Consider the following 144,179-nt stretch of genomic DNA (forward strand, 5'->3'; position numbering starts at 1 on the left):
CATCCCCGAAGTAACAAGACTCAAGGTTTTGGGCATGATCATTGACAAGAACAACAGCAACGGTGAAACCCTTGCCAAGCTCAACAGGAAGACGGCCGAGACAATTCGCCTCATTTCCCGCATTTCTTCGAGAAGAACGGGCATGAAGTAGGAAAACCTCGTGAGACTCGTCCAGTCCTTCGTGATCAGCCACATTACGTACGTGGCCGCGTACCATAACTGGAGGGTCATGGAACGGGCCAATATCAATACACTCATACCTAAGGCTTACTACAGCTAGGAAGAAATCACCGAGGCGCAGTTGGCGGCACAGCTGGAGCGTCTCTCTATGACAAAGACAGGACGCCAAATCCTCGAGAACCTTGGCTGCAACCCTCGCACGCCGGACCGGCCACAGCGTGACATAAACGAGGAAGCGATGGCACACATATGCGTTGACCCAATACCTAGAAACGTGCACCCGGAGCACAACAAGGAGAGGCGTGCAGCGCGGGCCAAAGCCCTCATCAAGATACATGCCCAAGACGGGCACACGCGTTACGTCGACGCAGCAGAGTACCAGCACGAAGGCTACGTCGCGGTCACCGTTAAGGCCTCTACGGGCACTAAGAACACGACTGCGAGTTTACGGTGCACCGAAACCACGGACGCCGAGGAGGTCGCCATCGCCCTGGCCATCTCTGAGGTTGAGTGCCGCACAGTGCTCTGTGACTCGAGAATGACCGTACGCAACTACGCTAAAGGTCGCGTTTGCGCCAAGGCGGCCGCCATCATCGGCAAGGCAAGGCTCCAGGGCAGAGAAGTTCGTGTCAAGTGGTTTCCGGCGCACATGGGCGAATGCGCAACCGCACCCAACCACAACGAGACGGCACACTCGGAGGAACGAGCACTTACCCTCCGCTCCTCCGAGACCGACCGTCCGTGGTGGTTCGCGAACAGAGATCGCCTCGTGAGCTACAACGAGATCACCAAGGCTTACCGCCTGGCTCGACGGGTCATGCCACCCCCCCACCAGGGTCTGAGCCGGGAGGAGGCAGTTCTACCACGACAGCTCCAGACCGGGTCCATCCTCGCTCCGGCAACTCTGCACAGGTTTCATCCAGAACTTCATTCGACGGAGGTGTGTAAAGTGTGTGCTGTGGGTCTGGCAGACCAGTGGCACATCTTCTGGGACTGTGCCCGGTTTCCAAACGAAGCTCAATCAAAAACTTATCCGCCGCAGCTCCAGGACGCTGCACGCAGTAGCGACAAGGACACTCAACTCTGGGCCGTCCAGCAAATCCGGGGTGCGCTCGAAAAGCACAGACCAGGCGAACCGGTGAAAGGAAGCGTTGGCACATGCGCCTAGTAACGGCAATCCCTAGGACGACGCCAGGCCCGCGTCGCGGTGCTTAGTCGTTTTGCAGGCACAAATAAAGTTTTTCCTAATCGTAATCCTAATCCCCCTCTCTCGGGAAAGCCCCTGTAGCGTTCGTACACGCGTAAGGGAGTGCCCAAATTCACGTAGACAGCTGTCACTCAGCACGCTGCGGAATATTCAAGGAGGCGTCGCCATCTTTGGGTCAACGCCACGCTCGCAGACGAGCAGGTGCGCGCGACCCTGCGGGGTGAGAGCGAAAGGCGGCGACGGTGCACTGTGCCGGCCGGGGCGCCTTAACAAAAGCGCGTTAACAATGGAAGCGGCGCGCGCTTCCACGCCGGTAACCCCACCACCTCCGCGCGTCACGTCGAGGGTTCCCGGAATCCGGCGGCACCGTCTGCTTTCTCAATGGGGATTATCGCTGTGGTATGCGGTGGGCCAGGCAAGCCGTCTCCCGTGCGCGCCGTGACGAATTGGCGACGGCTGAGGCGTAGAGTCCACCATACTGGGCCCCCGGACAGAGTGGCGGGTTCTCACGCGCAGCCCGTGCGCCTGGCCGCTGGTCTGATAAGTGGACCTTACACAGCTCTTCTGCCATTCTGCAGCCAAGGTGTTTCCGAGTGTTTCCGCGATGCGTGCCCAACCCCCGGCGGAGCTGCAAGGCTACGTGTGGGCTTGTGCCGGCTTTTGCTACTGGGGAAGGTGGGCGGCCCTCATGAGATGGTAACGCACCAGTTCCTCGACAACACTGCTGAGCGCTGGGTGTGGGTTCCATAGAGGAGCTTGCGCTCATGCTGGTAGCAGTGTTGCCCGGTGTGGCATATACAGAAACTGCGGCGGCGGTGCTGCGGTTGCAGGTCCCAATGGGTGGCGGGATTGGTACTTGGGGAAGTTGCAGCGGCGGTGTACTGCAGGGGTAGCGGCATGTTGCTGCTTCTCTACGTCGGTGCCGTATCCGCGTCGCTCGGTTCCAGCAGGGCCGGCGCAGTCTTGGGTTTCTGCTCGACTGGCCCCTGCTGATGATATCACGGGGAGCGCTGGACTAAAAAAGGTTTTGCTGCATGAGCAATCTTCGTCGCAACGAAGGCAGCCCCCTCTGTACTGTACAGCAGGCCGTCCCTCTCCATGATGCCTGCCTCCCAACCCTTGATAAGGAGGAGAAATTTGTGCCACGTACGGTTGCACCACCTATTCAGCCTTGCATTGGCCATCAGAATGGCAGCTCGTGTTTCTCCACCTGTGGTCGTTATCTCAGGATGGAGCACACAATGAGGTCACCCCGGCGATCCATCGAATTCTCTTCGAGGCTGCGCACAATCTCGTCCGGTGCTCGACGAAGGACGTCTGCCAGGCCCACGCGGAGAATGTACCTACAGCGAATAGGCTGAGCTTTGCGCTCGCAGGTCTCCACATACCTGATGGCTGTTGCCGCCATCGCTTTCTTGCCATACAGCAGACCAACTGCCCCTGGTGCGCCGATGGCCTTCTGAGCATCTGCCCCAAACTTGCCGACGTTGGCGTCTCCTACCAGGATCGCCTCTTTTTGGCAGCGTTCCGGGCAGGGCAGTTGCGCCCCTATCTGCCTGGCTCTCTGTCTTGCCTGCTAGGCTGACTGCCATAGTGCTCCACTTGGCTTCTCCGTAGAGTTCCCGGCCGCTTGCGCTGAGTGCTGGGAGCAAGGGCATCGTCACTCTGCGCTACTGCAACCTGCACACTACCTTTTTCCTTAAGAGTGCGTGTACCCTTTCTCCGTTGCACAGGGTATTCCCGGAAGCCTTGTGGAAGTACTTCGTCCTCACGATGTTCTTTCCTGGGTGTGTGAACCCCCGGAGCATGCGCGAGCGTTGCCTTGTTTTCACCTGTCGTAGCTCTGTGCCGTGTACAACCACACGGCCTTTCCCAGGCGTGTCCATGGGGCTGTGTTCCGGGTCAGGCGGCCTTTCTACACTTGGCAGGGTCTGTTCTGGACTGCCCAGTGCCACGTCGTCGCTGCTCCATTCCCCGCTGCGTTGCTCTCGGAGTGGGCGGTGTCCGATGTCAGTTCCTGTGCCTGGGAAATCTCCGGCTCGTGGCTGCACTTCATTTCCTCTTGCACTGTGTCGTTCTCAGCTGCACTGGAGGTCGTGTTGAGGCCGAGTTGTGCTGTTACCTTTAATAATTGATGTTGCAGGTGCGTTATCAGACGTTGAATCGTTGTCGTCTCCGATTCCAGCGCTTCCACTTTTGCGGCGGATGCAGCGTCCGACACGCATGCACACGGAGCCGCTCTCAGCTCGGGCTTCCCGGAACATCTTATAGCCAGTCTCTTCTAGGTAGGCCCACCGGTTGCACTTGTCGCATTTGACTTGTGGCGCGTCTAAACCCTCTCGGCACATCGTACCTCTTGCCGTCTAACCGCTGTCGTCGGCGCGGAGGCAGAGGAGTCGGCCCGCAGGGAAGACAGGTTACAACCCAGCTTGCAACGCTGCTGCAGTTCATTTCAGTTACATCGGGCTCTTTTTAGTGTTTTCAAACTTTCAGCTACTAATCCAGCGGCTGTCCTCGTGGTACACTTTCTTCGTCTTCGTCTGTATTAGCGCTGGTTTTATCCAAGAATGTCAAATGTCCAACTAGGCCAGCTTGCAACCCTCCTGCAAGACAGATTTGGCGGAAGGCGACGGGGAGTGAGGGGAAGCCGACGGCGAAACTTGTCCCCTGCGCCTGAGCTCTCCAGCAGGGGCTTTCAGCCGCACAGCTAGGCCTACTGTCTGTGCCGCGGCCACACAGACTGTTTGGCCAGAAAACTCACCGTGAGTTGCCTGATAGTGCATGGCAGATGATACACCGTGCAGTCAGCCAGCTCCGGACGTCACTCAAAACTCCCGCCACTAGCTATACACAGCAAAAATAGATGAATAGCGTGCACATGGCTCAGAGGCCGACGATCGGTCACTCCTTGCGGTGAGGTGGTGCTCGTGGTGTGGTTGCGCCATCTAGGTTAACTAACGGTAAACAAGGCCCTGTGATGTCATTGCAGACCACAAAACCACACGATTTAGCGGGAAAATCAAAATTTTACCTTAATTAATTTCTCAGTGAATAAAGCATCGTTTGCATTCGGACAAGCGCTGGGGGCACTATAAAACACGAAATTCAATTCAGTTTATTCAGCATTCTTTTTACATTCATAAAAACAATGCCAGGACAGAAACAAAAAGACACAAAAAGTAGCTTGACGGGGTTTCTGCCCCACAATTGTCATCGGAAACAACGAGAGGAAAACTCATCATACACTTTCATAGCATACACTTCACACAGATTTAAAACATGATACATTTTGTTTTGTCCTAAAACACAAACTTGATGCGCGGGTATGCAAGAACAAAAGTACAATCGAAAATAAAACGGCGGATACATACAAACACATGTGCGACAAAAATGAGCAAATGAACAGTTATGTACTGTTCATTTGCTCATCGGCATATTAAAAATGTACGGGTGTCGGCAATTTAGGACACAGTCAATTAGCAGTTGATAAAATATTCTTTCCACTTACGCTTAGAACGAGTATTTCTATTAACGTTCATGTTTTCTAGGTAGTTTAAAGAACTAGGCATAGCATACTCTATTTGGTGCATCCGTGCTTTGTTCTGCAAAAGGGTACAAGCCAATTCTCTTTTTGTCTCGTATCATAACGGACTTGTGCGGGTGTCCGGAGATTGCATAATTTGAAGAAGCAATTGTTTTTAAGATTTAGGTATTTGTTATATTTTGTAATTAACTGGTATCTATACATTTGCGTGACAGGAACAACATTGAAGGCGGCAAACAGCTCTTTCGTGTGGTCCCTATATGCAACGTTCACAATATGTCGAATTGCTGTTTTCTGGAATAAAAACAACCTGTGAATATGTGTTTGAGCTGCATCCCCCAGACAAGGTTGCAATAACTTATATGTGAAGAGAATACTGCGTTGTAAATGCAAAGCTTCACTTTCGGTGCCATTACCTGCCTGAACCTGGAAAGTACGCCACAAGCCCTAGCCAGGTTCACAGCAACCCGTTCCAAGTGTGCATCCCAAGTTAAAGTTTGATTGAAAATTACCCCTAATGTCCTGATTTCCTTTGCAAGTTCAATTTTCTCAGATACAAATTTTATTTCGACGTTACGATCGATTGCCTTTTGCAGAGGGGAAAACAATATTGCCTTCGTTTTCTTAGCATTAATTTAGAGCGAGTTTTGCATGCTCCACGAAAGAAGCTTACGTAAAGCTGCGTTGGCTGAATTCGCGAGTTCGGTAATACTGTCTGACTGGAAAAAAAGGCTAGTGTCGTCTGCATATACTGTATATTGAGCGTGTTCATCAATTCTTGTTATGTCATTTAGGTAAATATTGAATAGAACGGGCCCCAATATACTACTCTGTGGTACCCCTGATCTCCCATTTAGTACAGACGATCGTTCTGTGGTTAGCAATACGCATTGTTTTCGATATTTCAAATAAGATGTAATCAGATCTAGTGGGACGCCTCGGAAACCGTAATGCTCCAGCTTACAAAATAAAGTTTCGTGATTTATACGGTCGAACGCTTTTGACAAATCAATAAAAATACTTAACGTCAGATTTTTGTTTTCAAACCCGTTCAGTATCAATTCTTTTTGCGTTAGTAATGCTAGTTCTGTTGACATCCCCCTGCGGAAACCAAATTGTTCTGGCGATATGATGGAGAACTTTTCACAAAAAGACGTTATTCTTCTGCATATAACTTCTTCTAGTCCCTTAGATATTACAAGGAGTGTAAGGTCCACTTATGAGATCAGCGGCCAGGCGCCCGGGCTGCGCGTGAGAACCTGCCACTTTGTCTGGGGGCTCAGCAGTGTGAACTCCACGCCGCAGCCGTCGCCAATTCGTCACGGCGCGCACGGTAGACGGATTTTCTGGCCGACCGAATACCACGAGGATAATCCCCTACTGAGAACGCAGACAGCGCCGCCGGGTTCCAAGAATCGTCGACGTGACGCGCGGAGGTGGTGGAATTACCGGCGTGGAAGCGCGCGCCGCGCGAGACACCATTGTTAACGCGCCCCGGCCGGCACAGTGCACTGTCGCCGCCTTTTGCTCTCACCCCGTGGAGTCGCGCGCACTTGCTCGTCCGCGAGCGTGCCGTTGACCCATAGATGGCGGCGCCTCATTGAATATTCCGTAGTGCGCTGAGTGACAGCTGTTTACGTGAATTTGGGCACTCCCTTACGCGTGTACGAACGCTACAGGGGCGTTCCCGAGAGAGTGTGATCTCCAGGTGTTATAAGGCCGAACTTGGCCGTTTGAAATCGTTCTTGTCTGAGCGCTGAGCTGGGCAGTTCCTGGCGGGACAAGGAGTCTCGACCGTTAAAGCTAGGTTGGGATCGCGTCGGAAGTTTAAGGTACAACGCCGTACCGGGCAACTAGACGGATCTTGCAGCGAGACAGAGTCTCGGCCGTCGTTTCTCGAGTGGTCTGTGTACGCACTGATGATAGGAGAGCTAGACGAAGTTGAGAAGCTCAAGTGATTTCTGCGCACTTGGAGCTAGCGTCTAGTGGAAGTTTAAAGTTTTTCTTTTCACTAGTCACGTACCCAGTTTTCCTACTGTAAATAGCTGTATATAAACTATTCGTTTCACTTAACCCCAACGCCTCGAGTTCGTCAATTCGACCGCCGTCTCCAAGAACTTCATCACCATCGCCCTGCCAGCCTCCTGCCAAATCAACCGCAGCCGGAGCGATTGGGTTCCTGATCGACACCGGACTTCGGGGAAACGAACCACAACCATCTTTATTGGGGAGTATAGAGATAGGCCGATAATTTGAAAATTCGTTCCTGTCGCCAGACTTAAACAGAACACTGACTTTTGCAAGCTGCATGTTCTGCGGGAATTGCCCTGTGGATAAGCAAAGGTTGAAAATGTGCGAGAGGACCGGCAGCAAAAGATCAATAACAAATTTGATTGGCCTTATTTGAAGCTCATCAATGTCTCTTGCGTTAGTGTTTTTAGGGACATCAAGGTTGAGTAGATTTCACCTGGGGTTATAGCTTCAAAGAAAGCCGAATTTGCATTGGGTAGGACCAAAGTACTCTTGTCTATGTCGCCACAAACGTTTGAAACTGCTGACACTAAATTTGTGAAATAGTTGTTGAACTTGTCCACTAGCTCCTTTCCAAAAATTGTTTTAATTTCAATTGTTATTTGGATATCGTCGTGTTGAGAGGTACCATTGTTTAAGAGGTTATTGATCTCACGCCACACTATGTCACTTCGAAATTTAGAGCCACTGAACAGGCCCTTAAAATACGCATTCTTCGCATTACGCAGACATTTTGTAACATAGTTCCTGTACTTTTTAAATGCTGTTAGATCACTGGGAGTCTTAGTTTTTAAGAACCTACAATATAAAGAGTCCCTTTTTTGTATAATTTTAAGGCAGTCATTTGTAAGCCATGGTTTCCGTATCTTTTTTGACGTTTTAATAGTTTTCCACTTAAAGCAACTATGGTAAGTTTTTTTCATTATATCTATGAAAATGTCATAGGAAGTGTCAGAGCTAGTGCATTGAAATACAGGGTGCCAGTCAGTAAATTCAATTTGATTTCGGAAGGCAGGTAGAACTTTTGAAGTGATATCTTGTAAACTATGCGACTGAGGAGGACGTGTATAACTTACATACTTTACAGAATGCTTGTAGAACATGTAAATCGGAAGGTGATCACTTAGGTCAGAAACAATTGTGCCAGATTTTTGGTTTGTAACAAATAAATCTAGAAGGCTTTTGAATAACACGAACTTGTGTTTTGTCTTCATGGCTCCTTTTTTCTGTAAGATGACTTTTGCATTCTTGGATAAGATGACGCTGTAAGCATTCTTTTTTTTTCTCTGGAAGACGACATTGAGATAGCTGGGACAGGCTTTATATGCCTACAAATACGATTGCTATAAAGAAAGTGCACCTAAATATGTTAGAAACGACGACCATCCTTCGACTGTAGTGGGTGGAGCAAGAGCCCACAATGCAAAATTAAGGAGCGAGGGCGAATTTACAGTTTTTGTATCGAGGGCATACAGAAAACAGCTGGCAAAAAATGGGTCAGGAGTGCCACAACCTCTGCCACAGCGCCTTAGCTTAAAGGGAACAGGGGGAGCTGTTGCGGGGCAGTCGTCTTTGGACATTTCTAGCGAAGCTGCCGGGCACGCGGACAATTTTTAGGGACTCTGGCCCCCGGCGTCTCATGACGTCGTATTCTCATGTGGGCACGGTTTTAAAATGCCGAGGCACTCGTTTTCCAACGCCTCGCTCTACAACGTAACGCGTACTAAAAGCGTATAATGGACAAAACCGGTTCAAAATAAACTAACACGATTTAAATATTTCTCTAACGCGGGTTTTCTGCCCGCTTCAGCAATCGTCAAGCACAAGCAGAAGTTGTGTAGACTGGCTATAATTTGTGTCACGCTCAGATACCCACCGGCTTTTGGCGCTAAGCCTGATCGGGGGAGGTTGGTCGAAGCAAGGAAAAGCGTACTTGCCTGGTGCCGGGACCTCACTAATCCCCGAAGACGAGCCTCCAGAGCGGGCGTTGCACTGTGCTTGCGTTGACCCCTGCCACTACCCCGAACTTGGGCTCATGGGGTACGCAAATTGCTTAAATCCGTTTCAACGCACGAGAGGGCGCCACCACCTCAGCAAGCATTTGGTTCCTCCTCACACCGGCGCTTCTCCGGGGCCCAATCAGCGCGCGCCTTGTGGCAAGAGAGGAACTTACAATCTTTCAAAATACGCTGATTCACTGCGCGCCTCGCCCACCCCAGGTTTCATGTTAGTAGAGAATGCCCGGGATTTTTTTTTCACGCCAAGGCGTCGCAAACAAACGCGCCGTGTAGGTGATTTGCCACATAGCAAATCACCTGCTGGACGGCTGCAAATTCTGTGCAATCGTATGTCAACAGATATTGATTTCTTCATGCCTGAAAGTGTTTTTACTCGTACCTCAACAAATCTGTTTCTAATGCCATGACTTGCGGTTCTGCCTTCCATGCACGGTTATTTCACTGATAAATCTGTGCTCGCGATATCGGCATTTGCTTATGCTATATTGAATTGGGGATGTTTTTAATTTTCACTTTATCACATTTTACTATATGACTTGCGTACCAAAGTAAGAGCCTCTATGGTGTATTGGACACGCAATAGAACATGAATGAATGAATGAATGGCGTGCACGCATTATGTTGGCTTCCCGAAAATGATGCTGGCTATCGTAGAACAGCCCCAAAATCCGTTCGCTATGCCCGATCGAGCGAAGAGCAGAAAACTGCCAACGTGACCAGTAATCAGATTCGTCGGTAGAGTACCCGATAAACCAGTGCCTATGTAAAACTGCCGAGCTCACGTGAAAGCATGGTTGCCAACATGGTCTTCACCCGTAATGGTCTTAGCGAATAGTATACAAGCTCCCACCTGAAATTGCTTGTTTTATATAACTGCTGCACTTTTAAGTCCTATACCGCGGCAAAGACGAAGCATGGGTTTGGGAAGGCCACCATCTTGTACCTTTTTCGTCCGTCCGGGACCGAGGTGAAACACGGCGTCCGTGGTGCGCGCCCGGCTGAAGCGCACCCGCCAGCCTCCCGCGAAGACGACGAAGCTGAGCAGGACGATCGAGGCGTGGGCGAGCGACTCAGGCGGCAGGATCTCGTGCGCCGCGAAGCGCGGAACGGCCTCCCGCACTTGGTCGACGATGCTCGCAAAGCTTCCTTCGGCGTCGCCGCTCAGGTCGTGGGCCAGGGCGTGCACGCCTCCGTCACGGCGCCGGAATTCCCGCCGCACCCGCACGGACCGGTCGTGGTGCATCAGGTTGCGGAGCTTGAAGCGCAGCGAGGAGACGCTGCGGCCAAAAGTACTCGGGCTCTTCACCTCAGTCATGCGATATGTGTGCGCAAGGTTATTATCGGCCCACAAGCGATCCCTGTAGGTCGGGGCCCGTGTGGACACCATGCTCCGCGTCCGGAGCTGATCTCCGTGCTTACATGCAACGGCCCCGCTCGTGCATTCGCTATTATGAAGTTCGTTTGCGGTTGCGCTTCGCGAGCGACGAATAAACGCCGACGTATTCCTGGGGTTCGGGGAAAAGTTCCCGAGCAGGTCTGTGAGTCCTCAGCGAAGACTCATCTGTGGGGCCCTCGGCAAGTTTTCAAGTGTTTTTCGAAACAGTCCTGGCAGGGATCGCGGTCAGTAATGAGTAGCCCAACGAGAAAATCTAGCTGAGCGCTACGAAATATCTGCAACAGAAGGGTTGCGCACGTGACCAATGCTCTTCACCCTTGTTGAGGCTTCCGTACTTGCAGTCTTCATCTGCCTGAATGTGCGGGCAGGAAAAGGCGTGCGTGCCTTTGCACGCTCGCTGTGACAGGCACATACGGGGCTCGGGCATGTGGCGCAAATGCGGGTTGCATAATTTTCTTTCTTTATACTTTTATCATTTTATGTTGGGGGAGGGAAAATCTGGCGCTGTTTCGTAACTTCCGTGAAGGGTGTGTTTAGAGTCGCTGAGAAACGGCGTGTTTTATTTTCATCAACGCGCAAATATACGATGCAGAAGCATTTCCCTTTTAGAAACACAAGAGGCGCGACTAACAAAGGCGATGTCTACCAAAGTGCAAGTAATTAACAGCACCAAAACTATGGGCCCTCAAAGGTTTATCATCCAAACAATAACGCCAGCCAACTCCTGACCTTACACTCATGAGGCCAATGACAGTCGTCTAAGTCTGAATTTGAGAATTCCTTCAGTGGAGTATTTCCTGTGGGCGTGAGTGAAAGCCTCCACGCACTCTTCTGAAGCATATGCTTCTGTTTCGAGAGTTCTGTGCAAGCATATGTGGGAGGAGCTGTTTACGTGCAATTTTCTTCAGCTCCCACGTAAATGAAACACAGTTTATAAATGACAGATGACCCCATATTCAAATCCAGTAAGTGTCAGTCAAAATCGTTTAACACGAAAACGACAGATCTTTTGTGGACGTGCATAGTGACGATTTTTAAGAGACGCTGCAACGACAGTTGCCAAATCAAGCTTATTGAAGCAGAAGCCCCGAAAGCCAGTCCATGAGACAATGATATAAATTATATAAAAAACAGACGACAAACTGCACAGTAACGTAGATAATTGTGAAAAAAAAAATGAAGTGCAAAATTATATAAATACAGCAACAGTAAGGTACTGATAGTTGCACTAGATGTTGAGAATGACGGGAGCGGAAAGAATATCACTCACAATGTGTTCATAAACCACGGGCGCTGTTCCCAGGGGAGGAGGAGAAGGAAGACTAAACTTTATTGCAGTATGCAATCTAGGGGGGGGGGAGCTGGTGGTGGTGTCCACAGGGTACTTGGGCGGCACGTTGCACCTGCAGGGCTTTCTGAAGGCCGGGGTCAGAGCCACTCAACGCTGCCTCCCATAGGGGCAAAGGGTTTGGGGGCACGCCCACACAGTGTGGCTGCAGGTGGTGTCGACATCACCTCAGCGGGGCATTGGGGTGACGGGTGCTGATGGGGGGTATATGCGACGAAGGCGTGGGCGACACGAAAGTGTGAAGGAGCCGCCACAGGCGTTCTTCCGTTGCAGAAGGTTAGGGGTGGGCTGTGGGGAATTTCTGGCGGAGGAGGCGGCAGTGCGCGGTGATAGCCGCGAACGTAATAAGGCTATCTATACTCGGGGACAACTTTCTGTGGCAATGGAGAGAAAGCTACGGGAGGGGGGGCGAAGTGGCCGGCCGAACCCCGACATTTCGCTGCGCAGTTGGAAGTAGTTCTGCAAACATTACTCAATGCGCATAACCTATGCAATTCAAAAACATATATTTCTTTTTTTGTATCCTTGCAGATTCCCCGCAGCCGTGTGCACCTCGTCTCGGCTCCCGCTTCGTGACCAAAAATCAGCGGATCTACCTCAAGAAGCGCCAAAGCTCCTAACCTCACGCGGCAACACCCGACACCCAGGTGAGCCATTAGGACCAAGAGAACAACGAAAAACTGGCCTCGCCGCCACGACGAGTGAGCCCGTCAGACTGCCCATGCTGACGCCTACTAGCACTACTAGCATAATGCAATTCGACCCCCAAAGTGGGCGCACCATTCCTGCCGAGAATCCCTGGGTCACAATCATCCGATCTCGCCCAAGACCCCTGCGCCGACGACGCCAAAGCAAGCCATCAGTACTCCTCTGCAAACTCCGACTAAACAGTCCCCTACATTGAAACAAGAACTCCCCCGTAACCCCTCGCCGCGTCTACCAAGCGATCACTATACAATTGTGTACAGCCCACGCTCAGGCCTCAACCTAGCCAACTGGTCACCGAGAGCGCTTGCCGAAGGCATCGCAATAGCCAGTGACATACCTCAACAAGAATTCTATGATCACGTCGTCGTCCAAGTACAAACTGCTCAGAATCTTATCGTCGCCAGCACCGCACAAGCGGAATACGCAATAACGCTCAGCACAATTCAAGCCATCCACCTAGGCACCACAGAACAAGACCTGACGCCCTACATGAAGCCACCACCGGACACGATCCGAGGGGTCATTCATGGACTTCATCCGGAAACAACCTCCGAAGCACTGCAAGCACTACTGCACGCTAACAGGTCTCAACTTCTACATGCGCGCATGATGGGCCGTACCACGTCGGCCCTGCTTACCTTTCAAGGACCCCACGTGCCGTTTTATTTATTTATTTTATTTATTTATTTTAACATACTGCCAATCCCATTTGGGATTTTTGCAGGAGGGGCAATACATCGTTGCAAATACACAAATTTCAAGCGTGGTTTTCGTTCATACAGGACGAGAACAGTATGCACATGTGAGAGAGGTTTCCTACATGACAAGCGAAGGTTGCATATTACATATGAAATCTGAAATCTCATGCGTCAAACGTCACCAGTTCATGGAAAAACAAAGCGACAAAACATAGTCAAATTCAATGCAGGATCAAACACAGACAGAATTTGGAGGGAATATTTTACAGCAGCGAATGAAGAACGAGCGAAACCAAACATTTTATGAAACCAAGCCAAACATATTACTGAACAGCTACTCAGTAACAGTGAAAATCATAAGTATCCCAGAAAGCCAAGGAAAACCGTGTAGACTCATTTAATGAAATTCTCGGCGCCATTTTGGTTAATTTGTCTCGTGGAGGTGGTTTTCAATTAGAGTTAGGAATCGTTCTATAGATACGCTACTGGTAATAGATGAATGGATACTGTTCCACTCTCTTACAGCTAGTGGGAAGAAGGAATATTTAAGGCAATCAGAGCGATAATTGTATTCTTTAAATGTTAAAGTCTGATTATGCCGCGTGAGCCTCGCTATATTGCTAGTGAGATACTTTGAAGTATCAAGGCTCACATTTTTATGAAAGGGTTGATGTAAAAATTTTAAACGTGCTAGTTTTGAACGATTCTGTAGGGTTAGCATACCAGCGTTCCTCAGTAGTTCTGTTGAAGCATTTGTGTCATACCGATTGTAAATGTACCTAACCGCTTTTCGTTGTATTCGCTCTAATTTATTTAGGTGTACTTTAGCATGCGGGAACCAGATAATGTTAGAGTATTCGAGTAAAGATCTCACAAAGGCGTTGTGGGCTAATTCCTTCGTTTCTGGCGATCCTGATCGAAGGCGTCTTCTGAGGGAAAACAGCCTTCCTAGTGCAGCCAATGCGATATGATTTATGTGGGCATCCCATCTGAAGTCTTGCGTAAATATCACTCCCAAGTATTTGTGCTGGTGCGCCCGGATTATAGGACTATTATTTATGTTGTAAATGTGTTCGTACCTGTTCTTCCTTCTTGTTATTGATAAATGAGCGCATTTTTCTACATTGAGGGACATTTGCCACCAGTAATAAACAGAGTTTAGTGCAGCTTGTAGTATCAGATGGTATTCTATGGTGTTAATTTCCCGGTAAATTACGCAATCGTCAGCAAATAATCGAATGTTGGCTGAAATACTGGAAGGCAAGTCATTTATATAAATAAGAAATAAGATTGGGGCCAGGACGCAACCCTGGGGAACTCCGGATGTGACATGCGTTAATGGTGAAAATTTTCCATTGTATTCTACGTACTGAAAACGGCTGATTAAGTAGTTTTGTATCCAGCGAATCATGACGTCGTCGTTGATAACGTTTTATTAGCTTATTGTGTGGTACCCGATCGAATGCCTTTGAATGGTCCAAGAAGACTACGTCGACGTGATTTTGGTTGTCTATGCTTACAGTATATCATGTGTTAGTTCAACAAGTTGAGTTATTGTCGATAGACCTTGACGAAAACCGTGTTGGCAAGGTGATAATATATGTTCACGTTCTAGGTGTGTAGTTATGTGCTTTAGGATTATGTGCTCAAGCAGCTTGCTTGCTGTGCAAGTTAAAGAAATTGGTCTTAAGTTTGACTCGGCGTCATAGCGGCCTACTTTGGGTACGGGAACAAGTTTGGCCGTTTCCCAGTCTTTCGGTAATGTAGCTGTTGACAATGACTTGTTGAAAATCAAGACCAGATATTTTGCTACCAGTTCGGCATATCTTTTTAAGAAAGCGTTTGGAATATTGTCGGGACCGTTACTCTTTTTTGTGTCAACGTTCAGCAAAAGGTTTAACACACCTGCTTCCGTTATAGATGGTGGATCTAAATGGCGTAGATTTTGGGAATCTATGTGTGGCATATTATTGTCATCGACAGTGAAGACGGATTTAAAGTAATCATTCAGCGAGTCAGCAGTGACAGAATCTTTGTCTTGGGTTTTTACCTTTTTCCTGGACTTTTTGGGGCTTAAGTAGTTCCGAAACTTTCTAGGAGAGCTTTTCAGAAAGCCCGGGAGTGCTTAACTGAAGTAATTGTTTTTGGCTACCTTTATTTTCGACTTCATGTCGTGAAGTGTGTCAGTAAGCTTGTTTCGCTCAAATTCTTCAGACTTTGCTTTCAAAGATTTTCTCAATCGTTTTACTTTACGTTTAGCATGTATTACGTCGCGCGTTATCCACGGGATATGTTTTCGGGATTTTTTAACTTTATTGGGAACGTATTTATCTATGCAGTGGAAAATTATTTCTTTAAATTTCTGCCATAGCGTTTCGATATCAGCAACGCTGTCGGTTGAAAGTTCTTCGAACCAGGAGAATTCGAAATCAAGGTGGTCTACTATCGCAGTGTCGCCCGCGGAGTTAAAGTGAAGAAATGTTATTTTAGGTAGAGAGTAAACTGGCCTGTCCTGAACGGGGAGGGTACATATGGTGAGTTTGTGGTCTGATATGCCATCAACAATTTCAATCTTCGCTTCATCCGAAGGAAAGTGCTCGCTAAGGAATATTAAATCTAATATATTCGAAGAAGACCCTGAATTCGAGCCGCTTGGGTGACAATTTGAACAAGGTTAAAAGAAAACACAATATCAAGCATGACCTCTGAGCACGTGGAAGAAAATTGCATTGTCTGCCAGTTGGCATCTGGTAGATTAAAATCTCCCGATAATGTCAGCCGCGAACCTAAAACGTGTCGTTGCATGTATTGTTGCAGTGATTGCATGACGTCAGAGTCACTTGTTGGACTGTGATAGAAGCATCCCACAGTAACAGCGCATGATCCGAACATTAGCCTGACGAAAATAGCCTCCACACTGTCAACCTCGGGAAGAACTGTGTAACTGATTTCTTTCTTTACCATAACAGCCACTCCCCCGCCTCGCGTCGGCCGGTCCTTCCGTATTACTGCGTAATTTGGGGGCGCTATTTCATCGTTCATGACATCGGTGGTTAACCATGTTTCGGTCAGGCCAATGAAATCTGGGTCAAGTCCGAGCAGTAGGGATTCTAGCGATTCCAGTTTGTTAAGTATGCTACGAGCGTTTACGTTCACGAAGCTGATTTCTGATGTCGCGGCCTGCGACTGCGTGTTGTTGGTGTATCGTCTTGGGAGTTTTTTGTTGTTGGTGGATGATTCCGGTGTTCTTTGATAGGTACTTGGTCATTTTTTTCATCGTCCCAGATAAACGTTTCTTAGTTTATGTACAATTTATCGTATGACAACGTCACGTTGTCACCCGCATCTTTATTTGCTCTTGCACTATTCCACAGCTGCCTCCTGATCTCTCGCACTCGGGGTGAAAAGTCTTCACTTATAGCAAAGTCTGTTTCTTTCAGTTTGTGACAGTTCTTGAACACCTTTGCCTTATCTCGGGAATTTAACAGTTTCAGGATTACTGGTCTACTTTTTCCGTCGGCAGCTCGCCCTAGACGGTGTATCCGTTCAATGGCTACAGGCTCTATCTCTAGAATGTTCTTCAGAATATTCTCATTTATTGTGTCCTCAAGAGATTCATTATTTTCGTTTTGTCCTCCTCAATGCCGTAGAATATTAGATCAGATCTCCTTGAGCGATTTTCAGGTCATCTAATTTCAATTCAAGAGCTGTTATTTCCTTCTGCAGGTTAGATACCTGGTCCATACACTTTGATATCTTGCTGTCGAGTACGATCAGGTTTTCCAATTTTGCGTCAATGGAAGCTAACCGTCCCTCTTTGATCTCTTTTATGTCATTAGCTATAAGTTCTATCTGCTTTCTATCTTAGCTAATCCAGGTCCCGGGTTAGTCTCGACGTCACCACTTAAAAGCAGTAAATATAAAGCGTACAACAACATGTCGGAAAGCATAGGACAAAGCAGCCTTGGGCACTGCAACACAATCAAGCAAGGATCGCTAGATCGGAAGCATTTACCGTAGCGTTTGCTCACCTGGACGAAAAAGACGAAGGGATTACTGATCTGCATGCCTGCAGTGCTGCCGTGCCCTGTAAGGCTTGGGTGACGCTGTCCTGGTTTTATACCCGAAGGCGCCCGGAAGGCCGCCAGGGCAGCGTTGTAACCCGCGCAGGCGTGCTGTGTTGTCCTTGTAGGTCGGTGAAGCCAGCAGGTGTCGATGGTTCCCAGTGTCAAAGCGGCATTTGCATCGTAGTCGTAAGTCAGTCTTATCGGGTTGACTTTTGGCGCCTTCGCAGATCCTCCATAGTCCACTGGTAGCGGCAGCAAGGCGACGATAATCTGGACGAAAAAGACGAAGGGATTACTGATCTGCATGCCTACAGTGCTGCCGTGCCTTGTGAGGCTTGGGTGACGCTGTCCTGGTTTTATACCCGAAGGCGCCCGGAAGGCCGCCAGGGCAGCGTTGTAACCCGCGCAGGCGGGCTGTGTTGTCCCTGTAGGTCGGTGAAGCCAGCAGGTGTCGATGGTTCCCCGTGTCAAAGCGGCATTTGCATCGTAGTCGTAAGTCAGTCTTATCGGGTTGACTTTTGGCGCCTTCGCAGATCCTCCATAGTCCACTGGTAGCGGCAGCAAGGCGACGATAATCTGGACGAAAAAGACGAAGGGATTACTGATCTGCATGCCTACAGTGCTGCCGTGCCTTGTGAGGCTTGGGTGACGCTGTCCTGGTTTTATACCCGAAGGCGCCCGGAAGGCCGCCAGGGCAGCGTTGTAACCCGCGTAGGCGTGCTGTGTTGTCCCTGTAGGTCGGTGAAGCCAGCAGGTGTCGATGGTTGCCAGTGTCAAAGCGGCATTTGCGTCGTAGTCGTAAGTCAGTCTTATCGGGTTGACTTTTGGCGCCTGCGCAGATCCTCTATAGTCCACTGGTAGCGGCAGCAAGGCGACGATAATCTGGACGAAAAAGACGAAGGGATTACTGATCTGCATGCCTGTAGTGCTGCCGTGCCCTCAAGGTTGGTAGGTTGGTAGCCTACTCTACCAATGCCACCCATTCAGACGCTCTGTGCAGGTGTGCCACCTGTGCGGCGAAGTCGGACACCGCCAGGACGTGTGCCCCAACCCCGACCACCCCAAGTGCCTCGGATGCGGACTGAAAGACCCTCCACAGGACCACCACTGCACTCCCACGTGCAAACTGTGCGCGCTTCCTCATGCCACTGCAGGAAAGGACTGCCCGAAAAGACTCAAACCAGCGATCCCCAAAAGCCAAACTCGACCACTTCCAGGCCCGCAATCTACAAACTTCAAGTACCCATCACAGGTAAGCTGGTCGGCAATAGCCCAGAGCGCTCCTGCTGCTCCAACACCCCCCCTCCTACCTGCACGCGACTCCCACTTCCCGCCCATTACAGAAGCTCCCTTCCCAACCACCGCATTAGAACAGCTTCTTACAGAAATCAAGGAACAAAACGCTACCATGCTCGCCAGAATAGAAGCCCTCGAGAGAGCCAACAGAGCTCCCCCGCCACCCCCCACTGCGCCCCTACCCGTTGCATGAACCACAGCGCCGACGACCCCTTTAACAGCCGAACACGCGGAATTTCTCATCAACAACACAATGACGACCAAATTCCTCCCCCAAATCGACCATCAAATTAAGACCACCACGGAGATGCTCCACAACATGATCTCAGCCATTACCGAAAATCTGCTACAACTCACCGAAGAACTCACGTGTCGCATAGCCACCCTTGAGCAAACAAACAGCACGACGTGTCCCCCCAAGCCAAAAAAACACAAAGCATCACCGACCGATGACCACATACCCATCAATGACTGTTGACCCCTCCACCGTCACTATCTACCAGTGGAATTGCCGGTCCTTTAAAAGCAAAAAAGCCCAACTGTGGCACTACATCTCCACCTCGCCTCCCGATATTATCGCCTTGCAAGATACCGATACACCGAAGCCCGAACTACGAGGATACGATACCTACACCCAAGACTCTACACAGAGGACTGCAATTCTAACAGCACGAACGCTCACCGCTCAACAGCATCACACCTCATCACCCATAGTTCATACATTCATCGAAGTGATCCCACGAAAACTTGTACATCCCAGCCTGTTCATATTGAACGTATACAGCCCTCCACAGCACGCTCTCCGTGAAATTGACCCCCTTCTGTGTGAATCCATCAAGATCGCCGGCGCCAATCCACTCATTCTGCTTGAAGACTTCAACGCCCCGCATCATTCCTGGGGATATCCCACTGCCTCCAAAAAAGGCACAGCACTGCTTCACGCGACCCAGCATCATCTTTTTACTCTGTGCAACGACTAGGCGATGCCGACAAGACAGGGAACAAGCGTTACAAGAGACACCATCCCGGACCTCACGTTCGCGCGACAAGCACCACACTTACATTGGGCACGCCTCCCAGACACACTTGGAAGTGACCACTACATCTTTGCCATTACTCTACCTCAACTCCCTCTTCGCCGCCAAATTGGACAAGCAACACTCATCGGTTGGCCTTCCTTTCGCGAAGACCCTACCTCCCTCACCACAGCTGACTCAGATCTAGACCAATGGACCACGGCGCTCGTAGCCCTGGTACAAAAACACAGCAAGACCATAGCTCTTACACCGGAAAGCCCATCCGTTGACTCTTACCTAGACCACCTGTGTGCTGCAAGACGCGGCTTAGTCAACAGATGGAAGACACGAAAACATAATCGTTCCCTCAGATGACGAATCACCGAAATCACACAAGCAGCCAACTACGCCAGAACACTTCAAACACAGAACTGGCACTCATTCTGTGACCAACTAGGAGTCACGCTAACCACGAAGCGCATCTGGCACATTCTTCGCACTCTCCTGGGCTCCAAACCGACCCAAACAGCTGCGCAGCAGCAACTTCGACAGCTTATCAACAACTACAAGCATCCACCGCAACAGCTCTTAGAGGAAGTCCGGGAAAAACTTTTTGGTCCATCTTCCCAGTCTCTTCCCCCTGCCCCCTCCACATACCTGGGGCTTCCAAATCAGAACCTCGACGCCCCCTTCACAATTCAGGAACTGGAACAAGCGTCTGACCAGAAACACAACGCCTGGCAAAGACAAGATTACAAACAAGATCCTGCGCAACCTCGACAATCAGGCCCTTACCTCTCTCCTCGCACTCTACAACAAGCACTGGGAAGCAGAAACCCTTCCGCCCCAGTGGAAGCATTCAGAAATAACTCTTATAACCAAGCCACACAAACCGACAACTCTTGACAACCTCCGCCCTATTTCGTTGACGTCGTGCGTCGGTAAGCTTTTAGAGCACATGGTACACTACCGCCTGACTGCGTATCTGGAGGACAACGACCTGTATCCCCACACCATGTTTGCTTTCCGCAACCACCTATCGACTCAAGACGTCCTTCTCCAAATAAAAGAGCAAGTAATTGATAACCTCAGCAAAACACAGCCCAGCTGCATACTTACCTTGATGTGCAAGGCGCCTTTGACAACGTTACACATAGAGCCATTCTTCAGTGGCTTCAAGCAACCAACTGTGGACAGGCAATTTACAACTATGTTCGCGCTTTCTCACAAACCGGACAGCCACCATACGTCTCGGACCAATCCATTCTGACACTTTTCCCACTGCCGCAAAAGGAACAACACAAGGATCTGTAATCTCCCCTCTGCTATTTAATATCGCACTTTTTGAACTGCCAGCCAAACTCTCCAACATTCCTGACCTGCACCATGCCGTGTACGCCGATGACTTAACGATGTGGACGATAATCGACTCCTCTGGACAACAGCAAGACAACCTCCAACAAGCTATCAACGACACGCTCGAATACTTGAAGAAACGAGGACTCACCTGCGCCCCTAACGAATCCGCCCTTCTCGTACTCCGGGCTAGAACACGCGGTTGACCCCCAAAACCTCCGCCGGACCCAACCGTGACCATCTCCACTGCTCCCGTACCACAAGTCCAAACCCTCCGAATTCTAGGAGTCCCCTTTCACACAGATGGATCGGGGGCGGCACTTTTACCACAACTACACCAAACGACTACGCAACTGACTCATTTAATTCGACGCACCTGCACCCAGCGCCATGGCCTAAAGGAACAAGACACGTGCTGTATCGTCCAAGCACTGCTGACAAGCCGCATAGCATAGCATGTTCAGTTGAAACCAAAAGAGCATTCCAAACTTGACGCCTTGATACGTAAGTCATATAAAATAGCCCTCGGACTTCCGTCCTTCACGCCGACTGAGCACCTCCTTAAGCTCGGCCTGCATAATAGACTGTCAGAAATACTGGAAGCCCAACAAGCCAACCAACTCACGCACCTACAGGCCGCACCCTTCTCGCGACACTTGGCTGCCACGTCATAACTCCGACAGAAGCACCCACCCGTATCCCTCCCTACATCCATGCCAACATCAAAGTAGCCCCCATTCCACGCCATATGCATCCGTTTTACAGCAAAGGCCGACGAGCAGCGCGTGTCCGCTATCTCCAGATACGCTATTCGAAGGACCCCAACACCAGATACACCGACAAAGCTGCATATCATAACCGCCAAGCTCACGCCCTTGTAGCCCCCAACACCCAGGAAACCCTCCTGACGTCCACCACGCTATCCACTACCACCTCCACGACAGCAGAAGAAACTGCCATAGCTCTAGCTGCAACCACAGCCACGACAGGTTACATTGTCATCATTAGACTCCCAGGAAGCATGCCGCCACTATCAAAAAGGATGTATCTCGCCTCAAGCCCTCAACATACTACGACGCATACACAAGCTGCCCTCCATCTATGTCGTGTGGACACCAGGCCACGCCAACCTTCCAGGGAATGAGGCGGCACATGCCGCTGCCGGCAAATTAACTACCCTGGAATTCCCTGTAGGCAGAGAAGACAATCTCAATCACCCCCCATTCCCGAGTCGTTACACAGACATCTTGTACCACTACCGTCGAAATCGCCTCGTCTACCCTCCTCCTCACCCATCTCTCAACACCAACGACGCACGCCTTTGGCGACGACTACAAACCCAGACATACTACAACACAACAATTCTACACAACATATCACCAACCATGTATCCCTACGAATGCCCATCCTGTAAAACCCCCAACACTACATACCACCTTGTCTGGGCTTGCCCCTATCACCCAAATCCCATCTCTTCCCCCTCCCTGGAGCAGTGGGAGTGCGAGCTGACCAGCTGCCTGCTAGAGACGCAGGTTAACCTCGTGTCTCGGGCAGGAGCAGCTGCCACGACTCGCGGCTATCCTGACTAGGAAGGCCACCCACAATAGCACTTTCCGCTCCAATAAACGTTTCTCTCCTCCTCCTCCTTCTAGCCTGGCATTGACAATGCCAATAAATCACCAGAATATAATTGCCAGTAAGCGTTACTTTTTTTTTCGGTTTTGTTTAGTAAAGCTTGATGTCAGGCTAGCTGGTGTAACATGATTTTGAAGGTACGTTGTACTTGATGTGAACACAAAGACTGGCACGGGAAAAAAAGTAGACTTTCACGAGAGGACGGCGCACTAACAACTGATTTATTCGGAACAAAACAAAAACATATATAGAAAACACAGAATGCAACAACAAATTCCAGATAGATGTCAGACGGGTGAATATATTGATAAAAAGAGATAAAAAGATAGCGGTGGTCGAAGCTGGTCCACGTGCAGTCATTAGAAAAATGATTCTAAAACCTTAATCTCACGCTGGGTGAGCGCATTCGAAGGGGTGCTCACGTATTCACCCTCACGTCCTGAAATCATTGAAAACGCTTCATAAATCTCCCGGGACATTTTATCTTTAGAGCGGAACAAAATGTTGGTTTTTATCAAACGCGACCTCACATTTGCACCTCGCACGGTGTGCCGCAAGATTTCCCACAGTGCTGACTTGTTGGCAGGCATATCTATGCTCACGCAGTCTTTCGTTGATACATCGGCCTGTTTGTCCGATGTAGAAACTACCGCAGGCCAAAGGTATCTTATATACAACACCCTGCGCGCAATTCACAAATTTTCGCATGTGCCGAACCTTGCATGTTGCCTTGGATGCTCCTTTTTCTTTTCTTGACTCAAAAGCCTTACAAAGGCCACCGAGCTATAAAGGTGCAGTGAAAACAACTGGTACCTTATGCTTTCCCCCGACGTTCTTTAACCTGTGGGAAACGGCGGGAACGTGTTGCAAGACGGCAGGTCGAATGCGTTCTTTCACACCTTCTTCTTCTGCACCTTTCCCTTTGACAACTGTTCTCAGGACTGTTTCTGCAACAGAAACTAGCAACCCGCCGTGGTGGCTCAGTGGCTAAGGCGTTGCGCTGCTGAGCACGAGGTCGCGGGTTCATTTCCCGGCCGCGGCGGCCGCTTTTCTGATGTAGGCGAAAAGCAAAAACGCCCGTGCGTGCGAGATTTCGCCGCACGTTAAAGATCCCCAGGTGGTCAAAATTAATCCGGAGCCCTCCACTACGGCGCGCCTCATCGCCTGCGTTGCGTCGGCGCGTCAGATCATCAACAGAAACTAGCAACGACCTCGATAACCACTTTTCTTTAGCCGGTTGACTTGGACTTTCCGTGATACGGTGGTGGCAGGATTTTTTTGACCGCGTTCGAAAGACACGAAAACGCGATTCCACGCTTGATTAGCTTTGAATGGGCAGAGTCGAAAGGGAGTAAGCCCTTTTCTGACCTGGCTCGACAGGACCAGCAGGTGTGTTGAGAACATTTTTTGAGGCTAAGATCTCGAAATTGCAAGCAGGCGTTGACGGCTAGTTCATATGTGAACTGGAGAACTTATGTGAACTAAAGCAATCAAGAGCAGCACGCAGGTCAGTCTACGCCCTTTCTTCACGCTGAAGACCGACAAGGAGGGCAATAGTAGAGGACAAAGCTACTTGGCAGAGGAATGTTGCCACTTTTCTTCAGAGGCACTTAAAGAAATTACCTATTAATGATCCCTTCTTGATAAGAAGCTCTGATGAAGTTGTGGACTACCTTAAGGACAGCCCCGGTATGAACTGGTTTTGAACTGGATGAACTGGTTTTGAACTGGTTTTGAACTGGATTTTGAACCCGGTATGAGCTGGACAGCCCCGGTATGAACCAGGACTCTCCGTCGTTTCCGCATTTCGTTCGGTTAGTCAGCTTACCGGCGTAAGCAAGCGTACGGTCGTACGGCTCAATAATGAGGTTTTGCGTGGCACCCCGAAGTCCCCAAAGCGCAAAAGGCTTCGTTTGTCAACTGGGAAACCGCCTGCAGTTACAGTAAAGACAAGAGTACAGCGGTACGACAGCTTCACCCTTGCTACTTTGCCGACGGAAAGTGCATCAGTACTTCATTCGCAACGAGGCGCCAACTGCAGAAAAGATCCTCAGCGATGTCACCAGCGACCCCGACATGGGGCTGCCGAAGATGAGTGTCAGAACGATGCGTCGGCTCCTGAATGACATTGGATTTGCTTTTCGGAAGCGAAAACGTAACTCTGCGCTTCTGGAAAGGGATGACATGATGACATCATCGTGTGGCGGCAGAAATATCTGCGGACCCTTCGAGAAATGCGAAAGCAGAAACGGTACGTGGTTACTGTTTCGATTTGGCGGACAGATAGATAAATGTCAATTCCGGCGATTAAAATAAAAAATTCGTGTGTAACATTATTTGACAGTTGAAATGTAACAAGAAAAAATAACGATGGAAGTTCTCGTACAGCCAAATATTTTATTGCTCAGTTACTTATCAACACTGCTCCGCATGCATACTGGCGTTCATTATTTTTTCATGGCGTTTTTCTGTATCCCTGCCTCTTATTCATATTCTGCATGCTATTCTGGTTCAGCAAGTGAAGGGACAAGTATGCATCGACATGTTATAATAATGTATGGATAGCACTCACTGACTGGTTTTCGTTAGCCATGTGGGTGGTGTACGTTCTGCGAACTTTTTTTATTTTGGTGTTTTGCGGTGCCACCAAAAACTAAACACACCTGTCTGCGTAGTAGAATGATGTTAGGTGCAAGCAATAAATGCCATCTCTGTCTTTACTAACCCTTCTCCCCAAAGGAAAACTGACACGTATTCCTTTCACTTTCGCAGGACTATATACTACCTCGACGAGACTTGGGTCAATGCTGGCCACACCAAGGGCACGGTGTGGGAGGCAGTGGCGTAACTAGATAGGATGGCGCCCAGGGCAAATAAATTTTCGCGCCCCTCATTTATAGTGATCACTCATATTATTATTATTATTATTATTATTATTATTATTATTATTATTATTATTATTATCGTAGTCTATGTTGAAAGAAGGCCATCTTGCTGTTTTGGGAAAGCGAATGAGTGATTTTTTGATTGATTGTTCGCAACAGTGGACTATAGCCGTCTTAGCTTATATATTCATCGTACCATACCCGAGAAGTCCACAAGGTTCGAAATAAAAGTGAAAGAAGAAATGCACCTTGTCGGTCACTGGTTCTCGTCTCGCTTTACATAACATGGGACCAAGTGATTTATTGCAAATTTCATATCTACATACTATGCCCACATTTTTTTATTAATGGTAATGATGCGTTAAAAAACTCATCCCGGCAATCCATGTTGTCTTCTCGTCGCATATCACTGCCGTTTGTGACGCCAGTGGTGATGCTCATCGTCAGCAGGTTGCCAAAACAAATTGGCTACAATCCACTCTGCGAAGGTGATTGAAAAGCAAAGCTTTAAACGACACCCACAACAATTGCCCATGCGACGTCACTTGGACTCACACACGTGGCTCTACAAAGAGTGAGGAAACAAGAGATTCTGCCAGCCGTTTCCTAAAATTCGCGGGGCGGCCTCACGAATCAGCAGCGTCGGCCACGGCAGCTAGGGCTAGAGCGGCGCATGCCGCCGCTGTAGCCCGGCCGTGAGTCGGCGGAAAGAAAACGACGAGGAGCGTCTTTCGAAGGGTGAGGCAGCGCAACCTAGCCATCCTAATGTGCTAGCTCGGGGCTGAGGCATGAAATAGAACCGCTGCGGCAGGAAATAGAACGCAACCGCGCAAGCTCAGGAGCGCAGCGCCTTCCATTGAGCATTCGCGGCGTGTATCGTTTTTGATGGAACACGACCTGATGGCTTGGTGTGAATATAAAAGAGGATCCCTAAAATATACTGCACGCGGTTCACCTGGAGGTTTAAGAATACCTGCAAAGGATCAATCTAATTGCAAGGGTGCAAATTTTAAGAGCGCCGCCCACCCCGCCGCCCGCTTCTGGAATACAAACGAAAACAGAAGCACATGCATACATGCAGCAAGCACACACACTGTATATCATCTGGGGTTGCCTCCTGGACTCCGTACATAAGTATTCATACATCGGTGGCGCCGCTTCGTGACAAAGAAAGCAGTAAGGAAAGCAGAAAGGAAATAAACTGCTAGAGCAGCCCAATTGCAGCAAACGAATAGTGCTGAGGGAGACAAGGACGGACAGAGGGGGTCTTATACGGGGCCCTATGCCGGGAGGTGCGCGGGGCGCTGGCGCCCCGTGTGCGTCCCCGACATTGCGCCCCATGTGTGACCCCCTCTTGTCGTCCTTGTCTTCCTCGGCACTATTCGTTTGCTGCAATGTCGTGCCAACACGCCTAAACTGGCGCCCGGCCTCTTCAACAGCGACTTTTGCGGCAGTGCCACCCCGCTGCGGTGACATACGGTAACCCGGTGCCGCTTTTTTCCCTCGGGCACATGTTGGGAGGACTCGGCTCGGCGCCCCCTCTCAAGTGGCGCGCGGGGCACTTGTACCCCCTTGCCCCCCCTTAGTTACGCCACTGGTGGGAGGACACCACTGTGTAATCCCGTGAAGACGCCTTTCGCAAGGGTCTAACTACTGGGCTTAGTGCACCAAGTGGCAAAGGTGGTCGGCTCATCGTCCTTCATGCTGGAAGTGAGAAGGGCTTTGTGGACGGGGCATGTCATTTTCCGTGCGTCAAAGAGTGCTTCCACTGACTGGTTCGCAGAAGTGGTTCGCAGAAGTGGTTCGCAGAACAAGTTCTACCCCACATTCAGCCACGCAGTGTTATTGTCATGGACAATGTTCGGACCGAAAAGTTGCCCTCCTCGTCGTGGCGCAAGGCCGACATTCAGTCTTGGTTGACTGCAAAAACCATCCCGTGGTGTGATGACCAGTTGAAGCCCGAGCTCCTTCGGCTGGCTAATGAGAACAAACACAAGTTTTTTGGATACCGGATTAAAGCCCTGGCCAGAGTTGCTGGTCATGACATTGTTCGGCTTCCTCCTTACCACTGTGAATTCAACCCTATTGAAATGATGTGTAGCCTGGTTAAGGGGTATATTGCTGCCAACAACACTTCATTCACTCTCGCTGGAGTTGAACGACTACTGAACGATGCCATCGCCCTCGTGACTCGCGAAAACTGGGTCCGGGGCTGCACTCATGTGGAGCGTCTTGAGAAGGAGGCCTGGGAGCGGGATGGTGCAATCGACACTAGAATCGACAACGTCGTGATTCCGCTAGGTTCCGACTCCAGCAGCTCTAGTGACTGCAGTGAAGCGAAGTGAGCGGTGTAGAGAAACTGTAGTGAAACCGGTGTGCGCTGACTTATGTGGTGCTGGTCGCGTGTAGCGAGTGACAAGGTGCTTTGTTTACGGTTCTGGTGACCGGAAGCTTGGATGTACGCTCGGTTGGTGATGCTTTTGTGTGGCAACTTACACAGCCCCCTGTTTAACTTTCCGATGCCCAGCAGCTTGGAAGCACGCTTTGTTGGTTATGTGGTGCTGGCGTTGTGTGGCAAGTGACGAAGTACTTTGTTTTGCTTTCTGGTGGCCAGAAGCTTGGAAGTACGCTCTGTTGGTCTATGTTGTGCTGCTTGTGTGCAACAACTTACAGGACACCTTGTTTACCTTTCTGATGCCCCGCAACTTAGGAGGTAGCTGCTCATACAGTGCCGGATTTGTGCAGCACCAGGCAATCATTAAGAGTGCTTGTTGTCAGTATGCGAATTAGTCTTCAGGTTATCGGTTGTGGGGGGCAGCTAAGATGCACTTGCTGTACCTTTGTCATCCATAAAATGAAGGCTGTGGCTAGCGTTCCGTCCAGACGGGACGATATACAAGTGCTACAGTTCTGTCCAGATGGAACGGAGCGCTGCGGGTTATCTTTCCGTCCAGACGGAATACGCGTTCCGTCCAGACGGAGCAGGCGTGAAATTTTTGCAGTTCCGTCCAGACGGAAGCAAAACCGGCTGATTAGACGCCATGCTCAGTCTTCGGATTTGGTGTGGAGGTTGCGCCTTCGATAGCGACACTTTCTTACCGGGTTCGATTGCTCCTGGACATGCTTAACTTTTTTTTTGCGTGGTTGGGCCAGCGTTTTGTAACATCTAACTTCGCGCCCACCTTACAATCAACTCGGTGAGAGCCGTCGGTCAATTGATTTGTGCTCAACCGGCCGCTCCGCTACTGCTCACTACTGCTTGGCCAAGGCCGACGCGTCCATCGCCAGCGTTCCGATCATCTGTAGTTGGTAATGGGGATTACTAATTAACGGTTATTCTGGCTAGTGAATGAGCGGAAGCGGTTCGTTCGACTGGGTAAATATCAAGAAAGACTGCTCTAGCCTCTCGCTGCTTGTTGTGAAGCGGGCATGGTCGAGCTTGGCGGCTCATTTGACGGCCGACCATCTGTAATCATTGAGAGCGACTATTAATCAAATGTGACTCTGGCTAGCCAATTAGCGGAAGCGGTTTGAGCGGTTGGGTAAAAATCAACAAAACTCAAAAAAGGCGATCGGACTAACTCTAAATCCGTCAAACGGACCTCCAAGCCGCTACCTCGATCACGCCCGCTACGCTACAGGCAGCGAGAGCAGTCTTCCTTGATATTTACCCAGCCGAACGAACCGCTTCCGCTCATTGACTAGCCAGAATAACCGTTAATTAGTAATCACCATTACGAACAACAGATGATCGGAACGCTGGCGATGGACACGTCGGTCTTGGCTAGTGAGCAGTAGCGGAGCGGCCGGTCGAGTACAAAATCAACTGACCGACTGCTCTCACCGCGTCAATTGTGAAGTGGGCGCGAAGTTAGCTGTTACAAAACCTTGGCACAACCATGCAAAAAAAGTTAAGCATGTCCCGGAGGAATCGAACCCGGTACAATAGTGCCATTATCCGAGGCGCAACCTCTACACCAAATCGGAAGACAGCATGGCGTCTAATCAGCCGGTTTTGCTTTCGTCTGGACGGAACTGTACAAATTTCACGCCGGCTCCCTCTGGAGCGAACGCTAAGCTGTCCGTTGTATTCCGTCTGGACGGAAGGATAACCCGCAGCGCTCCGTTCTGTCTGGACGGAACTTTAGCACTTTTATATCGTTCCGTCTGGACGGAACCACCACACAGTACAATACGTTCGCATACATAGAACTGCACTCCGTCAATCTTCCTTGGATAGCAGCTGCAGACGCCTCGGGTTTTTCTGGGCAAATTGCGAGGTGACATGTGTGAAGAAGTCTGCTGAAAAGGCTCACGCAATAAAGATACTACTCGCCTCCCTGGCTTTCAATGCAGTACAGGCGTACAAGCGTTTTGAGGGACTGATTTATAGGTTTTGTTTCGGGGCTTGGGCGGTGCCGACATTTCGCAATTTCGAAGGGAAGGGTGGACAAGGTGATCGGACGGCACGGCAGGATGTTACACTCTCCCTACTAGGTGTAGCGGTGAAGATTTTTAAATGCAGAGCATTTCAGTAACTCACGATGTCACCCGCGTTGGCGTCCGTAGTCCGCACCGCACCCCTCCCTACTATATAAAAAAAAGAAATACTATCCGGCGCCAGGTTTCTATCCCTCGACTCTGCGGGCGGAACGCAATGTACTAGTGCTTTAACCACTGCGCCACAAAGCCGACACAGATTTGGATGCTATGAACACGCCTTATATCGTTGACTGATTTAAATTACTGCTGACGAGCGCTCTCTCGTCAGCAGTTGCCAAAAGTGCAACAACATTAACGTAACGCAAACTACTTAACGTCGTGCGCCCCCCGGAAATGCTCTGCATTTGATCGTGCCCCTCGCGAGGGGGATGTTTCAATGCGTCTTCCTACTGGCCAGTACACTCGTCGCCATCTGTCGGATGTTGTGCGAACCCTTTGCGGCTGATGGCGCGCGATTTGAAACGACATTTGCATTTTTATCCCAGAATCTCTCCCACTCTTGTTTTTCAAGAAGAGTGAAGGTGGTGAGAGGACAGCTGACCGACATTTCCAGCGCCTTTTGAAGCGAAGCTCTCTAAGCCTCACTGGTGCCGTCCATCGTTATGCCCAAAGTTGGCTTGAAGTTGGCTTGAAAGCCAAGTTGGTAAGTTGGCTTGAAAGCCAACTTACGCAATGGGTTTCCACAAGGGCACATTAGTCGCATAAAAAGAAAGCTTCCCGTGGTCGGATTAGAACCTCCGTCCCTCACATTATGAATCCGACGTCTATCCAATCCCGCCATTGCGACACTTTATTTTTGCTAGATACAGCTGCAACTTTGTCCGAAAACTGATGTTCTTGCGGTAAGACTGCATAAATCCAGAGTTTAGAAAAAAAAACAAAAAAAAAGTCAAACCTTTCAGAATTGTTCGCTATGTTCAATAGCCAGCACAGGCAGTCTGTTTCACTGCCGTCACATGACCGGCAATGTTATAATGTCTAAAGCGCCATGATGACCGATCATCTGGCACAACCACGCAAAAAAAGTTAAGCATATCCCGGAGGAATCGAACCCGGTACAATAGTGCCATCATCCGAGTCGCAACCTGTACACCAAATCGGAAGACTGAGCATGGCGTATAATCAGCCGGTTTTGCTTTCGTCTGGACGGAACTGTACAAATTTCACGCCGGCTCCGTCTGGAGCGAACGCTAAGCTGTCAGTTGTATTCCGTCTGGACGGAAGGATAACCCGCAGCGCTCCGTTCCGTCTGGACGAAACTTCAGCACTTTCATATCATTACGTCTGGACGGAACGGAACGCTAGCCACAGCTTAAAATGAAACCTGACGAACGCTGGTAGCAAGCAGTGAGGAATGGCACGTCACGTACCCTGTTTCACCCAGAAGAAATGCAATGGGAAAATTTGATTACAAACCAAGAGGTTGTAATTTACCTGTGCATAAAAGGACAAGACTGGAAGAATTATTTTACAAGAACTGCGAGCTGGTAGTGATGTCTAGAAACGCAGTGCTGAGTTGTCTATCATTTGTAATTGTTTCAGTCATCTGAAAAAAAAAATATACTACCATCAGTTGCAGATTGTAAGTGAGGTAATCATTTGTACTCACTTGCTCATGTTTTGTTGGTCTTTTCGACTACAGAGGGTAGATTGCTGAAGTAAAAGAACATTTCCGGCTCAAATAATTTCTTTTAATTGCGTATGTACATGGTTAAATACGAATCGTCAATGCCTCCTTTTCAAATGTCGAAACGCTGTGGGTTTCCCTGCTACCAGTCTTAGCTTTTGTAAAAATACTAGCTTCGCGAGGCCCTGGGATATGAGGTCGAACACCCGAAAGGTAACGGCACGCTCTCATGAAATAGAAGTTACAGAAATGTTCACTGCCATGGGGATGGGCAGTGTCACTTTGTCATGTTTGTGGTACAATGTCTGGTACATCTATGTTGTTTTCACATTTATCATGAAGAAGTTACTGTACACTGTACTCAGTGGCTCCGAATAACTGCTAACACAGCCGGAAATGTTTGTTTGGAAATACGTGGCTGCGTGACTTTGAGTGCTCAAGTGGGCTTGAAAGATGGGGCAACGGCTTTAAAGGTTTACTCCTGTGACTGGCGTTCGTATGCACGTTTGTGGTTGTGTGACTACTTGGAGTGGCTTCCAGATTTTGTCCAGCTGATTATGCAGGAAATAATTAAATTAAACACATTCTTTCTTCTGCTTCAATTTTTCACGTAGCACACATTATTCCTGCTGACTAATGCTCACGGCGTACCGATGTCAAACGGCTTGCAATTTGTGGTGGCAGCCCTGAGTGACGGAGTTTTTCTGCTGGTTCTGGAATTGTGTGTGCAAATCCTAGCCATAGCCACAAAAGTGTACATTTTTGCGAAATTTTGGAGCACTTTAGCGATGGCGCGGTGTCAATTCGCCACCAAATGAAAATTGGCGAATTGGACGGGCAGGCCCATCACTGGTGAACCCACGTGTTGGGCTTGGGAACAAGACCAAAGTGAGGCCAGTATGCTCCCACAACATTGTGTAAGTGACAAAGAAAGGAGGCTGTTGCAGCCAATTGGAATGTTGATGAAGCGTTAGCGGCTACACGCAGCCAACGCGAATTCTGTTGCCTGGTTTGGAATACAATTGAAATTTTGCTGACAGGCCCAGTTGCGGTGTTCTGGATACGGTGCTTTTTTCTACGAGTGAGCCAAGAAGTGTGCGAGTGATCACACATTAAAAATGGAAAGGGGTGGCTTAACCACCAATCTGAGAACGGCTAGATATATTGGCGTGTGCCAAAGTTAGTAATGCAATGTACTTTACGATGTCAGTGACCACATTACTGGCAAAATGTTCAGTGACCAATTCTTTTTAAACTTTACGACCAGCACTAACTGTGCAGGTGTTTAGACAGAGTTACGTTTTTCATCCGTCCAACACGCCTTTATGCTGTAAATAGGCAACTTAGCCAGTGCAGTACGACTGCTATCCTAAGGTATGAAACCTGCGCCACGTAGTATAGCGAGACACGCCCGAAAGCCTGCATGACGTTCATCAGAGATATTGGAATAGGAAGGCGTGGGGATTGAGCCGAAGATTCATGGGTTCTGCAGTTCGAGCTTCCCCTATACGCTTTCCGAGTTGCGGGTCACCGAAGCTTCTTGGGGCCTGACTAACTCAGCGCGATCCAAATGGGATTTCACTTCGCGCCGAAGTGTGCGTACCCATTGCGTACACGTACTCATTGTGCTGCCCAGTTTTCGGCTAAAGAAGAGTTTAAATATCAGCGTCTGCCCTGAAAACTGCAGCTCTGACAAAATTCACGGCGTTTCTGGCCGGTTGAGAGTACGACGGTACCGTCCACGCTATAATATATTAAGTCGGTCCGAGTTCTCCAGTGAAAGCGTTGGCTTTTGCTTAGAATCAAATGAAACGTAGGCAAGGAGACGTCAATATGCCTGCATGATTGTGATTGCGGTTCAAAGCACTCAACCAAAGAGTTCATGCGCAGAAACGATCTGTAGCAAATCCGTATGCGTCACGCCGAAACCGAATTTAGTTTACTGAGAACTACTTTGGTGCAGTAACACAAAGCTGTTCGCCCATCCCCCCGCGTAGCTTTGTCTCCATTGCCACAGAAAGTTGTCCCCGAGTCGATTGCTCTCCGTGGATAGAGGTAACAGAAGGGTCTGCTCGGGCAGTAAGATCTCGAGCTGCTGCGTGGGCCGCCTCATAACCCCCCAAGCCGGAGTGGGCAGGTGTCCACACGAGCTCCACGGGCGTTTTGCGGGGATTGCACTGAAGAATTTTGAGAGCTTTGGCTGATATGCGCCCTCGGACAAAGTTCCGTTGAGTAGTTTGAGAATCGCACAAGATAACTTTTGGTGTAGGTTCTGAGAGAGGGCTAGCGCTACCGCCGCCTCTTTCGCCACATAGGTAAGTAGGTGTGGATAGAAAGAGATATCAGAAGAATGAAGCCCACGCAGTGTCTACAGTACTGTCCGGTTCAAGCCAGAAGACGACAAAGAAGGTATTTCTACGCAAAGAAAGCACTGGCTAGCCGTCAATGAAAGAGAAGGTGTGTGCGGATGCCATCGAGCCCGTGGAGTAAATGAACCGTCATAACTAGAGACCGAAAATTCAGGCACGAGAAATTGAGTTTTTAGGGGCCTATATTGTCACGAAGCCAAAGACGACGCAGTTGTCTTCAAGGAAAACAAGTTTATTGGAGCGAACTTGTGCTCCCCTAACAACTCAAATAATACAGGCGGCGAAGCAGCAGTCAACAAAGTGACGTGCGCAGGCGAGCGCGACGATTCGAATTAAACCCGCGGCGTCTGCTCTGCAGGCTTTTATCTTTCGGCGCGGATGTTTCTCGAACCGTTCATTTACTTCCGGAACAAAGAAGATTATTCTAGGCTGTTCACGTTAGTTCGGAATGCTCTCCCTATCAGAAGAGATAACACAGGCGGCATAGAAACGTGACGGTCGTGTGTGTGCCTGGACTACTCCGAACCAGATGGAAGAACTTTGGCCGCAGGAAGTTTTCCCGTGGGTACGCGCGGCCGCTTCACTAAGGACGCATGGTTCCTTTTTGCCTCGGGGCGAGCCAGGCTTCCCTCCGCTCGACGCGTCCTTGGCGGGTAGGCAGACAGCCGCGTCGTCCACCGCCGCTTGAAGCCGGCCCTTCTCCCCCTTTTCCCCGCCGCTTCTCGGACGTAGGAGGAGGAGGATAAAGAGGAGCGAAGGGAGGGGATCGAGGTTAGACTTGGGGCGACCGTCTTGCCATTCGGACGCAGCCGTAGGAGCAGTACGAAAGCGCGTCCCTCCCAGGAAAAAGCCCGCTCGCTGCCAGCGTTTTCCGCCCCGGTCTACACCTCGAGCCCGCCAAGCTACCGGTCCTGCCCAGCCTCCCCTTCCTGACCGCGGCCTACAGCTCGAGCTCGCCGAACTACCGGTCCGGTGCTGCCTCCAGTTCCTGGCCTCGTGTTCTCCGCGCAGACCTTCCGAGGCACCGGCCCCGCACTGCCTTCATCTCCAGGCCCCGAGACCCACTTGCCCGTCGGCGTCCCGCCACATTGACCCCCCCTGCAACCCGAACGATTCCGCCCAACCTGGTGAAGAAGCCGGCACCACCGAGGCACCCTAGTAAACTAATTGTTAATGTTTTTTACCCGCCTCAGTGTGTCTCATTTCCTCCATGCTCTGCGTGGACCCACCTTAATATGACTGCATTTTACTAGCGAAAACTAGACACGGACGAAGCAGAAGTACACAGGACACTCGCTGGTGGCTTCGGTCGCAGAAAGCCTCATCAAAGAGGTTAAAGCCGGTAAGGGCTCTTTAAGCGAAGAAGACGTCAACCGGGAGAGGTTGCGACGCGTAGTGGTGCCATACGTACATCATCAGCTCACGCACCGCCTCAAAAAAGTGGGGAAAAAATGCGGTGTGGAAGTGCTGGCCACCGCGCCTGGCAAGCTGATGAGGATGTGCCCCGCCGTAAGCTTGCACCAAAAAACATGGCACCAGTTTAGTCACGTGCAAAGAAGGTGTCATCTACCGCATTCCGCTGTCCTGTGGCAAATGCTATGTGGGACAGACGGGGCGGTGTTTAAACGACAGGCTGAGAGACCACCATGCAGCAGTTTCGTCGCTTGCGGCAGGAGGCCATCTGACCGATCATTGCAGGCGGTGCCCTGGTTGTGCGCCGGCGTTTGATAAAACACGTGTGTTAGGATCTGGACGTGACCAAACTAGTCACGAGATTAACCAGGCATTTCATATCTACAGGGAAGGAGTAAATTGTGTGAGCACCCCTTCAATCGCTCTTACAGATAAGGAGACAGGCTACCTACGAGGGCGCATGTGTGACACATAGGCTGGCGTGTATGGGGGTGTGTAGCGGTAGGTCGTGGTGATATTATCTTTCTTTGTTTCTCTGACGCTCAGTTGTAGTAAAAAAACTGGCGAGTGTCCTGTGTACTTCTTCTTCGTCCGTGTCTAGTTTTCGCTAGTAAAATGCAGTCAGATAACCAACAAGCCCAACTTTATGCCTTAACTGTCACCTTATAATGAATTTCTGACTAACCCTTTAACGAGCGTCACAGAAAGAAAGAATGGAACACGCGCTTCCCTTGGCACACAGATAACACAGACCGGCCCAGCCGGGCAAAACATAAATCAACAAACCAAATGCATGGTTCGCAGCATTACCCCCCCTCTAAGAGTGCATCGACCCGATGCTAACATAAGCAGTGTCCGAACAAATAAAAAATAAAAGTCCGTCATCGTGCGTAGAAAGGTTTAAGCGAACCACGTGGACGACTTTGGGTCGCGTGCGTCGTCGTGATGTGCCGGAATCACCATCGGTGATCACTTCGTAGGTAAGTTGGCGAGCACGTCGCAGAATCTGGTAGGGTCCGAAATACCGTCGTAGAAGCTCCTCACTCAGTCTGCGTCGTCGGATGGGAGTTCAAACCCACACACGATCCCCTGGGTGGTACTCGGTGTCTCGGTGTCGGAGGGTGTAACGCCCGGCATCCACCAGCTGCTGGTCCGTTATACGAACTCTAGCGAGCTGGCGAGTCTCCTCCGCGCGCTGAAGGTATCCATGGACGTCGGCGTTCAGGTCGTCGTCTTCTACGTGCGGAAGCATGGCGTCAAGCATCGTAGTCGGCCGCCTTCTGTAGACAAGCTCGAACGGCGTCATCTGCGTAGTTTCTTGGATAGCCGTGTTGTACGCAAATGTGACATATGGGAGCACTTAGTCCCAGGTTTTATGTTCAACATCGACGTACACGGACAGCATATCCACAATCGTCTTGTTCAAACTTTCCGTTAGTCCGTTCGTTTGGGGATGGTAGGCCGTCGTTCTTCGGTGGATCAACGGGGGCACGGGACAGACAGTCAGCGTCGGAGTGTTTTCTGCCGGATTTACGGACAATTGTAACGTCGAATTCCTGCAGGCGCAGGCTCCATCGCCCAAGGCGGCTAGAAGGGTCTTTCAAATTGGCGAGCCAACACAACGCATTGTGGTCTGTCACAACCTTGAACGGTCTACCATACACGTATGGGCGAAATTTTGAAATGGCCCATATGGTGGTCTGTCACTCTTTCTCGGAGGCAGCCCGGCACTCTTTCTCGGAGGCAGCGTAGTTTTTCTCCTCCTTCGACAGACCGCGGCTGGCATATAGCGATTATCTTTTCACAACCACTCTACTTTTGGACGAGGACGGCACCCAAACCTTTATCACTGGCGTCCGTGTGCATTTCCGTTTCGGCGTTTTCGTTGAAATGAGAGAGCACGGGCGGTCTTTGCAGGCGTTTTTGCAGCTCGCAGAAGCTTTTTCGTTGTCGCTTTTCCAGCTAAAAGGGGTGCTACCTTTCGTCAACCGTGTGAGTGACTTCTGCAATACGTGCGAAGTTCAAGACGAAGCACCGGTAGTATGCGCACAGTCCGAGAAATCTGCGCACGCCTTTCTTGTCATTCGGCCTTGGGAAGTTCGCAATGGCTGAAGTTTTTGCCGGTTCAGGTAGGACTCACGCAGCGTTGACGACGTGGCCCAAAAACTTCAGTTCCTCGTACGCGAAACGGCACTTTTCAGGCTTCAGCGTTAACCCCGACGTACGAATGGCCTCGAGTACAGACTCCACCCTTGCGAGGTGTTCGTCAAAAGTCCGGGCGAATACCACAACGTCGTCGAGGTATACGAGGCAAGTGTGCCACTTCAGGCCAACTAACACAGTGTCCATGACTCTTTGAAACGTTGCTGGCGCCATGCACAACCCAAAAGGCATCACCTTGAACTCGTATAGGCCGTCCGGGGTTATAAATGCAGTCTTCTCTCTGTCTCTCTCGTCCACTTCAATTTGCCAGTAGCCGGTCTTCAGATCCATTGATGAGAAGTACTTGGCATTTCAGGGGTGGTCGAGGGCGTCGTCGATCCGTGGCAGGGGTACACGTTCTTTTTGGTGATTTTGTTGAGTCACCGGTACTCAACGCAGAACCTTAATGTGCCGTTTTTTTTCTTTACGAGTACGACAGGCGCAGCCCAGGGGCTTTTCGATGGCTGTACAATGTCGTCGCTATGCATGTCGTCGTCTTGAATCCGGATGGCTTCCCGCTCGTGCGAAGAGACGCGGTACGGTGACTGTCGGGTAGGTCGGGCTCCATCTTCGGTTATATTTCGGTGCTTCGCTAGGGGTGCCCGACGTAATTTTCAACTTTACGAAAAACACTTGCTGTAGCGACATAGCAAATCCAGTAATCTGCCCCGATGTTATTGCAGCAGCGCCGGGTTCATGTCGAAAGGATGCGGCAGCTCGGAAGCATCTGCGTGTGCTCGTTCAAAGTTGGCGACCGCGATCACTTGACTTGCTTCTTGGGTTTCTTCGAGGAACGCAAATGCAGCGCCCTTGTTTAGATGCTGGCACTCCTCGGTGAAATTGGTGACCAAAACATGGGACTGGCACTGCTTAAAGCGCGCAATGCCTCTTGCGACGGAGACATCGCGGTCGAGAAGCAACCTTTGGTCACTCTCTATGATTGCATCGATGTCAGGAGCAGCATCCTCACAGTAGACGGCGATCATCAAGCTTGCGCGAGGTGGCAGGGTGACGTGATCGTCGGCGATCCTTACAGCAGCACGGCGATCGGAGTTCGGTTGCGGCGTCGTGGAGTGATTGGAGGAAAAAGTTATCGACTTGTACTGCAGATCAATTATTGCGCCATTGTCCGTCAAAAAGTCCATTCGGAGAATTACATCGCGGGAACAGTTCGGCAAAATGACTAACTCAGCAGGTTACGTGGTGCCGCTTATGGTGACGCGTGATGTGCACATTCCACTTGGCGTTACGAGATTGCCTCCTGCTGTGCGTATAAGCGGACCATGCCATCTTGTCGTAACTTTCTTCAGTTTAAACGCGAATGCCCCGCTCATTACCGAGTAGTCGGCTCCCGTGTCGATGAGGGCGACTACGTCAAAGCCGTCGATGGACAACTGGACGTCGGACGCCGCCTTCCTCGAGTTCCGGGTGCGTCGGGGCGTCACATCTCGGCTTGTGCGTGTTGACGGTCGGGCACTGTGCGTCGTCGTCTTCTCAGTTGCCGTCGTGGTCATGTTGGGTACGCGCCGCGCCGCGTAACTGTCGTCGTGTTCAGGGGTCTCGTCACAGCTCCGTCGTGTCGTCGGGATGAGAGCATGTCGTGAATCATGGTCTTCGGCGCGCCCTTGCGTCGTTGGCGGGTTTTCATTTTTCCGCCGTTGTGCAACTTCACCTCCAGAAGTTACTGCCTTTAGTTTCCCCCGCGTGGGCTGGGGGACCTTCCACGTGAGAACTCAGCATTGCTACGGCGGTTCGACGACCGATATGACTAGGGCGATGGCGAACGGTTGAAACGGGCTGGTCGACGGCTGGTGTTGTACAGGTACTCCTCGATCTCCGATGGGTGCCGGCCGGTTCGGGGGCGGGGTGCGTCGACTGAGAGCCCTGGCAAACCGAGCCTCCTGCAGGGGCAGCGACGGTAGATGTGGTCGGCCTCTCCGCAGTGGTAGCACAGAGGACGATTATCCGGTGTTCGCCATACGTCAGTCTTCCTTTGGGCGGGGGGTTGCACCGCAGGTGGTCGGGCCGGCGACAGGGGACGACAGTACGGTGCCTCGTGACGATAGGGCGCAGGTGGGCGAGGGCGATGGACAGCAGCCGCGTAGGTCATGGCTTGCGGCTCGCGAGGTGCTACTGGCGTCGTTGAAGTTCCCAGCGCTTGCTGCACTTCTCTAATGTCGTCGGTAAGAGAAGCGACTTGTGGTTGCAGCGGCGTTGGGAGCAGTTTCCGCAGCTTCTCCCTCACTATTTCGCGGATAGTCTCGCGTAGGCTATCTTCGGGAATGCGAACGCGGTCGAAGCAATTCGCATTGACCGTGCCAACAAAGTTCCGGCCGTAGTGCTTAGCACGCATTTCGAGGGCTTTCTCAATGGTGCTGGCTTCGATCACGAATTCGGCGACGGTCTTTGGCGGATTTTGGACAAGTCCAGCAAACAGTTCCTCCTTCACACCACGCATTAAGAAACGCAACTTCTTTTCTTTCGTCATTTCGGGGTCCGCGCGGCGAAAAAGCTGCTTCATCTCCTCAACGAAGATCAGGACCCCTTCGTTGGTGTGTTGCGTGCGCGTTTCCAACAAAAGGGCGGCTCGTTCTTTCCGCACGGCGGTAGCGAATGTTTTGAGGAACTCGCTCTTAAAGATAGTCTAGTCGGTTAGGGAGCTTTCATGGTTCTCAAACCACGTTGGGGCCGTATCTTCTAAATAGAAGAAAACGTGGCGGAAAGTTTCTTCGTCATCCCACCTGTTAAAGATGCGGACGCGCTCCACTTTCTCCAACCAGTGCTCAGGGTCTTCTCCGGGGGATCCGTGGAACGATGGTGGTTCCCGGGGCTGTTGAACAACAAGGGCAGGATTGGTAGTGCTGGTCATGGTTCCTGCGTTGATCATGGTGGGGGTCACGACGTCTTCTTTCTTCACTTTATCCGGAAGCAGTCCAAACTCCGGCTGAAGACCTTGCTGACGGCGGCTGACACGAGCGGGACTTGCTTGTTGGGTTGATGAGGGCGTAGGGTTCATGTACCCAGCACCTTCACCAGATGTCACGAAGCCAAAGACGACGCATTTGTCTTCGAGGAAAACAAGTTTATTGGAGCGAACTTGTGCTCGCCTAACAACTCAAAGAACACAGGCGGCGAAGCAGAAGTCAACAAAGTGACGTGCGAAGGCTAGCGCGACGATTCGAATTAAAGCCGCGGCGTCTGCTCTCCAGGCTTTTATCTTTCGGCGCGAGTGTTTCTCGAACCGTCGATTTACATCCAGAACAAAGAAGATTATTCTAGGCTGTTCACGTTTGTTCGGAATGCTCTCCCTATCAGAAGAGATAACACAGGCGGCATAAAAAGAAGGTATGGAACACGCGGTTCTTTTGGCACACAGATAACACAGATAACACAGACCGGCCCAGCCGGGTGGTAAAAGCAAAACATAAATAAACAAACCAAATGCATGGTTCGCGGCAATATAATCGGCATTCAAAAGTGCCATCTAGGCAAATATAGGCCCCAAATATGGTCGTTTAGCCACAAATAAGCTCAATTTGTACTACTCACTTCGGTATCGTATTTTGACAAATTTTCGAAATGCAGTGAAATCTGCGGGCAAGTAGGTCAGTAATTTTATTTGCTCCGTGAAAATAAGCCACAAAAAGTAGCTATATAAAGAGGTTTACGTACAATGCTCGGTGATTCAGCATCAAATAAAAGGCTTGAAAGCCATGACAATCAAGACCCATTTCAATGATTTCCTGCTTAAAGTTGTACCTCCATCCAGTCGGTAATTGTGTGCTAAACATTGGCTGGCGATTACGATACTCCCTAATGCGATATTTGGGCGCAGCTTTTTAGCTGCTTTGACTATGCAATATATGTTGAGGCAAAGAATTTCGGAACACACATTTCTATGGTTACTGTTGCGGATTTGTAATTTACCGCCAACATGGGGATGATGATAGAGGCGACGAGAAGAAAGTGGCACGTTTGCACGCACTACTGCAGCAGGCACGGAAGGAGTTCGGAACGCTGCGCTGGAACGACCATGCACGGCTTTGCGTCGCTCTCTCCGCGGCGCCAATAAACCCTGAAGATCGGCTTTCCCTTTTCGTATTACTGGTGCCGAAAATCCGGGAAGCAAGCCAGCGTTGCGGCGAGCCTTCTCCTGACGAGCTGGGTACGCCTTTCTTCAGCTACGACCGGCATGGAACGTATCAAGAACAAGCGCGCGTCACGGCGGGCTATGAACACGAAGATCATCAGCGAGGTGGACCAGCTGCTACAGTCTCAGCAGTTGGACCTTTCCGCCCTTCGTGTCATTCACGGACGTCTCCGAGCAAGCAATTCAGCATTGTCTGCGCTCAACGCCGAACTCGAAGCCCACCTGACCGAAGACCAGGCAGCCGAAGACTACGCTACGGTCATGGAGTATGACGACGCAGCGACCAGCGCTCTGGCTTTACTCGAGCATCACATGGAGGTGTTGAGGTCATCTTCGACGCTCCAGACTGCTCCTCTATTGGAAGACGCCAGCGGAGACCGCCGGCCTGCGACGTCTACCGGACAACCCATGCCATCGACTCGTGAGTTTGGAGCACGTCTCGCGAAACTAGAACTGTTGCGCTTCGACGGAGCAATAACGCGGTGGCAACCTTTTTGGGACATGTTTCGACATTCCGTCCACGAGAATCCCCGGCTGTCCAACATTGACCGCTTTCATTACTTGCTTTCGCTTCTTGACGGAGCTGCTGCTGAAGCCGTTGCTGGCCTGCAAGTGACAGAGTCCTGTTATCAAGATGCTCTTAATATCGTGAAGAATCGGTTTGGCAATTCCAAAGTGATCGAGCTGAAGCATTTTGAAAATCTGCGGAAGCTCAGGCCTGTCGATTCAGCCAGCAACGTGCCCGCATTGAGGAAGCTGTACGACCACGTGCAAATGAACCGGCGAGGACTGGAAAGCTTGGGCGTTGGAATTTCTTCTTACGCGGCTATGTTGAATGAAGTGCTTTTAAAGGTGATACCTGGCGACATTATGGTCGATTACTTCAAGCAGCAGAGCCTTGCAGCCAGCGCCGCTTCCACGAGCAGTCACAGTTCTTTTGCCCAGTTCGTAGAACATCTACTGTCTTTCCTGCGAGTGGAAGTCGAGTGCAGGGAAAGAAGCTTCCAGATCAGCAAGCCTCAACGAAGTGAGGAGGCTGACCGAGTGCCCAAGAAGCAGCAGTCTATTCCGACCGCTGCCGTCCTGCAAAACAAGGCACAGCCTTCGCCTTGCTTCTTTTGCTCCGCCAAAGATCACAGAACGGAAGAATGTCCTAGCGACATCCCTTAGGCCGACCAGCGAATCCGCCTAGCAAGTGACGGCCGATGCTACAGATGTACGGCGAAGGGGCATGTCATGCGCAGTTGCCGAAAGAAGGTCCGGTGTGGGACATGTAAGCGGCGCCACGCCACCACAATGTGCACCACTGACCCCGCTCGGAAACCGTTGGAATCGGCTGCAGAAACGCGACATGTAGCGATGCACGTCAACACGCGCAAATCAGCCATCCCGCGACTCTCCAGCGACGTCTTACTACAGACGTTCCGGGCATGGATTATGACTTCGTCGCATTGCTGCTACGTCCGTGGAATTTTTGACAATGGCAGCCAGCGGACTTTCATCCGACAAGACGTCGCCTTTGAGCTCAAATTAGCTGCAATTGGCGAAGCCGATCTGGCCATCAGTGCTTTCGGCCGATCTGGAGGTCCCAAGAAGAAGTTTAAAGTTGTAAGAGCGACCCTCCGCAATCAACATGACAGCACGTCTGCTGAGGTGGAAACCATCGTCGTGCCTTTCATTTGCGAAGACGTGGCTGAAGCACCGAAGGGCAACACGCTTCTGCAACACCTGGTCTCCGAGGGGAAGCTTCTGGCTGACAGCATTGCTTTCCCAGGTATGGAGTGCAAGCAAGGAGTAAGCCTTCTAATTGGATCCGACCAGATCTGGAAGTTCGCGCCAAAAACGAGCCAAGTACAGTGGGAAGAAACGAATCCTGCTTTGGTTGCCGTCAGCACAAGCCTGGGATGGACCTTACAAGGACCGTTATCTCTGCAAGAGAGCAATAGATGCAAAGGCAGCACCCTCGTCTGTGTTCTCCGCACAGACACGCACGACAATGAGGACCGATCTTGCTCTTTTCGGAGGTTTCGGGAGGTTTAGCACTGCTGGTCTCAAGAACTCTCCGAACTCGCATCCCGATGAAGATGCATTGCGCAAGTTCAAAGGTTCAATTGGGTTGGTGAAAGTGCGCCATGACGTTGAAGTGCGATATGAGTCCACACCAGTCTCTATGGCCGACAACGGCAAGAATGCCCTTTCCAGACCTCATACATTACCTCGACGACTTTCTTCAAACGAAGGCACAAGACCCCACGATAAGTCTGTGAGGCAAGGCAACAGCGATGACCACTCAGGAAAAGTAGCGAAGGGCCACCTTGAAAAAGGAAGCAATCTTAACTGCTCCTCACAAGAAAAGAAACGCCGGCTACTGGAACCCAGAGATGACCGTTGTAACCTCTCCATTGACAACGCTCATAAACGACTTCTTCACTGTGGAGTCGGCAAGGCTTCCGCTGAAATAGGCGAGAGTGACGGGGCGGCTACAGCCCGACAAAGCGTGAAGTTTTCTCGGACGTTGTGAATTGTGTTCACCTTTCATGCTGCAAACTGCTGCGACCACAGCGCTACCCAGTGACGGAGTCAGCAATATGTTTGGACAATCGGCAAAGTGTATAAAGAACGGTCACACTAGGACCTGACAAGTTCAGCTAGTGCGCGGTAGAGAATGTACTTGACTAGTTCAAATGTCTGCTTTTGTGCCCATGCGAATGAGCATTTGGTAGGCGCGGAGGATGTTGCGGATTTGTAATTTACCGCCAACATGGGGATGATGATAGAGGCGACGAGATGAAAGTGGCACGTTTGCACGCACTACTGCAGCAGGCACGGAAGGAGTTCGGAACGCTGCGCTTGAACGACCATGCACGGCTTTGCGTCGCTCTCTCCACGGCGCCAATAAACCCTGAAGATCGGCTTTCCCTTTTCGTATTAGTTACAGATAACTTGTATTTGCAGTGGCTGACGAAGCACGTGCATCGGTTGCCTCGCTGATTCTTCAGACCTCAGTCGGGGTCGGCGGTGCTAAGCCTCCGCTCCGGTAGCTCGTTTAGCGGCAGCGCCTGACCAAGTGCACGAACGGTTGCGTCACTCGCAGTTCAGCACTCACTCCTGATGGCTGCACTGCGCTGAGGCAGCACTCACTCGTGGGTTCTCTCGACGGCAGCTATGGTGAGCCTCTGCATCGGCGGTGCGAAGTGCGTCTCAGCAAGGGACCGTGAACTGCGCCTCAGGAAGCGAACGCACATCATCGTCACGCGCACGCCCCCCTCACGTTTTCACCAAGCGTCACGCAGTCGAGCGTACCGTGCGGGCAGAGCATACTGCCCCCCCACCCCCATTCCGCACACTTTCGGAGAAGCGGCTCGCTCCGCCACGGCGCACCACCCTTTCCTCCCAATTTCTTGACAGTCTCCTCCTCCGCTTTCTTTCACTCTTAGGACTTGCCATCGTTCGCTCGATGAAGCCGACGGCGACGCCACTCATCCCACGAACGGGCGCCAAAGGGCTGCGCCCTAAAAACAATGCTCAACGTCCACTGAAGTTATCGGAGTGTGCTTCAGGACGCCCCATGACCTCATTCCGTCTGGAATATCAACATGTTTGGTGCTCAGAACCTCGGGCAGTTATTTTACCACAGAGAATCCAGGAATATCATATGTCAGACGGAATGGTGTGATATGCGGCAATAATGGCTGTATCAGCAACTGGTCCTTCGGGAATAGTGGCGCATCTGTCCTAGACCTTCGAAATGAGCAGCAGTCTTAGGCGAGCGACGGCGATGGTCGAGTGGTAAAACACTCGTCTCGTAAGCGGGAGGTACCAGGTTCGAATCCTGGTTCACCGGATACCCACCGGTTTCTTTGAAAGGCGCAAGCGTCACCATCAGTGTTGCGGAGTTACCACTCCGGAATTGGAATGACTCCGGATTCATTCCACCTTTTCAAGATGCCGGAATGGAATGGGAATGGAATGGGGACAGCACTTTGGGGAATGAAATGGGAATGGAATTAAGCGCCTTTTTCCCGGAATGGAATGGGAATTGAATGGGGGTTTTTAGACGACGGCGTCACCATTGATGGTGAATTTCGGCTGCCTAAAAATTAGTCTGTGGCGACGACTGCGTCACTACATCTCAAAGGGAGCACCGGCGACGAAAACAAGAAATCATACCCTTCATCTCGAGTAGCTGAATCCGCGCAGCCTACCACAGTTCGTGGGAAAGTGAACTTCAAGCGCCGCAAGCGCGTCTAGCCGGTGACGCCGTTAGGTCGGCTCTACGTGCTTCGCCAGGCTTTTTTAGGCATAGCTTTCTCTGTACAATTGTCCGTGGCGCGGATGGAAGACCGGCGTCTCTCTCAGTAGCAGGTGCCGTGTGGCCAGGCCAGTAGGCGTGGAATACCACCGAGAAGCATGGGGAGGGGATATGAACGGCGCCCATCCGAAGCTGCGGTGTTTCTCACCGCAAGCGGATGCTGCGAAATATTGGAGCTAACAATCTAAAGCAGTCACGCATGAAACATTATTCAACGAGCCTGCTTGGCGTTCTCCTCCCACCGTCGGTACCCGGTGCGCAATGAATAGCCTTGATGCTTGTAAGCCGACCTGGTAGGCATCTCGCGGGAATACGGCGCCAATCTCAGTCCGTGTGTTGCAGCGGAGTACCAGGGCTACAGCAAATCAAACCAAGGAAGCAAAAAATTAAACTGAGGGATTTCCGTGCCCGGCACTCGCCATAAGCGTAAGAAGCGAGCTTCGGATATGTTACTGAGCCTTCTACCATCACGCTCTGTTACGGCGGCTACGGTATAAAGGGTAGCTGGAATATACGATTACACTAGATATTATGTAAAATAATGCAGAATACATAGCTGCCTAAAGGCGTTTCTTTCTAACAGTTCCTTCGGCAATAGTCCCCTTTTTTGCAAGTGTTTGACAGCTCTCAACAGTGCGACACCTTCCTTTGCTTCAACTCGAAGGTGGAGCCCTCTCCTCCAGTCGTGCCAAACTTGTTCGTGGTTTGGTTGCTTTGCTTCTGTGCACGTGGCCTTTGCGCCTGTGTGCAAACGTACCTGATTACTGAAGCCTTAGTCGCCTGCTTGAAAGTTAAACATCGCCAGCATTCGTGTCTGATTTCATGATTTTCATTTAATTTCATTTCATTTATTTACTCTCAATTCCGTGAGGCGTTACAGAGAGGTGGGGTACAATATTAAATAACAAGAGAAAAGAAAAAATTGCGCCCACCTCCCCGCGAGGGGAACCCTGTGTAGATGCGACGCATCGTGGGGTTCACTTGGTTTTTCCGTTGGATTGATTCTGAAATCGCGCGAAACGTGTCGGGAACGCGTATGATTATTATGTTTTATGATTATTATTATGTTTTATTGGCCAATCTTGCTCAATTTCTCTAAGTGGTATGCTTCGGGTTTCGCTGTCGCAACGACCTTTACTCCATCATTGTTGCTGTAAGTGGCAGCTTCTTTTCTTTTATTGCAAGTGTTAATCATTGCCCCATCATGCGTTGTATCAGTAGCATCTTGACGTAGTTTGAATGAGTCAAGGATATAAGGCGCGTTCGTAGCATTTGGTTCTGTCTCGGTTTTGTGGCGCAGTGGGAAGAGCACCATGTACCTCGCGTTCCGCCCACAGGGTCGTGGGATCGAAACGGGGCGCCGCTAACTATTATTTTTTTTATAGTGTAGGGGGAGGGGTGTGGACGGACAACGCCGTATGGAGGGACAAGGCGAGTGAATGATATGCAGTCGCATCTAAAACAGCAGGGTGGTTACAGAAAGTGATTGCTGACTGCGGAATTGAAGTGCGCAGCGTCACTGATGGAGACGATGGAGGCTGGAAGGTGATTACACTGCAAGCTGGTCATTAGAACAAACGAGTTCAGGTAGAGGTTTGTTCGGGAGTTTGGCACACCAACTTTTAACGGATGATCAATGCGTGATGACACGTAATGCGGAACTGAAAAAAGGGATTGCTTTAAGGTCTGATTGGTGTAAAATATTTTATGGAAAACACATAGGCGGGATATGATACGACGGGTTGCAAGGTCAGGCAGTTGTACTAGTTGTTTCATATTAGTGACACTGGATGACCGGGAATAATCAGAAAGAATGAAACGAGTGGCCCGATTTTGGATAGCTTCAAGTGTGGAGAGAATATTGGCAGAATGTGGATCCCATACAGAAGAGGCGTATTCAATCTTTGGCCGTACAAGAGTTTCGTAAAGCTGCAGTTTTAATGAAGTGGGAGCTCGAGAGAAATTTCGTCGGAGGAAGCCGAGCATGCGGTTCGCATTATTGCTAATATATTCAATGTGTGGCTGCCACGAAAGGTTATCCGAAATCTGAACGCCAAGGTATTTGTAGGTGGTAACCGATGAAAGAGGGGAGCCGTTAAGGAAATATGTGTTTACAGGGGTGTGCTTGATTGTTCGTGTTAACCTCATATATTTGCACTTGTCGACGTTTAGTTTCATTAGCCAGGTGTTGCACCAGGCTGAAATTGTGTTAAGTTCGGTCTGAAGTTTTGAGGGGTCAGATGGTTCAGATATATTTCTATATACAACACAATCGTCAGCGAAAAGACGTATTGATCAGGTAATGGCATGAGGGAGATCATTAAAAGAGATTAGGAAGAGAAGAGGCCCCAATACTGATCGCTGAGGGACACCAGATGTAACGGGACAGTGAGGAGATTCGTTATCATCGATAGTTACATATTGAAAGCGATTTTGCAAAAAACATTCAATCCACCTTAAAATGTTCGGGTCAATGCTCAGTTTGCTAAGTTTATAAAGTATAAGTTTATAAGGAGATAAGTATAAGTATAAGTAGATAAGTTTATAAGTATATTATAATATAAGTATAAGTATGTATTATAAGTATATTATATTATAAGTATAAGTAGATAAGTTTATAAAATATAAGTTTATAAAGTGGATGGGAGACGCAGTCAAATGCCTTCGCGAAATCAATGAAAATGCAATCGACAACTGACGTAAGATCCAACAAACAACAGAGATCATTAGAAAAGGTGATCAGTTGAGTTTCACAAGAATGATTTTTGCGAAAACCGTGTTGGTAGACGGTAAAAAATGAAGTAGATTCTAGAAAACTCATCAAGTTAGTGTAAATGATGTGTTCGAGTAGTTTGCATGGGATCGATGTAAGAGAGATGGGTCGATAGTTAAAAGGGGAGAAAACTTCACCAGGCTTGTGTACTGGAATCACCTTTCCACCCTTCCAGTCTTCGGGTAGTAAGGAACACTGTAAAAACTGTGAAAAAATATAAGAAAGGATCAATGAGGAGTTTACATTGGTACTTTTCAAAAACATAATTAATCCCATCTATTCAAGAAGATGAAGAAATTTTAGCCCCTGTATCAGCTTGAAAATTCCAGCACAGTCAATAAAAATTGGTTTCATTGGTTCCAGATATAAGCTTTCTTTAACAGGAAACGAAGTAGGAATTGTTTTAGTAAAAGATAAAGAAAACGTATTGTTGAGCAACACGCAGCACTGCTCTCGTGGAACAAGTGTCCCATCAGGTGTTTTTAATTTTACATCTTGAGATCTGTTGCAAATGAAGCAGAGGGGAAAGCGGGCAGGGGCACGCGGCGCATTATCATCATCGGTAGTTGGTTCGAGGAAGGCTAATAAAGAATCACGTATCGCTCCGTCTAGGGCTCTGGGCCGTGAATCGCGGTACCTTCCGCGACATCTTTGGTGCCGATCAACCCGGGAAATCGCCCTTCGGAGCATCTCCCGCATGTCTCCGTCGATCGACCGCCTTCGAAAGACTCGTGGCATCGTCAGGAGCGGCGTCACACGAGCTCTCAAACAGCTGAACGACCTGCTGCAGCAGCTCTCTCCCGACGCGGCGACCCTTATAGCTCCCACGTCGACTACATCGTGCAGCAAGACGCTGAGCTCATGGCGCTCAACGAGAAGATCGCCGAGGCAACGGATGATGATGCGCTGGAGCAAGAGCTCGAGGGAGAGGCAGAGTACAACCGCAAGGTTTCGTACGCCGTCTCTCGGGCACGGTTTCTTCTAAGAAATGCCCAGCCGAACGCTACCGTAGCCAGCGAAGGCGGGACAGCAGCTGCGGGTACGTCATCACGCATCGTGCCTGCGTCACGGCATCGGACAGTCGCCCTTCCGAAACTTCAGATTCCAGCGTTTTCGGGAATTCTGCACGAGTGGCAAGCTTTTTGGGATCACTACAGCGTGACCATTCATGACAACGTCGAGCTGACAAAAATCGAGAAATTCAAGTACCTGCTGACGTACTTGATCGGCGATGCCAGGCGAGCCATCGAGGGTACCCGACTCTCGGAAGCAAACTACGACGTTGCGGTGAGCGCCCTCGTTCAACGCTTCGGCCGTCCAGAGTTGCTCATTAACGAGCATATCGATCAACTGCTGGCATTCACACCGATACGTACCTCGACGAATATCGACAGGCTCCGGGAGTTGTACGACAAGGTACATTTCCGCGTCAGCGCCCTGGAAGCCCTGGGAGTTCCGCAAGAGCAGTATGCCGTGGTTCTCAACCATGTGCTCCTGCGATGCCTGCCCGATGACATAACCTTGACGTACCGGCAGAGGGCTAAGGAATTGGGCCAAGGGTCGACTGCTGGATCCGCGACGGAATCCGCGATGAGTCAAGGACATGGTTGCCAGGTGAAGAAACTACTGGAATTCTTGAGGATCCAAATTGAGATTCGCGAGGAAGGGAAGCAAGGGCAGCCTTTATCAACCGCAGCTCGTCGGTCCGTCCAGAACGCCGACTTGAACCCCCCAGCACAATCGGAGACACCCGTTCCCTCAGCACTGGCATTGACCGCGGAGACCGAGTCACATAAGGCACACCGCCGTGTCCCTTATGCGAAATCCGCGGTCACAAGGCGGCGGACTGCCGGGTCAGCCAGTCCGCAGCCGAGAAGAGGGCACGATTGCGCAACGCCCGCTGCTGCTTCCGGTGCGGCAGACGCAGCCATGTGGCTCGTCAATGCAGAGCGTCGCGCAACCTAACGTGCAGCACCTGCAACGGGCGTCACCTCACCGTGCTGTGTGACGTGCTCCGGCCGTCTGACCACACCACGCCCAGACCAACGCCGCAGGTACAAGCTGGACAAGGTGCACCGCCAACTGTGGTGACGGCTTCGTGCGGGCACTCCGGAGATACGTCAGTACTACTGCAGACGGCCAGAGCCTGGGCAGAGGGTGCTCGGCGACGTTTAGTGCGAGTACTTCTGGATACCGGAAGCCAGCGGACGTTCATTCGTCAGGATCTGTCTAAGCCCTTAAATGCACTGTTCTCGACACAGAAGAGCTAGCGTTGGTAACGTTCGGCAGGAAAAAGGCTCAGAAGATATTACGCTGCCGGCGAGTAGAAGTGACGCTACGCGGACAAGCTCGCGGAGACCCAATCACGTTGGAAGCCTTGGAGGTCCCTAAGATTTACTCGGTCACCAGTCCGCAACTCGATAGCGCGACCGTCAATATCCTCAGTGAAAAGCGGTACGACGCTCCTGACGTCTACCAGCCGAATATATGGAAAGAGGATGAAATCGGCATACTGGTTGGATCGGACGCCTACTGGAAGGTGGCCACCGGCAAAATAGACCGAATCAATGCTGACCTCACAGCTGCAGAAACAGCTCTAGGTTGGACGATTCAAGGAACACTCAGATCTACGGCTTGTAGATTTACTAGCGCCATGGTCCTCTCGGGTGGCACACGACGGCGTTTAGAATTTGGCGCACGTGCTGTGTGGCGACGGCGGAACTGCTGTTCCAGTTCATCGCATGAACCTGAGTCGCCTAATGCCTACCTGAGCACTTGTAAAGGATTCAGCACCAAACGCAAAGTAATTGAAGACGTGATGATAAAGGAAGGGGCGGAAGGAACGGATAGCTCTAGCGAGCAGACACCGAAGCAAGAACCTGCCCAGAAAACACCCACTTATAAATCCGCACGTGGACGCAAGAAAAATCGATACCCCGAAATGGCCCCGAAAGAATATGCACCTAAGGATCCGAAGTCGAACCCGAGCGCGTTGTCGAAAGAGGGCACCGTAAAGGTATGCTCGAGATGGGTCAGTTCTGGAAGTCCAGCAAAGCTGGAGACGAAGCAAACCTAACGCCCAATGCGTGTTCAGCCAACCGTAAACATACGCATGTGGAGAAACGCCAGAAACTTAGCTTGGGCAGCAGCAGCGAAGGAACCAACATGCAGAGCGTAGAACGGATCAGCAGTTTCTCAAAGCAAACCGAGGCCAAACAGTGTGCACAGCCATTTGTGGCTGCGGAGCCGGAACGTCAGGCTTCGGGTGGCTGCAGGAAACCTCATACGCTGGCCTGTAACCGGAAGGTTCTCACGCTGTTGACTCCATCCCCAAGCGAAGGAAGGCAGACGTCGAACACCGACGATGGAGTTGGACGCCATCGCGATCGTGATCGTGGGCGACAAGGCTCTTCAATTGCAATTCGCCAAGTGTTACAGCCACATGAGAAGTTTCATGTGCAATTTTCCTGTGTAATAACTGCACGTTTTTGAACTCGCCGACTGAACATCTTGGGCCCGCCGGAAGATGTTGCAAATGAAGAAGAGGGGAAAGCGGGCAGGGGCACGCGGCGCATTATCATCACCGGTAGTTGGTTCGAGGACGGCTAATAAAGAAGCACGTATCGCTACGTCTAGAGCTCTGGGCCGTGACTCGCGGTAGCTTCCGCGACAAGATCTTCTCATATTACCAGCGCTCCAGATCCGGTCCTGGTACATATTGGTTGCGCGTTCGTGGAAACAAACTTCCTGACCATACTTCTTTATTTTGACAGGGCTCCTGTCACGATATGGTTCTGTCACTTTGAATGAGGGGGTCATAAATAATGTGTTGTATTGAACGGATTGGGCTGAGGTAGTGCCAGGCCAATAAACAAACGCAATTGAGGTCGATGTGGAAGCGGTGGCGACTTTCCTACGGTGAATGCAAAAACTTAACGGTGTTCCGTGCCGCTGCACTCCCGTCTCTCGCGTCGGTACAGTAGCATTAGTGCTCAGTGCTATAAGGTCACTTGAAATCATTCATGTAAGCATTTCGAATGCGTGTACCTGTGAGCAAGCTCCGCGCGACATGCCTGTGAGTAACCCACATCGTAGTAATGGCGCTGGTATGACGGTACGCAAAGTAGATATCAAGATAGGAGGCCACAGACTGTGCAACAAAACGGAAAAAGCAGACACCAACGTAATAGCTGCTTCATCTCGCGTCGCGCAGAACGAACCGTCAAAACATGCTAACATGCAAATACCCCAATAAGTATAGGGATCCCGAAACTTACCATGCAAGTAGAAATTTTTTTAGTGAGACCAATCGCATTCTGTAAAAAAACTAATATATCACCCCTTCGACCGGTTACTCGACCGAAAAACTCGGATAAGGTCTCTAACACACGGCGCGTGCGTGAAACCTGTGACAGAAAATTAGGTCTTTCTCTCTCTCTCTCTCTCTCTCTGAAACTTGAAACGACAAACGCTTACTTGAAAATCGCAAAAAACGAACGGTTCTAAATGAGAAAACACATGCGGCTATCATAAAGAACGAGCACAATGGTACACCTTTATCTCGTAAACCACGTAACCCTGTACGTTTAGATCGTTCGTAGTTGCTTTTACTTACTACGCGAAAAATCGTCGCATGGGTTTGCTCTTCGCCTGCGGTTTCGGTGCTTGAAGGTTTGACGATTGGTTGGACGCATTTTTAGCTTTCGCGCTTCTCTCTACTTTCGTTAGGAAGGAACCGTAATTTTTGGCACTGGGTAGTTGTAGTGCACGAGATATTAACCAACCTGCTACCACCTTCCAACTTCGGTGACAAGTGACACATTTTGCATACTTTTGCAGTTTCTAACTCGTATGATAACGTCAGATTCATGTTGCGTTCTTCGGTAACCGATAGGGCACCTGAGGCAGTTTTAAAGACGATAGGCTTTCTTGGGCTACTTAAACCCAGAAACTTTGGTCTGTCTGTATGTCTGTCTGTCCGTCTGATGATGATGATGATGGATTGATTTTATTGGCGCAAGGCCGACATGGGCAAAGAGCGCCAAACACAAAGGGATTTGATAGGAGAGAACACGAAATAAAATCAGCTAAAAACAATGAGCACGGCTGGTGTAAAGGGCCAGGGTGAAGAACAAGAGTGGTTAAAAATTAAATAAGGTGGCTGGTGTATAGGACCAGGGGTAAAACTATGGGTGATAAGAGATGAGTTGTAAGAAATGAACTTCAGATAGGAACCTTAAGGTTCGCTGAACAGAGAACATGGCTTCATCTCCTAAGAAGTATGACGGGTGTGGTGGAATATGTCGTGTGTGTAGTTGTGGGAAGTGTTTTCGTCGTGTAATGTCGAGTGCCTTACATTGTATGAGGATGTGGATCACGGTTAGGGCCTCTCCGCACCTGCTGCACAGAGGTCTTGGAGACCCCGTGAGAAGGTGCGAGTGCGTTGCATGAGTGTGCCCTATCCGTAATCTAGCCAAGGCGACTTCAGTGTATCTATTACGTGTGTCGGTGGTGTATGGTCCCAAGTGTGGTTTTATTACGTGTAACTTGTTGTCTGTTTGTTCACTACAGTGTGTTTGCCATGTTTTGCGAAGTTGTTGTCTGATGTGTGGTTTCACGTCGGTGTAGGGTAATGTGGTTATGTCTACTGTATTCGAGAGTGTAGCAGCAGCAGCCATTCGGTCCGCTGCTTCGTTCCCGGCTATACCACTGTGGCCAGGGACCCAGCAAAGAACCAGTTCAAACTTGCGTACATACACCGACATAATACCCTTGACTATTAGATTTACAACGTGATTTTTCGAAGACTTTGTTGACGACAACGCCCGCACGACACTGAGGGAGTCTGTATATATAATGGATTGTGGGATGTGACTTTGAAGTATATGATTGACAACAAGAAGTACACCGTAAGCCTCTGCCGTAAATATATAGTAGTATGACTATTCAGAGTTTTGGTGACACTAAGGCCGGGCCCATGCGCCGCGCAGGACACAGCGGTGGAAGTCTTAGAGGCATCCGTATAAAATTCAGAGCACTCATACTTCTGCTGCAAATACAAGAAATGCTGCAGAATTGCACATGTGGGAGCTCGGTTTTTATCTACATGTGTGAATGATGTGTCGCATGAGACAGGGCGGAGATACCATGGTGCTATGAGATCTGTTACAGAACTTTGGATGGTATCTAAAAAGGAGACAACAAGCTCTGACGCTTCCTCTCTAACTCTGTAAGAGAAGGGCGCAGAGAAAGATGGTCGATTTAAAAGGAGTTCAGTCATGGAGGTATCATGAAAAACTGATTTAAAAGGATGGTGAGGCATGGATGAAATTTTAAACGCATAAAGAAGGTCTGTGTATGCTCGCTGACATTGTAGGTTCCATTTGTTGCACTCTACATACAGGCTTTCGACTGGACTAGTCCGAAAGGCACCACAGGACAAGCGGAGCCCTAGATGAAGCACAGGGTCCAGCATTCTGAGGGATGTTTTAGCGGCTGACCCATAGACAACGCTGCCATAGTCCAATCGTGAGCATATCAAGCTGGTAAAAACACGCAACAGAAGCTGTTTGTCAGCAACAAAAGAGATGTGCGAAAGAACCTTCAGGATATTCATTGTTTTTAAGCATTTATGTTTTAGTTGTTTTATGTGTGGGATGAATGTGAGCTTTTCGTCAAAGTTTATACCTAAAAACTTGTGTTCCTTTTTGACAGGAATCGAGACACCGTGGAGTTGAATGTCTGGATCCGGCCGGATGCCACGCCTCTTGGAAAACAAGACACAAGTGCACTTCCCTGGATTAAATTTAAAACCGTTGCTGTCTGCCCAACCAGCTAGCTTGTTAACACCAAGCTGGACTTTGCGCTCGCAGACAGACAGGTTACAAGACATAAAAGATAATTGTACGTCGTCTACATAAATTGAGCAGGAAATCGACGGTGGCAATGCCTTCCTCAGGGAATTCATTTTCACAATAAAAAGGTTGCAACTTAAAACTCCACCTTGTGGCACTCCATTTTCCTGCGCATGCATCCTAGAGAGTGCAGTTCCAAGTCGCACGCGAAACGTCCTTTCGGACATGTAACTGGAAAGCGTGTTTATCATGTTACCCGACATGCCAAAGGACTTCAAGTCGCTAAGGATGCCGTACCGCCAAGCAGTATCGTACGCCTTTTCAAGATCAAAGAAGACTGTCATACAGTATTGCTTGTGGAGGAAAGCATCTTTGATATAAGACTCCAATGCAACGAGTTGATCGTTGGTAGATCGCCCTGCCCTGAAGCCCGCCTGGCAGCTCTCGAGAAGGCCATTGTACTCTAAGAAGTACACAAGTCTCCTGTTTATCATCTTCTCGAAGAGCTTACACAGGCAGCTTGTCAGGGCAATGGGACGATAACTGGCGGGAGAGGAAGGGTCCTTCCCTTCCGATAGGAAAGCCACTACTATGGCCTCCCTCCAAGAGCGTGGAATGTGCCCCGAAAGCCATATTTTATTGTATAGGTGGAAGAGTGTTTCAAGAGTGTCTGGGTGTAGGTGCTGTATCATGGTGTATGTAATCTTATCTGCGCCTGGAGCTGAAGGTTTGCACGAGCTCAGGGCAGCCCTCAACTCATAGAGAGTGAATTCAGAGTTTTAAGAAGTTTTTGATCTGTCTTTGTCGTGTAAGGGCTTTTTTTCTGCAGATGTTTTGTGTTTCATGAAAGTGTTCGTGTAGTGTGCTGAACTGGACACGTGTTCGAAGTGTTGTGCAAGCGTGTTAGCCTGGTCTTCAAGTGTGTCCCCTGTTGTGCTAACCAGGGGCAGGCTGTGTGTCTGTTGTCCTTTGAGCTTGCGTATACGTGTCCAGACTTTGTGTGTGTCTGTGTATGAATTAATGGATGTCAAGAAGGTGTGCCAACTCTCTCGTTTCGCCTCCCGGCGCACACGTTTTCCTAACGCCTTGGCCCGTTTGAACAAAATGAGGTTACCCGACGTGGGGTACCGACGAAGGATACCCGACGCCTTGTACTGGGCCTCTCGCGCCCGCCTGCAGTCCTCATTCCACCACGGCCTCCGCTGGTTACGCGGAGCACCAGAGGCGTGGGGAATGGACTTTTCGGCGGCGTCGAGGATGTGCGCCGTGAGGAGTTGGGTGGCTTCTTCAATGTGTAGGTGTCCTATGGATGTGTGGTGTAGTTTCGATGTCTCTGTAAATGTGTTCCAGTTAGCTCGTGCTTCATTGAACCTATTATGGGAAGAAGAACTGCTTGGGCCGTTACCTATATATGTTAGTGAAGTGGGGAAGTGGTCACTGCCATATGGGTCAGTGCCCACTCCCCACTCAAGACATGGAAAGAGAATTGCCGTACCAATAGCCAAGTCAAGATATGAGTATGTATTGTGTCCTATGTTATGGTATGTAGGCTGTTTATTGTTGAAAAGGCATGCTCCAGAAGATGTAAGAAATTTCACTATCAGGCGACCTCGGGCATCCGTTCTGGAAGAGCCCCAAAGAGAGTTGTGAGCATTAAGGTCGCCTGTAAGTATGTATGGTTCGGGCAGCTGGTCAACCAGCGCCTCGAAGTCGGTGCTCGTAAGTGCAACATCAGGAGGAATGTATATGGAGCATACCGTTATCAATCTATTAAATATTATTGTGCGGACGGCTACAGCCTCGAGTACAGTGTTCAAGGTGACAGGGTGGCATGCTAAGGATTTGTGGGTGATTATGGCAACACCGCCAGAAGAGTGTGTGCAGCCATCCCTGTCTTTCCTGTATACCATGTAACTATTCAAGAAATTTGTGTGTTTGGAATTCAGATGTGTTTCCTGGACACACATTATACTTGGCTGATTGGCATGCAGAATCTCATAAACGTCGTCAAGATTATTCAGAAGGCCTCTGCAGTTCCATTGAACTATGTTTTCTCTTCCCATTATTATGTGTTCAGAGCTACTGGAGTGTGACTGTTTATGTAGGGTCTTTCGGGGCTTGGACTCTTGGGAGGGGTTTTCTGACCTTGTCTACTGACCTGGACGTCGCAGCCCGTTCCTTCCGCTGCGATGAAAGCCGGAAGGGCTCGACGTCCATGTCGTCATCTGAAGGCAAGGGGGTGCCCAGCGGACTGGGCCCCCTTGGCGTGGTACCCTTTCGGGTGTTCTTTGCCTGCGCTGCCAGTGCCGAAGGCGTGGGGAGCACGACAGACGGCAAAGGCAGTGAGGCGGCGGAGGGGGTCGCTGCGACTGCCTCCGTCTCCATCTCCGTGCCCTTGCATGTGCTTTGGGCCGGTGGAGAGGAAGCAGTGGATGCAGCGGCATCCCCAACAGATGTTGTTGCCACCACAGCCGCTGCTGGGTGAGCGAGCGGTGCAGAGGCTGGTTGGGCTGCCTGGGGCAACCCTGGGGGGGGCGGGGGCGGGACCAAGTCCGACTCGCGGTTCTGGGTCCCCGCCCAAACCAGACGCCGCTCCGCCCCCCGGCGAGCCGCGTCGGCGTACCTCCCCAGGGGGAAAGAGGCGAACCTCTTTCGCGCCTCTGGGAAGGTGATGTTCTCAGTTACCTTCACATTAATAATCGCCTTCTCCTGCTTAAACTTCTCGCACGTTCGAGAGTAGGCGGCATGGGGTCCCTGGCAATTGGCGCAGGTGAGGGTTGACGATGGACAATTATCAGATGGATGATCATGCTGAGCGCATTTTACGCAGGTCAGACGACCACGGCAGGAGTTGGTTCCGTGCCCGAACCGCTGGCACTTAAAGCAGCGGCGCGGGTTTGGAATGTAGGGCCGGACATTACAATGTACAAAACCTGCATTGACGTACTCTGGGAGTGTGGACGGGTCAAAAGTAAGGATAATGTGCTTGGTCGAAACTACTTTGTCATCCCTCCTCATAGTTATGCGCCTCACAGCTGTCACGCCCTGATTTCTCAGGCCCTCCAGCAGGTGAGCATCTGTCTCATTCATCAGGTCTACTTCAGAGATGACACCTTGAGTACTGTTCAGGCTCCGGTGGGGTGTCACCCTGATTTCAAGATTGGCTATGTGAGTTTTTCAAGGAGGATCTTTGCATGCTGTTGGTTGTGTACTTCAACCAGGATTTCTCAAGTTCTTTGTTTTTTGGCCTTATATTTGTCACCAATGATGCCCTCCAGAATTTTCGATATTAGGAACACGGACTGTGATGCAAGAGGCTTTTCTTGGTCACTGGATTCCAACACCAAAAAACGGGGGTAGTTATCGGGCTTTGGAAGACTGTGGGTTGGGAGTGGCAGAAATGAACCTTCGGTGCGGCCCCTTTTCAGGGGCCGATCATGTTTGGGGGGGATTTACGATTTACCATATGGCATGTAAAAGAAGCAGGGGACGGGGGTACTTTCTTCTCAAACCTTACCCTGATAGCCTGAGAGGTCCCGGAGCTCCCTGCCTGGTAAACAGACAGGGAGCCCATCCGCCGGAGCTTGACCTGGGCTCCGACGGCCACCGTTTGAGGCTTCTACCCTTCACCTTTAAACACATCACCACGGTAGGTTACAGTTTATGTTGGGGGCTCGGGGTCGGCGGTATCGCCAGTACCGTCACCAAGATTACTCAAGGTGCCCCGTGCAGGGTGTCTGTCCGTCTGTCTGTAACTCGATTCAGCCACCCGGCCAAAGTAAACTGCATACTGCGCAATAGTCTTATATACTCACAGCCATTGCAAACGTCTAAGCCTGGTTTATATGTTCATACTTGTCAAATTTGTTGAACAAGAACAAGACATTACGGAAATATACGACAGGAAATTAGTACACAAGGGATATTTACAGTGTTCCTTTATTAAAAAATTCATGGGTGCTTGGTTTTTCGATAAAAAATGATATTCTACATCTACTGAAGAAAACCGCCGCCGCCGGCGGCATATGAAAAATTACGCGGCCACAGCAACGAAAGGTTCCACTAGCTAGGTTCCACCTTCTGCTTGGAACGCACGTGGAGCACGGCCACGCGGTTCTATAAACCTTGTAGTCGGCCGCCTCCATTCACGCGCGTGTCCGCCGTACTGCAGCGCTGGCATCGAGGAACCCGGCCTGTAGCAGTGGAACGCGGTAAATTCAAATCGCCTTGCGCAAACCTTTAGCGTGTTTACTTTGGGATGAGTGCGACGGTACAGAAACAGCATGAAAGGTGAGCGGGAAAGCAAAGGGGGGGGGGCATTTCCTTGGGAAATGTCTACAAAGACTATCGTCTTTTGACAACATTTGCAACGAAAGGAGCATATACGCGGCAAATTTTTTTACGTTGAGGAGTTAAATGAATGGAATTGAACTTTCCGTGCATTCCAGGAGTGGGAATGGGCCAACTTCTGTCATTTCGAGGAATTCAAAGGAATGAAATCACGACAAGCTGTAATTCCTCGGAATGGAATGGGGATGCCCATTCCGCAACACTGGTCCCCATACCGTAGCTTGTCTCGACGGCGGAACAAACGCTTGGAGCTTGACCACAAGCAGCCATGGGGGGCCATGTGGTAGGTCCCTCGAACCCCTTGGGGCGGGGTCTGGGACTGCTGGGCACCCACGGCCACCCACAGCCAAGGGTACAAGCACCCCCTGTTTCGGCCGGGGATACAGGTGTTGAACACGCACCACCACTGCGGCAGACGTGGTAGGTTCCTCAGGAGCCGCTGGTCACACGCCAGAATAAAAATGGGTACAGGCAGGGGGGTAAAGCGAGCTCCGAGACCGTACGAATCGTGGGCGCTGACATGATACAATTCCCATGGTTGCCAGATCAATTGTATTCAGCCTTCTAAAAATTTCTGCCATAATTATTTAACTAAAACAAAGAACTGAAGCAAAATAGTTACAAATAATTGCCTCAGTAATTAAAACTAGCTTTATAAAAACTTTTAGTGTAATTAAGCTCTAATTAGCGAAGAAAGAGTAAGTGCGTAGTTCAGTTTTGGTTTCGATTTTTTTTAAGTGTGCTAGGAAGTGGCGAGGCCCTTGCGCCTGACTTGCGCAGTGTGTGTGCAGTCTCCGGCTCAGATCTGCGTGCGTGCAAAACGTATACAAGTTATACAACTCGGATGCCCGCGCTGAGCAAGTGCCTCCCCGGGCGCTTGCGAGGCTGTCATTCTTTCTCCACGTTAAGCACCCTATCTATTGCCCCTCAACTGACGCCAGAACAGCGATTCCGATCTGACCTTGACTACCGCAAGTTCACTACAGGCTACGGAGTGGCAGCCAGCGATCGTTCCCGTTGGAAGAGAAATAAAAAGAGCTTTTATAATCCTTCGGTTCCAGTTGTTTTATTCATGGAACTTCTTACAGCTCTTCGTGCTTCCAACTTTCGCGCAATCGTTCATGAAGGTAGAACGAAAAAATAGGTAACGACATGCGGTTTCTTTTTTAATCAGTCACAATAAATCAATAAGTCAGTGTTCTCTCCTCGCGCGCTATGTGCGGTAAATTACTGCCCATTCAATACTGCACATTCAGTCCCGCAAGCTTTCCCTTTGAAGTGGTGGAAAGCAGCTAGAACTTGACGAATACAGACAGAAAAGAAAACGGGACACGCCGCGGACTGTATTTCGCATACTCCCTTGGCATGCATTCTTCCCCACTCCGTTGGCCTGCGATCGATCGCGCTCTTTCGTTCCTGTGCTTCAAAGCGCCGCGACTCACCAAGCGTTGGCCCATGCGATGTTTTTTTGTGTGTGTCAATAAACGTTTTACATTGATCTAAAGCCACAGTTCACTTCACTTCGTTTGAAAAGCCTTGAGCGACTCGCAAAATGCCACAGAATGGCAAATAAAGCGGCACAGCGCGAAAATGCACGGAGATCATACGGAGATTCATTTTTGTGTGCGCCCAGTACGGATCAGCTGACTCCTTGGCGTCCTCGCGCATGCGATCAGTCGCATTCGAGCTTGCGCGCAAGTGTTGTGTGAGCGTTGCCACATCTTGCTCAAATAGTCTCAGTACATATAAGTCACACGTACGCTAAACCGAAAACATGTCGGTTACCTACCCACAGGAGATAAACTACGCAATGCTGTCGACGCCACCTACACAAAATACGCCTGGCCAGCGGTCCGCCATGTTACAATTAATCCCGGCATGCTTCGCTAGCCGGACGCGGAAACGCCACAGTAGTACGTTGCCAGATTACAACCCATCGCTTTCGCCGTTTTTAGTAAGCAAAAACTCAGCTGGCAACCTTCAAATTGTTGTATCATGTCTGCCACTATGTGTCGTACGGTTCCAATGCATTGGCTCAGCGGCGCGCATTCCCTCTAGAGTCAGTGTATTATCTCTATGGGTACAGGTGCCCCCCTTACGGGGGATCCAGTGTACTGGCAACCGTAACACCACCTACGTTTGTACCATGGGGTACGAAAAAGTGGTGGTACTTCGGTACCGCAGGGCACCAACCAGTAAAATTGGTACAAGCACCCCCTGAATCGGGGATCTCGTGCTTTGGAAGTTCCCCGACTTTGTCGGGAAATGTCCCGGTGGAAGGGGTCGTAACTTTACCGCAGCGATGGCTCAAAGGTACATCACTTACCTCGTATGCGGGAGGTACCGGGTTCGAATTCTGGTACCACCGGGCACCCTCCGGTTTCTTTAAAGGGTACAGGCGCCCCTGGCCGAGTGTAGACCCTTGAAAGGGGAATCCACTTCTGGAAAGCTGCCTTAACCCTTGCGCGGGTCCTCTGACTCTTGTCCATCTGGCGGTGCCCCCGGCCACCATGCCGCGTTGCGCCATTGCCGGGGGTGAAAAAGTCTGGCGGCATGTCCTGCCACAGGCGGTTTAGAGTAGAGCGTCCACCATGGCTGTGGAAGGCACCATTTGCATTCGTGTGCCTTGGTGTCGCCGGGCACCTACTGGTAAAATATAGGTACAAGCGACTCCCCAGCCTGGCGCTCGGCTCTTGTGTGTGTGGGACTACAACGCTTGGGAAGTTCACCCGGCTTGCACGGGAAATCGCCCCTATGGAAAGGGGCGGTTGCAAAAACGCAGGAACAATTTTGCGAAATAAGGACACAAAATTGTGCCAAGTCACGCTCAACTGTAGCGTCGTGTAAGTACTTTGGGCTGCGACGTTTTTGTCGACTGCAAAGGTGGTTAATCGCGTCGGCGAATGTTTTTGTAGTGATTTTCCGCCCTTAGCCGTGGTTTTCATAGGGTAATAACGGTCTCCGGTGGAAGCGGCACAATCGGTAATTTCTGCTTCAAGACACAACTGCTCCTCGAAGAGGGATCTGGACGTATTTATTCGTTGACAAAGCAGAACGACCTCCTCAGCTCTTCACAACACCGATAAATTCCATCGATAGTACAGGGAAGCGCAATAGTTACGAACCATTTACTGAGTCATTCTGATCTGCAGGTGACTAGCGAAGCTGCGGGAATAACACCATTCAGGAACTATGCCCTATATACCTATTATCAACCTTAAACAGCACGCAACATCCTTTGCAACTAATCCTTTTATTGCTAGGATTCCAAATGGTCTTGAAGGCCACTCGGTACGACAAATTATGGCTTTACGACTGGAGGGCTTGAAAAGTGCCGAGATTCCCATAAGCTCTGCTTCTCGTCACTTCTTCGTCCTACGTGTGCTGTACACCTTGCCAGCCGGAGGTGTACCCGTGATCGGTGAATGACTGTGCACGTATTCGTGGCGTCACCTTAACACTTTGCTGTGTCATATTTGCACGTGGTTTTACCCCGGGAGGCGTGCTTCGCTTAGAGTGACATCTGCGCGGTTGTGTCGCGTTCATTTTCTTCTTTTCTCGTTTTTTATTGCGTTATCAATGGACACGGGACATCGGCATAAATTTTCACCGTTTGTCTGCACGCCAGAAGGTCCTGCAGACTTGGCTGCGGTTTCGCTGCGTGCGGGCCTTCAGCGGCTCGGGAGACGGGCAGGTCGAGGCGGCGGTGGCTCGAGCACGGTTTGCGTTTCTCGGCGTGTTTGGCACGGCTCGCAGATTTTTATCGTAAAGGGCGTGCGACAAACACCAAGCGGTGGGTTTTTTCTCGAGAAAAGTCCTTGCAGATAATCGATTTGACAATTTGACGATTTGACAGATAATCGATTTGACAAACCAGAAAAGGCATATGTAACGCAAAGTAGGCAATTTTAGGCGCCCATAGGCGCCCAAAAATTCCGTAAGGCCAATATAGTCAAAATAGACGCTAAAATGCCCATATAGCCCAAATAGGCAGTTATAGGCACAATGAACTTGCCGGGAACCGCGGGGTCGCAGCGCAGCGCAAGAGAGAGAGAGTACCAGCGTGACAGGCTTGCGGAATCGAGCTGCCCGTGCCGTGCTGAGGCACCATGCACGCGCAGCTCGTTTCTTTATTGTCCTCGTCTTGCATAGCCGGCGCCTTGGCGCCGGCTAAGAGCGCCGACCAAATGGCGCTACAGGGCCCCCCGCCCAGACGGAATGTCGAACATTACGCGACGGCGAGGCAGATGGGCGTTGGTTTCGGGGCGAGCAGGGGAGTGTTTAAGCCTGTCTAAGCGGAGTTCGTTGGGTGGTGTCTCGAGGTAAGCCGGTTTGAGGCGGTCCAACGAGGCTTCTTCGCGGACGAGGAGCTCTTGGTTGTGCGAAGAAGCTCCGTCAGTGGATGCAGAACTTCGGCACAGTGGGGTATAAAGCGTCGCGAGAAATTCACCAGGCCCAGGAACTCAACCTCGGAAGTCCCGAAGACGCATTTCTGGGCGTTGACCAGGCCAAATTGTTGGAGGCGTTGAAAGAGTTCTCGGAGGAGACGCTCGGCCTTCCGGCTGTATTTGCGTACATTGACGACATCCTCGTCGCGAGTCCCACTCCATAAGATCACGTCCGGGTCACCACTGTCGGGAACCGCGGGGTCGCCGCGCAGCGCAGCGCAAGACAGAGAGTACCAGCGTGGCAGGCTTTCGGAATCGAACTGCCCGTGCCGTGCTGACGCACCAAGGATGCGCAGCTCGTTTCTTTATTGTCCTCGTCTTTCATAGCCGGCGCCTTGGCGCCGGCTAAGAGCGCCGACCAAAGGGCGCTATGAACGTTCTTCGCCATGGCTTCGCAACGCTGCTTCCCCAGCCACAACGTGGACGACGGCACGCGGAGAACGTACTACCCCGTAATATGAACCCTACTCATCACAGTGCCCGACGAGCTGCTCGAGCACGTGCCCTCGTGTCCACTTCGCCCACCCCCCCCCCCTCGCCAAACACCTTCTACGTAGATGCTGCAGCACACAGGCACAAGCCGGCCTTCACTGTGGCTGTCGTCTCCGCGCCGACTACTACTCCTCTCACGTCTCTCACTATTCCCACCACAACCCCACATGTTGCGGAAGAGGTGGCCATAGCCCTGGCTCTCGCACAGCGGCCTCCCCCTGATATAATATTATCTGATTAAAAAAAGGCCATCAAAAATTTTGCTAGCGGCAGTATCTCCACGCTAGCCTGCAAAATTCTGCTTCAAAATTCAGCCCCCCGGCATCCTACGGAGCTCTTCTGGTTACCGGCACACACGGGACTAGACGGCGCGGAGTGGGCTCATAAGGCGGCACGAGCACTCGTCACCAGTGCGCCTGACGCGACCACTTCCCGTCAAGGAGTTTACTCCTCCAGGGAATTCCTCACCACATACAGGGAGGTTACAGATTACTACCGTCTCTCCCGCATCACGCTTCCCCCGGCTCACCCATCCCTAACCCCCTCGTAGGAACGGATGTGGCGCCTCCTCCAAACGGAATCGCTCCCCAACCGAGCCCTCCTTCATCACATTTACCCATCCGCCTACCCGTCTCCGCTCTGCCCACAGTGTGGCGCTAAATCCACAGTGCAACACCCCATGTGGGCCTGCCCCTATGACCCCCACCCCACCATAACTTCCCCTGACCACTGGACGGAGGCCCTAGGCCGCTCGGACGAAGATTCCCAGCGCCCACTGGTCCCCCGAGCACAAGCCATGGTGGCGGCCCTTCGGGCAGCCATGGCGGCCCCTTAGGCCAGTGGTGTCAATAAAAGTTTTTATCTCTCTCTCTCTCTCTCTTCCCCGCTCTCCCAGACCTTCCCTTGCTGATTCCGTTTGAGTCCACCACAAACCACGCTGCATGGTTCGTCATCCTGGAGAGCCATTTTTATGTAATTGACATGTGGTCCCCGGAAATCAGGTACTTCGTGACATTACAGAAGCACTCTGCTGACCTCGTTGAGCAGATCCAGCTGTCGACCCCAGGCCACAGTGTGTATGACGACTTAAAAGACACTGTCCTCAACCACTACGGCATGAAAACCCGGCAGGCGATAATCCCACCAGAACCTGCAGACGTTACTAGCACCAGTCCTTTCCGTCACCACCCTCGGCCAACCATCACTAGGTGACAGGTCTGCGATCATGGGCGCGTATCTGGAGATCCCAGACCTCAGCGGTCTTCCGGACTTCTACACCCCTCGCTGCGACGTAAGGTTTGCTTAGCTCGAGAGCCAATGTTTCATCAACAACGTAAGTAGCCAACCGCTGCGCTACCACCTCGCAGCGACATGGCTACCTGACGGGCTCCTCGCGCAGCTCCGGCTCCCACCACCTGGCCCACAGACCTACGACAACTTAAAGAAGGCTGTTCTTAAGTACTACGGCGTTTCAGACGGTACCTTTCAATACTACAGCGATGGTTGTGATGACACGCTCACCCCTGTCACGCCCATGCCGACGCCGTCCTCTACACCTCCAAACCTTCCAACGCCAACTGTGCATACAACTTCGCCGTAGTGTTAAGTCTCGCCTAGCCAAGAAACGCCAGCGCCGGCTACAGCCGGCTACAGAGTCGTCCTTTAGCTTCGCGGAATCTGCGCAACACCATGCCGCAGCACCACAGGTTGTTGCGTCTGCTTCACCAACCTCAGCAAGTGTCGACTGCTTTGCCGCTCGTGGCTGCGAAACTTCTCTGCATGGCAGGAGTGAGAGCAATCTTCATGAGCGCTGTACTCCCGGTGTACGACAGCCGTCTTCCTCGCCTCAGATGGAACAGCCTCCAGCAGCCAACGACAGATCGAGGACTCCGGGAGTCGAAGCTACCTTCGAAGCACGCAAGCTTGGTATTGACAATCTTCACACCCTGGCTACGATGGCGATACTGGAGCAAAGATTGCGGGACGCCCCTCCCGAAAACAATCGCCGAAAGAAGTATCCCATGATCCTATGCAATCAAGAGGCGCTTCAAAAACTGGTCCCCAGACGTCGACCGAATCCCTGCTCCAGGACAGTATTAGGTAGACGCAGTAACCGGAGCTCAGCCGTCTGTCTACAAATCAAACAGATGAAACCAGCTTGCAGGATGGGGTGACACGCCATTGGAGTTCAAGCGCAGCTCTTCATTGCAAGGCTCCGCTCTGCCGCCTCCCACCACGGTTGCGAAAGCAGCACAGACAGCGACGAAGCCACAGAGCCCACACCGGGGCACAGTCAAGCCCGCACTCCGGCCGCCATTCAGCTGCACCACGCTTCACCTTGACGCTGTGCTTCCCGTTACGCCTGCCGTCGCTCCACCATCAATTGCAGCAGCCGCTTCGCACCCCTCAACGCATCCGTGGCAGCACTCCCAGCCTCGACCACCAGCGGTTGCCCCTTACCCGGACGCTACCTCGCCAAAGACCAATACCATGCCCTTTACTCAACCCCTCCCACTAGACCACTGGCAGCCCACGGGCTCTCTCTGACTATGGACAAACATTACATGTGCCTGTGAACTTCGATAAGTGCTTCTCCTACCTACCCCCCCCCCCCCGGCTTTAACGCACAGTTCTGCATAAAACAACACCCAGCTCAGTTTCCTCTATCGCTAGGCGGGGGGCCCTGTAGCGCCACCATCATCCTCTTCTTCAGCGCCACCATCATAAGCAGCAGATTGGCCAGCTGGCACGGAAGGCACTCAGAACTCGGCACCCGGTCTGGAACGGCACCTCGGTTCTACTCGCCTCGTCCCAACGTTTTTAGATTAGGTCAGAGTTTTAGTCAACGCTTTTAGATTAGGTCAGTTTGCAAACTCTGCCGGCGGAGGCGGCCCCAACTCCTCTCCCGGCCGCAGCGTCGCTGGCGTCGCGTTGAGATCAAAGCCTTCTAAGGCTCTGGTTGAGGTCGGCGGAGCAAGAGCCGCCGCCGCAGCAGCCGGCCGGCAAAATCATCTCCCCTCAGTGAGTTGACTTTGGATAGAGCCACAGACATTGCTTTGCTCGCTGTGCGTGTCTTCGTTGTTGGTCGTCGGTGCGTGCCTTGCTATAAATTCATTTGTAGAACTATTACACATGATTACACGTCGATGGGTTCTGAGAACTTTTTAGAATCGTACCACCCCATCACTTGGTACGAGCACGTCATAATGGCAGCAGTGCAGCCGAACATCGTTTTAAAAGTAGTATCGGGGCAGTAAATTAGTTCGTTGTATCTTATTCGTTTTAACAGTGGGGGTAAAACTCGGTTAAAGCAAATCGGCAATCTGGCTCGCGCGAAAACTCTAGATACAAAGCATTATTTCAGGGTTCGAATCCACGACATACGATGTAATCCTTACCTGCCTCCGTGTGGCATTTCAAACTTCGAACTTCAAACTTCAAACCACGTTCGAAATTTCAAATTTCGAACGTGGCATTAACAAACTTCTATTGAAAAAACAGGCATGCGTTGTTATTTATTTGAAGAAAGACGTGACGCGAAAAATGGCTGTGTTACTTTCGTATTTTCGTTTTGGTTTTTTTTTTTCATTCTAGCTTTCGAGTTTTGAGTCTTGCGCGAACCAAAACCACGAGGAGCGAGAAAGTTCCGAGCGCTCGTGAGCGCGTCGCTAGATCCATATGTCGATGACTATAACTAGCACAGTGCAAAGCGACTACGTAGCATGTCAATAAACAATTTCAAACTTCTAAAATTGCGTCGGGATGTGTCCTTAGTGCTCACGTAGAAAGGAATCCTGCAGTTTCGCTACGTTTCAAGCCTTGCGCAACTTATTGCAAGCTTCCCCAGATTTTTTTCTTATTACTCTGGGTGGCGGAACTAAAAGCTTCAAAATCGCTGCTGTTAAAAGAATAAATGCCACTCAGGAGTGTATCTGCCGATTTAGTTTTTCCTTACTATGCTTATGATCAATAGCAAACTTCCGCAATAAAAAATTAAACGCAACCAACCAAAGTTCGTATTTCGTTGGCTATAAATGTCCCACTGTGTTCAGTTTGCGTAAGGATGGTGTGCGAATTTTACAAGTTATATTTTTCATATCTGCGAAGAAAAACTGCCGACTTTGCTTACCCGTTTGAAGCGCGAGGCGCTGAAAACCGAATGCCGGGGTGTATACGCGCGTTTATTCACGTTTCAAACGGCGTATTATTTCGATGTTGACCGCACAAATATGAAATACACACCGATACTCGCGAAATGAGCTCGGTGCGTGGTCTCTATAGGGCGGAATACTCCACGTACCCATCAAGAAACCATTTCTTTCATTGATGTTACTCCATTTACGCGTAAAGGACTTCGGGTTTGGGACGAACAAAGGCTAGAGTACCGTGTATTTTTGTTTTGCGTGCGCAAAAAATGCCTTGCGCGAATGCCAAGCTCATTGATGATTAGCAGAAAGCGGCTAGCTCTAACAGTATGTGTCTTTCCTGGGGGGCCGCCGTCAGCAGTACAGTCAACCAAGGTGTGGTCTGCGAAAAATTATACCGTTAAGGCGACCGCGTGCCATTTGTCTCTGTTTGAAAATTACCTTCAGGATCGTTCTCCAGTAGTATCACTTGAATCGGTGCTGTATCAGTCTTAAGAGTGGTGTAATAGTTGTATCAGTCTTAAGAGTGGTGCCCCGCAAGGATATATTTTGTCACCTCTTCTTTTTAATTTGTTTGTTAATTATCTTGCTATTGCTCCTAAAACTGTATACGATAATTTATCAATGCGCTGATGACACCACGCTGGTGTCGGACAACTAGGATTATTAACTAGCTCTTCAGGATGGTGCTAGAAATGTAGCCTATTGGTTTGACATGGACCTAATAACAATTATTCCTGTACAAAGTCGGCTAATTTGTTTTGGCAATCCACAGAAAACAGTGCCAAATGACTTCTTTAGTTGGACGCTTGTTTATTCCTCATCCACCATTACGAGCCTCTTTGGCAGCTAATATCAGAACATCTTTATTTCATAGCCAAGCAAACTCGTTCGTGAGGCATTCTTCGAGTAAATGCGTTGGTAAAATTACTCAAGCAGTAGTGTTGCTCACCTGAAAACAATGCACCATTTAGTCGCAGGATCGCATATACAGGGGCGGCCACAAATCCAAAAGCCCAACGGCATTCCTCCATAATACACGTAGCATTTTTATGTGCTAGTGAGGGGTTTTGTAAACACATTCTAAGATTTAATTTGTGACCTGGCTTAAACATTGGTTTACGCTGAGCAGGCACCTCGTCTCGACATGTGTCCGATTAACGAAGTACTGACGAGCCCTGCTACGTGCAAACAATAACTCCCAATTTTTCGGGAGTGCTATGATGGCTTTTGTTTTTACTGCACTGGGTATTATCCAACTACCTCTTTTCAATCTGCTTCAAGGGCTTTACACTGAAGCAAAGCTAACTCGCTTGCACCGTTCAACACGGAGCAGTAGCAGACGACTTCAGAAGGAGCGATCTCAACGCGACCGCAGCGCCGCCGCTGCGCGGGCAACAGGATGGGGCCGCTCCGCCGCCGTGGCCAGTGCGCGCTCTTTCCAAACTGAGTGAAAAATGTTGCCTCGTCCTGACCATGGCACGGTCAGCGCAACCTCAATAAACGTGGCCTCGGCCACACCGCCTCATCGGCCGCCTAGAAACTATTGCTTAAAATGCTCCCCTTCCCTTAGTTCATGCTTATATGTTAAATAGGCTTGATAAGGGGGCAACAAAAAATAGTCATAACTGCCGTTTCCGATTAACATTTTGTGAACTATTCGTAAAAAGATTCTCTTATGCTTCTACCCTGAAACTAGCTTGATTGTATTGACACGTAACAAGAATAATGACGAATAGTCCGGGTGAGTGATGGTAATTTAATACGGCGAACTTGTGCCTCCTAGTCACTCAGCGAAGAAGTTGCTTCCTCCGCCCCACCACGCGCTAGACTGCTGTTCTCGATCGTCCAGCTCGGTCCACGTGCTCTCGCGCGCCACTGCCCGAGACACTCTGCTCCTCCGGACCTCGTCGTCGTCGACAGTTCGTCGGCACGCGCTGAAGACAGGTGGCTGGAGGCGTTCCCTTCGTCGTCGTCCTCTTTAAACTTCTTGTACACGTGACATTTGCCCCCCTCCCAAGAGAGCATCGTCCCGATGCGTAGAGTCACCGTATGGTATGCTGCGTAAATGGCGGGGTCACGTAGCGCTGAGCTCACAAAAGTCGTCATCGGGAGAAATAAGGCTTCATGCGTACCACGTGGACTATTCAGGTTGTGGCCGGCGGCGTGCTCGAGGAGAAGGGCAGGACGGAACAACTTCATAAGTCACGTCGCTTAACTTCCTTTGCACTGTATAGGGCCCGAAAAATCGCCGGAGCAGCTTTTCCGATAAGCCCCGTCGACGAACCGGCGTCCATATCCAGACGTGGTCGCCTTCTACAAACTGGACGTGTCTATGCCTGAGATTGTAACGCGCAGCGTCAAAGTGCTGTTGTTGCCGTATCCTCTGACGCGCAATCTGCCGTGCGTCTTCGGCGCGCTGGGTGAAGTCGAAGGAAGGTGCAGCTTCGTCCCTTGAATCGTGAGGGAGCATGGCGTCCAGCATGGTAGAAACCTCTCGACCGTAAAGAATCTGGAAAGGTGTCATCCGCGTCGTTTCCTGTTGTGCCGTATTATAGGCGAACGTGATGTAAGGTAGAACGACGTCCCAGGTCTTGTGCTCGGCATCCACGTACATGCTTAACATGTCGGCAATTGTTTTATTCATGCGCTCCGTAAGCCCGTTGGTTTGAGGATGGTAGGCGGTCGTTCGTCGGTGGGATGTGCCACTCAGCGTCATGATGGCGCTCACCAGCTTGGCTGTAAAGGCTGTGCCTTTGTCCGTGATAACGCAAGCAGGAGCACCGTGTCGAAGCACGATGTTTTCAACGAAAAATTGGGCTACTTCTTCTGCAGTGCCCCGCGAGACAGCCTTTGTTTCCGCATACCGGGTCAGGTAATCTGTAGCCACGATAATCCATTTGTTACCTTGCGAAGATGTTGGGAAGGGGCCAAGCAGATCCATTCCAACTTGTTCGAATGGCCTCGCAGGTATTTGAATTGGCTGGAGCAAGCCGGCAGGTCGGTTCGGGGGCATTTTGCGTCGCTGGCACTCCCTACAGGTACGGACGTACTCCCTGACAACGCTGGACAGCCTAGGCCAGTAATAGCTTTGTTGGATCCTTGCTAATGTTCGAGTGTAGCCCAAGTGACCGGCCGAGGGTTCGTCGTGGCAGGCTTGCAAAACGTCTTCTCGCAGGGGAGTTGGAACTACAAGCAAGATGCTTCGGCCGTTGGGGGTAAAGTTTTTCTTGTACAGTACGTTATTAATCAAGCAAAAGGAGGAAAGCCCTCTGGAGAATAGCCTAGGTGCAGTCGAAGTGTGTCCCTCCAAGAAATCAATTAGCGGCCGCAGTTCCTGGTCATTCCGCTGTTGCTTTGCAACGGTTGTCGCCTGCACCGCACACACAAATGAAACGTCATCCTCTCCACCTGCAGGCTCAACGGGGGCTCGTGAGAGACAGTCAGCATCGCTATGCTGCTTTCCAGATTTGTATTGGATAACCATGTCAAATTCCTGCAGCCTCAGACTCCAGCGTGCGAGACGTCCACAAGGGTTTTTCAAATTTGCTAGCCAGCAGAGCGAGTGGTGATCACTCACAACACTGAATGGCCGGCCGTATATGTATGGACGGAATTTGCTTGTGGCCCAAACAACCGCTAGACATTCTTTCTCGGTTGTTGAATAGTTCATCTCCGCACGGGACAGAGACCTACTTGCGTAAGCAACCACTCTTTCGACTCCATCCTGTAGCTGTATAAGAACGGCTCCAAGTCCGACGTTGCTTGCATCGGTGTGGATGATCGTAGGAGCCTCTTCGTCAAAGTGGGCTAGGACGGGTGGTGTCTGCAGGCGATGTCTAAGTTCGTCGAAAGCGACTTGCTCCTTGTCGGTCCACTGGAACACAACGTCATCCCGGGTGAGGTGAGTAAGTGGGGCCGCTATTCGGGAAAAGTTTGCGATAAAGCGCCTGTAGTAGGAGCAGAGTCCTAAAAACCGTCGAACAGCCCTTTTATCAACCGGCGTGGGAAACTTGGAAACAGCTGCAATTTTATCAGGATCTGGACGAACTCCATCACGGCTGACGACGTGACCTAGAAAGCGTAGTTTCTTGAATCCAAAGTGGCATTTTTCTCGCTTCAGTGTGAGTCCGGCGGACCGTATAGCCTGTAGCACTGCGGACAACCGCTTGATATGCTCGTCAAACGTCGGCGAGAATACAATCACATCATCCAGATACACCAGACATGTTTGCCATTTTAGCCCGGACAAAACAGTATCCATCATCCTTTGGAATGTTGCTGGTGCAGAGCATAGTCCGAAAGAAAGAACCTTAAATTCGTACAAACCGTCTGGCGTGATAAAGGCTGTTTTTTCGCGATCACGCTCATCCACTTCTATTTGCCAATATCCACTTTTTAGGTCCATGGATGAGAAATAGCGCGCATGGCGCCACCTGTCGAGGGAGTCATCGATCCTTGGCAAAGGGTATACGTCCTTCTTCGTTACGTGGTTCAGCTTGCGATAGTCCACGCAAAAACGGAGGCTGCCATCTTTCTTCCTGACTAGCACGACAGGTGACGCCCATGGGCTCCTTGACGGTTGGATGACGTCGTCCTTAAGCATTTGTTCGATTTGGTCCCGTATCGCCTCGCGTTCTCTTGGGGATACCCGGTATGGATTCTGGTGAATAGGTCTCTCAGTTTCGTCTGTTATGATGCGGAGTTTCACTAGTGCAGTTTGACGGACGCCTGATGTCGTGGAGAAGCAGTCGGCAAACTGGTTCAGCAGCTCGTAGAGAACTTGTTGCTTATCAGGTGGCAAGTCAGGATTCACGTCAACAGCGGCAGGAGATGTACAATCGCTAGACGTATCGCTCTGTAGTGCAAAGCAGGCTTGCCCGTCGTCGATTTCTTCAAAGCAGGCCACTGCAGTTCCCTTCGCGATGCGCTGACGTTCGTTAGTGAAATTCGTGAGCAACACCTGCGCGCAGCCTTCGGTAAGGTGCACCAGACCCCGGGCAATGGCAATTCCTTGGTTGAGCAAAAGGCCGCTTATCTGCTCGGCTATGCCATCACCACTGTGCGGATTGTCACAGACGACTGAAACAAGCGCGCATGACCTAGGAGGCATTAGTACGTCGCTGCCACCTATGCGCAGGGGTACGTGAATTCGCTCTCTTTCACAGTCTGTGGACGTACCGTTTGGCGAAAAAATGACTGAACGCTCACGAATGTTTATGACGGCGCCGTGCTCCCGCAGGAAGTCCATTCCCAAGATCATGTCTCTGCAGCACTGTGGGAGCACGAGGAAGGTGGCAACGAAATCACAGTTACCGATGGCAATCCTCGCGGTGCACTTTCCAATGGGCGTCATTAGATGACCTCCTGCGGAACGGATCTGGGGTCCACTCCATGGGGTCTTTACTTTCCGCAGGCGATCTGCCAGTTTTTTGCTTAGAATTGAGTAATCTGCACCGGTATCCACTAAAGCAACTATGGGGTGCCCGTCGACTCATACGGAGAGGTCCGCGCTCACCTCTTCGTGGGAATTCGTCTGTGGATCGCATCGCGGCGCTGATGGAGGGACATTAGTAATTCGGCCGTCGGCAACCTTCCCTCCTGAGGTTGCTGCTTCTAGTTTCCCCGAAGGGGGCTTGCCGACCTTGGTCCTCGCGTCTCGCTGCTGCGACAGGGGGAACTGGGACGAGCCGGCGACGGAGAGCGGGACCGATAATGGTTCGGCGCGTTGGCGGGCCTATTAGCCAGGTAATCTTCGATTGCTGCTGGTCGTTCCCCGATGCGTGGACGGCGAGCCGTAGGTGAGAATCCCGGCAGCCCTATCTCGCGGTACGGGCATCGACGGATGACATGACCTGGTTCTCCACAATGGTAACACAGGGGGCGGTTGTCCACGGTGCGCCACACGTCGGTCTTGCGGACCTGAGGACGAAAGGTAGGCCGTGGGGGAGGCATGAAGTCGGCTAGCGGCTCCTGACGTGGCACTGCAGGGACGAATTGGCGGCGACGGAGGGCCCCTGCGTAGGTTACTTGGGGCGCTTCTACACTGTGTTCCGGGGTAACAAGTGTTTGTCGGAGTTCCTCGCGTACGATTTCGGCGATCGAAGAGGCAGAAGCGATTACCGGCTCTGGGGAACTCACTTTCAATTTCCGCAGTTCTTCCTGGACGATGGTCCGAACGAGGTCACGCAGGTCCCTCTCGTTGACAGTGGACAGCATGGCAACGTTGCTCGATGCATGGTTCGTATGCCTGTTGTATTGGCGAGACCGGTCTTGAAGGGCGCGTTCAATTGCAGTGGCTTCCTTAATGAACGCCTGCACCGTCTGAGGAGGATTTCGCACCAGTCCGGCGAAAAGTTGTTCTTTCACCCCATGCATCAGGTAGCGCAACTTTTTAGCTTCGGCCATCGCAGGATCAGCCCGCTTGAACAGGCGTGCCATATCTTCGGCGAACATGGTTCGGTTTTTGGATGCGGGAGTCGAGCAAACGCATCGCGTGGTCACACCGGTCTGTACTCGAAAACTTCTCGAGAAGCTTTTCACGGAATTCTTCCCACGTCCGCATACTCGCCTCGTTATTTAGAAACCAGGTCTCCGCGCCGTCTTTAAGAGAGAAATAGACGTTATGCAGCTTGTTGTTGTTGTTCCACTGGTTGAATCTGGCGACACGTTCGAAGTGGTCCAGCCAGTCGTCTACATCCTCGAAGGCCTCCCCGTGAAAGCAGTTGGGTTCACGAGGCTGCAGGAACGTCACCTGCGCTGCATTCACTGACGCCATCGCTTGGGGGCCACGAGCAGAGCGTGTTCCAGACACGGCGCTGAACTCGGGAGATAAGCCTAACAGGCGCCGGCTGGAGCGATGAACTGGTGTGTCCACGAAGGTAGGCCGCTCGGGGCTGGACGGACGAGAAGCAGGAGGGGTCTTGAACATTAGGGGCTTACCCCGCACCTCCACCAGTGACACGTAACAAGAATAATGACGAATAGTCCGGGTGAGTGATGGTAATTCAATACGGCGAACTTGTGCCTCCTAGTCACTCAGCGAAGAAGTTGCTTCCTCCGCCCCACCACGCGCTAGACTGCTGTTCTCGATCGTCCAGCTCGGTCCACGTGCTCTCGCGCGCCACTGCCCGAGACACTCTGCTCCTCCGGACCTCGTCGTCGTCGACAGTTCGTCGGCACGCGCTGAAGAGAGGTGGCTGGAGGCGTTCCCTTCGTCGTCGTCCTCTTTAAACTTCTTGTACACGTGACAGTATTTTAAAACACGGTGAAAGCTTGTAATTTCGAACTTTATTAATTCGAATTTACGAATAGTTCCAACTCTTCTATTTGGACCGGCCAAGATTCCCTAGAAGTCTATGCATAAAGAAGGAGGATGAAGCATAGTGCGGCGCCTGTTCAGAAGTTATGGCCGGATGGAATGCTGCCTGTGTCTTCTTTAGTCTTTAAGAAGGTGTAGATAAGTTATTTCTGCAACACTCGTTTGTTATAGCAGGAAAGTTCTGACTGTCGCCTTTAGGAGCAGAAGGCAGGGCCAGTCGCGGGATTTTTCACGCATCAAAGTGCTGACATGCCTCACTGCCTCAGAATTTGAGTGTACGGTTGTTATTTTTCACTTGCATTTGTTGGAACTTTCATTTATTCGAACTGAGATGGCTTCCACCTGCGGTTCGAATGAACGAGCTTTCACTTTCACGAGAGACCAAGAGCCGCGACGTCCCGGTGATTGTAGTTATCAGTTGGTCATGCGACAAAGACGAAGCAACCCGAGCGGGAGCCGCTGACTTGGTGACGGGCACCGATGATGATTTTCCATTATGAGGTTTCTGCAAGTATGATGGAAGAACGTCAAGTTTTCCTTTTTCCTTGTAGTCAGTGCACAATTCACTAATTAATTTTATGGCGACGAAACCTATCGGGTCAACTTTCTGTGGTTTCATGGAGCACATGCACACGCATAGCTCTACCCTTGCTACGGTGTACTAGCAAGGTGTTCACTGTTTTGCTGCGTTCGGGCGGAACTTCGGCCACGAAGAGAACTCGAGATGGCTGCGGGAAGGGAGTGTGTATTTCAATTTTGCGCGTCGCGTGATAGAAAGAATATGAGATGGACGTGATCGCCAGATTAGGTGAGATGAAGGCTCCCGCTTGAGCGACGCCTAGCTGGGCAGCCGCTCTTGCACGATATTTGAATCGGCGCTTGTCGCTGCTTCGTTCGCGGACGGCGTGAAGCCTGGGTGTCCGGTGTAGGCGGGCACAGCGGCCGCTGGAGTGGTAAAAAGCATTTCTCGTTTGGTCGGTGACAAATAATAAAAGGTGACAAAAAACAATAATAAAGCCAGCGTCAAAGAAACGTTGCGGCGTCGACGGTCGGCCACGGCTTGCAGACGTAAAAGCTACCGCGGCCAGCGTGACAGTGCCTAGACCGCACCAGTGCCTCACTCCTAGTTTGTGACGCAAAGACTACGTCAAGGAAGCGGGTGAGAGAAATGCTGGCTTTGTTTGCTTATTTCTAAGCAAATACTGCGTCGTTTCTCGTCGAACAAAAGCCGAGAGGACTTCGAAACGTATTTCCTTTAAGTTATCACAAAATTTCCTTCAGCCTTTAGTGTCGCTTTAACACCCTACTGAGCCCGTAAGTTATTATGGTCTTCTTTTCTGCCTTCCCGAAAACCCTGGCAGCAGCAAGGATGAGATTATCGGCCCTCTGAGCAGTACTGATAACCACCTCCACCTCCCGTGTCCCTGAGAGGTGGAGGGAGAACAGGCAACCTACTTTGCTGACGTGCAGTTCCGTACCACAAGGAAAGTGACAGTATGAGCATCACCGGTGGAACTGGAAGTTGAGAGATGGACCACCCTTATGCCATAAGGCCCTGTGTCACTCGGTGGTAAGGCGTACAGAAAGCTTAAGTGAAGTTCTTGCCTCTTCCTCACGAACTTAAGGCTTAGCTCAAAGCTCACACATTGCTCCGGCTTCACCAGTTTCTGCTCGCACGTCCCTCCTATACACCGCGCCAACCGTGCGTGGCGCCACTGGTCAAGTTCACTTGTCCTCGAAGCGGCGTTGGCCGCCTTTGGCTGTCCACAGCTATCGGAACCTCGTCACTGCCATTCCCCTTCTTTCCTATTTTGTTGCCCGCACTGACTGCACACTAAATTCGACAACGCGTAGTATCTGTCACTGGTGTCACAAGACCAGTTGAGGCGCAGACATCTTGCGCGCCGCGCTTCGACTGGTCTCCGCCTCCTTTTACGCGCTCTCTCCGTTATGTCGGTCTGTGCTCCTGTATTGGTCCCTCTGGTTACAGGGCGACGCGGAATGAACAGCGCACCGCCAACATTTTGCCGTCACGCCACATATATTTCTCCCAGTAGATATTGTAACTGTGCTATCTGCAGCCACCCGAGCGTAATTTGTCTCCCCCTTATTTGGCTTTCCCCGCACTTTCGTTTTTTTCAACACCACAGGCTCCCTTTTGGTTTGGCTCTGCTTGCATACTCTGTTTTCGGACGAATATAAACAGTTCAGTACCCAGCGCCGTCCTCGACTGTCGTCCACCACTGCTGCGTGCGCACCGACTATGCAGCGGTGGAGAGAAGCAAGAAAAGAACCCGTGCAGTACAAGAACATGATGGGTAGCGTCACAGAACGGCCGGCCCTTCAGAAACCTGCTGCGATGTCAACGTTACCTTGGCCAAACACCAGCTTCCGGAGTGTGATGGTGAACGGGAGAATTGGAAGTCGTACGTCATCGACGCAGAAGCCGATTTTGAAGCAACGGGGCTTACCGACACGACAAAAAGGTGCGTTGCTCGTAGCAGTGTTAAACGCGAGGACTGTGCAGATTCTGGCGCGACAAGTCGCGCCGAAGAAGCCTAACGCGCTAACAAACGAGGAAGTCGTCGGGCCACTGGATGCATATCCACGAGATACGAGGAAGCTTCCGATTCTTTTAGTTGACAATTGACACCAGCACGAAGGTGAGGCTTTGCAACATTTTCTTGTCGACATCCGAAGCATTGCCAACAACTGCAATTTTGGCGGTATGCTGGAACGAACACTCCGCGGCAGTATAGTCTGTGGCGTCAGATCAAAGGCCTTGCAAAAACAGCTCCTGACAAAAGCCAACTTTACTTTGGAAGAGGCTGAAGCGACAGCACTATCAGCCGAAGCGGCGGAAAATCCCGGAAAGAAGATATCGGGCGACACAACCACTGTACCGCACATTGACGCGCTGCGTGCGTTGCCGAACGAGCCCACTCTAAAATGCGGGCGGCGCGGGAAAAAAATTAAAGCACTTTCACTCAACGTGAAAGCTGCCAAGTGCGGAGCAGTTATTCGCCAAAGGGGCTGTGGCGCCCTCTCCTGCCCAGTTTCAGTATCAGCCTGGCGTTGATGCCAAAAGTGGTCAAGAGCAGCCACGAAAAGGCCTATAGAGAGACCCAGTATTCCTTATTTCAGGGTAATCAATGCGTTAATTTTTCCCCGTATTTTATATTATTGCGTACTTTTTTGCAGCCCAGCAACGGCAGCCTCCGTGGCAACGGCGCTGCGCAAAGATCGACCCGAACGCTTTGCACACCAGTCGCGCATGCCTGTGCGGCGCAATGGCCCAGCTTCGATCCCGACCTGCAGGGGAATCGGCGATCTTTTCGAAACCTCTGTTCGGGTGCGTGCCGCCGAGTTACGAGCTACGGCGACGAGCCGGGCCCCGACTGCAGGGTTGCGCACTTAGTGAGCAGCAAGAGCCACGCATGCGGCTCATCAAGTCGGCGACCCAGGAGCCGCTGCTATCGCTGTCCTGGTCATCTCGCGAAAATGTGCTCCAGCGATAATCCGAGGAAACGGAAAAAGGCGCTCATGCAAGGTATGCCGGGAAGAAGACTGGCGGTGGCGGAATTATACCGTGTGGAGGGAGACTCCGGGAAACTCGCAAGGGACAGTTGGAAACTCAAATTCACTTGGTGCTGCGTTGGCATTGCAAAGCTGAGAGACGTGGGGTCGCCTGTCTGGGCTGCGAACCGCGAAATTTATGAAAAGTATCGCGAGCGCCGGGCGCCCTTGAAACCTTCGGCTGTCACGCTTTCCTGTAGTCCATACCCGTCCTACGACAATTGGACATGACAATACCCTACAAGGGTGCCGTAGTAGAATGCTCCTTGATTGTACTGAATTTCCCCGACCTAAGTCTATGCAGTCGTGACTTGATTTTTCAGCTGAGCAAAGCAGGGTGATCTGCTCTTCCCCTGTCTGCGGAAACCAGATCGCCGACGACTCTTTCGGCCGTGGGCGCCGTTGTCAACGAGTTTCAAAACGTCTTCAGCTCGAAACTCGGCTACATCACCCGTCGCCATGTCCCCCTGCAGCTCAAGGAAGGCGCCACACCCAAGTTCTGTAAGTCACGATACATTCCTTTTCGTGATAAGGTTTCTCGAGAACTTGACACAGTATTAGCGCTAGGGGTGTTACCACCGGTTGCGTAGTCAGAATGGGCTACGCCCATTGTGCCCGTCCTAAAGTAAGAGAACAGTTGAGATTTGCGTCGATTTCAAGATTACGTTACACCCGGTCTGCGCACTGGTGCAGTATCCGTTGCCGGTGATTGACGTCATGTTCGCGTGCATAACCGGCGGCGAGTATATTTCAGCACTATCGACTTGCGTGACGCATGCAATCAATGACCGCTTGGCGAAGAATCTATGTGTAATTAACACGCACTGAGGGCTATTCTGCTTAGAGAGACTTCCTTTTGGCATAATGTCTGTCCCGGGCATATTACAACGAAACATTGAAACAATCCTGCGAGCTAGGGCTGCCAGGCGTACAAGCTTATCTTGATGATGCGTTGTTTTAGTGACAAGGGAGCAGTGACACCCTTCCAGCAGTGCCGATGTGAAACTCTGGCTAGAGAAACGCCGGAGTCTAGTCAGTTGTCAGTCACGTAAAAAGCAAGAAATCGAAAAGAGGGCCTACACCCTACCGAGAAACATGTGGGTACAACCGCCACGGTCCCCAGCCCGACAAAAGAGCAGGAACTGTTATAGGGCGTAAATGACATAATATGGTAGTACTCCAATATCCTTCCGAATATGTCATCCTTGCTGGCACATCGTATCAGTTGCTGGGCAAAAATGCGCGTTGGGTCTGGGGAGAAGATGAACACACCGCCTTTGCCAACGCAACAAGGACGCAAAAGACATGGTGTGCTCGCTCACTACGACCCCACAAAACCATTAAACCTAAAGTGCGATGCTTCTCCAAATGGTGTTAATGTCATGCTGTTCCATACGGATAGAAAAGTGAATAGACCCATGGGCTTCCGATCCCGAACGCCGACCAATGCTTACCGAAATTATTCCCAGCTACAACGCGAGGCCTTAGCCCTTGCTTTTGGGGTGTCGTGACTATTTCTTAAACAGAGATTTCACCTTGGTCACCAGCCCCTCGTGGGACTGCTGAAAGAGGACAAGCCGACGAAAGCGTTGGCCGCAGCTCGAATACATGTCCCAGCTCCCCAGAGCTGGGCTGCCTACCTCGGCGGACTTGGCTGCAGCGCTCACCCGGTAGGCTGCTCCTAAACGCCGAAACCCTCGGCCAGCTGCCACCGCTGCAGCAGACGCAATTGGAACAACCGGCGAGAAGAGAACCCACGTCTACGCCCTGGCACGCGTTGGTGATGGTACTGTTGAAGAACTGAAACAGCTAGCTGCGCGGGACTTTTCACTGGCGAAGGTCATGGAGTATGGACGAAGCGAAGCTGGTCGACGCATGTAAAGAACGCGGAGTTGGTGCCAATCTCGGATCGCTGGATGGCATTATCCGTGGTTCATGGGTTGCTATGCTGGGGTCAAGTTTTTGTTCCCACAGAAGCACGAGGACGCGTGCTAGGCATGTTGCATGGGGCAAATCAAGGGTCATCGGCCATGAAAGCTGTCTCCAGATCGTACTTCTGGTGGCCGGGTCTCGACCGAGGGATAGAACACATGCCAACGTCATGTCATAACTGCGTTCAAAACCTGACTCTGCCAGCTGCCGCTCCACCCGTGATTTGGCCGGCGGCTCAAGAAAAATGGTCGAGGCTGCACGTCGATTTCGCCGGACCGGTCGCAGGCAGCATCACACTGGTGGTCGTGTATGCGGGTGGTAAATGGACTGAAGCCGTGCCCGTCAACAGGCAAGCACTTCGTCCACCATTGCCAGCTTGCACGCCTGATTGCACACAATAGTAACGCATAACAGCGCGCGGTTCACTAACGACGAATTTGCCACCTTCGTTGAGAACAATACATCACCCGCCTTTGTACTGCTGTGTCTAACGTGTTCGTCTAGCGATTAAGGAAGCTATAAAGAAGATACGCGAAGGAACATGAGAAGATAAATTCGCGAAGGCCCGTTTCAACTGCCGGAGAGCGCAGACCCACTAGAAAAAATCCCCTTCGGACCTTCTATTCGGCTACCTAATCCGCTCTCGCTTGGACTTGTGTTTCCCACCTTGTCCAGGGTCAACCCGGGATACGGATGAGTGGACGCCGCCACGTACGGCCGTAACTAGGGCCAGGAGAAGAACAGGAGCCGGCAGAGTGCCGTCCACTACAGGGTGACCGTACAACCGCCGGCTGGGTTGGTTCGAAGCAACAGAGACCATTCCAAGCCAAGCCTGGCGTCATCGCTGAGCGCGGTGCGCCGAGACCAAGACGGCGCCCACACCGGATCTAGCAGCCTGCAGAGCAGTCGGCATCTGTAAATTGCAGCAACCCTTCACGTTTTGTGACGCTCAACAAGGGAAAGTGAGCCTTTTCATTACCGAGGGCAGAGAAATGCTGCAAAAGACATACACGTGCCTGAGCCAGGCCTGTGACGGTCATCCGTCTCCCTCTTGTTTGACTTACCCGTCCTTCTTCTGAACGTTCTTGCAAACTTTACCATCCCTTGAATAAGAAAGTTAGGAGAAGCCCCAACGCTTTCTGACATCAAGACTGCGTCTAACGTGCGGGAAAACCCTCCCCGAAGGGCGTCAAAACCATCGCTAAAAGATCGTCTAACTTTCACTGAATGTGCTTCCGCCAAACCTTCAAGGACCCAATCGCAAACGAAGAACGAACCCACGCGAACATTTTTCGCTCACGAAGTAAACGCCTCTACGAACGATATAAATGTATACCAACACCTGGTTTATGAGACAAAAGTATACTATGCTACTTTGCTTCATAATCGATGCGCGCATTGTTTATCTACAAGCTTTCGTTTTTCGCGTTTTTCGAGTAACCGTTTGACAGATGGAAGCCCTGTTTCACGCAGGCGCCGTGTATCCCGAGATCCTATCAGAGCTTTTTGGTCGGCAAACTGGTATTCGAAATTCGTTCTTTGACAGTTCCACTAAGAAAGCTTTCGTTTTAATACTCTGTTCAGTCGGCAGCGGCGGCCTCAACTGTGGTCCGCCGTGCTCGAAGGAAGTTTGCTCCGCCCTGTGATCAGCTGGACAGGGCCCAGGCGGTAACATTTAGGCAACTCCCGACCCCACCACTCCCGATATATCCCGCGGGTCCTATACCCTGACAGCCAGTGCAAAGCCTGCCGCAGGGAGACGACGACCCTCGCGCGCGTGCTGCTGCGGGACCGCAAGGCGCGTCCCGAAGGAGCCGAGACTCTACCGCCGCGAGTCGAAGCAGCACTTTCGTCCCACGACCAAGACCCCAGAGGCAGCGGCTCGACCGAAGGTGACCTATAGGCCTGGTGACGCGCGCCTTCGCAGGCTCCACTTGTGCACTCACCCGAGGCAGGAGCGGCACTGGGCGTGCAGCCGGGCGAAGTAGTCGTGCAGGTACACGTGCCGGCCGGGAAGCTTCAGGGCGTTTGCGATCTGGTGCCCGGTGCCGCCCTTGGCCGCGTGCAGCAGCGCCTCGAGCGTGCTGGCCAGCACGTAGGGCGAGAAGAGCACGTTGCCCGAGCGGCGACCGCTCTGCAGCTCCAGTTGCCTCCACAGGTCCAGCGCGAACTGCAGCAGGCCCCGGCCGATCTCGTTGAAGCGGTGCCTGCAGCGCCCACGCTCTGCTCAGACCCGTACGTGCATTCGTGAAACGAGCTGAAAGGCTGACGACGTGGCGTTGTGTAACCCGAACCCTACATTGTCGAACTGTCATCCTGTGCGAGCCTGAGGCGAAAATAAAATTTCCAGACAGCCAGCTAGAACAGCGATTGAATATCATTTCGCGCGTCTCAAATAAAGGGGTCATACATTTGATGCTACCAGTGAATTCAGCAGGTTCCCAGCTAGTTACGGCATTCAATTGACCTTACGCTTTTTCTTACAAGAGTTTTCCGGGGCCCCCATTCTTTCTCTGGGCCCAAAGCACATATTGTCACCCCCTCAGCGACATTACAAAGTACTAGCGACGACGACGACGCCGAAGAAGGTGCTGGCGGACCCTGCGCTGGCTGCCTCATCGCCGCCATGTAAATACTGTACATGGATTGTTCACCCTCTTCATGGGTAGCCTCATCTGCTGTTCTGCCGACACGTTACATTTGGTACAGGTGCTGGGATCGTCTTCGGATCGCGCCCGCTGGTGCCTGGCTCTCGGTTCTCGAGCGCTTTCAGGTTAAACCCTTCGCTGCCGTTCTTTGGTTTTAAATGCAGAGCATTTCTTTAACTCACGATGTTATGCGTCCGTAAGTCGGCGTCCGCAGCCAGCCAGTACGTGCGCCCCTCCCCCGCTCCTCCTCGCTCTCAACAACAGGTGCGGGCGCGCATGCGCGTGCTCCGGCGCTGAAAGAGGCGTTGCAGCAGCAGGTGCTACCTCTTCTCCCTCTACTGCGCGCGCTACGAATATACTCGTTGCCCCAGCGAAGGATCCTCGGCCCGACGTTGACGTTTGGCCGCGGCTTCTCGTGCACGAAGTTCGGCGTCGGCAGCGCGCTTCAGACGCTTGCGTTCGGCGTCGGCAGCGCGCCGTCTCGCCGCCTTATCTTCTGCCGCCGTCGATGAAGAGGATGGCACGATGTCTTGAACTGGTACTGCAACGCTGACTTTGGCTCGCGTCGCGGTACTGGTTGAAGGTGTTGCTTCCATCGCTTATGAACTTCGACGATGGCGCACTGCCCTCCCGAGAGGGATAATAAGAAAGAAAAGAAAATAAACAAAAGAATAATAACAAAGATCCAACCGATTGCCCTGCAGAGAGGGTGGGGTGCAAACGATGGCAATAAATAACACGTTACATACTTACGTCTCTCGCCTCTCTCTCTCTCTCTCTCTCTCGTCTCGCAACCCAACTACCCAACACCTACGACAACAACAACTACAACTACCACCGCCAACTACCACAACCTACGCCACGTGACCACCCCCAATGCTCTGCATTTACTCGTGTCCCTCGCGCGGGGGCATGCGACGGAGGATTTTTTGTGGCCACCCCCACCACCCGGGGCACGCATTTGCTGTACGCTACGATATATAGGCTTGTCGTGTTGCGGTTCCTCCGAGCCAATGCTCGCAGGGAATCGGGCGAGGATGGGCATCGCAGTTCGACGTGCGTACGCTGCCGCTCGCCACTTGCGTGACACAGTTGCAAACACGAGGTCGAACGTTTCCTTTCAACTCTCCTCTGTGTATGCTGTCCGCCGCTAAAAATACCAAAAAATGCCGAGCGCTCGTGCACGCGTACCTCGAGCGCACGTTCGTCAAGCTCTGCATACCCGCTTAGAAAGTCAGGCCAATATTGGCGAAGAAAAAAACTCCAGCATTCGCCGCCTGCCTCGAGCGCGCGTTCCTCACGCCAAGCATACCAAGCATTAGGGAGACACGCCAAGCATTAGGGAGACAGGCCAACATTGGCCACAAAAAACTCCAACGCTGGCCGTATCATGGCAACACTTGCTCGGAACGAGAAAGACACGTCACAGCGCACACCCCTCGTTCGTTCGTCCTCGTGTCGTGATGCGCATGCGCTCCGTACCGTAGCAGAGGCGCGACTTGAATGTCGAAGCTGCTGTAGGTGATCATTGACTCCACATAGCCTGGCCGCGTGTATAGCAACCCGGCTGAGGAAGAGCCTGCAAATCATCCGCTAGAGACGATAAGCCGCGCTCGCAGGGTGGCGTACAAAAACGTCGGCAAAAACGACGAGCTCACTCTGGCCTTGCTCAACATAACGCTATAGAAACAGCATGCCGCCGACGTCAACCCCGACACCACAACAATACTAAAACTCAACTTCGTGTCCGTCAGTGATCACCTGCCCCAGCGTCGCCATTCAAGTCCTGAGTGCAAGCTTCCCTGAATGTTTTTCGTTCAAACAGATTGGCTGCAGTTTGTAACCACAGTCGCTCCCAGGCGTTTTGCCTTAGCTCGATGGAGGTGCGTATAATGGAAATCCTGAATCCGTAGACCGTTTCATCGCTAATAAAATGGGCACTGCATATTCTTATCCTCTTCGCAGGCTACCATTCGGTTCCGCCGGCACATGCTAAAAAAAACTGACACCTGTCTTCCGCGCACGGACATGCAGCAAAAAGTAAACAAGCACTTCCCTCACGTGACGCGCAGTCGGTATCCGTCGTGGTCGCTGGTCATGAAGAGATGAAAATTCTAAAAATCACGGGAACTTCGTTTCTAGAAGAGAATTAAAGTAAGTATTTGCATATCTTGCAAGCGCGCACGACGGAGTCACCGTCTGAGCGTAACTACATTAGCGCTGTCTGCTTGGCTACCGACCCCGTAGCTTGGAAAAATCTCATGAGACGGCGCAGCAGTCCTGTTGCACGATATCTATAAAGCGCTAATAGCGCAGATGTCGAATCACAACGAGAAAGAGGTGCAACGTGAGTGCGTGATGAAGGCAACTGGGTGGCACCGCTAAATTTGTTCTATTGGCGCCTCTCATGCTGTAGCCCTGTTTTTCTCACGTTTCCTTCACATTGTCAGGTAGTGGCGTACTAACCGCATCACTTCAGAAGGAACAAAAGAGGAAAGAAAGCATGTCAGCACAAGTTGAAGACATGGGTAGTAGTGTCTTCAGGCTCCGCTCAGTGTCCGCTGTTGAACAAGCAAACGCGTCACTGCGGCGAAGATAACACTCAAACAAACAGAAGGAAGAAGTTTGTAGTACCATCCTTATGAGCGCAACGTTTCCCACACACTGCACAAAATAGCGAGCAGATTACACGCGCACTAAGTACAGAAACTCTGAATGGGAAGTCGTTTATAAGATCCTTATGATGTACAAAAAAATCCTACATTCGTAGTTCAATTTAAAAGCACAGCCTAGCTTGTAGGCATTAAAAAGCAGAGGATAGTTGCCCAAGGTACAGCCGCCAACTAAAACTGAAAATTACATTAAACACTATAAATATTGGAGGCATTGACATTGTTGCGAACGCAAAGTAGTATATACAATGTTTCCAAAAAAATGAATTAAAGGCAGGTCCTGCAATGTGTAATCTCGGCCAACAATAAAAGCCGGACGGCATTATGACAGGGCCGATTTAAAAAAAATGCATTGTCACGTCTTACCTTTTTTCTTGATGGTCGTAAGATATTCATGAAACGCATTTTGGTGCTTTGCTGCATGAGCTAAAAATAAAAATGATAAACTGCGCATTCGTCTTCTGCTTGTTTCATTTTTGTTCTTTTTGTCACGTATGACAAAAGGAGAATGGAATACCAGCTAGCCGTAAACGTGTGTTTATGAAGAAAGTTTGCAAGCTTATAACATTGATGCTCTAATTCTTCTAATGCATATTTTAGCTGTAAACAGTATGAGATCTCCCCGAAATATTTTCTGTACGTTCAAGATTCTGCCCTAGTTTTATTACTGCGAAGCACTTCCCTGTTATAGGATTGATCTTTTTTCAATAGGATGTCAATTCACAGCCATTCCTGTAAATGAGTTTTTACTTTTTTCTTGTGCATCTCGATATTTTCTCGTTACAGTAATGAACACTTTCTGCGTGCTTTTTGGGTCAGCACAGAACGCTCTATTTACCTTGACTTAATATTGGCGCACGTATTAAGTTGTGTGAACTTTATGATCTGGTCCACCCCTGCGTGGTGCCTTTTCAAGGCGTGGATGTGAGCAAACCGGCCGATGAGGCGTCACCGGCGAACGTGTCCATGTGCAAGTAGGCCTGACCGTGCTGTACAAGATGGAGTAGACATTTTCTCGTTTGCAGAAGTTAACCACTTTCTGTGTACAGGTGATGTTCCAAATGGCGTTTTTCTTGCAAACCCACGATGTTCCATTGCCACAGAACTGGAAAAATTGTTATCTGCTCCAGTGTTTTAACTTACGTCAGCACAAGATAAATGAAGGGAAAAGTTTTCAGTCACTTTTGCACCTTATGAATTTATGTGACTTTGCAACGCTGGAAGTATAACAAGGGATCTCTATCGTTGAGTGTAAGGCACAGTGGCGTCTTGTCCCACTCCTCAACTAATGTTACAAGGGAGCTCATGATACTGTTTTGTTGTGTTAACAAGGTTACCGTAATAACATGCAATCAGTGAGCCCCCTCTCCAGGGGTACATGAGTGGTGGTGGGCTCATAAGAGAATGCTTTGTTCTTACCAATGATTTGTGAAGCGTTCATCTTAAGCGCACAAAACGCATACGGGCACAGAAGACAGGGACAAGCGCTTGTCCTTGTCTTCTGTGTGCGTGTGTTTTTTGTGCGCTTAAGATGAACGTTATGGAATACCAACTAGCCCGAAAGCAAGCTCTCGTTTTTGAAGCGATAGACATTTCATTTTCCCCCTCACTAGAGATGGAAGGGAGAGGATTGTGATCATTTATGTATTCCTCACGCAAGAAAGTGATGCTGCCCTTCAGTGTTCGTACTTCAGTTATCAGTTTATAAATTATTGTATGCGAGATGAAGGTAGTATACCAGTAGGAAAGCTACAGTACATTGCTTTTCGCACCTGATGGATCAGATTGCCTTAGAGAGAATCTTATATTTGATCAAGAGTAGCCTTTACGTGCCCTTGTCCTCAATTACAGCACTACCGTCGTTATGATTATCATGTGAATTCCAAAGACACATTTTGTATGCTCACGGTGCAGTTATTGCTGATGCGAGGTGCATCGGGTTTTGCCATGACACGCGATTTGTCAGCACTAAAAGAGAGAAGCTGTGCAACTTGTCCTTGCTGTCCTTGGTGTTAGCACTGTGCATAGCTGCCCTTGTGTGTAATTTTCCTGTTTTCAGGTTGCATCTAAGTATATTTGTGGTTACTGTAACAATTCAGCGCGACGCTATTCTGTTTGTGCGTTCTGCAAGCTTCGTGCCGTGCTTCTGTGATATGTGGCAGAGCCTATCCTACTCATGTGCGCCTGCCTGGCGGGGCCCGCTGGCGGTGACTGGCGGCAATATTTGACCACCGTCATCTCTGCAACTGCGAATTACAATACATAGGCCAATTTCTCACCCCACTAAAATCCACTTTCTCGCATGTGGAAGTTCTTTTCCGTGATCAGATTGATTGCAAAGATCGACGACAAGCTGTTGCTGAGATGGTCTGAACCGGCTCGAGCCGCTTTTAGTGCTGTGCGGGAAGGTGCGCCGGCCTGTTTGCAGGCACGGCCGACATGCGCATGGATCGCTTCTGAGTGCTGAGAACGCTTCGTAATTGTCTGCTTTATTCATTTTATTGGCGAACGATGAGCAGAATTGACAAATTTAGCACGGCTTTTGTCGTAGTTGATCGGGCGTATCGGGAAATGAGCCGCTGCATACGGGCAGTCGCGCTGACTGCGGGAGCGACGCAAAGAACGCAAGCTTTGGGGCGACCGTTATCTGAGGGCCTTCGTCTCCTCCGAATGCCAGGTGATTTTTTTTTCTTTTCGTCTCCGCTGATACACGCCGCCACTTGCGTTCGAACTAACTTGTGGGATTTTTAACACTGATGCTGCGGCAACTGCGTTCAGTGTGACCGAACTGAGGTGGCCAAGAATGCGTTAACAAAGGTTAGCGCGGTAACCGCAGTTTCGTCTTTCGTGTAAAGCAGTAAACTGCGGTTTTGTCTAACCGCGGTTTGATGAACGATGGTTAACTTTGCCCGTGTTAAATAGGGTATGACCGATTCCGTTGCGTCCTACCTCCAGCTCAGCCACCCGATGTTGGGCAACGGCCAGCGGAGCTCGTAGAGATACCGGTGTCACGTGAAGGTGAGCCAGGTGAGCCGTCACCTTAGACCGGGCAGCAGGGATCTCGTGTAGCCTTGGCAGCCGGAAAAGACAACAAAAACACCCTTCTGTGTTCGCTTACCGAGGTTGTTGCCAAAAGGGCAAGGCACGACCAGGCAACACTTTCGGGCATAATTGTGGCAAGAGTTCCTGTGCGCGTCTGCTGAGTGGTTGCACCGTACGCTCGCTCTGCGCCGGGTCCCAGCGGACATCGCAGTGCCCGGGAACGAAAACGCACGCCTTGCTCGAGCGGTGAAAATTAGGCCAGTTTTCTCCGTGAGCTCGAGATGCGTTTAGAAGATGACCGCTATCATCTGAACCGGTCGCAGTCGCCTTCAGAGAACGGGCGCACCTCAGGTGCGATTAAAAAAAATTCACGCATCTCCACGAAGCGAATCATGATGAGTGGACGAAGCACTGGGGATAGTTCTGACGGTAAATCACCCGTGAGAGTGATTACTGCTGCTAAAAGGATTTGCAATCCAATTCAGTTCAATACCATTCAATTTAGTCCAGTCCAATCCAATCCAATTCATTTCAATCCAATCCAATTCAAATGCCATTTAATCCAATCCAATGCTCCTCGCGCATGCGCAGCACGGCTCTCCAGGAGCACTCTCTCCCCTCCCTCCCTCCCTCCCACCCTCCCTCCCTCCCTCCCTCTCTCTTCCTCCCCCTCAAACCTTTTGAGAACCTTTTATTTTATTCTGGTTATTCTTCTGTGAACCTTTTATTCGCAGATATTTCATTTACACGGTGCTTTGCGTCTCTCTCTCTCCCTCTCTCTCTAACCTTTTGTGAACGTTTTATTATTTTTTTTTTGAAAGTGAAAGTGTATTTCATGAAAGCAATACAAACATATTGGTATACAGACGAGGGTCCCAGAGTCAGAAGACTGAGCTTGTTCTTGTTAACCTTTTTTGAACCTTTCTTTCACAGATGTTTCGATTTACCGTGAGCACAGACGCCGAACGCCGGACGGACAAGTCTCGGCCTTAAGGTGCTTCGCCCCTTAAAGCCCAAAGCTCAGGGAAATGCCGAGGACTCAAGTCGCAGCTCAGCGCGAGAACTTGCCGGTAGACGCCTGGCTTTCTCGATTGTGTTGTTTCTCCTGAAGAAGGTTTCACCCTTTACGATTACTTACCTTTTGTGTTCGACATTTCCGTTACGCGAAATGTCACCGTTTCAAGTTCATTGGCTATAATACTGCTGGGTAAAATATAACCGGAGTAGTTAGTTATTCGCGTATTTTTATCGCAACTAACAGCCTGGTAGAGCTTCAGTGTGGATTTGTATTCGCCCTTGCTGGCGATGCGGTTGTGTTTGTGTTCTCTTGCTTGCCTGACCAAGCCAGAGACCTTCCTGGGGAGCGACTATTCGTCCAGTGACCGGCCCGATGAAAGTCAAGCACAGCGTCGTTCGGACCAGCCTGGAATCGAGCGTCTGCCGAGTAATTCTCTTCGAGAACCTCCCTCCGGACAACGGTTGAAGACCCTTATCCATCCGGATTGCGGACCCCAGGCGGAGAAGCTGTTACAAGTCAGCGTGCCTCTATTCTGTTTGTGCGTTCTGTAAGCTTTGTGCCGTGCTTCTGTGATTCGTGGCAGAGCTTATCCTCCTCATGTGCGCCTGCCTGGCGGGGCCCGCTGGTGGTTACTGAGGCCGTTGCAGCTGCAAAACACGAAGCCAACGGATCTTCATATAGAGACATGTCCCGGCGACGCCGACGCCCAAGCCGAGATTTCCTCTCCCCACTCTCTTAGACTCAATGCGCGCCGCCGGCCCCTCGCAAACCCTGGAAAGAGCCTCTGTGTTTGTAGTATTTTCCGGCCGTGTGCACAGAAGCACTGGAAACTAACAGCGACAGCTCCTTTACGCTACTGCTTCAGCACGCCTTAAGCACATTAAAAGCGAAATACCCAAGCAGCCCGATTCTTCTTTTTGGAGACTAACTTCCCCTCTGTTGACTGGTCCGATACTTCTTCTACGCTATAAAAAAATAGCGCCGATAGTGATTTTGTAAATGCCTGCCTTACATTTGGTTTGTCTCAACTGGTGACTCAGGCAACCCGTACCAAGCAACCAACATTCTCGACCTCGTTCTAACCACCCATGCTGATAACTTTTCCTCTGTCACTTGCCTGCATGGCCTTAGCGATCACATGGCTATACATACAACATTTTCTTGCGACATAATTAAAAGCAAAAAAGCAATAAAGATTATCACACTATACGATAAAGGTGATTACGATAGTACAAGCCAGGGGCTAACGACACCACTTGATAGCTTCTCCACTGGCTTCTCACAACGCTCTCTTGAATCAAATTGGTTGCTTTTTACGACAGAGTTGGAACGGTTAGTACCACTTTACAGTCCTACCATCGCAATAACGGAGCGAGCGGGCTCCCCATGGTTTACTGCATCCCTAAAACGTTTAAATAATAAAGAAGAAGCATTTGCTTCGAGCAGCCAAAAGATCTAACCGCTGTTGCATATGGCAAAAGTACTACAGCGCAGCCAACGAATTTGACGCATTAATGCAACAGACGAAACGCAATTTTTATTCAATTACTCTACCTTCTATGCTTCAAAATGACCCTAGGCGCTTCTGGAAAACTATGAATCCAGATAAATTGAACTTGATAGCCCTTTGCAATAACCCTCGCTTTCCGGTTCCCGAGAACGAAGTTCCTGATATCCTGAATGCGACGTTTAGAGAAAATTTTAGGAATTAACCCTTGAATACCCTTCCTGATGCACCGGCCCTTGCGCACCCGCCAATGAAGAACGTAATTTTCGTACCTTGCGGAATAGTAAAGGTAATTGATTCGCTAAAAACCCGTCATCTACAGGAATAGGCGGTATTAACGCCAAGGTATTAAAAAACACTAAATATATTTGCAGCCTATTTCTGTCGCTCATTTTTCAAAAATCTTTAAACACCGGCTGCGTACCACGCGACTGGCGCGCAGGTAAGGTCATCCCCGTCCATAAAAACGGAAGTCGGTCATGAACAAATAATTACCGCCCAATTTCTATCATTAGCGTTTGCTGCAAGGTAATACAGCATATTTTGTACTCACACATCGCTACATTTCTAACATCTGTGGAATTCTTTCACGCAAACCAGCACGGATTTCGTAAAGGTAATTCGTGTGATACGCTACTCGCTCTTTTTCTGCATGATATTCACTAAAGACTAGATCGCAATAAGCCTACTGATGGAATTTTATCGATTTTGAGAAAGCCTTTGATGCGGTTCCCCATGCTCACCTGCTACTGAAAATGTCATCCCTCAATCTTCACCCGTGTGTTGTTAACTGGATCCAGGGTTTTCTAAGATGCCGAGAGAAGTTCTTCTATGTCAATTCTCATTTATCATCATTAACACCAGTAATCTCAGGCGTACCGCAAGGTACGGTCCTGGGATCTCTTCTCTTTTTGATATAAATCGATGCTTTGGCTTCTAACATTTCCTCTGGTGTTCGTCTCTTCGCAAACGATTGTGTAGTTAGTTTATCGTCCGGTAACTAATAGCTCTGATAACTCTGCTATAGTGCCTAGAATATACCAGTGTGTGTGTCGAGCGGAGCGCTTCGCGTGGCGCCGTTTGCAATAAAAGCCCACCGCTGCCGCCAGATGGCGCCTCTTGGCGGAAGTGTGCTGCTTCAGCAGATGACGCAGTTTTTTTCGCTTTGGAAGGCGGAAAGGTGGCCTTGTGCGTGCGTGATTAAAGAGATTGTGAACGTGTTTTTTCTTCATCTAGATGCACCGTTTATTGTTCTGCGTGGGTGCTTGAACATGCAAGCCATTCCGTCAGCCCCTCCCAGCAGTTTTGGGCTGATATTGCACCGGTTCTGCGGGCGGGCGCGAGCATCCGTGCCACGCCAAATCGCGGCCTGTGTTCCGGGTTGTTGTTTTCCCGTGCCTGTCACTAAAACCGCTTTGTTTAACTGTAAATCAAGCTGACAATGTCAAAGTGATGGTGCAAATCGACAACATGCTAATTGCGCCGCTGTGTAAAAGCGGTATACCGCCCAAACAAGGGCTATGTCTACCAATTCAGCGGATGCTACGCGACTTGCGCAATAGGAACGAAGCATCAGAATAAAATACAGAAGGGTGACGGAGGCTGCAGTTGAGCAGTTGTACCGAGCAAATGCTTAGACAGGGTGTCCCAGCTATCATGCACCAAGATTTACACAAAGAGTAAAGGCGTAACTCGAAAGAAACCAGGTGAACAATGTTTGCAGTACTGTGAAGAAGCGCACAGTATTTGTTTCTTTAATGAGACTTAATTAACTAATTGTAATTAATTATCTAACTCGAGAAATACTGTCCTAATCACTAAAGTGTCAATGAGGCACTTGTAGGTAACCACAAGGGGCATCTAACTGCGATATTTTCAGCGATTAACTAATTGCGTACACATTTATTCTGACTGATAAAGGAAACCCGCGAAATATGAAAAATACCACGTGACGGCGCCTCCGCGCGCACCGTAAAGCAACGCCCTCAAACAGGCTGCCTCTGAGTTAGCCAGAATGAAATAGACAAAAAAAAGAAAGAAGAAATCGAGACCGAGTTTGTTCCTTATCTGCACACGCGTCCCGCGAATCTTGCTGCTGCTGCTCCTTCCATGCATGCTTTTATCAAGGTGATGCGCTGTCTCTTCGGGCGGGTAACACGCGAAGCAGTTGCTTTCAATCAGCTTTGTTTGGGTACGCTGCTTTACAATGCGCGCGTAAGCGTCGTCACGCTTTTTCAGCGCTACAGAATACGACGCCTAGCGTACTTTCGATTGTAAGTAATACTGATAACCACGCTGATAACAAACGTTTGGCTTTTCGCGTTAAATGCGTTCTCTTCTCGCTGCTTTAGCAACCTCTCCAAAAAAAAAACGATATGCACAGAAAACGTTTATCCTTGCATCTTTTAACCAATCCTCAAGAAATAAATGCCAAGACAAAGGCGATGTTAAGTTTACAAAACAAAGTAGTCACCGCGAACCCGTTGCGCTGATTCGCAACGAGAAATAAAAAGGAAACGTTTTACTACATCTGCAGCAGCGCAACTTTATATTTGCCATCTTTAGGGTTCGTAAGCGACCTTATACGCAAGAATGCAAACACATCTCGCTGTTGCAGGCACCTGTTAGATTTTAAAAGGAACGCAAATGGTCAACACAGCAGCCGTAACAGAAAATTTGTCCTCACTGTGAGGTCTTAGAAGCTTGGTTTGCACACTGTAAACCTGCTTGTCACTTTGCGAAAACCTAGCTAAACATGAGATGTTGCTTGTACTGCTTGCGTTGACAATTCAATTCGCAAGTTCACTTGCGACGAAAGCCGTAAATGAGTGATCCGACATCGTTATTCATCAAACCTTCCTTCAGAGTCGCTGAAATTTCATTTAAAACACCCGTTAGAGCGGTTGCATTTATATCTCTGCGCTGATCAAAATTCAGTAATTTTATGTTGCCTTTCGAACACAAAAAATATCGTAAGCTCTTAGAAAGAATGTCGGGGCAGGTAGGTGGTGTTACCATTTCTGGGCATCCCACAAATGCAAGAATGCGTCATGCTACCAGTGAAATCGATTGAAATTGTTGGTGTAAACTGAATTTCAGAGATCGAGGCTTCATGATTTGTTTCTGCTTATGCTTTTATTGAAGGGTCAAAGCCATAGTCTGGAAAGATCGACCTTGATACGAGCCACGGCGTACAAGTTCATTGTCACTATTACGGCCATTCTGAGATTCCCGGTGGGTCGTCGCTTTTTTGGCGTAGTAATGGAAACTTACTGCCGCTTCCATGCTATACATTGAACGTTGAGGAACCGAAGTACAGCATACCACTCTTGTTTGCGCCTTTCGTGCGCGCATACGGCGGGAAAAAGGCACGAAGCGCGCCTACTGTGTGCATTCTTACGGGCCGCTCAGCGGAGCATCCACACTAGCAGCGCGACGCTGACGTCACCTACATGTCGATCTCGCGGCGAATAGCACTGCTTATACGGAGCGTGCCAGCTGCATTAATAAACAGCTGCCCAACGGCATGCGGATGCCGTTGTGCAGCTGTTTATTGATTCCGCTTGTGTTTATTGATTCGCTTGTTTATTGATTCCGGTTTCATCTTATTTAACTTGGTCCACTCACATCAATAGCGTTGCCAATTCTGCTAACCGGGTGCTTGGATATCTTCACCGTAATCTTGCCCTGACATCTCCTTGATTGATTGTAGGGTTTTAACGCGCCGACGCAGCGCAGGCGATGAGGCGCGCCGTAGTGGAGGGCTCCGGATTAATTTTGACCACCTGGGGATCTTTATCGTGCGCCGAAATCTCGTGCACACGGGCGTTTTTGCTTTTCGCCTCCATCAGAAAAGCGGCCGCCGCGGCCGGGAATCGATCCCGCGACCTCGTGCTCAGCAGCGCAACGCCTTAGCCACTGAGCCACCGCGGCGGGTCCTGACATCTCCTGCTGTTAAACTTCTTCCCTACACAATTTTCGTCCGACCCAAACTTGAATATTCTAATTCCATTTTCTATCCTTACCAAATTAACCTCATTAGTGTTCTGGAACCCTTCCAAAATCGCGCAAACAAGATTGATACTTTCCCAGTACTCTCGTGGTCCAAGTATCTCCACCCTGAAAACCCAACTTAATCTTTCCACACTTGGATCCCGCCGCAAAATTGCACGACTTTGTCTTTATCACAAATTTTTTCCATTCATTGCCTATCGAGATCCGCCGCTAGGGGGCCGACACAGCCACACGCGCTTCGTTTCGGCTTCCGCTTTTCGCTTCGCCACCCACGGACGAGCACCTCCTGGCCATCTGATTGTGCCACCAATCGAACCGGATTCTCCTGATACCACTTTCATCGAGGTCTACACAACAGGCGACTCACCCTGTTCGTTCCAAAATTCACCACCGAGAACGGAGGGCTCACCCTAACGCCCCAGCGAGGAACAGCATCGGCCTCGCCTCGCGCCGCAGCTGCCTGCAGCTGCCGGCTGCATCCCACGTGCCCAGCTCGTGACATCTCCACCATAGATTGCGGCGACGAGGAACGTGCAGCGCTCGCAGCACACAGCGAGCATTCGTCCCTCCCAGCAAACCCTTAGATACAAGTAGTTAGCAAGCGAACACAACGCAATGCCTCCAAACGACCAAAGACGGACCACTAAGCACCCTAATCGCAAGCGCCAAAACTTCCCACTCCGCGTATACCGGCCGACCAGTTCGTTGCGGTAATACGACTAATCGGCAACGTGTGCGTGAAAAACGGCCACATCTGAAATCACCCACAGCCTTGTCACCACCACCGGCTACGGTCGCGCCGACTTCATACGCCAGGTAACTATCATAAATCAAGACACGACGAACCTGGTACTCATCGGATCTAAGAACATCGATCTTGTCGACCGCATATCCCGAATCACAGCCTTGACCATTCTCTCCACCACATACCAAGTTCGTGCCTACATGAAGCCTTCCCCGGGCACCTCGCGAGGCGTTATTAATGGCGTCTCGGAGGAAATTGACCTGCCGATTCTCCAAGAACTCCTCGCACCCAATGAACCCTACCTGGTCTACGTCCGCTTTATGGGCCAGACGAGGTCGGTTCTACTTACATTTGATGGCTATCGTGTCCTATACTAAGCCAAACTCGGATGTGAACTCGTCAGGTGCCGTCCTTATTACCGGATGACGCACGTCTATACCAACTGTGGAGATAGCGGACGCAGAAGATACGTGTGCCCCTCACCCCTTCAGATCATCTGTGGACACTGTGCAACTCTGAACCCCTACGCTGCTCACCATTGTGTCCCTAAATGCAAACTATGCGGCGGTCATCATCCAACTGACAACAAGGACTGTCCACAACGTTCACGTCCCTCCATCAGACCCCGACTCGCACTTCTGCTAAAACTTCCCCGCAAAACTGGACCACTTCGACTCCGCCACTGGATAAGGACAACTTCCCGGCTCTACCCAAGACCAAGCTGCCAGCGCCCCACCACCAGGTGAACTGGTCAGCTGTTCTTGCCACCTCTTCCACTGCTCCACCATTCCCCGCCCCACCCCCCCCCCCCCCCAATGACACACCCTCCCCTCCCACCAACCGCCAAGCACAGTCAACACAACTGACGCTCGAATATGTCTACGCACAGCACATGGAACTCCTGCAGCGGCAAAACCGCCTCGCCGAACAGGTTGCTGTCCTCGAAGCAAGCCTCGTGACCGAGATTGGCCTCAAGTTAAAGGCAGCGGTGACCACACTTACCAACATCATACAGCAAGCAGTAGCCCCTATACACGCCACATTATCCGTACCAAACGAAGAACCCGAATCCATGGATGCACAGCCTGATCCGCACCAACAAACCGAATCCTCTCCTGCCACACCGATTATCAAAAAAGCCAAGCTCGTATTTCCACCCGCGTACACAGCCCAACAAGCACACACTTCCAAGAACACCGGTACAACGCCTGGACGCCCATGAAGACACAACCCACCTTCCCGTTGCACTTCTTTTAATGGAATTGCCGATCGTTCACAAGTAAGAAACGTCAACTAGACCTCTTCCTTGCATCTGATCCTGCAGACGTAGTCGCCCTTCAGGAAACGAATGTCCCGCAACCTAAACTGATTGGCTACCAAACTCTCACAACTGACCCGTACCACCGGGCGGCTACTTTTGTACAAGAGCATCTTCCGGTGTTAACTCATATCCTTGCCTGTGATACCCCCAACACGTCTGTAGAAATCCTGCCGACAACTACTAATTCAACATCGATCGCTTTTCATTCTCAACGTGTATATCCCACCAACCCACCAACTCAACGATGTCAACGCCTTTATTCAAAAAGCTATTTCAATAGCGAGAGACGCCCCCTTCGTAGTACTTGGAGATTTCAACGCACCACATATGGGATGGCGATACCACCAGAACTCCATGAAAGGCACGCGCCTACAGAAAGCCATCCGCGATCATAGACTTTGTCTCCAAAACGACCTCACTCAACCCACCTGCATCGGAAATAGCGTAACGTGTGACACTATTCCGGACCTCACCCTTACTCAGAACTGCCCGCTAATACAGTGGATGTGCCAATCCAATTGCTTAGGCAGTGATCACGCTATTAGCTGACCCGCATCTCCTCCACATTTGGGAAGCCAGACAGAGTCTTACTAGGCGGTGGCGTAAAGAAAAGCACAATAAACGCCTAAAACAACGTATTTCTGCCCTAATCCAACAAGCCCAAGAATACTCCAAAACCTTGCAGAAACAGAACTGGGCATCTTTCTGCAACCAGCTTCAAGGTGCGCTAAGCACAAAGAAAACATGGCACATACTGCGCTCTCTTATCGACAAAGAACAGACGCGCACCGTTACTTCCAACCAAATTCACCGACTGATACAAACCTCAGACTTATCACCAGAGGAACTCCTACAATCACTTCGACAGAAGATCTTCGGCCACAAAATCTAATACCCACCAAATTATTCTCACAGTATACTGGGAATGACAATACAGAGCTAGACTCCCCGTTCACCATCGAAGAACTCCATCAGGTACTACAAATGTTAAAACGCAACAGCGCCGCTGGACACGATCGAATAACTAACCGACTACTCCGCAATCTCTACGACGAAACCATAGAAGCCCTGCTTGACCTCTTCAATCAACATTGGGAAACCGGAACTCTGCCTGAACAGTGGAAAAGATCGGATATCATCTTCAAACCAAAACCCCACAAACCCCTAGGACTTAACAATCTCCGACGTATCTCTCTCACGTCTTGTGTAGGCAAAATGTTTGAGCACTTGACTCCTAGACGTCTCACCACGCACCTCGAAACAACCTGACAGTATCCCAACACCATGTTTGGCTTTCGTACCGGACTATCAACTCAAGACGTGCAGCTACAACTCAAGGAGCAAGTAATTCAAACCCTTAGCCGCAGCCATTCAATAATTATCATGACTCTCGACGTGCAGGGAGCATTTGATAACGTTTACCATTTGGCAGTTCTGGACAATCTTGCCGCTACACACTGCGGCCATTGAACGTTCAACTATGTCAAGGCTTTCCTACACAACCGAACGGTTACACTTCGACTCGGCCAGCACTCGAACCCCTTTTCGACATTCCTGCGCGCGGCACACCCCAAGGCGCCATAATTTCACCCCTCCTCTTTAATATTGCCAGAGTCTGATATTGCTTTACTTCACCTACCCGTACAGCTCGACCACATCCCAGACCTTCACCATGCCTTCTATGCCGAAGACATCACGCTGTGGACAACTAAAGGGTCAGTCGGTGCCCAACAAGACACCCTACAGCAAGTCATAAACACCATCAATAAGTATCTCATAGCATGATGGCTTCGCTGTCAAGCCAAGAAGTCTGCAGTACTGATGCTTCACTCGCGCACACGAGGTAGACCTCCTGAACCCCCAAGGTATCTTAATCTGAAAATCCAAAACACCTCTGTCCCCCAAGTGCCTACTTTACGTATTCTCGGCGTTCCTTTCCATCACGGTGGCTCTGGTGCCGCCCGTATCCCTCAACACAACATAACATGCGCCCAGTTTACTCATCTAATACAACGAGTAAGCCACCAACATGCAGGGCTAAAAGAGAATGAATCCTGCAAGCTCATACAAGCTATGCTACTAAGGCGCATTAGCTGTGGGACTCCGTATGTTGCACTCAAACCAGCCGAATTGAGAAAACTTGACATATAGTACGGAAAGTCTACAAAACGACCCTTCGTCTGCCAACATTTACGCCCACACAAAAACTCTTCGAATTGGGCACTCACAATACCGTTGCGGAGCTTCTTGAAGCCTAACGCACGGCTCAAATCTCTCGCCTTCAACTTACTCCAACAGGACGACACCTGCTCGGTCTTCTGGGACATGGCACCCCAAAAGCTCAGGACACGCCCCACCCGATCCCCATTTCTGTGCGTCAACGAATTCAAATCGCCCCAATCCCGAGGCACATGCACCCACGTCACAACACGGGCAGAAGACTAACTCAAAGAAGACTTGACAGGGATCCACACGTCCGATATACAGATATTGCGTGTACTCACCATGACCGGCGTACCACAATTGTGGTTCTCGACTCTACGGGTACCACAATGACTGCTTACACGTATCGCGGAATCTCCTCGACTACCGCTGAATCAATCGCCGTAGCTCATGCCGCTACCACGCACCGCAGTGAACACCCCCTCACGATAGTTACGGACTCTCTCCAGGCATGCGTACACTACCATCGTGGACAAGCTCCTCTCACAGCTATTCTCCTTCTGCAAAAGCTTCCCCCTCAACTATTTATACCAATAATACCAACGTACTACCAACGTACTACCAACATACTACCAATAATACCAATCATACTATTCATACCAACGGCCTCCTGGGGAATGAAGCAGCCCATGCTGCAGCCCTCGAGTTGCACAACAGGGTATCCCCAGCATTCGAATGGTCAGCCACGGAAGACATCACCACCGACCCCCTGACCACCACTGCAGCGATTCTCCCCCACTAGAGGCACCTCCGCTACAAATATCCTCCGCCACACCCCTCCCTCACGCACACCCAAGCATGCACCTGGGGACGCCTACAAACAGATACTACAACTGTGCACGACTTCACCACATTGCTCCAACGCTCTACCCGGAAACCTGTCAACCATGTAATACCCCAATAGACACTTTCTATCTTGTCATTAAATGTCCGTACTCTCCACCCTTACCTCCACGACTGACCCCCACCCCTTCCCGTGAGCAGTGGGAGAGGTTGCTGACCAGCTCCGACCCTGAAGATCAAGCTATGCTGGTCGACGGGGCGGTGACGGCCGCGTCCTCTCGCGGCCATAGGAGGCTGACCACACCCCCTTCCCTTGCCTCTTTGCTCTATAATAATTATAAACGTTTGTTCATCATCTTTCCCATCGATGGTCAGCGCATAAGAAGAGCACACCGCTTTTCACGCAGCACCCATCCTAACGCAGTGTATCCCGACTATGCCCGCACCACTACTTTTCAGCAATCTTTTTTTCTGCGCAGTGCTCGAGACTGGAACGACGTGCCTGCCGAAACTGCCCTTATTATTGATTCGCAGTGCTTTAGACGAACCACTTAAACACGCCCATGATGTTTTACGATGTCACCCTATGCCGTATGTACGCCCAACCCTCATGTAATGCCCCAAGCGGGGCCCCTTGAGGAACCAATAAATAAATAAATAAATAAATAAATAAATAAATAAATAAATAAATAAATAAATAAATAAATAAATAAATAAATAAATAAAAAAATAAATAAATAAATAAATAAATAAATAAATAAATAAATAAATAAATAAATAAATAAATAAAACCGGCTACAGTGTACGGGCACTGTGCACAAAACCCGTCGTCTCGGTGGATAGTCCAGTTCGTTTTGCAGCAGTGAATTCATTCTGTCGCCTTCTCGAGTTCTCCTGTAATCTCGCCCGTAAGGGTGTTGTTCCTGTATTGCTTCGGCTTATCTCTCGTCATGGAGTAAACCAGTAAAGTTTGGATTCGGCCTCTTGTCGTCATCACCAAGGAAGCAAGCCTTCCTGGCCGCTCACCACCACTCTCCCAAGGAGCCGCTACAGGGTCTCCTTCCCGAGCATTGAATGTCCAAGGACCTTGCTAAACTGTTTCTAGAGTTAAAAGAAGAGTTAAAAGCTGAGCTGGAAAACTTCAAAGACGCTGCCGAGCGCAATGTGCGGTCAGAGGAGAGAAGCTTGCGCACGGAACTTGGCGAAATGAAGGCGAGCCTGAACTTCATAAGTAAGGGCACGGCCGCTGGATGAGAGCGCACGCAAGGTCAGTGCGCCTCTCATCCAGCGGCCGGGGTAAGGGTCTCGATGATGCAAATCGTCGACTTGAGGTCACCCTATGCGAAAACAAACAGCTGAAAAAAGAGAATGAATCCCTCCGCACCACAGTTTTTACTCTGGAGAAAGATTTGGTCGAGAGCCAAGCAAGCCTTCTCAAATCTGAGCAATACACGCGAAACCGGAACCTCGAAATCAAAGGAATAGAGCAAACGGAAAATGAGGATCTAAAGCAGCTATTTGAAAAAATTGGCGAAAAACTTGAGGAACCCATAACGGAAAGCGATGTCGACATATGCCACAGAGTTCCAACAAAGAATGAAGGAAAAAGCAACATCATTGTGCAGTTTCAGTGCCGAGAAAAGCGCGATAAAGTGCTTCAAATGGCACGAAAGAAACGGTTAACAACAACACTTCTCGGCCTCCCCACAGACTTCCCCGTTTATATCAACGAGCACTTGTGCCCCACTATGAAAAAAATATTGGGAAGGGCTGTGGCACGCAAACGTGAGCATGGTTGGAAGTTTGTGTGGACGCGAGATGGAAGCGTCTTCGCGCGCCGGATTGAGACGTCGTGTATCGTAGCTATCACATGTGAAAACGATCTGAATAAAATTTGCGCCGATATCTCCGTCTAATGCGCCAGACCGCGAGCAAACAACGCAGAACTTCGCGCAATCATGTTCACGGGTTGTATTTCCCCTGAAGACATAACGAACGTTGTGAAACATAACCCAACAAAAATGTTCAAACTGTTTCACATGAACGCGCGTTCACTGCGGCAAAAACGGGACGATGTCACACAACTTTTAGATTCATGTAACACAAAGTTTGATGTAATAATGTTCACCGAAACATGGCACAAAAACGACGAAGATTATTTTTTGCTGCCTGAATACACTCACTTCTGCCTGAACCGCCAGGCAGGTAGAGGAGGTGGGGTTTCAATTCAGTCTAGGCTCCCGTTATGTGAAATAGTAAATGAATATAGTGTTATCACTGCAGATTATGAAGTTTTATGTATACAAGCCAACAAAAACCTATTTGCTGTTTTATATCGCCCGCCCTGTGGTAGCCTTCCTGTTTTTCTCGAATTCTTTGACTGCTTATTGTCCTACGCAAATGAAAAAAAATTTCCGACTTACAGTCGGCGGTGATTGAAACATTGATCTATTAAAAAACACACCCCCTGCCACAGAACTTTTATCAATAATCCAAAGCCATGGTTTTACTAATATCATCACGTCGCCAACGCGTGTCACGACTACAACAGCATCATTACTTGACATATTTATCACAAACAACGCCACGGAAAACACTACGTCAGGAATCTTAAACACACACACACACACACACCCGCACGCACACACGCACACACACCCGCGCGCACACACGCACACACGCGCGCGCGCACACACACACACACACACACACACACACACACACACACACACACACACACACACACACACACACACACACACACACACACACACACACACACACACACACACACACACACACGCACGCACACACACACACACACACACACACACACACACACACACACACACACACACACACACACAAGGAATGTACATAGTTACTTCAGCTTGTAGGGACGCAGCACCTACGTGGGCCCGCGTAGGGTGATTACGGTGCAGTGAACGCGCGTCGAATGCCTATAGTGGCGTCAGTGCGCCATGTGCCCGTGGGTGTGTGTGCCACGAACACTGAGCCGCAGCAAATTCGTGTATTGTGCGTAAAACCAGGAACATGCGCTCAACCGACGGAGTGGTTTAAAAGCGTCGCTCACAAGAGCAGTAGGGGGGAGTTGAACGAGGGAGCCCGGCCGTGGAACGAACGGAACGAGGCCGTGAGCTGCAACCACGAGCCTTGACCACCCGGGAATAGGCAGCGCATCTGGTAGCGTGGACGGTACGACTTAGGACAATGGACTCGGAAACATTTGTGAGTGTTGGGGGAGCGCCGTCTTATTTTTTGCACAGCGAAAGCAGCTGGCTTTCTTATGTCGCGATGCTCCCATGACCATTCTATTCTATGCGGATGTTTTTCCGACATGTCTTTCTGTTGCCCGGAATAAACAGGTGATTTCTGTTCCTGATGATGATGATGGCTGGGTTTTTATGGTGCAAGGCCGACTAAGGGCAAAGAGCGCCAGAGAAAAGTTTATTTAATGAAGTGAAGTGGTTACCACAAAAAGGTAAAAAAAAACGTGTCAACAGAACTTAGTAAAATCAGTTAGAGATAATGGTGATGTCTGGTGTATAGGGCCAGATTTGATTATGCGTGATAGGAAATGAGGTTTAAAAACTTAACGTCTGACAAATACTCAAACACACGTTTCACAGAAACACTGGCATCGTCACCTAGAAACTGCGATGGATGTAGTGGGATGTGTTGTCTGTAGAGTTCTCTGAAGGGTTTGTGTCGTGTTGTGAAGTGCCTTGCATGTGATTAGTATGTGTACTACGGATAGATCCTCTCCACACCTGCTGCACTGGGGTCTAGAATATCCCGTCAGCAGGTACGAGTTCGTTGCATGGGTGTGCCCTATCCGTAATCTGGCCAAGGCGACTTCAGAGTATCTATTGCGTGTGTCGGTGGTGTATGGTCCCAAGTGAGGTTTTATTACGTGTAACTTGTTGTCTGTTTGTTCACTCCAGTGTGTTTGCCATGTTTTGCGAAGTTGTTGTCTGATGTGTGGTTTCACGTCGGTGTAGGGTAATGTGGTTATGTCTACTGTATTCAGGAGTGTAGCAGCAGCAGCCATTCGGTCCGCTGCTTCGTTCCCGGCTATACCACAGTGGCCAGGGACCTAGCAAAGAACCAGTTCAAATTTGCGTACATACACAGACATCAGATTGACTACGTGGTTTTTCGAAGGCACTGTTGACGACAGTGCCCGCACAACACTGAGGGAATCTGTATAGATAATGGATTGTGGGATGTGGCTTTGAAGTATATGATTGACAACAAGAAGTACACCGTAAGCCTCTGCCGTAAAGATACTAGTATGACTATTCCGAGTTCTAGTGACATTAAGACCGGGCCCATGCGCCGCGCAGGACACAGAGGTGGCAGTTCTAGAAGCGTCCGTATAAAATTCGGAACACTCATACTTCTGCTGCAAATACAAGAAATGCTGCAGAAATGCACATGTGGGAGCTCGGTTTTTATCTACATGTGTGAAAGATGTGTCGCATGACACAGGGCGGAGATGCCATGGTGCTATGAAATCTGTTACAGAACTTTGTATGGTGTCTAAAAAGGAGACAGCAAGCTCTGACGCTTCCTCTCTAGCTCTGTAGGAGAAGGGCGCAGACAATGAAGGTCGATTTAAAAGGAGTTCAGTCATGGAGGTATCATGAAAAACTGATTTAAAAGGATGGTGTGGCATGGATGAAATTTTAAAGGCATAAAGGAGATCAGTGTATGCTCGCTGACGTTGTAGGTTCCATTTGTTGCACTCCACATAGAGGCTTTCGACCGGGCTAGTGCGGAAGGCGCCACACGCCAGGCGGAGCCCGAGATGGAGCACTGGGTCTAGCATTTTGAGGAATGTTTTACTTGCTGACCCATAAACACCGCTACCATAGTCCAATCGTGAACCTATCAAGCTGGTAAAAACACATAAAAGTAGTTGTTTGTCAGCGCCAAAAGAGATGTGCGACAGAACCTTCAGGATATTCATTGTTTTTAAGCATTGATGTTTTAGTTGTTTTATGTGTGGGATGAATGTCAGCTTTTCGCCAAAGATAATACCTAAGAACTTGTGTTCCTTTTTTACAGGAATACAGACACCGTGGAGTTGAATGTCTGGATCCGGCCGAATGCCACGCCTCTTGGAAAACAAAATACAAGTGCACTTCCCGGGATTAAATTTAAAACCATTGCTATCAGCCCAGCCAGCTAGCTTGTTAACACCAAGCTGGACCTGGCGCTCACAGACAGACAAGTTACAGGATTTAAAGGAGAGTTGAATGTCGTCTACATAGATTGAACAGGAAATCGACGGTGGCAGCGCCTTCCTAAGGGAATTCATTTTCACAATAAAAAGGGTGCAACTTAAAACTCCACCTTGCGGCACTCCATTTTCCTGCACATGAACCCTAGAGAGTGCAGTTCCAACTTGCACACGAAAGGTTCTTTGAGACAAGTAGCTGGCAAGTGTGTTTACCATGTTAACTGACATGCCGAAGGACTTGAGGTCGCTTAGGATGCCATACCGCCACGCAGTATCGTACGCTTCTTCCAGATCAAAGAATACCGCCATACAACAATGTTTGTGGAGGAAAGCATCCTTTATATTGGACTCGAGCGCGACGAGTTGGTCGTTGGTGGACCGCCCCGCCCTGAAGCCTCCCTGGCAGCTCTCGAGTAGACCATTGTACTCAAGAAAGTACACGAGTCTCCTGTTTATCATCTTCTCGAGGAGCTTGCACAGGCAGCTTGTGAGGGCGATGGGCCGATAGCTAGCAAGAGAGGAAGGGTCCTTTCCTTCCTTCAGGAAAGCCCCTACTATGGCCTCCCTCCAAGAGCGAAGAATGTGCCCCGAAAGCCATATGTTGTTGTATAGATGTAGGAGTGTTTCAAGAGTGTCTGGGTGTAGGTGTTGTATCATGGTGTACGTGATTTTGTCTGCAGCTGGAGCTGAAGGCTTACATGTGCTCAGAGCAATCTTCAGCTCATGAATAGAAAAAGGAGAATTGTAAGAAGTGATCGACTTGTTGTTATCACGCAGGGACTTCTTTTCTACAGATGTTTTGTGTTTCATGAAAGTGTTTGTGTAGTGTGCTGAACTGGACACGTGTTCGAAGTGTTGTGCAAGTGTGTTAGCCTGGTCTTCCAGTGTGTCCCCTGTTGTACTAACCAGGGGCAGGCTGTGTGTCTGTTGTCCTTTTAATTTACGTATTCGTGTCCATACTTTGAGGAAGGTGCGCCAACTCTCCCTTTTCGCCTCACGCCACACTCGCTTCCCAAAAGCCTTTGCCCGTTTAAAAGAAATGAGGTTATCTGACCTGGGGTACCGGCGAAGGACACCCCACGCGTTGTTCTGGGCCTCTCGCGCCCGCCTGCAGTCCTCGTTCCATTAGGGCCTCCTTGGGGTGCGGGAACCAGTGGAGGCCTGGGGAATCGACGTTTCGGCGGCGTCGAGGATGTGCGCCGTGACGAGTTGGGCGGCTTCCTCCACGTGCAGGTGATTTATGGATGTGTGGTGTAGTTTAGATGTTTCTGTGAATGTACTCCAGTTTGCTTTTGATTCATTAAACCTGTTATGGGAAGATGGACTGCATGGGCCTTTACCTATGTACGTTAGGGAAGTGGGGAAATGGTCACTACCATATGGGTCTGTGCCCACACCACACTAAAGACATGGAAAGAGAACTGCGGAACCAATAGCCAAGTCAAGATGCGAGTATGTATTGTGTCCTAAGTTATGGTATGCAGGCTGTTTTTTGTTGAAAAGGCATGCTCCAGAGGATGTAAGAAACTTCTCTATTAGGCGACCTCGGGCATCCGTTCTGGAGGAGCCCCAAAGGGAGTTGTGTGCATAAAGGTCGCCTGTTAGAATGTACGGTTCGGGCAGCTGGTCGACCAGCGCCTCGAAATCAGAGCTCAGAAGTGCAAAATCACGAGAGATGTCAATGGAGCATACCGTTATCAACCTATTAAATATTATCGTAGGGATTGCTACAGCCTCAAGGACAGCGTTCAGAGTGACAGGGTGGCAGGCTAAGGATTTCCGGGCGACAATTGTCACACCTCCTGAAGAGTGTGTGCAGCCAACCCTGTCCTTTCTGAATACCATGTACCTATTCAAGAAATTTGTTTGTTTAGAATTGAGGTGGGTTTCCTGGAGACACATGATACTTGGCTGACTGGCATGCAGAATCTCATACACATCGTCAAGATTTTTAAGGAGGCCTTTGCAGTTCCATTGGATGATGTTTTCTGTTCCCATTATTTAAATTTAAGAATAACTGGAGCGTGTGTGTGTTTGTTTATGTGTCGTCTTTCGGGGCTGTTATTCTGGGATTTTTAGGCTTTTCTGTCGGCTTGGACATCGGAGGCCGCTCCTTGCGCTGCGTTGCAGGCAGGAACGGCGTGACATCCATCTCCTCGTCGGATGCCAGAAGTGTGCCCGGCGGACCAGGCCCCCCGGACTTGGCCCCCTTTCGGGAGCCCTTCGTTTGAGCCGCCACCGCCGAGGGCGTCCGGAGCACCAGAGGTGGCACGGGAGGCGCGGTGGCGGTGGGAGCCGATGCGGGGCCCCCAGTGCCCATCCTGTCGGCACCCACCCTCCAACGCACTGGAGGACGGGGAGGCAGAGGCGGGGGCGGCACCGGTCCCGACGGAAGAGGTTGCCACCACAACCGCTGCTGCCTCAGCAAGCGGCGTGATGGCGGGTTGGGCTGCCAGAGGTAACCCAGGTGGGGGCGGGGCAGGGACCAGGTCAGACTCGCTGAACTGGGTCCCTGTGGAAACGAGACGCCTTTCCGCCCCCGGCGAGCTGCGTCGGCGTACCTCCCCAGGGGGAAAGAGGCGAACCTCTTTCGCGCCTCTGGGAAGGTAAGGTTCTCAGTGACTTTCACCTTGATGATCTCCTTCTCCTGTTTGAATTTCTCGCATGTTCTAGAGTAGGCCCCGTGGGGTCCCTGGCAGTTAGCACAGACGAGGGTTTGCGATGGGCAGTTGTCAGATGGATGATCGTGTTGTGCGTACTTGGCGCATGTTAGTCGACCACGGCAGGCGGTAGTGCCATGCCCGAACCGCTGGCATTTAAAACACCGGCGGGGGTTGGGGATGTATGGCGTGACGGGGCAATGAATGAAACCTCCATCTACTGATTCAGGAACTGTGGAATGGTCGAAAGTCAATATTACATGTTTAGTTAGGATTTCCTTGTTACCTCGACGAATCATGATACGCCTCACTGCTGTCACACCTTGGTCCTTAAGGCCTTCCAACAGATCGGTGTCAGTTTCATTCATCAGATCTGACTCAGAGATCACACCCTGGGAGCTATTAAGGCTGCGGTGGGGTGTGACCCTGATGTCGAGATCTGCGATGCGAGTTTGAGTCAAGAGATTTGTAGCTTGTTGCTTGTTATTCACTTCTACAAGAACTTCTCCTGTTCTGAGTTTTTTGGCTTTGTAGGACTGACCAACAATGCCCTCAAGAAATTTGGAGATCAGGAAGACAGACTTTGTGGCAAGGGGGTTCGACGCATCAACAGATTCAATTACCAAAAACCTAGCATAGTTGTCCGGCTTTGGGAAACTCGTTGGCAAGGGAGGAAAGGATACATCGGTGCGGCCCCTTTTAGGGGGCCAATCATTGGATTTAGAAAATTTGGAAACCATATCATCATCATCACCAGCCTATCTACGCCCACTGCAGGGCAAAGGCCTCTCCCATTATTCTCCAATTACCTCGGTCCTGTGCCAACCGTGAGGTGTAGCGATGGCGTAGAGGTAGAACACCCGCCTCGCGTGCAGAAGGACCGTGGCTCGAATCCTGGTGCCGGACAATTCCCACCGGATTAAAAAAAAATCCGCGTATTGATGGAATTGCACAAAGGGGCTTGGGGTGCGGCCTGACCCCGGCGACCATTGCCGGTAATGCACTCCCTCACCAGAGCAGGATTGGCCACACTGGTGTAGTAACAGCCGCAACCTCCCATGAATATGCCAACTAACCCTCGGAAACCATATATCATAGTATAAAAGCAGGGAGACGGTGGTACTTTCTCCTTTGACCTTACCCTGGTAGTCAAAGTGGTCCCGGAGCTCCCTGCCTGGTAGACAGGCAGGGAGCCCATCGGCCGGAGCTTGACCAAAGCTCCGACGGCCACCGTTCGTGGTTTCTAACCCTCCACCTATAAACACATCGCCACGGTTGGATCCAGCTTATGTTTGGGGGCTCGGGGTCCGCGGTATCGCCAGTACCGTCACCAAGATTGCTCAAGGTGCCCCGTGCGGGGGATTTCTGTTCCTTCTGTGTCGGCCTCGCCTCGTCGGGCGGAGTCAAGTTCGCGAACCCTTCACACTGGAAGGAGGGTCCTCAAGCTTACAAATTTAGTGTTATTACTCCTTTCAAGTTGCTGGTATAGTGATGAAGCCGAGAACGATTCAGGTTTCTTCATATGAACAAGGCTTATTGGAGCAGCGAACTTATGCTGCGCTGCAAACATGAAGTAAAAATGCCCCCTTGGCAAGTTGCGCAGTCAGCAGCTAACGGTGGCACTGCGGTAATCAGATGATTGCGAAAAATTAGCGGAAGTAAGGATTGGCGCAAAAAATGCACTGACGATTATTATACTCTTCAATACAAGATTTGTGCGCAGCGCGAGCGTAGTTTCGGTCACGGCGCATTTCGGCTACGTCCCTGGAAGTGTTCGCGTGATCAGCGAAAGCACTGCGGCGTGCGCTACTGTGCTGCTACCTCGCAGCGCGCCGCGGCCGGCGGCCAGCATGTTGCAAATCGTGTTTGAACCTCCCGCGCAAATGTCACGTGGTCAGATTGGCCCCGCACAAGGGAACAGCGAGCATGTTCTGCAAATCGTGTTTGAACCTCCCGCGCTAGTGTCACGTGGTTTCGATTAGCAGAGAATGGAACAGCTTCTGGGGAAAATGTCAGGCCGAGGGCGCTCCTTGGTGACGACGCATGAGACATGTGTGATGGAAAGGCAGTCAGAGAGATGACGCGTAACCGCACGTGTCGTACTCCGCGTCAGCCTTCGCTAAACGCTCCTCTCCGTTTTTTTTCTTTCGTCGCTGCTGTGTTTTTTTAATTTGCGATAGAATGCCCGGCGGCATAAAAATACCCTATTTTTAGGTAGAAATGGGCACCCGCCTCTCGAAGGAAGGCAAGAAGGGCGCGGTGGTGGGGTCCCCAGAGCCACCGCTGGAGGTCTTCCAGGATGGAGACATGTGCCTCTCAGGTGTCGCTTTCTGGCTGAGTTCGGTGAAGGACACGCCCATATCAGATGGTCCGCATAAGCTTTTCGTAAGGAGCTGTGCAGAAGGGGCCGGTGTCATCGAACCGGGAATGGTAGCGTTGTGGCCACGCCCGGGTCACAGCAGGTGAAAGCGCCACTCCAACGCCAAGCGTTCGCTCATTCGGTTGCGCGAACATAATCAGACGCCGCTCCCGCGAAGCCCATGTAACGGCTGCCAAAGGGCTTCCCCCTTAAACGACCGAAACTCGCCGTCGCCGTTTCCGCTCAAATTTCACTTCTACAAGAAGCTGCTAATCCCTCTCGGTTGAAGAGAAACTTGCCCAGTTGGAACACCGGTGTGAGCCCATATTTCGTTTTCAGCTTGGAAGGCCTTCCGAGCGACATTTTCGCCAGTGTCTTTCACGCCCAAGTATGCGCCATCACTAGTTGCCGGTTTTGCTGGCGCGAGATTTCGCTGTCGAATTACATGGCTCAGTGCACTTAGTCGGCAGTACTCCATAATCTATTGGTTCGGGTGTGGGTTGATGTGTTACGCAGACATCTTACACATACAGTAAGATGTCGATGGGGGGAAGGGAAACGGACAGCCACATGTTTGTATGCAAGAAAAGAACTCAAGGGTTTCCAGGTTTAAATTGTTATGGGACGGATGCATGCCGTTCATTTCGAGGAAGAGCAAGAAATGAAGCGTTGGCGCAAACACAAGCGCGAATGGGGGCAAAAACAACCGAAAGCTGCTGGCGCTGCCGTTACCGCCTCAAGTTCAGCTTATCGAGTATCGGCGAATCCCTCCCGGAGTAACAGCAACCTCCCCGCTTGGAACGCCGGCGTGAGCCAATATCACTTCTTCAGGGGGCTTTCAAAGGATATTTTCGACCGCGTCTGTCACTTCTTCGACCGCGTGTGTCACGAATTATTACTGGTCAGCCTGAATTTAACTGGGTACGCAGACAATGACAAGAAACGAAGCACATGCGCTGACCGGTTGACCGGTTGCCGGTTTATGCGTGCACAGGTTTGTAGTGGAGAATAGTGAGAGGGATGAGGGGGGCGTGCACGCGCAGCTATAGGTTTCATGCCCGCACTGATGGATCGCATGTCCGTTGTACTGGTGCCAGATTCAAGCGCGGGCGTTAAACGGCGCAACGGGACCTGTCCGGAGTCCTTACTGGTAAAGGGGATTGGAATTGTTTGTTACACAAACACTAAGATGCTCACGACGAGGGAGGGACACAGGCAGCTCCATGTTTGTCTGAAAGAACAAAGCTTGGATCCTTCAGAGGATCATTCAGCTAATTGGCTTGGAATTGTGCTTCATCACAAACTACAGCAAACGAGTTTTGTTTCGTGCACTCCGTGGACTGCGCCCAGCCTTGCAGGTCATCTTTCTTCAGAGTTGAAGAGCACTAATTTTTTAACACAAAAGTGTTTTATGCCAGGGTGCACCAAGATCTAACTGACCTCATATCCGTCACAGAAATGACATTGCCAGAAAAACTTCGATTAACGCGGCGGCGTCGGGATTCGATCCATGAACTGTTCCGTCGTGACGGGGGGTACGAAACACGAATAGGCCGACAAAACGCGCCTTATCTAGAAGTGGCGCCGACATTGGCGCCTCGATGCGAGTCCCTACGTGTACGGGGGACGCGAAGCATAAGCTGCAGAGAAGCCGACTTGATGATGTCGCGCTCGTGTCGTGACGTGACACGGTCCGCTGCAGCGTGTGCTCACCAAAGTATTCACTGATAACTCGTTTGGTTTCGGTCGCACGGACGGTTTGCGAGCGCCTGTGGTTTCAGTCGGATTTACGCAATGCTCGGACGCGTGCAATCCAGTGTCAAACGTTGATGCGTCTAACGGTACCACACCGACGAAATATAAATAGCGTCGTGCAAGTTCATAACAATGCACAATAAACATTCAACTGCTCCTGTGAAGGCACATTTAGCTTTCGTGGTTTAGCGGTTCCTATGGAAGAGGGAACAACCAGTTTTTAAAGCAAAGCTTTTTACCTCTACCCCCCAAGGGTTCTTTCGCGACCGTTGGTGTCACCAGAAAACTCCAGCGAACAAATAAAATAATTTACTGGCACCGCCGGGAATCGAACCTGGAACAAATAGACTAACAAAGTGAGAGCCCGTTGTCTTACCGATTTAGCTACGAGCAAACGCGAAGACTGGGAAGACAGGTGGTGTATTCACCGCACATTTACGTGTTTACCCCCTGCGTTCTCGCTGAAGGCCACGTGAAAGCGTCACGCGACCACTCACGCCCATCTAGCGGCCCTGTGCGCACCTTGCTCATGTGTTAAGAGCTACAAAAATTAAAGGAAGCTCACACCAATGCATGGCATCTCACTTCTAGTACGCCAGTGTGCTAAAGCATCTGGCCTCCAGTGTTTACGTAACAAATCACAGCTCTTTGTCGTCCGCCCTCACGCCAAACCAAGGAAAACATTAAAATACTCCTTGATGGCCAGGCCATCACTCCAAGCCCCAGCATCAAGATCCTTGGCCTACATCTCGAGGCTAACACCAAGAGTGACGTCTCCTTGCAGCGCCTCAAAAACAGCATTAAGCAAATCATACACATGATCAGGCGAGTTGCCACCAAGAAGCGAGGCCTAAAGGAATCAGGTGCCTTTCGATTAATTGAAGTTTTTGTCTTCTCGAGAGTTACTTACGTCAACCCCCTGTCTTCTTCTCGACAAGGAAGACATAGAGATGCTTTATATAATGATTAGAAAGGCGGTCGAGCAGGCCATTGGTCTCCTCATGAGTGCGTCCACACTGAGGCTGCTTAGCACGGGGCTCCACAACACGGTGGAAGAGCTGATAGAAGGCCATATTTCTAACCAGAAGGTCCGACTCAGAACTGCGATGGGTAACCGCATGCTTCACCAGATTTCCTGGGCAGCCCAGAATGTCACTCCGCTGGACGTACTCCCAGACTCTTGGCGACTAAAACTAAAGATGCTCCCTTTGCTTAGAAATATGAACCCCTCACATGACGAGGGTCACCGAAAAGCACGGGCTCAAGCGCTAAACACCCCTCTCGGTGGGAATCATGCAGTTATCTACGGAGACGCCTCCAAAAATCGAGGGCAGCAATACGTCATCATCGTGGCTACCTCCAGAACCAACCTCCTCGCGTGTGCCTCGCTTAGGACCCAAAAAATGACGGCAGCAGAAGAGGTAGCCATTACCTGGGCTCTCGCTCAACCAGGGGTTCGGAGGGTAGTCATCGATTCCCAGCAAGCCTACTGGAATTACCAGTAGAGTTGGGTGTCCTGACCTGCACTGCGCGTGCTAAAAAACCGCACCCAAACGGTTCCATTCAGCTCATATGGACACCCCCTCCCGCTTCAATGGAGGGCAACAAATACGCCCACCCAACAAGCCTGCGCTTTTACCTCCTGTGCTATGGAGCTGCACGAGGACAGTCACCCGCTTGTCACGTTCAGGGAGATAACCCAGCATTATCGCCTTCTGAGACAGAGAGTACCTTCGTCTTACCCTGACCTTTCCAGAGAACAACAAACTACCCTACGGCTCATACAATCCGGGCTCCTTCCCACAGCCTACGCGTCTTCACGTAATGCATCCGAATCGCTACGACGCTGAATGTAAATTTTGCTCAGAAGTAGGAACACTCCGCCCCGTAATCGGGGGTGCGACTTTAGCCCTGAGCACCTTCCTCTCTTTCCGTCAACTACCCAACAGGAGCAATGGGAGATGCTGCTGCCCAGGCCCTCTCTACCTACACAGCTTCAGCGGGTGTACAGAACACAGGCCGCGCGGACTGCATATGGGCCCCACAGAAGAAGGAATCACTCCCCAGGGCTGTACTCTGGGCCGTTCAGAAATCTTAACAGAAGTATTTCTTCCTCCTCCTCCTTCTCTGCCGCACATCTCGTCTACGCCGTCCGCGGCGCAGGGACGGAGAAAACAGATCGTATAACACCGGGTTGGAGCTTGCTTTAATTTTATAAAAAAAGTTTCCACTCTTGTGCTACACCAATACAACTCAACCAAACACCCTTCATGCTTCATGTATTGATTTAACCTTAACAAGAATATCTCTTTGAAGTAATAAATGGTGTGGTTCAGTGCATTTCACTTCTCTCTGGTTTTGCTATTTGTAGAGCGATGTGAGGGAATTTAAGTGACGTCGCATGGGTAATCGTTATGGGTGCCGTTTACAGCTTTGCTTTCCAACCACATTCACGGGGTGGATTGGCGCGATTTTTTTTCATCGGTTTTTTTGCCGGGAGATTGAATCGACAGACAGACACAGACGAACGGACGGACGGACAAAAACCCGAATCCGTGTGCTGTAATAGCCCCTATGCGAAATTGCTTGGTGATCTAGCAACACTGATGTAAACAAGACCGTCCGCCATATTGGTACGGGCGACGATCGCGAAGTCTCGTATTGTTTACTGTGGAAGAGTAGGTGACGGTAACGCGGTATGGCTCAAACTGGATTGCGTTTTCCGGGTCCCGACCACAGATTGTGGACGAAGGACTCGTCTGCGCTGCCGACTGTGTCTGAGGACTCACACCACTCGTGGTGCCGCGCCGAAGACCCATCCGAGCCCAGCGGAGCAGGGCATGCCGCCTAGCCACCGAGCCGCATTGCTCGACTTCATCGGTGCGAACAAACACGTGCGACTCGCAGTAAGTAAATCTTTGTTTTTTCCTTGACGCGAGTTAACCGGTATGAACATTTGTATAGCACTTTGTTCACCGTTGTTTACCATGCAAATGCGTAGCGAGGACCCTGTTGCAGTAACCCTGAAAGAGGAAAGCGACAATCGCCTGACCGTACCGCTAGTGGGTGGATTAGTTATTTTCAAATGCTGTACATCGAATTTACGGGACGATTTTTGGCGAAGATGTTTACGGAAAGGTTGCGGCCGCTTTCCGTGATGGTCGTCCGCCCGCGCATTTGCCGCAAAGCATTCGTGCTCTGCGGCGAAGTCAACTACAAAAGTGCACATGCGCCTTGAATTTTCTTTTTTTGTGTGTGTTTTCATTATTTATTGCGCATGTCCTGCCGCAAATGCCGCAAAAATCTGTTTGTGCGTCTGGCGTCTCCTTTTTTGGCAGTGGGGTGGTTGTGGTAGTTTCTAAAGCGCATGTTTTGAGTGTGCCCGAACAGATAATACCGTAAAACCTCGTTAGCTCGAACTCACTGAACTAAAAAATTTTTTTTAAATTCAATGGGTCATCGGTATAGCCAGAATGGTTACCTGTTTATCTCGAAAGGTTTTGGAAGTGAGTTCCAGAGAATCATAATATTGCTTGCTTAAGTTATGACGAACACGAATATGCGGGTACTGGTATCATTACCCACAGTGAGGTTCTCTTGAAAGTACATTAACAAAGCATGCAGCGATACGTGCACGCTCGAACTTGAAAAACAATTTTGACATCATTGCTGTTTGAGGTGTAAATTATTGCCCTTGCAACAGTGTTAAGCAAGACACAAAATCTGGTCATTTTGAGTCTGTTCCTTGCGGCCACTGCTTTCTGCTCTGTCCCTTTAGCACAAACTGTAGCGGACTAGTCCTGTTCTTCCCTGAGTGCTATTTACTGTTACTCTCTCTGTTCTTGCAGGTTGGGCCTCATCCATGTGTCAGCAGCTGATTTGGCTCCCAGAGAAAAATTGGCCGGCCCTATGTTGTGTGCCTCACCTGTGAGACGGACAGTGGGGAGATTGTGGAGGCAGCGTGCGAGTGCCCGGCGGGTTGCAGTGGAGCATGCAGTCACATCCTGGCAGCTGTGCACCTACTCGTCCTCTTGCAAGCCCAAGGTTTTAAAGAGGCGCCACCGGAGCTTGCGTGCACAACTGCCACAACCGTGGGGACGTCTGAGACAGCAGGGCATCAAGCCAGCGAGTGTCCAAGACATTGACTGGAGAAGCCCGCAAGAAAATGGCCCCTCCCTTCCCTTGCCAATGCGTCTGTTCGGCGCACGTCGAGTGCAGGAGCAATGCGAGCAGCAATAAAGTGCCGTGCAAGCGCTCGGGAGAAAACTTGGTAGCCTTTGGAATGGGTTTTTTGCCTCAGTTTTGCTGGCCTCACCCCCCCCCCCCCCCCACAGTAACAGAAACAAGGACTGGCATTGCACCTGGAGGGTCACTTATGAGCTACCAGCAACTATTCAAGCCACATCACGCCGTGGTCATCTCGCGAGCACGCAGAGGCTGGGCAACGTCGTGTTTACTAGACCGCTGCATGCAGGGGTGCGCGAATGCTTCCCTGTGTTCTATTTATATCCACAGTTTGCTATACTGCACGCGCGATAAATCAGCGAAGTATTTTAATTTACTTGAATTTTCACCGTGGATACAAAAAAAGCAAACGCACTCAAGCTGATGCGCGGCGGACTAATGCAACTCTGGCCGTTTTTTTGTTGTTTTTTTTTATGAAAACTTGAAAATTGCCTCGGCTACCTTCATCAATGGCCACTATCATTACGTCGGAGGCATGCATGCAGTATGTGACAAACTGGAGGAGTGAGTGTGTATTTTAGTCGCAAAATATTCGACAGTAAATACATCGCGGCTGAAATGACGATGGGCAACAAGTTAACTTGACGTAAACAAACCTGTCAGCCCGGCAAATCGGGAACCAAGTGCAGAAACTCGAATTTTCAAACGTCAGATCATCATAAAACAGTGTACGCTACTTCCGCAACGACACGCGGCTAAATGCACCGAAAAGAAACTAACAACATACTCCGATACCGTGCGCGCCCGCCACAGAGGAAATTTTCAACCGCGCCGTGACGGCGTAGTGCGGCAAGAAAAGTTTACAGCCCTAGGTAAGATAAAGGCTCGTGTAGGGGCTAAGCGGTACCATTTGACAATGAAATGAAGCGGGCGTAGAGCCACAGGGACGAGTGAAGAAATAAAGCCTAATTTTTACGTGTGGTACTGTTTCCCCGCTCGAGCGCCGCTGTCAGTCATAAATAGGTGACGCACGCTCAGGCTTCATTTATAATACAAAGGCTGAACCACGGAACTCCAACGTAGCTGTATTTTTCATCCGGACAGCGACTACGAAATCCCGCACTTAGCGAACCAATGACAAATATTCGCTCCCAGCGCACCGCGCTCAGCGTGTCACAAAGGTTGCTCGAGCCGGCATAGTTCGCGTCAGAAAGTTCGTTCAAGAGCGTGGAACTTCACGTGCCTTTTCTCCATCTGGACCGGTATTTCCTCGTTGCGTGCACTGCGGCACGCAGCAATGCTGTGGCATTGTAGTCCATCACCAAGAGCGGTCAATGCCCGCCTTCTATGTTTTGCTACTTGGTTTCGGTTTCAAACGACCGTACCAAAATGGCGGATCTAGTTACCGGAGTCGACGTGAGATGGCGGGGCGCATTTTGCATAGGGTCTATTAGGATTTCCATGCGCTAAATAAGCTGAAACACAAGGATGCCTACCCGCTTCCCCGCATTGACCATACCCTGAGCTGTCCGTGCAGAGCAGAGTATTTCTCCAGCAAAGTCTAATCACGTGTCTCTGACCGCACAATTTTGATGAGTAAGGCTTGAATACAGCCTGCTACTTCACAGTCACGTGTGGGCCCACACTTGGCTCTGGCACGCGCAATATTTTCAGCGTGTCCGAAGATTAACGCACTGCCCGCTTGCTTCATCCCCAAGCTATTTCGTGTTGCGTCTTCCCAAAGTACATGGCTGGCCGTCTCGCCTCTGTTGCCCTACACTACTGCGAGGAGAAGCCGACAGAACTCACGCTTGTTGGTCGGGAGAGTCCGGGCTGGGCATGCTGACGCCTCTCCGCTTTCGGCTCATCGTGCGCCGAGGGGAGCAGTTTCGCCCTTCTTCTCGCGTGGCCTGCGGACGAGTGGTGGAAAGGGGTATCAGGTGGTCAACAGGGCGGCCACACGCAGCAAACGCAACGCAGCCCAACCGAACAGGGAAGCGACGACACGAAACAACTGCCAGGCACCAACTGGCAAGAGCGCTCCCGCAAAACCACAAAAACGGTGCTGGCGCCGCGCGCGGGGCATCCTGAAAAGGCTAAAAAGCGCGCTGACAATCTCACCAGCACCGGTTTACTCGCGTTTGCCTTTGCCGACGAAAACCATTCGCACAAGCTGACCGTAATGCGTCAGGCTCATTCTGGAATGCGAGTCGAACACCTGTTCTCTTATTGGAAAGACTAAAAGGGGGCGCTAAGCAGACGAAGACGAAGTAAGACACAAACACCACATACATGCGCCAAATGTGGTGTTTGTGTGTTACTTCATCTTCGTCTGCTTAGCGCCCCCTTTTAGTTTTTCCAATAAGCATGAACCGACTAGCTCAACAGGTTTTGTTAAACCTGTTCTCTGTTTTCCCCCTAATGTATACCTTACAGTGAGTGAAACAATTTATTAAACGAGAGGTCACGGCGCCCTGATTGATATTTAGAACAATGTACCACGCAACAATATCGACAACTGCTGGTACGCTTCACGTTAAAACCAAATGCCTTTCTTGAACACGCCGCCGGGTGATCTTAACTGGGTGTATATTCAACAGAATATGTGCTTTCACCTCCCCAAAGCGTAGAAAACAGATGGTCGATTTAATGAAACAGTCATATTCCATTGCGACCCCGTGACCAGTAAGCTGGACATGCAAAAAAAAGTCATTGAAACATTTAAAAATAGCCAAAGCGAAACCGAAACCATTTTTTTGCCTTCCCAAGGAGAGGACGAATATCTCAATTAAAATAGTTCCTGCTTAGGGCTCATGTGCTTTATGGGGCAGCACTCGAGTCATGGCGTCTCCAGGTGCAAGCTGCCACTTGCAACGTTCTCAAGTAAGCAATTTATTTTAAATAAGTATCTTCAGTTTGTTTGTGCGCAACGCGAAAATATCCAGTGTACTGGACACTGGGATTTAATGCTTCCGTATCGTTTAAAAAATATCCGTGACTGGAGCCTCCCGTTTGGTTTTTCGTTTGAATCCCAGAAAATAATAATTTCTAACTGAAAATACAAACATCCCTAAACTCTATTGTTTATGCAACCAAAGTAAGTGTGAGCTGAATTTGACTGAATTGTTTGCAGAAAAGACGCTCACCGATGGCAAAATCCTGGAACTATTGTTTGGAGACGTGTCAGGCCTTGATGCCGATTTCACTCAGGCGACGAAGGGGAACAATTTCAACCGGAGTATGCGCTTCATAGCGAAGAAAGCACAGGTAGTTCCAGTGAAGAAGGAAATGCCACAGCGTACATCTGGCGTGAGGTCCCTCATTGCTCGGAAGTAGCGGAAGTGGTTGCGGTGGGCATTCAACTAAGCAAGCACAGGCTCAGCGTTGCATCTATTTGTTTGTCCCCAGGAAAACCCATCGACTGCAGAGTTCTCTTGGAACAGCTGTGTAATCGCTGCCCCGCCCCTGTGATCATCTGTGGGTATTTGAATGCCCATCATTGTCTGTGGGGCGATTCAAAGACGCAGGCGAGGGGCAAACATCTTGTCGACGTCATTGACCACATGAACCTGTGTGTTGTTGATGATGGGGCTCCCACATTTTTCCAAACACCTGCTTCGGCAAGCACAATCGATCTCACTCTCCATACCAGTGATATCCAGATCCAATGTTGCACAGCGCCCGACCGTATGGGCAGCGACCACTTTCCCATCTTCATTAACTCTGCTGGCTTTCACCACAGCGAAGTGAAAATTGCCCGTGTGTTCAATTGGGACCGGTATCGAGAGCAGCTCAGTGCCGTATCAGATGACCTGTTCAAAGGTATGTCAGACAATAAAGAGAAGGCAACAACAATCTGTAAGCTCCCATGCCCCTTCCCAGCGCCAAATTTTAAGTTGAAGAACCTGTGTGCCTCCAGGCGAAGAGCCGACCGGCAGCTTAAGCGAAGAGAGGGTGATCCAACACTGAAGACCACCTTCAACAGACTACGCTCCGCTACCCGGCTCTATACAATCCTATTAAGGCGCTCCCAATGGGCCGAATTTGGAGTATGCCTCGAATTTGGAGCATCGTGAACTTGTTGTCTGGACAGCCACGTTCGATAAGGCCATTTGCTGCCTTGGCATTACGGAAGGATGTGACGATCACCCAGTTGGCTGAGGAATTTGCGGAAGCATACACTTATACAATGTATGGGGGACTCCCTTCCCCGTTAGCCTTCATGTCCTCCTCAGCATTGGATGCCCTCTTAACCCGTCGGGAGGTCGAGAGCGCGATACGTTCCTTACGCAGACTATGTTCACCAGGCTCTGTCGAAATCACTAATCAAATGCTGCTTAATTTAGTACAATTGCAAGTTGGGCGAGGTGGTACGTGTTCATACATAATCACAGCGCGAAGGACGGAACAGACAGAAAGATTAACCACTGGACAGGCGCTGTCCAGTGGTTAATTTATTGACACACCCACGACTGAATCATTTGAGCGTAAGCTGTCATTGTGTGTTCTCTGAATGCGTTGCTTGTCTATCGCGGAACTGGTGTTACATGTTTGTGGAAAATTATTTTCCTCCCACCTCTGTAACAGCCCGCAAGGGCTAACAGTATTGGAAATAAATAAAATAAAATAAATAATTTGCCTGCAGAATGCAGAAACGATCTCCTCCGATACTTCAACCCCATTTGGGAGACAGGTGCCATTCCTTCTTCGTGGAAACTCGCATGGGTGGCACCGGTTTTTAAACCTGGAAAGGACGAACGGCGGTGTCTTCATAACGTACCGGCCTGTTTCCCTCACATCCTGTGTGGCGAAGTAGATTGAGAAACTGGTTTGTGCGAGACTAACCTGGTGGCTATATCGTTATAAAAAACTAGCATACTGCATGACTGGATTTCCACGACGCTTAAGAACCCTGGATAGTGTTCTGGACTTTAATAACACGGATAGGCGGGCTAGTTGGTTTGACATCTTAACGGTAGCTTTTGAGCACTCGATACGGGGACACAGAAAAAATTGGGCCCATCTCCCCGCGAGGGGGACTCGAGTAAATGCGTCGCATAGGGGGTGGGTGTATTGCGTTAACGTTTAGTGTTTGGGGAGTTGGTGGTAGTGAACGCGTTGTATCACCAGCTACTTGACGTAGTTTGAATGAGTCAAGGATATGAAGCGCGTTCGTAGCCTCCCATTCTGTGTCGGCTTTGTGGCGTGGTGGGTAGAGCACCATGTACGTTGCGTTCCGCCCGCAGGGTCGGGGGTTCGAAACCAGGCGCCGGATGGTATTTTTTTTATATAGTGTAGGGGGAGGGGTGGTGACTACGACTACGGACGTCAACGCGGGTGACATCGTGAGTTACTGAAATGCTCTGCATTTAAAAGATGGCACGAGCACAAGCGCAGACTAACAACTGAATTTTATTAAGAACATATCCCATTTATACCCTCAACGTCCTTCCTATGAACACTGCGCATGGTCAGAATGGGGCACACATTGTCTAATCATTAAAAGCATTTTTTTATTGAACAACCTACTTCATGCTGTTTAGCAAGTCAATCTCTTTTTGCGACAAGGCGATAGACGGATTGCTTACGCACCCTTTCGTTATTTTACACATGTGCCATGCTTCCATAATCCCCCTGGTAGTCCGATTTGGGTGAACGAACAAACTGGTCGTCTTATCGAACATCGCTTCGCACTTTCCTGAAGTACAGGGCCGTCCACTTTAGATGCGAACACGGCGCAGCGTGGCCTCGCTCCGCGGAGCGCCAGCGCACAAGCCGCGGCCGCGCATCGAAGCTAAGCGGCGCAGGCGCGTAGGGGCTTGTAGGCGGGCCTTTGTGTCGTCTGCTAGCGCGGGAGTGCGCCGTGCTTGCTTTGCTGGGAAGCACGCCTAACTCTCGGCATGCTTGCAGCGTGTTAGCGCGCCGTCGTTGCGGGAAAGCGCACTTCTCTCACTGCTCCGCGTTGTGTAGTTTCTGCGTACAACTACAGCGCTTCCTCTTTTCAGGTTCACAGTCCCAGTAATATACATGTATTGATTGATTGTAGGGTTTTAACGCGCCGACGCAACGCAGGCGGTGAGGCGCGCCGTAGTGGAGGGCTCCGGATTAATTTTGACCAGCTGGGGATCTTTAACGTGCGCCGAAATCTCGTACACACGGGCGTTTTTGCTTTTCGCCTACATCAGAAAAGCTGCGGCCGCGGCCGGGAATCGAGCCCGCGACCTCGTGCTCAGCAGCGCAACGCGTTAGCCACTGAGCCACCGCGGCGGGTTAAATAGACGTATTGTCGAAGGCATTTCAGGGCTGGTTTGCCTGTGTTTATAGGGTTTAACGCCACAAAACGACTCTTGCTACGAAGAGACTTTAAAGAAGGGCTTCGGATAACCACCTGAGTCTCTTTACCGTGCGCTGATACCGCGCAGCAAACGCGCGTTCTTCCATTTCGCCTCTTCTGAAAATCGGCATTTGCTACTGGGATCGAAAATGGGTCTCCCGGCTCAGTATATGCAAGCACCCTAACCACTGAGCCACTGTGGCGGGCCAGGTCACTTCGTGGCGGTTTTCTCACGACTTCACCGCACCCTAGAAGTAAAGAGGGTCAAGAAACACAGCTTTATTTTCTGTGTGTGCTCCCTATTTAAGCAGATTGCCGCATGACCGAGTATGCCGTCGGGCCCGGAGCTGTTGTTACTGGTCGTAAGGGCCGTTGCAGAAAAAAAAAAACACCAAGAAAATTTCAAGTGCTCGTGGGCGCACGCCTCACAGTGACCGCCGAGCGTCCCTGGCAGTCGCATTGGATTTAGCGAAAATTAAAAAGAAACGGCAACAGCCTCGAGGACCAAGAAAATTCCGAGCGCTCGTGAGCGCGTGCCTCGCGGAGACCGCTGAGTCCCCGGCTCGCGCAGTGGCTTTAGCAAAAAAAGAAAACTTCCAGCGCTGTCGTCAACCGCTACCCCACATGTGCAAGAACTCCAGCCCTAATGCTGAAGATCTAATGCTAAAGTTGAAAGTGCACCCTGCTTGGGAGCGGTCTCCGCGACCGCCACATCCTCTGGAAGCCATTATGGATAATTGGAGACATGGCTACGAGTGTGTCGTTCCTACACGAGACGACTTGCAGATACCGCCACCGCTTCCTCCCGTCGATGACGAAGAAATGGTGGAAGGATACAATGCTGAATGACTTTCCAGCCCCCACTCGCCGCAAGAAGACGACGACCTCTGTGATGCATATGACGACGATTACTATACATCGCAACTAAAAAACTCCTCCTCCTAACTCCTAGTTCCTCATCGCAACTCCTCACTGCAGTAGTGTAAAACGTCATGTACGCAAGCACAATACACAGTTAACTTCCCCTCACTTTCCAATTGATGTCCGTTCCTGGTTGTAGCAGTAATCACTAGGGTACGGTAGTCGATGACCACTTGAGAGGCGTGCAGGACACGCTGCCGGAGACCAGGGTGCGTAGCCCCCGGAAGCCGTGGGGACCTTGTTTAGGGTGCGCAGCCCGAGCGTTCAAGCCAGGTAGCCCCGCTGGTGGTCGTCTCTGAGGCCGCCAAGGGTGCGTTGTTGCGCTCAGGATCGTTGCCGCGCTCAGGAGGCCAGCTAGGCGCCTTTCCAGGTTCGGTGAGTAGAGCTTCCATGCAGGCAGTCGCCATTCCTCGCTCCCCTCGCTTCACGCGCCTCTCTTCTACTTCCTCTTCTTCCAGTCCCCTCCTTGAGGTGGTTGCCCATGGCATTCTTCATGTCTCCTTTTTCCTCCTCTTCTTCTACTAGTCTTCTTCGGAAAGTTAGTCTCTTGGGGGGATTGCTCATTGTTGTGTCGTGGGCGACGGCGAGCGGCCTCGGCAGCGACGGAGCGAGGGACGGCCGCCGGGCCCACGCACATGCCCAAGAAGAAAGAGTGCGGCCTGCTCGTACCAAGACCAGAACCCAAAGAGAACGTTTATTGTTCAACAAGACGGAACCGAGACGCATACGCACGTGACCCGTCACGTGCGTCCACAGCAACGACATCTAGTTACAATTCATACAACCAAGCGCACACAGTGAGCGGGCGCTCCACTAGAGGGCGCCACTACACCACATCATCTCCCCGTGCAAAAAGAAGTTCGCACACTCTGCGAAATACATACAGCATCTTAAATGCACTACACCACACTCATGACATTATTACCTCCCTCCTTTAAGCGTTTTTTCCCTAAAAAACGGCGCACTCGCTGCACAGGAAGTGTAGACACAGTGGATCCTGACAAAGCACCTTTTGTAATATTTCTTAAAACACAACCGAATTGGTATTCATCAATTTGAAAAATGGAGCCCCATTCGTGGCAAGTAGTGCACAAAAAGTAGCGTTTCTCTAGCGGCCAGATGTCTGTATGTGGTTCGTACGTTTTGTTTTCCCGCCCTGCAAAGCACGTGGCGGTTTTCGTCTTTCATCTTTTGCTGTTTGTTTTTGTTTTTGTTTCCTTTTCCTTTTTTCCTCTTACAAGCCAGATGTCAAAATAGTAGGGAATGCTTTTAATGGGCAAAGGTTTTTATGGCAAAGGTACCTACTTTGTGTATTTACTGTTTGCCCCTTTTTTCATCACATTTGGCCGACCCATCAGACCCCGCACGCTGTGCTCAATCTAGGCTACCTTGCGGATACTATTTTCTTCATTATTTGATGGTTTTTCTATCGTGTTGTGTCAACTGAGGAATGAGCGGGGTGCTTAACGCTTTCTGCTTAAGGTCAATGTTTCTGCTTTTTTTCTTCATTTTTTTGCTGATTTTTCTATCAAGTTTTGCATACCGAGCAAACAGCGTCGGGCGTGCGCAAACATTTACGTTGTTTTTTTCCAAATTGTACCCACGAAGCACTCATGACAGGTGTCTTAAAACTTCAGTCAAGTCAACGGAAAGCATGCAAATACAGGATTCGCGACCGCAATTCTCAGAAAAGCACCAAGCCAGACACCATCATTTTACTGCGTGATCATTTTGAAACTGCATACTGTTTCGCAGGCTGTACACCGATAAATATAAAATAATAATAATAATACTAATATATGTTTAATGCAATATACAAGGTACATTTGCGAGCCTGCCGAAGCCGCAGAAGGCTTGAAGGGCAGTGCCCGGCAGTTGGCGGCACAGAGGCCAATTGCTTCACCGGTACGGACACACAAAAAAGAGAAGAAAAGAAAAAAAATATTAAAAAATGTGGTGAGTAATGAGCAAATAGTTAATTGAACAGTTCAAACAGACATTTCTTAATTAATTTTCGGCTACTGAGAAAGAAAACATCGTCTGGTAACTGATTCATTGTATGCGGGACATAAAAAGTGCGAATACGTTCCCCATACCTAGTTCGTGTCCTAGGCAAAACGAAACGATTGCGTTGACGAAGGTCCCTCACAGGAATGTACGGAACACAGTACTCTTTCATCCAAACATATTTCAGAACTACTGGTTGTGTATACAGAACTAAGAATTTTGGCATCTGAGACCATGAGAAAATACACACATTGCCATCAATATTTGTACCATACAACATCGATTTCAATAACAGTTTCAAAAACTGTCAACTTTGTTGCCCCAAAAGGCCGAGCAAAAATAAAAGCAACAAATACCATAGCGTAGTACGCTGTAACCAAGAGCGTGCACGATCTGTTTACGGAGTGAAACCGGACATATTGATCACATTGAAAATAACAAACAGGCAATTTTAAGAAGATGGGAACAAATGTAGACCAACTGGCTGTTCCATAATATGTCAGAATCGAAAAATATTCCCAAGTACTTAACAGTCGAGACATAATGAACCGGAGAACAACTGCAATTATTACAAGACGACTTTTGTAGGAAGATTGGTATTGTGTTTAGTTTTAGGAAGTTGTGTTTTAGTTTTGTTAATCCCTATGACGTTGTTTTCAAACCATTCCATTAGTTTTCCAATCGTATTGTAAATTCTTCACAGCTGTTGCATATTCAATGTGTCCAGAAATCAAAAGTGTATCATCTGCATACTGAACAACGCGACAGTAAAGTATGGAATCACTCAGATCCTTAACATATAAATTGTACAGAACAGGTACAAGAATAGACCCTTGTGGCACTCCACTACACAAAGGAATTTGCGCACTTCTAACTTTTCCAATGACAACGGTCTGAGATCTGTCAGCAAGATAATTGGTAAGTAAAGAAAGAAATGGACCACGAATTTCATAATTATACATTTTGTCATTATACATGATGAACACAATCAAATGCCTTGGTGCATCTAAAAAGAGAGCACAAGCGAATTCATTTTGATCAATGGAAAGCGCCTCATTCAGGACATCAGAAACTTCTTGTAAGGCTTTTTGTGTGCCTCGACCACTTACAAAACCGAACTGGTTAGGTGAAAAGACATCACGAGATTGAAGGAAACTAAGTAATACTGAACGAACATGCTTTTCCAGTATCAAAGCTTGGTTGGTAGGATTGAAATACCCCTATAATTTTTGACATTGTCTAACTAAGGCTTGTTTCAGTCCCATTGGTACAATTTCCGTAGAGATTATGTTATTTAAGATAGCAAGCAATACGTGTTTGAGTCGCTCAAAATGCTTACATAGAACATCAACAGATACGCCATCCAAACCGGGAGATTTTCGCCGATTAAAGTTAAACAGAATATACCGAATATCTTCCTCAGTACAAAGCGGCAAAAAGGTGGAATCAAGGACAGACATGGTCCCATTTGCCATACTTGCAGTGGAATGCCCAGCCTTCACCCCCGTTGCAAAAGAGGAATTAAAGTGATCAGCCAGCTTAGCAGATATTCCTCAGAAGTTTTTAGTGTTAGTGTCAACCGTGTTTTTGGAGGCTCAGCCGCGCAATTCATTGACAAGAGTCCATGTTTTCGATGGGTTAGTCCTCAATTCTTGAAAGCGGTAGTTAAAATGTTTTCGCTTTTCTGCCTGAAGCAACGCATGGACTCTATTACGTGCAGTTCTATAAAGTGCTGTCAGCTGAGCATTTTTAGGTGAACGGCGACTTTTTGTCCATGCGCATTCCCTTTCGGCGATAGCAGAAAGAACAGTTTGATTAATCCAAGGACAACTGGGCCGTCTTTGCTTTACTGTAATCATTTTCTTGAATGCATTGACCATCTGCGTGAAAATATTGATGAACTGGTCATAAACGTCGCACTCAAGTACGTCGTCTAAAAAGGACACCCAGTCATACTGTGAAAGATATCGGCCCAGCCTAGAGTGGTCCGTAATTTGAATCTGATTAGACAGCCCTTTATTTCCTGTTTGGTGTGCAAGTTGCGATAAAATACGACAACCAACGAAGAAGTGATCAGACATTTTCTGTTCGATCATAAAAGAAAGGATGTCGTTTTGCTCTGGCCGGACATTCACGTGATCCAGGCAGGAAGATGCCAACTTGTCGCCCAGAATGTCAACACGTGTTTGAATACTAACTGTTGCCACTATGCCCGCTCCCGCAAGCACGTTTAAATATTCGACAAATACCTTGTTTCTGCCTTTCAGAAGATCAATGTTCACATCCCCAACAATGCAAACATGCCCTGGCGGAAATGGAATCGCACTTAGTTCTTCAACAAATTTATAAGCATTCTGATTCGGAGGCCGATATATAGCTAGCAGTGTTATATCAAAAACGGAGTTATGAACACGGACGGCCAAGGATTCTGCACATGAAAAGGAAATGTTTAAGGAACAAGAAACCTAGCTATCTCTAACAAATAACGCGATTCCGTCTCCTATAGATTGGATTCGCGAGTGTAGAAGTAAATATGAAAACCGCTAAGAAAGCACTGATCTGACAGCTGCTTTGATGTGTTTATCTGAGTCAGTACAAATATATCTACCAATTACATCTGATTTACATTTAATTATTTAGATCCACGTTACAAGCAATTAAAACAAAGAACCAAGAACATTTAAACAAGTGTGGTTCCTGCTAGGCTCCTTTTACAATTTCCCAAACCAAGATCATGTGCAGCGGCTAGCTGGTGTTGTTTTCCTTAGTAGGCTGTAGGTTTGGGAAAGTTGGTAATCCATGCTGTACTTCAATCGCGAAAAAAAGTAACGAAGACTGGGGAGAGACGACACGAGACTGAGCGCTCAGTTGTTTTCCTATAAGGATCATGTGCACCGACTCAAGAGTGGGGAGATAGTGTCATTGTGTCATCTGTTTATTGTTCGCTTTCTATACTGTAAATAATTACCACATGTGTGCGCTCACCCACGCATGTTCAACGAAGGTGTGGAGCGCTTAACTATAGCAGACTATAGCAGACAGAATGCGCGTTGCAATAGCTTTGCGAATGCTATTAGTAAGGTAGCAAGGTTCTCATAGGAAAAGTACAGCTATGCCGTGCGCATGTACTATTTGTTCATTTTTTCAACCCATTTGGCCAACCAAGCAGACCGGGGAGGTTTCCGTTTGAGCCCATTCCCCTTTTACCCTTCCCGCTTGTTCCGTCCCGTTTCAACCGTCCCGTTTCAGCAGACTATAGAGGGAAAAGCAAAACAGAAACCACATGTGAGTCGAAATGCAAGTGCGAAATAGAAGCTGGGTGCGCTTGAAGCAAGAACAGGTACGAATCAGTACCACACAAGAGCGTCAACTCGCCGGAGCGCGGGAGCAACGCCAAACGAGTCCCGATAATGCGCGCAAACGCAGCGCTTGTGAGAAAACACACAAAACAACGGAGAACGGACGCAAATAAATAACGCAACCCGCAGCGTTAATTTTCGACTCTATTCAAGGGGCAACAGTTCTATTGCAGTGTAAATTGATCCCTGGTGCGGCAAATGCACGTTGCAATAGCTTTGCGAATGCTATTAGTAAGGTAGCAAGGTTCTCATGGGAAAAGTACAGTTATGCCGTGCGCATGTACTATTTGTTCGTTTTTTCAACCCATTTGGCCAACCAAGCAGACCAGGGAGGTTTCCGTTTGAGCTCATTCCCCTTTCACCCTTCCCGCTTGTTCCGTCCCGTTTCAACCCGGCGCAAAACGACCTTCTCGTTTCGCCCTTTCCCGCTTGGCCCGTTCCCGTTTGAACCCATTCCCATTTCAACCTTCCCGCTTGTTCCTTCCCATTTCCACCTGGGGCGAAAGAACCTTCCCGTTTCGTATTTTCCTATTTAGCCCGTTCCCGGAATAACGTACCCACTTTATGAAACGTTATAAGAACATTTTCATATTGTTTTTCATTTATTTCCGTTTGTTCACAGCCGCTGCGATAGCACGCTCAGTACATCCAGAGTCCTTGACTGCTTTTGAAACCTGGGCTTCACTTTTTGAATCTAGAGACGAGATTTGCTTACAATTCGTCATACCAATTAACAAATCTTTTAAATTAACAACGAAATCTTTTAAATTAAACAACCAAAAAATGATAAAATCAAAAAGCCCAGAAAAGCGCTGCATAAGCACAAATTGAAAATCGACCAATTCGACACTTTGAAAGAAATAGTATTGGGCGGACTAACACAGTTAATCGTTATAATAGCGCACGTGTACATCAGTGTCGAAAAGAAACAGATGAAAACTATAAAAGATAAAAAGATGCATAAAAATAAGGTATCCCTACGTATCTGGATACATATGGCCACATCTGGCTATAAAAAATCGCAGTCATGAGAAGCGGCGAAAATGATAAAATTAGCTTTGCGTTTTATTGATTCTGTTTATTCCCGTCACTCTAGCGTACTCAATTTGCATAATAGGGCAAACCTTCAGAAACTTAAGCAGCGCAGGGTCGTCTCTAGCCTTAAATTTTCTTTACTACAGAAACTTAAAATTGTCGCGGGAATACTACCTCTATGTACCTTTCAGACGTTCAGCGAGAAGACATCATAGTAAGACTATTAGGAAGCCCATTAGCTGAATTACTATTCGAAAGCTCTCTTTGGTTCCTCGTGGAACTCCTTACTGGAATAAGTTGACTGAACGAACAGCCAACTCGGTATTGTTAGAAGAATTTTCCCCACGTATTGTAAATACATGTTTTATTTGAATCGTCGTATTTTAAAATTGGAATACATTACGAATGCGTATCCTTGTTCGGACCCCTTTGCGTATATTACACATTTATGTCTTTTACTTATTTGTGTAGGGCGTTTTTAAACGACGCCAACCAATACTGATGTGTTCTTATGTTCACTCCTGCATGAGCCCGACTAGGCCGTAAAGTATCGGAAAATAAATAAAAATATCTGCCCATTACTCACGTAGGAAAGGCATTAGTAGCCAATTATCAGATTTCTCCACATGTTCTGGCTTTTTAAAAGTCTCTGCTACGGACATCTTTGATCTATAGATCTCTCGAACCCGAAGACAAAGCTACGCTCCAAACAATGAGCATAAGAGCGGCTGATAAAGCCTACGTATTTGTAGTCATAGTCACTCCGCTTTCGCACCTATTTGTACAATTCTCCTAAATCATGGCCGAGGCTCGTCGCACACTGTGACACGTACCAAGACTGTGTGGCAGGCCTACGTTAATGTAGTCATTGTCAATTCCCTGCCACACCTAATTGTACAATTCTCCTAAATCATGGCCGAGGCTGGTCGCACACTGTGGCACGTACCAAGAACGTCCTGAAGGACTACGTAATTGTAGTCATAGTCACTCCGCTTTCACACCTATTTGTACAATTCTCCTAAATCCAGGCCGAGACTCGTCGCACACTGTGGCACGTAGCACGACTGTCCTGCAGGAGTACGTAATTGTAGTCATAGTCACTCCGCTTGCGCACCTTTTTGTACAATTCTCCTGAATCATGGCCGAGGCTCGTCGCACACTATGGCACGTACCAAGACTGTCCGGCAGGCCTACGTAATTGTAGTCATAGTCACTCCGCTTCCACACCTATTTGTACAATTCTCCTAAATCATGGCCGAAGCTCGTCGCACAATGTGGCATGTACCAAGACAATTAAGCAGGCCTACGTAATTGTAGTCATAGTCACTCCGCTTGCACATCTATTTGTACAGTTCTCCTAAATCATGACCGATGCCCGTCGCACACTGTGGCACGTACCAAGACTGTCCTGCAGAATTACGTAATTGTAGCCATAGTCACTCGGCTTGCACACCTAATTGTACAATTTTCCTAAATCATATCCGAGGCTCATCGCACACTGTGGCACGTACAAAGACTGTCCAGCAGAATTACGTCATTGTAGCCATAGTCACTCGGCTTGCACACCTAATTGTACAATTCTCCTAAATCATGGCCGAGGCTCGTCGCGCACTGTGGCATGTACCAAGACTGTCCTGCAGGCCTACGTAATTGTAGTTTTAGTCACTCCACTAGCACACCTATTTGTACAATTCCCGTCAATACTGGCCGAAGCTCGTCGCACACTGTGGTACGTACCAATACTGTCCTGGAGGCCTACGTAATTGTAGTCATGGTCACTCCGCTTGCACACCTATTTGTACAATTCTCATAAATCATGCCCGAGGCTCGTCGCACACTGTTGCACGTACCAAGACTCCGGCAGGCCTACGTAATTGTAGTCATAGTCACTCCGCCTGCACACCTAATTGTACAATTCTCCTAAATCATGGCCGAGGCTCGTTGCACACTGTGGCACGTACCAAGACTGTGTGGCAGGCCTACGTTAATGTAGTCATAGTCAATTCCCTGCCACACCTAATTGTACAATTCTCCTAAATCATGGCCGAGGCTCGTCGCACACTGTGGCACGTACCAAGAACGTCCTGAAGGACTACGTAATTGTAGTCATAGTCACTCCGCTTTCACACCTATTTGTACAATTCTCCTAAATCCAGGCCGAGACTCGTCGCACACTGTCGCAAGTCTGTCCTGCAGGCCTACGTAATTGTAGTCATAGTCACTCTGCTTGCACACCTAATTGTACAATTCACCTAAATCATGGCCGAGGCTCGTCGCACACTGTGGCACGTACCGAGACTGTCCTGCACGCCTGCGTAATTGTAGTCTTAGTCACTCCGCTTGCACACTAATTGTACAATCCTCCTAAATCATCGCCGAGGCTCTTCGCATACTGCCCTGCTGGCCTACGTAATTGTAGTCATAGTCACTCAGATGGCACACCTGGTTGTACAATTCTCCTAATATTCGCCGAGGCTCGTCGCACACTGTGGCACGTACCAAGACTGTCCTGCAGGCCTACGTAATTGTAGTCTTAGTCACTCCGCTTGCACACTAATTGTACAATTCTCCTAAATCATGGCCGAGGCTCGTCGCAAACTGTGGCACGTACCAAGACTGTCCTGCAGGCCTACATAATTGTAGTCTTAGCCACTCCGCTTGCACACTAATTGTACAATTCTCCTAAATCATGGCCGAGGCTCGTCGCACACTGTCGCAAGTCTGTCCTGCAGGCCTACGTAATTGTAGTCATAGTCACTCTGCTTGCACACCTAATTGTACAATTCACCTAAATCATGGCCGAGGCTCGTCGCACACTGTGGCACTTACCGAGACTGTCCTGCAGGCCTGCGTAATTGTAGTCTTAGTCACTCCGCTTGCACACTAATTGTACAATCCTCCTAAATCATCGCCGAGGCTCTTCGCACACTGTCGCAAGTACCAAGACTGCCCTGCTGGCCTACGTAATTGTAGTCATAGTCACTCAGATGGCACACCTGGTTGTACAATTCTCCTAATATTCGCCGAGGCTCGTCGCACACTGTGGCACGTACCAAGACTGTCCTGCAGGCCTACGTAATTGTAGTCTTTGTCACTCCGCTTGCACACTAATTGTACAATTCTCCTAAATCATGGCCGAGGCTCGTCGCAAACTGTGGCACGTACCAAGACTGTGTGGCAGGCCTACGTTAATGTAGTCATAGTCAATTCCCTGCCACACCTAATTGTACAATTCTCCTAAATCATGGCCGAGGCTCGTCGCACACTGTGGCACGTACCAAGAACGTCCTGAAGGACTACGTAATTGTAGTCATAGTCAATCCCCTGCCACACTGATTGTACAATTCTTCTAAATCATGGCCGAGACTCGTCGCACACTGTCGCAAGTCTGTCCTGCAGGCCTACGTAATTGTAGTCATAGTCACTCTGCTTGCACACCTAATTGTACAATTCACCTAAATCATGGCCGAGGCTCGTCGCACACTGTGGCACGTACCGAGACTGTCCTGCAGGCCTGCGTAATTGTAGTCTTAGTCACTCCGCTTGCACACTAATTGTACAATCCTCCTAAATCATCGCCGAGGCTCTTCGCACACTGTCGCAAGTACCAAGACTGCCCTGCTGGCCTACGTAATTGTAGTCATAGTCACTCAGATGGCACACCTGGTTGTACAATTCTCCTAATATTCGCCGAGGCTCGTCGCACACTGTGGCACGTACCAATACTGTCCTGGAGGCCTACGTAATTGTAGTCATAGTCACTCCGCCTGCACACCTAATTGTAAAATTCTCCTAAATCATGGCCGAGGCTCGTTGCACACTGTGGCACGTACCAAGACTGTGTGGCAGGCCTACGTTAATGTAGTCATAGTCAATTCCCTGCCACACCTAATTGTACAATTCTCCTAAATCATGGCCGAGGCTCGTCGCACACTGTGGCACGTACCAAGAACGTCCTGAAGGACTACGTAATTGTAGTCATAGTCACTCCGCTTTCACACCTATTTGTACAATTCTCCTAAATCCAGGCCGAGACTCGTCGCACACTGTCGCAAGTCTGTCCTGCAGGCCTACGTAATTGTAGTCATAGTCACTCTGCTTGCACACCTAATTGTACAATTCACCTAAATCATGGCCGAGGCTCGTCGCACACTGTGGCACGTACCGAGACTGTCCTGCAGGCCTGCGTAATTGTAGTCTTAGTCACTCCGCTTGCACACTAATTGTACAATCCTCCTAAATCATCGCCGAGGCTCTTCGCATACTGTCGCAAGTACCAAGACTGCCCTGCTGGCCTACGTAATTGTAGTCATAGTCACTCAGATGGCACACCTGGTTGTACAATTCTCCTAATATTCGCCGAGGCTCGTCGCACACTGTGGCACGTACCAAGACTGTCCTGCAGGCCTACGTAATTGTAGTCTTAGTCACTCCGCTTGCACACTAATTGTACAATTCTCCTAAATCATGGCCGAGGCTCGTCGCAAACTGTGGCACGTACCAAGACTGTCCTGCAGGCCTACATAATTGTAGTCTTAGCCACTCCGCTTGCACACTAATTGTACAATTCTCCTAAATCATGGCCGAGGCTCGTCGCACACTGTCGCAAGTCTGTCCTGCAGGCCTACGTAATTGTAGTCATAGTCACTCTGCTTGCACACCTAATTGTACAATTCACCTAAATCATGGCCGAGGCTCGTCGCACACTGTGGCACGTACCGAGACTGTCCTGCAGGCCTGCGTAATTGTAGTCTTAGTCACTCCGCTTGCACACTAATTGTACAATCCTCCTAAATCATCGCCGAGGCTCTTCGCACACTGTCGCAAGTACCAAGACTGCCCTGCTGGCCTACGTAATTGTAGTCATAGTCACTCAGATGGCACACCTGGTTGTACAATTCTCCTAATATTCGCCGAGGCTCGTCGCACACTGTGGCACGTACCAAGACTGTCCTGCAGGCCTACGTAATTGTAGTCTTTGTCACTCCGCTTGCACACTAATTGTACAATTCTCCTAAATCATGGCCGAGGCTCGTCGCAAACTGTGGCACGTACCAAGACTGTCCTGCAGGCCTACATAATTGTAGTCTTAGCCACTCCGCTTGCACACTAATTGTACAATTCTCCTAAATCATCGCCGAGGCTCGTCGCACACTGTCGCAAGTACCAAGACTGTTCAGCAGGCCTACGTAATTGTAGTCATAGTCAATCCCCTGCCACACTGATTGTACAATTCTTCTAAATCATGGCCGAGGCTCGTCGCACACTGTAGCACGTAGCACGACTGTCCTGCCGGAGTACGTAATTGTAGTCATAGTCACTCCACTTGCGCACGTTTTTGTACAATTCTCCTGAATCATGGCCGAGGCTCGTCGCACACTGTGGCACGTACCAAGACTGTCCGGCAGGCCTACGTAATATTAGTCACAGTCACTCCGCTTGCATACCTATTCTTACAATTCTCCTAAATCATGGCCGAGGCTCGTCGCACACCGTGGCACGTACCAAGACTGTCCTGAAGGAGTACGTAATTGTAGTCATAGTCACTCCGCTTGCTCACCCAATTGTACAATTCTAAATCATGGCCGAGGCTCGTCGCGCACTGTGGCATGTACCAAGACTGTCCTGCAGGCCTACGTAATTGAAGTTTTAGTCACTCCGCTAGCACAACTAATTGTACAATTCTCCTAAATCATGGCCGACGCTCGTCGCACACTATGGCACGTACCAAGACTGTCCAGCAGGCCTACGTAATTGTAGTCATAGTCACTCTTCTTGCACACCTATTTGTTCTATTCTTCTAAATCATGGCCGAGGCTCGTCGCACACTGTGGCACGTACCAAGACTGTCCTGCAGGCCTACGTGATTGTAGTCATAGTAACTCCGCTTGCACACCTAATTGTACAATTCTCCTCAATCATGCCCGAGGCTCGTCGCACACTGTGGCACGTACCAAGACTGTCCTGTAGGCCTACGTAATAGTAGTCTTAGTCAATCCGCTTGCACACTAATTGTATAATTCTCCTAAATCATCGCCGAGGCTCTTCGCACACTGTCGCAAGTACCAAGACTGCCCTGCTGGCCTACGTAATTGTAGTCATAGTCACTCAGATGGCACACCTGGTTGTACAATTCTCCTAAATATTGGCCGAGGCTCGTCGCACACTGTGGCACGTACCAAGACTGTCCTGCAGGAGTACGTAATTGTAGTCATAGTCACTCCGCTTGCGCACCTTTTTGTACAATTCTCCTGAATCATGGCCGAGGCTCGTCGCACACTGTGGCACGTACCAAGACTGTCCTGCAGGCCTACATAATTGTAGTCTTAGTCACTCCGCTTGCACACTAATTGTACTATTCTCCTAAATCATCGCCGAGGCTCGTCGCACACTGTCGCAAGTACCAAGACTGTTCAGCAGGCCTACGTAATCGTAGTCATAGTCAATCCCCTGCCACACTGATTGTACAATTCTTCTAAATCATGGCCGAGGCTCGTCGCACACTGTGGCACGTAGCAAGACTGTCCTGCCGGAGTACGTAATTGTAGTCATAGTCACTCCGCTTGCGCACGTTTTTGTACAATTCTCCTGAATCATGGCCGAGGCTCGTCACACACTGTGGCACCTACCAAGACTGTCCGGCAGGCCTACGTAATTGTAGTCATAGTCAATCCCCTGCCACACTGATTGTACAATTCTCCAAAATCATGGCCGAGGCACGTCGCACACTGTGGCACGTACCAAGACTGTCCTGCAGACCTACCTAATTGTAGTCATAGTCACTCCGCTTGCACACCTATTTGTACAATTCTCCTAAATCATGGCCGAGGCTCGTTGCACACAGTGGCACGTACCAAGACTGTCCTGCAGGCCTACGTAATTGTAGTCATAGTCACTCCGCTTGCACACTAATTGTAATCTCCTAAATCATCGCCGAGGCTCGTCGCACACTGTCGCAAGTACCAAGACTGTTCAGCAGGCCTACGTAATTGTAGTCATAGTCAATCCCCTACCACACTGATTGTACAATTCTCCTAAATCATGGCCGAGGCACGTCGCACACTGTGGCACGTACCAAGACCGTCCTGCAGGCCTACGTCATTGGAGTCATAGTCACTCCGCTTGCACACTTCTTGTACAATTATCTTAAATCATGGCCGAGGCTCGTCGCACACTGTGGCACGTACCAAGACTGTCCTGCAGGAGTACGTAATTGTAGTCATAGTCACTCCGCTTGCACACCTATTTGTACAATTCTCCAAAATCATGGGCGAGGCTCGTCGCGCACTCTGGCATGTACCAAGACTGTCCTGCAGGCCTACGTAATTGTAGTCATAGTCACCCCGCTTGCACACCTATTTGTACAATTCCAGTCAATACTGGCCGAAGCTCGTCGCACACTGTGGTACGTACCGACACTGTCCTGCAGGCCTACGTAATTGTAGTCATAGTCACTCCGCTAGCACAACTATTTTTACAATTCTCCTAAATCATGCCCGAGGCTCATCGCACACTGTGGCACGTAGCACGACTGTCCTGTAGGAGTATGTAATTGTAGTCATAGTCACTCCGCTTGCGCACCTTTTTGTACAATTCTGCTCAATCATGGCCGACTCTCGTCGCACACTGTGGCACGTACCAAGACTGTCCGGCAGGCCTACGGAATTGTAGTCATAGTCACTCCGCTTCCACACCTATTTGTACAATTCTCATAAATCATGGCCGAAGCTCGTCGCACACTGTGGCATGTACCAAGACTGTTCAGCAGGCCTACGTAATTGTAGTCATAGTCAATCCCCTGCCACACTGATTGTACAATTCTCCTAAATCAAGGCCGAGGCACGTCGCACACTGTGGCACGTACCAAGACTGTCCTGCAGGCCTACCTAATTGTAGTCATAGTCACTCCGCTTGCACACCTATTTGTACAATTCTCCTAAATCATGGCCGAGGCTCGTCGCACACAGTGGCACGTACCAAGACTGTCCTGCAGGCCTACGTGATTGTAGTCATAGTAACTCCGCTTGCACACCTAATTGTACAATTCTCCTAAAACATGCCCGAGGCTCGTCGCACACTGTGGCACGTACCAAGACTGTCCTGTAGGCCTACGTAATTGTAGTCTCAGTCAATCCGCTTGCACACTAATTGTATAATTCTCCTAAATCATCGCCGAGGCTCTTCGCACACTGTCGCAAGTACCAAGACTGCCCTGCTGGCCTACGTAAGTGTAGTCATAGTCAATCCCCTGCCACACTGATTGTACAATTTTTCTAAATCATGGCCGAGGCTCGTCGCACACTGTGGCAAAGAGCACGACTGAACTGCCGGAGTACGTAATTGTAGTCATAGTCACTCCGCTTGCATACCTATTCTTACAATTCTCCTAAATCATGGCCGAGGCTCGTCGCACACTGTGGCACGTACCAAGACTGTCCTGAAGGAGTACGTAATTGTAGTCATAGTCACTCCGCTTGCGCACCTTTTTGTACAATTCTCCTGAATCATGGCCGAGGCTCGTCGCACACTGTGGCACGTACCAAGACTGTCCTGCAGGCCTACGTAATTGTAGTCTTAGTCACTCCGCTTGCACACTAATTGTACAATTCTCCTAAATCATGGCCGAGGCTCGTCGCACACTGTGGCACGTACCAAGACTGTTCAGCAGGCCTACGTAATTGTAGTCATAGTCAATCCCCTGCCACACTGATTGTACAATTCTTCCAAATCATGGCCGAGGTTCGTCGCACACTGTGGCACGTAGCACGACTGTCCTGCCGGAGTACGTAATTGTAGTCTTAGTCACTCCGCTTGCACACTAATTGTACAATTCTCCTAAATCATGGCCGAGGCTCGTCGCAAACTGTGGCACGTACCAAGACTGTCCTGCAGGCCTACATAATTGTAGTCTTAGTCACTCCGCTTGCACACTAATTGTACAATTCTCCTAAATCATCGCCGAGGCTCGTCGCACACTGTCGCAAGTACCAAGACTGTTCAGCAGGCCTACGTAATTGTAGTCATAGTCAATCCCCTGCCACACTGATTGTACAATTCTTCCAAATCATGGCCGAGGTTCGTCGCACACTGTGGCACGTAGCACGACTGTCCTGCCGGAGTACGTAATTGTAGTCATAGTCACTCCGCTTGCGCACGTTTTTGTACAATTCTCCTGAATCATGGCCGAGGTTCGTCGCACACTGTGGCACGTACCAAGACTGTCCGGCAGGCCTACGTAATTGTAGTCATAGTCATTCCACTTGCACACCTATTTGTACAATTCTCCTAAATCATGGCCGAAGCTCGTCGCACACTGTTGCACGTACCAAGACTGTTCAGCAGGCCTACGTAATTGTAGTCATAGTCAATCCCCTGCCACACTGATTGTACAATTCTCCAAAATCATGGCCGAGGCACGTCGCACACTGTGGCACGTACCAAGACTGTCCTGCAGACCTACCTAATTGTAGTCATAGTCACTCCGCTTGCTCACCTATTTGTACAATTCTCCTAAATCATGGCCGAGGCTCGTCGCACACAGTGGCACGTACCAAGACTGTCCTGCAGGCCTACGTAATTGTAGTCATAGTCACTCCGCTTGCACACTAATTGTAATATTCTCCTAAATCATCGCCGAGGCTCGTCGCACACTGTCGCAAGTATCAAGACTGTTCAGCAGGCCTACGTAATTGTAGTCATAGTCAATCCCCTGCCACACTGATTGTACAATTCTCCTAAATCATGGCCGAGGCTCGTCGCACACAGTGGCACGTACCAAGACTGTCCTGCAGGCCTACGTAATTGTAGTCATAGTCACTCCGCTTGCACACCTACTTGTACAATTATCTTAAATCATGGCCGAGGCTCGTCGCACACTGTGGCACGTACCATGACTGTCCTGCAGGAGTACTTAATTGTAGTCATAGTCACTCCGCTTGCACACCTTATTGTACAATTCTCCTAAATCACGGGCGAGGCTCGTCGCGCACTGTGGCATGTACCAAGACTGTCCTGCAGGCCTACGTAATTGTAGTCATAGTCACCCCGCTTGCACACCTATTTGTACAATTCCAGTCAATGCTGGCCGAAGCTCGTCGCACACTGTGGTACGTACCAACACTGTCCTGCAGACCTACGTAATTGTAGTCATAGTCACTCCGCTAGCGCACCTATTTTTACAATTCTCCTCAATCATGGCCGAGGCTCGTCGCACACTGTGGCACGTACCAAGACTGTCCGGCAGGCCTACGTAATTGTAGTCATAGTCACTCCGCTTCCACACCTATTTGTACAATTCTCTTAAATCATGGCCGAAGCTCGTCGCACACTGTGGCATGTACCAAGACTGTTCAGCAGGCCTACGTAATTGTAGTCATAGTCAATCCCCTGCCACACTGATATTACAATTCTCCTAAATCATGGCCGAGGCACGTCGCACACTGTGGCACGTACCAAAACTGTCCTGCAGGCCTACTTAATTGTAGTCATAGTCAATCCGCTTGCACACTAATTGTATAATTCTCCTAAATCATCGCAGAGGCTCTTCGCACACTGTCGCAAGTACCAAGACTGCCCTGCTGGCCTACGTAATTGTAGTCATAGTCACTCAGATGGCACACCTGGTTGTACAATTCTCCTAAATATTGGCCGAGGCTCGTCGCACACTGTGGCACGTACCAAGACTGTCCTGCAGGAGTACGTAATTGTAGTCATAGTCACTCCGCTTGCGCACCTTTTTGTACAATTCTCCTGAATCATGGCCGAGGCTTGTCGCACACTGTGGCACGTACCAAGACTGTCCTGCAGGCCTACGTAATTGTAGTCTTAGTCACTCCGCTTGCACACTAATTGTACAATTCTCCTAAATCATGGCCGAGGCTCGTCGCACACTGTGGCACGTACCAAGACTGTCCTGCAGGCCTACATAATTGTATTCTTAGTCACTCCGCTTGCACACTAATTGTACAATTCTCCTAAATCATCGCCGAGGCTCGTCGCACACTGTCGCAAGTACCAAGACTGTTCAGCAGGCCTACGTAATTGTAGTCGTAGTCAATCCCCTGCCACACTGATTGTACAATTTTTCTAAATCATGGCCGAGGCTCGTCGCACACTGTGGCAAAGAGCACGACTGTCCTGCCGGAGTACGTAATTGTAGTCATAGTCACTCCGCTTGCGCACGTTCTTGTACAATTCTCCTGAATCATGGCCGAGGCTCGTCGCACACTGTGGCACGTACCAAGACTGTCACGCAGGCCTACGTAATTGTAGTCATAGTCACTCCGCTTGCATACCTATTCTTACAATTCTCCTAAATCATGGCCGAGGCTCGTCGCACACTGTGGCACGTACCAAGACTGTCCTGAAGGAGTACGCAATTGTAGTCATAGTCACTCCGCTTGCTCACCCAATTGTACAATTCTAAATCATGGCCGAGGCTCGTCGCGCACTGTGGCACGTACCAAGACTGTCCTGCAGGCCTACGTAATTGAAGTTTTAGTCACTCCGCTAGCACAACTAATTGTACAATTCTCCTAAATCATGGCCGACGCTCGTCGCACACTGTGGCACATACCAAGACTGTCCAGCAGGCCTACGAAATTGTAGTCAGAGTCACTCTGCTTGCACACCTATTTGTACTATTCTCCTAAATCATGGCCGAAGCTCGTGGCACACTGTGGCACGTACCAAGACTGTGCTGCAGGCCTACGTGATTGTAGTCATAGTAACTCCGCTTGCACACCTAATTGTACAATTCTCCTAAATCATGCCCGAGGCTCGTCGCACACTGTGGCACGTACCAAGACTGTCCTGTAGGCCTACGTAATTGTAGTCTTAGTCAATCCGCTTGCACACTAATTGTATAATTCTCCTAAATCATCGCCGAGGCTCTTCGCACACTGTCGCAAGTACCAAGAACACCCTGCTGGCCTACGTAATTGTAGTCATGGTCACTCAGATGGCACACCTGGTTGTACAATTCTCCTTAATATTGGCCGAGGCTCGTCGCACACTGTGGCACGTACCAAGACTGTCCTGCAGGCCTACGTAATTGTAGTCTTAGTCACTCCGCTTGCACACAAATTGTACAATTCTCCTAAATCATGGCCGAGGCTCGTCGCACACTGTGGCACGTACCAAGACTGTCCTGCAGGCCTACATATTTGTAGTCTTAGTCACTCCGCTTGCACACTAATTGTACAATTCTCCTAAATCATCACCGAGGCTCGTCGCACACTGTCGCAAGTACCAAGACTGTTCAGCAGGCCTACGTAATTGTAGTCATAGTCAATCCCCATCCACACTGATTGTACAATTCTTCTAAATCATGGCCGAGGCTCGTCGCAAAGTGTGGCACGTAGCACGACTATCCTGCCGGAGTACGTAATTGTAGTCATAGTCACTCCGCTTGCGCACGTTTTTGTACAATTCTCCTGAATCATGGCCGAGGCTCGTCACACACTGTGGCACGT

At 50.0% G+C, this 144,179-nt stretch overlaps 2 protein-coding genes across 2 annotated transcripts; one reads left to right on the plus strand and one right to left on the minus strand.

Annotated features, from left to right (window-relative positions):
- Nucleotides 1-9,628: 9,628 nt before the first annotated feature.
- On the minus strand, nucleotides 9,629-97,255 carry LOC144167852 (ipis-1-like). Its single transcript, XM_077697007.1, has 4 exons — nucleotides 97,121-97,255; nucleotides 84,683-84,909; nucleotides 83,799-84,059; nucleotides 9,629-10,257 (listed from the first exon to the last, which is right to left on the minus strand). Exons 1-4 carry the CDS (start codon nucleotides 97,253-97,255, stop codon nucleotides 9,846-9,848), a joined length of 1,035 nt encoding a protein of 344 aa, XP_077553133.1. The 3' UTR covers nucleotides 9,629-9,845.
- Nucleotides 97,256-102,899: 5,644 nt separating this feature from the next.
- On the plus strand, nucleotides 102,900-103,741 carry LOC144167853 (uncharacterized). The gene is made up of 2 exons (XM_077697008.1): nucleotides 102,900-103,037; nucleotides 103,157-103,741. The coding sequence occupies exons 1-2, from the start codon at nucleotides 102,900-102,902 to the stop codon at nucleotides 103,739-103,741; spliced, it is 723 nt and encodes a 240-aa protein (XP_077553134.1).
- The last annotated feature ends 40,438 nt before the right edge of the window (nucleotides 103,742-144,179 follow it).

The sequence above is a fragment of the Haemaphysalis longicornis genome, unplaced genomic scaffold (assembly GCF_048455015.1).
Source record: "Haemaphysalis longicornis isolate Haplotype H1 unplaced genomic scaffold, Haemaphysalis longicornis Haplotype H1 scaffold_2, whole genome shotgun sequence".
NCBI lineage: Eukaryota > Metazoa > Arthropoda > Arachnida > Ixodida > Ixodidae > Haemaphysalis > Haemaphysalis longicornis.

Excerpts from the sequence above, each read along its gene's own strand:
- LOC144167852 (XM_077697007.1), bottom strand. The coding sequence starts at position 97,255 with ATGTCACGAGCTGGGCACGTGGGATGCAGCCGGCAGCTGCAGGCAGCT. Across the intron at positions 84,060-84,682 it reads ACTTACGGACGCATAACATC|GCACCGCTTCAACGAGATCG; the intron begins GTGAGTTAAAGA and ends TGGGCGCTGCAG. Across the intron at positions 10,258-83,798 it reads CAGTGCCGCTCCTGCCTCGG|CGTCTCCTCGCTGCGCTTCA; the intron begins GTGAGTGCACAA and ends TTTTGGCCGCAG.
- LOC144167853 (XM_077697008.1), top strand. The coding sequence starts at position 102,900 with ATGTCCAAGGACCTTGCTAAACTGTTTCTAGAGTTAAAAGAAGAGTTA. Across the intron at positions 103,038-103,156 it reads CGGAACTTGGCGAAATGAAG|GTCACCCTATGCGAAAACAA; the intron begins GCGAGCCTGAAC and ends CGTCGACTTGAG.